The 121,896-nt window shown below is 41.9% G+C and overlaps 3 protein-coding genes and 2 long non-coding RNA genes across 7 annotated transcripts; 3 read left to right on the plus strand and 2 right to left on the minus strand.

The window, feature by feature from the left end:
- The first annotated feature begins 4,352 nt into the window (after positions 1 to 4,352).
- Positions 4,353 to 6,200, plus strand: LOC100553142 (vesicle transport through interaction with t-SNAREs homolog 1B-like). The gene is made up of 2 exons (XM_062963557.1): positions 4,353 to 4,826; positions 5,692 to 6,200. The coding sequence occupies exons 1-2, from the start codon at positions 4,412 to 4,414 to the stop codon at positions 5,970 to 5,972; spliced, it is 696 nt and encodes a 231-aa protein (XP_062819627.1). The 5' UTR covers positions 4,353 to 4,411; the 3' UTR covers positions 5,973 to 6,200.
- LOC134294009 (uncharacterized) lies at positions 5,929 to 29,479 on the minus strand. Of its 2 annotated transcripts, none has more exons than XR_010000985.1 (2): positions 29,365 to 29,479; positions 5,929 to 11,799 (listed from the first exon to the last, which is right to left on the minus strand). It is a non-coding gene; the product is annotated as an uncharacterized LOC134294009 (long non-coding RNA). The 2 variants fall into 2 exon arrangements; XR_010000986.1 differs by lacking the exon at positions 5,929 to 11,799 and adding an exon at positions 22,913 to 27,339.
- Positions 29,480 to 29,672: 193 nt separating this feature from the next.
- abhd2 (abhydrolase domain containing 2, acylglycerol lipase) lies at positions 29,673 to 64,198 on the plus strand. Its single transcript, XM_008120171.3, has 11 exons — positions 29,673 to 29,887; positions 41,513 to 41,593; positions 43,172 to 43,376; positions 45,515 to 45,690; positions 47,230 to 47,397; positions 49,514 to 49,697; positions 53,128 to 53,220; positions 54,109 to 54,219; positions 56,351 to 56,420; positions 56,987 to 57,071; positions 58,788 to 64,198. The coding sequence occupies exons 3-11, from the start codon at positions 43,180 to 43,182 to the stop codon at positions 58,979 to 58,981; spliced, it is 1,278 nt and encodes a 425-aa protein (XP_008118378.1). The 5' UTR covers positions 29,673 to 29,887; positions 41,513 to 41,593; positions 43,172 to 43,179; the 3' UTR covers positions 58,982 to 64,198.
- Positions 64,199 to 73,072: 8,874 nt separating this feature from the next.
- On the minus strand, positions 73,073 to 114,448 carry rlbp1 (retinaldehyde binding protein 1). Of its 2 annotated transcripts, none has more exons than XM_062963559.1 (8): positions 114,294 to 114,448; positions 96,280 to 96,318; positions 96,002 to 96,130; positions 84,771 to 84,975; positions 81,171 to 81,349; positions 79,785 to 79,943; positions 76,426 to 76,536; positions 73,073 to 73,861 (listed from the first exon to the last, which is right to left on the minus strand). In XM_062963559.1, exons 2-8 carry the CDS (start codon positions 96,289 to 96,291, stop codon positions 73,703 to 73,705), a joined length of 954 nt encoding a protein of 317 aa, XP_062819629.1. In that variant the 5' UTR covers positions 96,292 to 96,318; positions 114,294 to 114,448; the 3' UTR covers positions 73,073 to 73,702. The 2 variants fall into 2 exon arrangements, with proteins under 2 accessions (XP_062819629.1, XP_062819628.1); XM_062963558.1 differs by lacking the exon at positions 114,294 to 114,448 and adding an exon at positions 103,108 to 103,290.
- Positions 114,449 to 116,708: 2,260 nt separating this feature from the next.
- Positions 116,709 to 120,433, plus strand: LOC134294008 (uncharacterized). The gene is made up of 2 exons (XR_010000984.1): positions 116,709 to 117,156; positions 117,642 to 120,433. It is a non-coding gene; the product is annotated as an uncharacterized LOC134294008 (long non-coding RNA).
- The last annotated feature ends 1,463 nt before the right edge of the window (positions 120,434 to 121,896 follow it).

Genomic DNA, 121,896 nt, shown 5'->3' on the forward strand with positions numbered 1-121,896 from the left:
ATTGAACTACTTTTTCTGTCAAATTTGTGGTATAACATGATGTTTTGGTGCTTAATTTGTAAAATCATAACCTAATTTGATGTCTAATAGGCTTCTCCTCAATCTCTCCTTGTTATCCAACATATTCGCTTATCCAACATTCTGCCAGCCCGTTTATGTTGGATAAGTGAGACTCTACTATAGTTAGAAAATGTCAGTAAGAAATGTTTGCCACAAACACTACCAAATGGCCAGCAATAAAACAAGCCCATTGGCCAGCAAGTGCCACACACCCGCCCCTGCAGGGAGTCCTCGCCGTCGATATGTCAACAGAGCTCAGCCAATCACAGTGAAGGTGGGTCCAACTGGGGCAGGAGTGGGAATTTCAAATGATTGTACAGTATACAAATGACTGCTTTTCACTGTTATTGTCGTGGCGCAATGAGTTAAGCCTTTGTGCTGGCTGGACTGCTGACCTGAAGGTTTGGTCACTGACCTGAAGATTGCCAGTTCAAATCTGCAAGACGGGGTGAGCTCCCATCTGTCAGCTCTAGTTTGAAGGGACACAAGAGAAGCCTCCAAGCAGGATGGTAACACATCCAGGCAATGTCCCCTGGGCAACGTCTATGTAGACGGCCAATTCTCTCATGCCAGAAGTGACTTGCAGTGTGTTCTCAAGTCGCTTCTGACATGGAAAAAAAAACTGTTATGGCATCTCATCTTACTTTGGTGGATTACTGCAAGCTCCCATGGTTCAGAGATCGGCAGCCAGATTACTAACAGGAGCCCTGTACAGGGAGAGATCCACTCCCATGTTGCAGCAGCTCCACTGGATGCCGGTCTGCTTCTGGGCTAAATACAAAATGCTGGTCATTAACTTTAAAACCCAAAACATCTCGGGTCCTGGCTACTTGACTGATCATATCTCCTCTTACAAACCAGCCCAGGCACTGTGGTCAGTGGAGGAGGCCCTGCTCTCGGTCCCACCATATGGAGAGGAGGAGGATTAGACAATGAGAGATCCCTACCAGGCCCCTGGCTGAGAACTATCTCGTATTTGGACCTTCCTAGTCCACGCCAGCCCAATGACCATCATTTGATTACACAACCAACCCACACTGTTTTGTGAACTCTAGTTGGCTGTTGTAAATTAATGTGGACATTTGTTTAGATTTTATGTTATTATATAATTTTGTTTGACTACGTGTAGCCTCCAGTGGCTCAGTGTGTTAAAGCGCTGAGCTGCTGAACTTGCAGACCAAAAGGTCCCAGGTTCAAACCCAGGGAGCGGAGTGAGCGCCCGCTGTTAGCTCCAGCTCCTGCCAACCTAGCAGTTCAAAAACATGCCAATGTGAGTAGATCAATAGGTACAGCTCCGGCGGGAAGGTAACGGCGCTCCATGCAGTCATGCCAGTGGCCACATGACCTTGGAGGTGTCTATGGACAACGCCGGCTCTTCGGCTTAGAAATGGAGATGAGCACCAACCCCCCAGAGTCAGACATGACTGGACTTAACGTCAGGGGAAATCTTTACCTTTACCTACGTGTAGTTTAATTTATTGATATTAGGTTTAACTCACTGATGTTAGGTTTTAATGTTATTTTCATATGCGGGGTTTCTCTGGGTTTTTGTGTCAGTATTTGTTTGTTTTATGGAGGCGTTGAATGTTTGTCATTGTATGTTGGAATCTGCCCTGAGTCCCCTCGGGGAGATAAATAGGGCAGAATACAATTAAAGGGTTTTTTTATTATTATATATCACTTTCAGCTGATTGGATGAAATATCTAAGTGACTTCTTCAACTTGGTGAGATTAATTTGGGAATATTGGGCTTCTTCATCTTGCCAGGCACGTGGACCAACAGGGTAGCCTGTTGCCGGGACCAGTAACTGTGTATCGGAACTCAGTTTCCGGTCTTCAGGTTTCAGTATCCACGGCTCGGATGTCACTATCCGTGGCCGTTTTTAATGGCTCTATTTCAGTAGGGCCAGTTCTAGTACAAAGCAGGGACTGTGCAGGGAAGGAAGTCCGAAAAGAAAATAATGTAGCTGGATGTTCAACGGTAGTGTTTACATTCTGAGAGTGTCACAGGGTGAGTCTTAAGAAAACAGACTGCCTGTTATAAGAAAAGCGTTCCCCGCCTCCTCCGCTTATTCCTTCCTTCTCTCTCAAGGGACACAAATCCCAGAACCAATAAACAAGCCACTTTCAGCTGCATGAATGAACACAAGAGTATTTCAAGGTGGGGAAAACACAGATGATGCCGAATAAGGACATTGTTCAATCTTTTCCAAGAAAACAGCAATCGAGGGAAATCAACAGAGGAGCCTAAAGATAATAACAGATGAGCGTCCCGTTCAAATGACGGCGGGGGAAAATAATTTTACTGTAATGTGAAAGAAATCCAGTTCACCAGAGAGTATAAATGGAAAATACTGCTTTTACATATTTCTATGTCTTTTTCCCACCCAGAAGCCTGCCAAAGCCTTTCCATGAGAAAAGTCTCTTCATGCCCTGGCTGTTTAAGCTGTGCAAAAGTTAACAGCTCTTGCTTTTGGGAAACACTTTCAAAGAGTTTTTATCTGAATGTTGAATCTCGGCTTCTGTAACCGAAGCGCATGATTCTTGCACTTCCCTAGTTATTTCTTCTTTAAAAAGAGTTGGAAATACAAACAACTTGATAGAAACTCCTGTATGGGCCATTACAGTTACATTCTGTACGCAGTATTTTTTTCTCCTGTGTAGCAAAACATAGTTCTCCAAGAGTGACTCCTCATTAATTTGGCTCCAATTGCTTATTTAAGTTTCAGTTTTCCTTTTTTATCACGCTGTCTATGGTCATCTTTTTAACAATGGAATGTGGCGGGCTTTTCTTTTGTTTCAAATAAGTAGCATTCCAATTGTTTTTCATTATGAAAAATGCAATAAAACCAAGCAATGTCAAGGTAGGTAAAGGTTTTCCCCTGGTGTTAAGCTTAGTGGTGGGTTGGTGCCCATCTCCATTTCTAAGCCGAAGAGCCAGTATTGTCCATAGACGCTTCCAAGGTCATGTGGCCATGGGCATGACTGCATGGAGCACCGTTACCTTCCCACCAGGACGGTACCTATTGATCTACTCACATTTGCATATTTTCAAACTGCTAGGCTGGCAGAAGCAGGGGCTAACAGCAGGTGCTCACTCTGCTCCCCGGATTCAAAGCAATGTCAGCCACTGATTGAGGTTCCAGATTTTAGTCTGCCACTTTTGGACTCTCATTTGCTGAGGTGTTCCTGTGAGTATCTCTGTAGATCTTATTTCTTGATTTAGGATGTTGGTGTGCTGGCTGATATCAGAACAGAGGATGGGCTGGAGATGTCAATGCCTTGGTCCTTTCATTATTGGATGCTACTTCCCAGTGGATGTCAGGTGGTGCAATGCTGGCTGAACAGTATAATTTCTCCAGTGGTGTGCGGCATAGACATCCTGTGATAATGTGGCATGCCTCACTGAGAGCCACATCCACTGTTTTAACGTGGTGTGATGTATTCCACACTGGGCATGCGTATTCAGCAGCAGAGTAGCAAAGCACAAGGGCAGATGTCTTCACTGTGTTTGGTTGTGATCCCCAGGTTGTGCCAGTCAGCTTTCGTACAGTGTTCTTTCTAGCACCCACTTTTTGCTTGATAGTCAAACAGTGTTTCTTGTAAGTCAGGCCATGATCCACGGTAACTCCCAAGTATTTTGGTGTGCTGCAATGCTCCAGTAGGATTCCTTCTCAGATAATCCTCAGAGCTCAAGATGATTGTCTGTTCTTAAGTTGAAAAGCACATGTTTGTGTTTTACAGGGATCAGCTGGTTTTCCTTGTAATAGGCAGTAAGAGCACCTAAAGCTTCAGAGAGCTTCTGTTCAAACATTTCAAAGCTCCCTGCTTGGGCGGTGATGACACAACCGTCAGCATAGATGAAACTCTCTGTCCCTTCTGGCAGTGGCTGATCATTTGTGAAGAATAGATGTTAAACATTGATGGAGCAAGCACGCTCCCCTGAGGCAGGCCGTTCTTCTGTTTCCGCCATCTGCTTCTCTGGACCTGGAGCTCAACAAAAAAGCTCCTGTTTTGTAGCAGGTTTCCTATAAAGCGGGTGAGGTAGTTGTCCTTTGTGATATTACAAATTTGTCTCAGGAGAAGGCAGTGATTTAGTGTCATAGGCTGCTGACAAATCTATGAAGATAGCTCCAGAAGTGACTTGCATTTTGGACGATGATCCCTAACTCACCCATCATTCCTTCCCTCCCTTGGGATAGCAGGTAGTGTGGGTGGAGGGGGCGCTGTGCCGCTGGGCTCGTGGCTGTTTCTGGGCTGTGCGTCGGGGCCGGAAGGGCCTGTCAGGAGGCCTCAGGGGCGCCGAGGCAGTGGGGAGAGGGCAGGGCCGCTTTCTGGGGAGGCCAGCGCTATGGAGGGTCGCGGAAGCGGCTCTTGGGAGCACCTGGAGCGGCTACATGAAATCTTCCGCTGCCTCCACGAGGAGTTGCGAGCCGGGCCAGAGAGACTGCGCGGGAGCCAGGCGGTCGAAGAGAAGAAGAAGCTGATAAGAGAATTTGATGAAAAACAAAGAGAAGCACATGAAACGTTACGGGAAATGGAAGACGAACTGAAATATGCTCCAGTGTCTTTCAACAATCAAATGATGGCCAAAATTCGGATATACAAGAGAGACCTTGCCACATTCCAGAGGAAGATGAAAAGTATAGATTTGGGAGTGACCCCAGGTGTACGCAGAGACCCAAAATTTGGAATCTTCTCAACAGAAAATGAACAGAGTACTCAAGTACAGTCTCAGAGAGTATTGCTGCTTCAGGGAACAGACTGTGACACCTCAGGCAGCGTGAGCACTGGGAATCAGACACGAAGGCCAATAAACAATCTAATATCTTTATTAAGGAAATAAAGGAGACAACTAAAAATAAGCAGAGTAAATAGTTCAGCAGTAGACCTTTCAGGAAAGGTCAAATATAGTCCAGTAATATGGAAGCAGATGTCCAGTATTAGAGCTCAAAGTTTTAAATCCAATAACCGAAACACACTCAAACCTTTAGGTTGTTTGAGTGGGGAATTAAGGCAAGATCTGTCCAGAGTTCCAGGGCTCAATCCGAGGCTAGGATGCAAGGCAAGGCAAAGTTAGTCGTGGTAAAGCTGAATTGCTGTCCAGGCTTGACAGGGAGACGAGAGGCAACCGGTCTACTTGAGAGTAGCGCGCTGCAGAACTAGAGTCGATGTGAATCCCTCAACTGACACATTGAACACCGCAAGATCTATTTAGTGCCCAGAACTTTTATGGGACTTTGCTCTCCTCCTCAGCCAGGTGTCCGAGCTCTTTCCCAAGGGAAAATGACCAAAGCCAACAACTTTGCCAGATGCAGTCCTCCCTGAAAACTCTCAAGGGAACCAGCCTAATTAACGCTTGCTTTCTCTGCTAAACGAGCACTCCTTCTCGAAATCTGTTTTTCCGCGCGCGAAGCCTCCCAAAATAATCGGCGGTCAAAACTAACATTCTCTGGAGAACTGGGCTGAGAGCCAAGGCCCTTTCTTATGAACTGTGGGCTAGAACTGTCCATAGTGGGCACCTGGAAAGCGACGGAATCAAGCGGAAATGGCAGAAACCCCATCTCTTCTTCGGTCTGCTCCGTAATAGTGACGGGGTCAAGACTCGGGGGTCTCTGAGACACTACACAGACAGCTTGAACCGAGCCAGTCAGAACATAGAGCGTTCACACCAGATTGCTGCTGAAACAGACCAAATTGGTTCTGAAATCATTGAAGAGCTTGGCGAACAGCGGGAGCAGCTGGAACGCACCAAAGGCAGATTAGTAAACACAAGTGAAAACTTAAGCAAGAGCCGGAAAATACTACGCTCCATGTCAAGAAGGCTTATGACAAACAAATTGTTGCTCTCTGTTATCATTTTGGAGCTTGCCATCCTGGGAGGCGTTGTCTACTACAAGTTCTTCACCTGAACTTTCAAAACACCCAGCTTTCTGCCGTGATGTCTTCCATCCACCTTAAGGACTATGCATGGACATTGCCAAGGAACAGTTCTTAAACCAGGTGGATTGTGTTTTAATGCAGTTGTAGGACACTATTAACATGCTGCCAGCCTCACAGCATGTTCACCTGAGAAGTCAGTGGGAAGAAATGAGGCTGAGGGGCAGGAGAAAAAACAAAGGACTAACATAAAATTGTGTAATTAGAAAGTAATAAACATAAAAAAAAAAACCATCTTGTTAGTAACCTCTCCCACATCGACTCCACAAGCTGCACTTTCTGTGGTTCCTCACTGCACAATGCCTCCCCTGCACTTCCTTGTAACTAGTGGACTAGGTCACCTCATTATCACGAGATCTACATTTTACAACTTCTTATCTCAGATTCAAAGAGATTTGACCAGGCCTTCAAATTAAGCTTCCAGCAGCTGTGGCTGTGCTTGCTGCTAGCTATGTGGGAGAGGGAGGAGATACGGCAATCTCCAAAAGGATTAAGCCCAAGGCTTGTTCCTAATCCTTCAGATCAAGGCCTTCGTGCACGGCTTGCGTCTCCTGCACAACTGGCAGGAGATGCAATACACAACTCACCCAATGAAGAAAATAACCAGCCATGCTCGGGCAACACATACTAGGACAATGGAACAAAACAGGAGCATATAGAAAGCTTTTGTCAAATGCATATCTGGTTTCTCCCAGGTCATCGTACTTAGTAATGGGGTGGCTTCATTGTGTCTTATTTATTTATTTATTTATCTATTTATTTATTTACAGTATTTATATTCCGCCCTTCTCACCCCGAAGGGGACTCAGGGCGGATCACATTACACACATATAGGCAAACAGTCAATGCCTTTTAACATAGAACAAAGACAACCAAACATAGGCTCTGAGCGGCCTCGAACTCATGACCTCCTGGTCAGAGTGATTCATTGCAGTTAATTGCAGCTGGCTTGCTCTCCCGCCTGCGCCACAGCCCGGGCCCTTAAAGGTAATATTCCAAGCACTTTTCTTCAGAGTGAGTCTTCTGCAGCAGTTTGCTTTTACCTGAGCGAACTGGGAATGGGAAGATCCCTCCTCTCTTTCCCTCTGCTGAGCTAACGGAGGGCAACGTATTGTTATATATTGGACTCTTTTTGTGGCAAATGAAGCAAGCAAAGCACAAAAGAGAAAAGTAGCAGAAAAAGAGAGGAACGGGGACATTTTAGAAGTGGGACAACAGGCAATTGGGCAGTATTCCCTGCTCAACTGGGTCAACTGGAGCTCTAGTTTCTTGATGACTCAGTTTTGGCTTCCTTTCCACTGGCATTGAAGTGTTCCTGTGAGTATCTCTGTAGATCTTAGAAAACTATTTCTTGATATCCGAACAGAGGATGGACCAGAGATGTCACTGCCTTGGTCCTTTCATTATTGGATGCTACTTCCCAGCGGATGTCAGGTGGTGCAATGTCGGCTGAACAGTATAATTTCTCCAGTGGTGTTGGGCATAGACATCCTGTGGTAATGCAGCATGTCTCATTAAGAGCCACATCCACTGTTTTAATGTGGTGAGATATATTCCACACTGGGCATGTGTATTCAGCAGCAGAGTAGCAAAGTGACTTAGGGTGAAAAGAGATGAAAGAAAGAACATAATAACACATTGTGATGGGCACTAGGGTTGTGCTTTCAGGGTAAACCTTGACCTGTTTCATGCTCCGGCTTTCGGTGGGAGCACCGATCTGTTTTTTGGGAGCCTTCCAAAATCAGGAGGGCAGATATCTGTTTTTGCTCTGGGGCGCCGAAAGATCAAGCACCCACTTTTTGCTTGATATTCAAGCAGTGCTTCTTGTAAGTCAGAGCACGGTCCAGAGTGACTCCCAAGTATTTGGGTGTGCTGCAATGCTCCAGAGGAATTCCTTCCCAGGTCATCCTCAGAGCTCGAGATGCTTGTCTGTTCTTAAGGTGAAAAGCACACATCTGCATTTTAGATGGATTAGGGATCAGCTGGTTTTCCCTGTAATAGGCAGTAAGAGCACCTCAAGCTTGGAAAGAATGGATCAAATGAAGGAAAACGGTTCCGCGCACAACTCTAATGGGCACTACCTTTCTGTGGGAAAATGTATGTAATAACTACTAACATATTTCTCCAAAGAGAAGGACTCCCCATGTCATTCCCAGTTTACAAAATCCCATATATATTCTAACTAGCTGTGCCTGGCCACACGTTGCTGTGGCGAAGTATGGTGGAAGGGCCTTGAGTCTACACTGCCATATAATCCAGTGCAAATTAGATAATCTGTGGAAGAGGCCTAAGTGAGGCCTAAATCTGCCTGTCCCCTAACTGAACCCTGGCTCTCCCTTGGCTGAGTTGGTTGCTAGGAGACCAAGTGGGCAGAGATTAGCCCTCTAAACTGGCAGCAATTGGATAAAAACAATTATTGCTCTCCCTCTAATTAGGACTTTATTTTTCTTTTCTTTTTGTTGTATCAACCTAGAGGCATGGATGATGGGTTGTGTTGTCAAATTTCGAGGTTGGGGGGCCAGTGGTTTTGTTGTTTTGTGGGTCGCCGTGATGCCATCATTCATTTATATATATAGATAGCTGAAGTGCACCCTGTGTTGCTCTAGCCTATTCTTAATATTCTCCTTTTCTGATATAGCAAACAAGGTGGCCTTTTCTTCCTGTGTTGCTTGTTTTTCTCATTTGTTTTCTTGCCAGGTTTCTCCACATTTCCACTCTTTGTCATCTCATTGCTTGTAGATGGCAGCTGAGATATTTTTAGGGCAGAAGCAATGGTGCCCATATTCAGCAGTAACAAGCCTTCTATGGTTCTGAAGTCTTGCAAAAAAAAAAACACGAACAATTTCAGACAGGCATATTTCCATGATGAATCAGGGCCAAAATCAACTAGTTCTTGATTCCAGCCAAAGATTACTGATTGGTCGGTCCTTTCTCTTTCGAACCTTCCATCAAACTGTTTGTAATGCTAACTGGCTGGCCCTTGCAGAAATCACAAGGAAATCATATATTCCCCACATTATGCTGCTTGTATATTTAAAAATAAGCCCATGTGGGGGTTTGTTTAAAGAGCCCAACGCATCCTGAAATGAGCAAACATTCCCCAGGGCTTTTGCTTGCCCCCTTGCAGCCTCTTTCTGAGCCAGGTTTATTTTTAGTATGAGGCGCAGCTAAAGGAGAAGTGACATTGTGAGGCCAGGTGTGCAGGTGGGAGGGACGGTCAGTCCAGGTCTCAGTTCCACCACATAAAGCAGAACTGAAAGGTGCCTCTCCTAGGTCACAGCTCCCAGAAAGAGGAAGGACTGAGTTTCAGTGACTCACTGTCTCCGTGGGGAATTCAGATTGGGACACTGCAATGTTTCAAAGGGTGGGTTGCACATGAAATAGAGCAATTCAAAGCAGCCGTGGATGGTGAGATCCAGGCCACGGATGGCAAAACCTGAAGTGCAGATGCCAAGTCCCAATAAGGGATACTGGCACTGGCCACAGGCTGACTATGGATCCGCGTGCCTGGCGAGATGAAGAAGTTAACTCAATATTCCCGAATCAAGAAATCACACCAGGTTGTAAGGCTTGTCAGGTCCAATTGTGTTGCTATGGATTAGTCTTCTTTGAAAGAATATGCCAAGAAGCATGATGGCTGAAGATACCATACGTCTTTATTGTTTGTAATGCAAGACTCTCTCACTACTGCCCATCTATATAGATCTAGCTAAAAAGGTAAAGGTTTCCCCTGACGTTAAGTCCAGTCATGTCTGACTCTGGGGGTTGATGCTCATCTCAATTTCTAAGCTGAAGAGCCGGCGTTGTCCGTAGACACCTCCAAGGTCATGTGGCCGGCATGACTGCATGGAGCGCTGTTATCTTCCCGCCGGAATGGTACCTATTGATCTACTCACATTTGCATGTTTTGAAACTGCTAGGTTGGTAGGAGCTGGGGCTAACAGCGGGCGCTCACTCCGCTCCCGGGATTTGAACCTGGGACCTTTCGGTCTGCAAGTTCAGCAGCTCAACGCTTTAACACACTGCGTCTCCTTCGGCTCTTTGAGGGCAACAAATAAAACAGTAGTTGGACAAAGTCATCTTGAACAAAATAATCTATAGCAAGCATTACTAAGAAGCACAATCTATACCAGGCACGGGCAATCTTTGGCTCTCCCTCCAGGTGTTTTGGACTTCAATTCCCAGAATTCCTAACAGCCTACTGGCTATTGGGAATTCTGGGAGTTGACATCCCAAATACCTTGAGTGAGGGCCAAAGTAGGCCCATTCCTGATCTATACTGTCACTAAAATGCACATTGAACTGGATTATATTACAGTGTAGACCAGGGCCATAGCCAGAAAAAAATTCGGGGGGGGGGGGGGGGCTTGAAACTTTTTTTTAGCAAATCATAAAGAGTAGTTTCATAATGCAAAATATTTTAGAAATCAGGCTCCACTGATAAACTTCAGTGGACACTCATGGGGATTTGGTTAACCAGTTAAAATTCATGAGTAAACCAGGTTTAAAAAAAACCTGAAAAATGGGGGGGGGGTGAACCCCTATCTCCGCTCGCCCCCTCCAGCTACATGCCTGGTGTAGACTCATATAATCCAGTTCAATGTAATTCAATCTGCATTATATGGCAGTGTAGATGGGGCCTGAGACAACTGTGCTGAACATCAAGAGAGGGAGGGAGGTGTGTCACAAAAGGACAACCAATTGTGAATGATTGTTTTTGTCAGTGCCAAGGATGGGAGGAGATTCGGAACAGGGGTTTTTGGCTTCATGTGTCAAAATGACTTGGTTGTTTTTGACAATTATATACTTGAACTTGAATGTGTATTGAGGGTCCTGGGGAAAGCATTGCTACTCCACTTCAGGCAGCAAGATGTTTGGAGCTGGCCCTGAATTGTTAAGTGTTTGCATCTTAAATTGAGCCCCGAGGGCAATAGGAAGCAAATGGAAAGTCTGGATCAGCCATTCCTCAGTTGGATTTTGGCTTTTTTGTAACTTCCTGCCTGCAGCTTTATAAAAATCAAATATTTTGCAGGGCATGGAAACCACAAGAGCAATCTGGCGTGCAAGAGGAGGCTTCCTGGTGGCTCATGCTTTTCCTCCTCCCTTTCATGACCACCCTTTTCCTTCAAGGAGGAGGGAGATCAGATCTCCCAGACAAACAAGCCACAAGCCAGCCAGCCATATGTCCCAAATGAAATCCATGTGCAGACTCTGTCACTGGCAGGCATTTCCCAAAGAGGCTCATGTCCCCCAGGATCTGCTGCTTGTTATATATATGCAGAGGCAAAGCTTATGGTGCATTCAGAAGATGGAGGGAAAGGAAACAGCATGGTGGGATTCCATACGTCTGTACGCCGAAGCATGCCATGCAAGCAATTAACAGAAGGTTATATTCTTTGGTACATTTGGGCTGAAGGAACCTTTATTCCTCTGGTGTAATCTTGTCTGGAAATACTCAGAGTTCTCTGCATCTCTCAGCACAGCCATTCCGATCACACATTTATAATGATGGTGATTAATTTTTTACTGAATGCTTACTTACTTAGGCGATCCCTTGTAGTTCGAGGATGATGGTCCTCCATCTTCGCTATCTTGGGGATGGATCCATAGATGGCTGAAGAGACCTATTCTTGATCTGCATGTTCTCTCACAGTGAGGACATCGGTTTCCAGACGCAAGGCGGTCCCAGTCAGGGTTGGCTTGACAGGCCTTCCTCTTGGCACATTTCTCCCTTAAGCCCTCCATCCGTGCCTTTTCGAACTCCACAGCACTGCTGGTCACAGCTGACCTCCAATTAGACTGAATAAAAGTGCAATTGGTGTTTAAATGATGTTTTTGTTAAAATCTTGGACCAGAAACAATCAGAAAGACAGACCAAACCACCAAAGAATGCCCTCTCCATAAAATGTTTGTCAGTAATTCCAACATTTCACAGAAACATAGAAGCAGTTTGTGTAAATGTGGAATTTGGTTAAAAGGAATCTATACCCTGTTTCCCCTAAAATAAGACATCCCCAGAAAATAAGACTTAGTAGAAGTTTTGCTGAATTGCTAAATATAAGGCCTCCCCTGAAAGTAAGACCTAGCAAAGTTTTTGTTTGGAAGCATGCCCAATGAACAGAATACCAGAGCATGCAGGATCGGTCAATGTACGTACCATAGAGTGTTGTACATGGAAATAATGGTAGTAACAAGAAATTCTTGATAGGATTCACAGTTTGTCTGGTTATGCTGGTTTGTGATGACAACTACTGCACAGTATATAATAAATGTTCATTTTTTTGGTTCAACAATAAATGTGAATTCTTCTTCATGGAAAAATAAGGCATCCCCTGCAAATAAGACTTTGGGAGCAAAAATTAATATAAGACACTGTCTTATTTTCGGGGAAACACAGTATATATACAATGTAATGTTCATTTGTGAGGAAAACATAACTCAAAAACCACTGGAGAAATTGACATAAAATTTGGACACAATACACCTATCAATCCAACGAGTGATTGTCACTCACAAAAAAAACAAAGCGGAAAGGACTTAAAAACCCAAAAAGCTAAAAGATGTTACAGCTTATGTGCAAAAACAACTGCTCAGCCCCCCCCCGCCCGCCCGCCTATGCGCAAGTGGGGGGAAAAAGCACCCATTCTGCTAAGGAGAAGGCTATGCAGTACAATGTGGAGCATAAGCCTTCCTACTTCCACAATTCCTACTAAAACAAATCCTTCCACTCTGGATTTGCTGTGTTTGTGTGCGGCAGTAGATTCCACGTTCCTCTCTGCTGTGAAAGGAACTGCTCAGAATCAGCCAGCCAAGCCGATGGTTGGTGTACAGGTGGGGCACGGCGACTGCCCTGGAAAGCAAAGGACTTTGAAGATAATTTAATAATAATAATAATAATAATAATAAACTTTATTTATACCCCGCCACCATCTCCCCAACGGGGACTCAGGGCGGCTTACATGGGGCCATGCCCAGAACAATACAATATAACAAAATATAGTAGAACAACAAATCATAGCACGTTAAACAACAATAAAACAACAACAATAAAAGAAAATATACACTACATTAAACAAGATCAAAAGAACAATAAAACCAAGGGCGGGCCACATGAACACTAGGTTAAAACTCGGGGTGAGAAAGGAAGTAGGAGTAAAAACCACAGAGGACAGGATCATAAAGTGGCGGTGCAATCTGGAGGACAAATATTGAAGGAGAGCAGCAAAAGGGATTTAATCTAGTGATTTGGAATTTAAGTTCCAAATGTTACTGAAATCCTGAGGCAATGCTGTTTTTCCAGTCGCTTTGTCTGCTCTTTCATCTCCAATATTTCCTGAATTGTTTCTTCCTTCCTCTACTTTCTTTTCTTGTCTATTTGCTTTTCTTTTGACATATTTTTGTTTCTTTTACTTCTCCTTCCATCCCTGTTTCCTGGCTCTTATCTTTACCCTCAATCACTTCTTCAAAGGAGTTATGAGTTGGTCCTTCACTTGTTTGCCGGAGCCACCAACATTTCTGGAAAGGCAGTGCCCTCTAGCACTCTCTTTGGGGAACTAGCACATGGTTACCAAGACCTATTCATTGTCATTATTCTAATGCTTTCAACATCAGTTCGGTGAAGTATCTGGCTTCCCTATCTGATTAGATTATTTTCTGAGATGAGAGAGTAGGAAGTAGTGGGTTGCTGTGAGTCTGGCCATGTTCCAGAAGCATTCTCTCCCGACCTGTTGCCCATATCTATGGCAGGCATTTTCACAGGTTGTGAGGTCTGTTGGAAGCTAGGCAAGAGGGGTTTATCTATCTAACTGTGGAATACTGTCTGTTGCTGTTCTGCTAATTCTTTTCAGGAATTGTATTTTTATGCAACTCAAAAGCCCTTGTTCAGCCTACCATCAGATTTCGTTTTGTACCTTTGTGGAACAGAAGCGTTACCTATTGATCTACTCACATTTGCATGTTTTTGAACTGCTGGGTTGGCAGAAGCTGGGGTTAATAGGGGGAGCTCACTCCGCTCCCCGGATTCGAACTACCAACCTTTCGGTCAACAAGTTCAGCAGCTTAGTGGCTTAATCTGCTGTGCCACCAGGGGCTCCTAATAATTTAAATACAGTAGAGTCTCACTTATCCAACATAAACAGGCCGGCAGAACGTTGGATAAGCGAATATGTTGGATAATAAGGAGAGATTAAGGAGACGCCTATTAAACATCAAATTAGGTTATGATTTTACAAATTAAGCACCAAAACATCATGTTATACAACAAATTTGACAGAAAAAGCAGTTCAATATGAAGTAATGCTACGTAGTAATTGCTGTATTTACTAATTTAGCACCAAAATATCATGATATATTGAAAACATTGACTACAAAAATGTGTTGGATAATCCAGAACATTGGATAAGCGAATGTTGGATAAGTGGGACTCTACTGTATTAAAATAAAAAATATAAAATGATATGCTGTATCATAACTAAGTTAATTTCCTGATGCACTATCCAATAAACAGATTCTATTTCTTTTGGACTCTCTGGCATCTCAGATCCATTTACACTGCTGTATAATCCCATTTCTGAATCCAGATTATCTGCTTTGAAATGAATTATATGGCAGTGTAGACTCATATAATTCCAGTTCAAAACAGATAATCTGGATTCAGAAACTGGATCATATGGCAGTGTAGATCCAGCCCCAGCCTCCCTCTTTGATCATTTCCACAAAGGTACAAAACGAAATTATGATGGTAGGCTGAACAAGGGCTCTTGAGTTGTCTCCAAAGTTCAATTCCTGAAAAGAATTGGCAGCACATCAACATATTTTTTTTAAAAAAAGAGAAAGAGCATGGCGTGCTCCACACTGAGTTCCATTTTGGCAAGGAGACCGCATCCTTATAGCAATGGTGAATTGGCCAAGGAGATACTGACAAATGGTGCAGAAGCAATTAAATGACCTGCTTGGATAATAATAATAATAATAATAATAATAATAATAATAATAATAATAATAATAAGCCTTTCTCCCATAGGGACTCAGCAGTTATCAGGACCTCAAGATCGAACTGCAAAGGCTCTGGCATAAACCAGTACAGGTGGTCCCGGTGGTAATCGGGTGCCGTGCCAAAAGATCTCAGTCGGTATTTGGAAACAATAAACATTGACAAAATTATGATCTATCAACTGTAAAAGGCCACCTTACTGGGATCTGCACGCATCATCCGAAAATACATCACATAGTCCTAAACGCTTGGGATGTGTTCGACTTGTGATTTTGTAATAAGAAATCCAGCATATAGATCTCGTTTGCTGTGTCATACTATGTCTCTGTGTCAATAATAATAATAATAATAATAATAATAATAATAACAACAATAATAAGCCTTTCTCCCATAGGGACTTGGGGCAGCTTACACAATGACACACAATAGTGCCATGACATATACAATACAATGCAATACATCACTCAGTGCTTGTAATAGTAAGCTTTCCCTGCAGAGTAGTCTCAAGCCACTTAAAAGAAAGGATCAAAGACTGGAGATAGCAAATGAAGCCAAATTTGAATTCTACTCTTGTTACTGAAAACTTTAAATCTAACCGCTATCATAGCCATCAAAATGTGTCACATCCCCCATTTTGCACGATGCGACTAGAACAAAACTGGAAATGAAAACAAGCTCCAGAATCTTCTCCAACATTAGCTAAAGCAGGGCAAAGTTGGACTAAGGCAAGCAAACACAGGATACTCATTGGAAGGGGGCCGGGCTGTGGCGCAGCTGGCTATTAACCAGCTGCAATAAATCACTACTGACCGAGAAGTCATGAGTTCGAAGCCCGGGTCGGGTTAAGCCCCCGACCATTAAATAGCCCGGCTTGCTGTTGACCTATGAAGCCCCGAAAGACAGTTGCATCTGTCAATTAGGGAAATTTAAGTATGCTTTATGCGGGAGTCTAATTTAACTAATTTACAACATCATAAAACTGCCAGCAAAACACGAGGAAAGGAATGAGGAAGTACAGCCACTAGTGGACAGTGAAGCAACAGCTCCCTCTGTGGCCGGAATCGTGAAGCTGGAAAAAAATGTTAAATGCCTCTGTGTCTGTCTATATATGTTGTTTATCTGTTGGCATTGAATGTTTGCCATATATGTGTTCATTGTAATCCGCCCTGAGTCCCCTTCGGGGTGAGAAGGGTGGAATATAAATACTGTAAATAAAAAAGTCAGTGTCTATCATGGGGATAAATCAGCACCAGCTTTGAGGTGAATCCACGTTTCCTTGTTTATAGAAACTCGCCCTCTTTTTTTTCCGATTTCTTGATTATAGTCTCCATCTTGATTTACAAGTAAGCCAAAGTATAGACAATTGTATTTTATTATCTTGGCCAGTCACCTTAAATGATTGACGTCACAGGAAATGGCTTTAAGGTGTGAGCATTAATCCAAAGTTTGCCAATATTGCTCTCCCAGAGGTCTTAACAACCTAGTATATCCTCGCCCACAAACGGGTGAACTTTGCTCCCTTTGTGCCTCCCTTTGTGCCTCCCTTTGTGTTGGTGCCTTAGAGCAGCTCTCTCTGTGTTTCTCTTGGAATCGCTCTTTTATGGGTGACAAAATGTACAGCCAAAGACAAATACTCAAGAGGCAGGTCATTTGATTGTGCAGGGTGATGTGGACTCATGACTGTTGACTGCAGTCAAGCCTCGAGTGAGTCATCATACAGGGACGCCAGAGGCAGTCTCCATCGTGCATACCTTGGGTTCTTATGAGACTAAGTCATTGTGTTGCCTATTTCTCCTAACACACCATTTGGAGGTGACCTTTTAAAAACATTATCATCAAGGCCAGCCCAAGCCAATTTTCCTGCTTGAAGCAAAGAGCTTCTACTTCGTCTAGCGAAGTACAAAACCAGCAGTTGAATCCTACTTCAGTATGGTCCATGGGAGCGCATCTTGCTCTATGACCAAATGCAGCAGCCAAGCTCAAAGGGCAGAGAACAGGCAACAGGTGTTGACTATGCACTTTTGAAAAGGTTTCTATATTTAGTTCTATTTTAATGTTTATATGTGTCAGGCTTTAATTCACACATAGTTGTCATTTTTATGTTAGCTGCTTTGAGTCTCCGTTGGCAGAGAAAAAGCTGTGTATAAATACCACCACCAATAACAACAACAACAATAATATCACGATCTGTCAATTGCAAAAGGCCACCTTACTTGGATCTGCGTGCATCATTCGAAAATACATCACAGAGTCCTAAACGCTTGGGAAGTGTTTGACTTGTGATTTTGTGATACGAAATCCAGCATGTGTATCTCATTTGCTGTGTCATACTGTGTTTCTGTGTCAGTAAAATAACAACAATAACAATAACCTCATATCCTCATATTGATCATATCCTCAGCTGCTGTAAGAAAATCGCACAGACAGACTACAAACAGAGGCACAACTATGTGGCCCATATGATTCATTGGAACTTATGCCTCAAGTACCACCTTCCAGCAGCAAAGAACTGGTGGGATCACAAACCTGCAAAAGTATTGGGAAATGAACATGCAAAGATACTGTGGGACTTCCGAATCCAGACTGACAATGTTCTGGAACACAACACACCAGACATCACAGTTGTGGAAAAGAAAAAGGTTTGGATCATTGATGTTGCCATCCCAGGTGACAGTCGCATTGACGAAAAACAACAGGAAAAACTCAGCCGCTATCAGGACCTCAAGATTGAACTTCAAAGACTCTGGCAGAAACCAGTACAGGTGGTCCCGGTGGTGATGGGCACACTGGGTGCCGTGCCAAAAGATCTCAGCCAGCATTTGGAAACCATAAACATTGACAAAATTATGATCTGCCAACTGCAAAAGGCCACCCTACTGGGATCTGCACGCATCATCCGAAAATACATCACACAGTCCTAGACACTTGGGAAGTGTTCGACTTGTGATATTTTGATACGAAATCCAGCATATCTATCTTGTTTGCTGTGTCATAAAATAATAATAATAATAATAATAATAATAATAATAATAATAATAATAATAATAACAATAATAATAATGACAACCAGGAGGAGCAATTAGGACATCCACCACCTGCACCCTGGAGCAATCTCCTTAACCTGCTCAATGATAGTCCTGCCCTGCTGTCATGGAATTTGATCACTGGCACTTCTTGCCTAATGTTTTCTAAGGCAAATGGCAGCAACTTTCCCAGACTGCAAGCAGAGGTCCTTCTCATCTCCACTACCAAAAGTTTTGCAGTTGCAGTAATGGTGAGGATAGACCTTCTGATGGTGCTGGTAGACATTCAAGTGTCCTGAGGCCCCTTCTACACTGCCATTTTATATGGCAGTGTAGAAGGGGCCTAATTGACCCCTTTCTGTGCTGCTTTAGAAATGTCCCAGTTTCTCTCCTTTTCGCCCCCTTCTACACAGTTGTGTAAAATCCAGATTATCTGTTTTGAACTGGATTATATGACAGTGTAGAAGGGCCCTTTCTCTTTCGCTCACTTCCCCTTTTGTCCTCATCTTACCTCAACTGGTGCAAACTGAGTTTTAAGTACAAAAGTGATTTGAACTCAGTTAACTCCGCAGGAGAAAGGATGTTTATGGTGATGATGGAGGTTTGCTGTTCTGAGCAGGCTTAGGCAAAAACAAACTCCTGCAGCCTCTCCTAGCTTTCCTGATATTCCTCATTAATTACTTGTTTTGGCCACACTCTGGGCGCTTCCAGACAGCACTAAATCCGTTCTTTGTCCTGACCAATGAAACTGTGCCCTCCAGATGTTTCATGGAGTATCTGCCACACAAGCAAACCTCATGGAGTAGGACTTCTGCCCAAATCGACACTGCACAATGAAACAGGACATCACACTTTCAAGCCAGGAACAGAACTTTGTCATTATCAACTATTTTTAGCATCTGTCTGCCTGGCTATCTGTCCAGACAGATTTGGTTTTGTCTGGACAGGGTGCTGTTCCTGGGTTATACAAATTTGACAGAAAAAGTAGTTCAATACGCAGTAATGCTATGTAGTAATTACTGTATTTATGCATTTAGCACCAAAATATCACTATGTATTGAAAACATTGACTACAAAAATGTGTTGGATAATTGAGTGTTGGATAAGTGAGACTCTACTGTATTTACATTCCTCACCAGCACGTCCATGTCCCAACAGCCGGTACTAAGCTTTTGCCATTTACTAAACTGTACCCATGTTGTCACCATACACCCAATGAGGAACCGACATGTATAACTAACAACATCATCCTGTTGTTCCCTCGCACAAGTACACCACGAAACCTGTCTGCACAGATGGCCATACAAGGTCTGACTAATTACAGTAATGACGGCATTCTGTTCCTGGTTTGAAAGTGTCTGTTCCTGTTTCTTTGTGTACTATTTAATGTGAAAGTACTTGTTGCACCCCAGGAACTTCATTTTTCTGCCACAAACTTCATGAAACAGGCGAAGGACAAAGTTCCGCTTTCCAGGACAAAGTTTTTGCCTTCTACTCAAGTGTCACCTTGTTTTTAGAAACCAGCCAATCAGGAACAAACATCTAAAACCTGGGAACAAACCCAGATTAAAAATTCTGTAATTTCCGATTGCAGGGATATACAGACATGCAAAGATCCGGATATTTGGCTAAAAACTGTGATATTTCCGCACCGGGAAATCTTGTGTTTTTCGCCTTTTGTAGCAATTGCTTCTGGGTTTATAGGGAACGGAGCCTGGCCACCCTCCTGATTGCTGTAGGAGCTCCTGGGATAAAAGGACTGTCCGGACAGGCCCTCTGTTGTGTCCCAGTTGCCACCTCTGAACTGTTGGAGATGATGCATTTAACCTGGTACTGTACTCCTAGAAAGAGATGCTCTTCTACCAAACACGATGGGCTGTACCTATCCATTCATATTTTGCAGTCCATATAGCACCTAGTTTTTCGGTTCAAAGTCAGAGGAATTAGGCGGCACAATGATGTCACTACTAAACCAAAAGTGCCCCTGGCATTTTATCTCTAGGGTTGCCAGGCTACCTTTGCATGACACATAAACAAGGCAAAGCAAACTGGCCACTGTAACCCAGTCTAAAGGTAGCTTCCTCTTACCTAAAAAGTAATTCTTTGCCTGGGATGTTGTATCGAGAGACAAGAAAGTTAGCAGAAAAGGGCCAATCCGTTTAATTCACTGTTGATATATTTAACATCTAACCGAACTGAATTTACAGTAGAGGGGTACATTGCATTTACATTACTATTATTTTTGTTAATTTGTGATTTACATTTAAGTTAGATGCCTGTAGCAAAAGTCAAGGTCTGTCTGTCCATTCATCGGTTTGTACCACAAAGGTTGTTGCTAGGTGAAGAGGCCTTTTGTGATGCCACTGGGAAAGAAAGGCAACATGTGTATGAGGGAGGGGAAAGCCACAAAGAGAGCCATGTTGCCATGGCTTTCAAGGTGACAGGTGACCTGAAAGCACACACACCACACACAGAATGGTTTGGATAACGGACAAGCAAGAAAACGTAGAATGTGTTGGCCCTTTAGCTCCTAAGATCTCCCCTACACAAAAAGTTAACTGAAAAGTCAATACCAGGAACATGACAGAGTTCAAATAACTTTTGCACTTAGAACTCAGTTTGCACCAATTGAGGTAACATGAGGACAAAGGGGAAAGTGAGAGGAAGAGGAAGGGCCCTTCTACACTGCCATATAATCCAGTTCAAAACAGATCATCTGAGTTTTATACAACTGTGTAGAAGGGGGCGAAAAGGAGAGAAACTGGGACATTTCTAAAGCAGCACAGATAGGGGATCAATCAGGCCCCTTCTACACAGCCATATAAATTCTGGATTATCTGCCTTGAACTGAATTATATATGACACATATAATCCAGTTCAAAGAAAAAAAATGTGGATTATCTGCTTTGATAATCTAGATCAGGGGTCCCCAAACTAAGGCCCTCCAAGGTCATTTACCTGGCCCCCGCCCTCATTTATAACATAATATTTTATATCAGTTTTAATAATATAATATATTATATATACATATGATATTGATAATATTATCATGTTATACAATGTAATACTAATAATAATACCATATAATATTAATTACATGTTATATATTACATATAATATTACAGTATAGTGGTATAGTTCAATATAGTAATATATAATGTTAATATTGTGCTATGCTAATAATATAATATGTTGGTTAATATTGTTTTCATTTTTAAATATTTTATTGTTCTTTCATTGTTGTTGTTGTTTTGCACTACAAATAAGACATGTGCAGTGTGCATAAGGATTTGTTTGTATTTCTTTTTCAAATGATAATTCAGCCCCTCAACAGTCTGAAGGATTGTGGACCGGCCCCCTACTTAAAAAGTTTGAGGACCCCTGATCTAGATTATATGACAGTATAGAAGAGGCCTCAGGACAATTGAACCTGAAATGCCCATGGGAACATATAATTTTATTAGGTGGTGTTATGTGTTAATGCATTGCCCTTTTAAAATAGCTTCCCAAATTCTGACACTGCCTTATCTGTTCTTCCAACCCAGGGAGAGCTCGGATGAGCTTCCTCTATCAGCTCCAGCTCCATGCGGGGATATGAGAGAAGCCTCCCATAAGGATGGTAAAAACATCAAAACATCCAGGCGTCCCTGGGGCAATGTCCTTGCAGACGGCCAATTCTCTCACACCAGAAGCTACTTGCAGTTTCTCGAGTCGCTCCTGACACAAGAAAAAAAATCTGTTCTTCTATTTGTTTTAAAAACGAACGTCAATTATTTGGTTATTTCAAACTGTCATTCAGTTTCATATTTGTTTTCTTCATACTTTGCTGCTAAAAGCCACATTGAGAAAGGTTTGCTATATAAATAAATATATGAGGCAAGACGATCGAACCACTGGCACGGAATCCATCTAGCTCCAATCAGGAAGCAAGACATTTCGTTGAGATATCATTTAATAGCATCTAAGATGGCAATTTCACGTGGAGTTAGGCATGGCTAAGCTTATTTATTTCCTTAAGTATATTCACATGGGATTGGCCCGTGTGTTTTAAATTTAGCATCTTCTCCAAGGGTGACTCAGAAGGCCCTTTGGGATTTAGTCACCTTGAAAATATGCTACTCTTTGGAAAAATTGGCGATGGTGTTACAAACCTGTTTTTTCATGAGTGGGCAGGCAAAAACAGCGGGGAGAGGATATTGTGATGCAATGGTTTAAAACAGCCAGAATGCTAACACAATAATGGAAATTAACCATCAAGTTAGGAGACTATGCTCAGGATCAGGTCATTCACAGTTTGAGGAGAGCTGCAACATACCTTGCAACCTTCCATAGAAGAAACTGGTGAAAATGTCAAAAGCATTAATGTGGGGGGAAACCCCATTGAAACGAGGAGAGGCTGAAGAAGTTTGCTATTGCCCAAGCCTGCTGGGAAGCAGGAAACACTGCCCTCTCCTTTTCTATGCTTCTGAGGCCCCATCTACACTGCCATCTAACCCAGTTTCTGAATCCATTTTATCTGTGTTGTCAAAGACTTTCATGGCCAGAATCACTATGTTGTTGTGAGTCTTCCGGGCTGTATGGCCACGTACCAGAAGCATTCTCTCTTGACGTTTCACCCACATCTATGGCAGGCATCCTCAGAGGTTGAGGGGACTGTTGGAAATTAAGTAAGTGAGGTTTAGATATCTGTGGAGTATCCAGGGTGGGGGAAAAGAACTCTTATCTGCTTGATAGGTATCTAGATAAAACCTTCAACATCACGCAGGTTAAAAAAGAAGCACAATCAAAGCCCTGGCAGACCGTGCACTGGGTGAAACATCAGGAGAGAATGCTTCTAGAATATGGCCATACAGCCCGGAATAATAATAATAATAATAATAACAACAACAACAACAACAACAATAATAATAACTTTATTTTTATACCCCGCCCCATCTCCCCGAAGGGACTCGGGGCGGCTTACATGGGGCCTGGCCCGATAAAACAAACAAATAACAGTAACAAAGCAATTAAACAATTATCCCAGTAAAAAACACCAACATCAATAAAAACAATCATTAAAATCAATAAGCAGGATACAGTGTTAAGACTCACAACAACCCATTTTAACTGCTTTGAACTGGATTATATGGCAGTGTAGACTCATACAATCCAAAGTAGATAAAATGGATTCAGAAACTGGGTTATATGGCCAGCCTGTGTTAACTGAGTGCAAAGTCCTTTTGCCCTTTGAACTCTGCTTGCAGCAATGGAAGTAAGCTGAGAGCAAAGTGGGAAAGTGCGGGGAGGGAGGGAAACTGAGATATTTAAAAAAGTATGTCTGCAGTTATTTTTCTGCTCCTCAAGTAATTGCACAATTCCTAGAAGGTCAATGAGACAAGACCACACCATACAGGCAATGCATTGGGTAGAGTGAAGCAATATTAATATTCAGGCAGCAGAAAGCAGTCTTTGTCGTTCTTCCTGAATCACCGTGACATTGTTTTTTTCTTGGAGGGCAAAACATACTTTGCCTGTGTGCTCTTGCTAGTGTTTAGGTTCGATAGCTATTTAGTGTAGGTTAGATTTGTGGAGTTCCTGTGGCTGTATGGACATACTCTCTGCTGCGTCCAACAGCCATGAGATTTCAAGTTAGAAGGAGAATTCATTTTCTACCCGTTATAGTTTGGACTAATGTCGCAAATGGAATAAATATTTACATTTAGCCCTCGGGAAATTTTGGGACATTTCTGCCGAAGCCAAGAGGGCCATTCTGAAGTAAGTGGGAGGGTTTCTGTTGCCGTATCGTAGCACTGCATGGAGACAGCAGGAAGAACATATGACTCAACTGTTCTGCAAGTAAATGTGAAGCCGAGATAGACTCAAGGCTTGTCATGTTGAATCAACCAGCCACTGCCTTTGGCAACTATCATAAAGTTCTCATAAATCGGCCTCATATCTGATATAAAGTCCAGGTGATGGTGAGGAAAGAATAGTAATAATGCTGTTTCAAAGGTATAGAAACAAATCCAGTCAGACAATAATTTTATTGGAACAAATCAGGAGTATTTTGTTTGTTTTTTATTTGGGGCTTTAGGGTTGCACCAAATGTTAACCAAAATATACCGAACAACAGAGTAAAAAAAAACTGGGTTGCTGTGAGTTTTCCGGGCTGTCTGGCCATGTTCCAGAAGCATTATTTCCTGGTTTTTTTCCCGCATCTCTGGCAGGCATCCTCAGAGGTTGTGAGGTCTGTTGGAAACTAGGCAAGTGGTGTTTTTATATATAAATCCCTGTGGAATTATGTCCAGGGTGGGAGAAAGAAAGAACTCTTGTATGTTGGAGGCAAGTGTGAATGTTGCCATTGGCCCGCTTGATTAGCATTGAATAGCCTTGGAGATTCAAGGCCTGGCTGCTTCTTGCCTGAGGGAATCCTTTGTTGGGAGGTGTTAAGTGGCCCTGATTGTTTCTTGTCTGGAATTCCTGTTTTCTGAATGTTGTTGTTTTTATTTACTGTCCAGTTTTACTGTCCAAAGGATTCCTTCAGGCAAGAAGCAGCCAGGCTTTGAATCTGCAAGGCCATTAAATGCTAATCATTATACTGAAGCAGACAAGAGTTCTTTGTCTCACCCTGGACATCATTCCACAAGGATATATATAAACCCCACTTTCCTAGTTTCCACACCTCTGAGGATGTCTGCCATAGATGTGGGCGAAACATCAGGAAAGAATGCTTCTGGAACATGGCCAGACAGCCCAGAAAACTCACAGCAACCCATTGCTTCCGGCCATGAAAGCCTTTGACAACACAGAGTCAAAAAAGTCTTGCAATCACATCCTGCATTGGCACTTCATAAAATGCAGGGAACTCTTGGCATAATATATGTATGTCAAATGTAAGGTCTTCTAATAATGGCTCTTCTTAGTGCTTAATAAGTACAGCATCTTTGTACAAAGGGCAACATAATCAATTATAGTAAGCTGCTGAGAATGAAGCATTTTGAGTCACTGCCCAAATGTTTAGCATAGAAATTGCTGGTGCACGTTGTGGAAATGCTCTTTAAAAGTCAAGAAGTGTTGCTTTATCTAAAAACAGCTGACACAAAGGAATAGCTAGAGGTCAAAGTATAGAAGCACGAGTCAGATCAAGATCCTCAACTGGATCTATTTTTTCTTCAGCTGAAGAAGGGAGAATCTTTCATTCTTGAGAATATTTCCGTCTAGTATTTTAACTATGCCAGATACCCAAATTCATGAATGCGCAAGCCCCATGACGTGCAATGATATAGTAAAATAGTGTCCCTTATAGAAAATGGCAAAATCAAGTCTCACGTTTTGGAATTTTGGGGGGTATTTTCAAGGTGTGGATGCAGAGGGCCAATTGTACTTACCAATGGGTTTTAAAGGCCCCCATCTACACTGCCATATACAGTAATGCAGTTTCAGAATGCAGTTTAATTGCACTGAACTGGATTGCATGGCAGTGTAGATGGTGCCAGGGAGATGGTCATGTCCACCTGTTTCATGTCAGGGAAAAAGAAAGGCAGGGAGCAGTACAGGCATCCCCCAAGTAACAAATATCTGCCATGCAAATGACTCCTAGTTAAGAATGGGGGTGAGACAACAGCAAGGGAGAGAAATCTTCCCCTCGGAACGGAAATTCTCTCCTGAGTTCGTATCATGAGGAAAGGGGTCTCCACTGAAGCTTTATCTCCAATCCTTGTTTCCACAACAAGCCAATTTTTCCAAAAGTCAGTGATCACAGGGACAGAAAGTGAGGAGACACCTTCTGTACAGGGGCACAGGCAGTACAGGCAGGAAACACCACAGGGGTGTTCACTCTTCCCTATGCTATCCAAGGTGTATATATATGCTTTGGATAGCATCGAGGCTGGGCTTATCTCAGTGGACTAAACCAGTAGCTACAGAAAATCCTGCTGATCGAAAAGTTGGCAGTTCAGGTTGGGGTGAGTACCCGCCATCAGCCCCAGCTCCCTGCCCACCTAGCAGATTGAAAGCAGAAATGCGAGTAGATAAATAGGTACTGCTCTAAAAAGTGGGGAGGTTATAAAAGGCAATTCGATCAGGAGGACATCTAAGGAAGACAAAAGCTCCTTGGCATTGAAGGTGGAGCAATAGCACGCCCCCCCTCCCCCCTGTGGCTCGAGTTGAGCACAGCCTCCAGAGAGATGCCGGAAATGAAAAACGATGGGGAAAGCCTTTATCTGTGTTTATGTCTTGTCTATGTCTTCTCTGTCCTTGTGAACTGTATAAACGGCACTGAATGCTTGCCATATACCGTATGTGTTCTGAAACCCGCCCTGAGTCCCCTAGGGGAGATAGAGCAGAATATAAATAAAGTATTATATTTATGTATGAAGTTACACTTTAAAAAGTGTACCTGTTACAACTTACACACAAATTCAACTTAAGCACAAACGTACAGAACCCGTCTTGTTGGTAACTTGGGGACTGCCTGTATTTAGCATCATGAAGAAGTACTGCTTTATATTTTAGCACGGGTTTCAAGCTACAGTAGAGTCTCGCTTAACCAACCTTCACTTATCCAACCTTCTGGATTATCCAACACAGTCTGCCTTTTAGTAGTCAATGTTTTCAGTACATTGCAATGTTTCGGTGCTAAATTTGTATATACAGTAATTACTACATAATGTTACTGAGTATTGAACTGCTTTTTCTGTTGATTTGTTGTAAAACATGATGTTTTGGTGCTTAATTTGTAAAATCATAACATGATTTGACGTTTAATAGGCTTTTCCATAATCCCTCCTTATTATCCAACATTTCTGCTTATCCAACATTCTGCCAGCCTGTTTATGTTGGATAAGCGAGACTCTACTGTACTTCTGCAGATACACTGATGGAGTAAAATAGTCAAGCCATGGGCACTGGGCACTCGATGGGCCTCTTCCTTCCCAGTGGAGCAGAAGCAGCTTTTTGTGGCAGCCTACAGCACTATATTTGTACTGGACCAGGGTCAGAAAGGGCGTCCTTTCCAATCTCATTGACAGTCAACTCTGAGCAGCCGCCTTTGCTGGAAGTGTTCCGCATTCAGGCACGCGTCCGGACACTGGAGGAATCATGACAAAGGGCTTGCTTTGGCTATGAGGACCATCCTCTCTGCAGACCTTACTGGCTGACTTGGCCCACAGAGGAGGAGACTGGAACATGATTGGGTAAGACTGGTTTCATAAACACATGAGCCAGCCACGTGCAAGGTCTGGAAGGAGATGCACTTGAAAAGAGCTGGCAGGATGATGACTCAGAGGCCGCACAAAAGGATCTGTGGGGCCCCACCCTCCCTTCCGACACCGCAGAAAGCGACTGAGGAGAGACGGGGAGAATGAAGTGTAAGGCCAGCGCAATCTGGAGCATGATCATGAAATCCAAAAACCTCATAATTAGGTGATGCAGAATCACATAACCCTAAGCGGAATAAATGAGGCTCACTGCCTAATCATAAGCTCAGAGTCAGTCCCAGTTGACTGAGATGACATAGGAATAACTTAAAGCTGGAGTGATGTGTCTGGAGATATGCAAATACAAAACGAAGGAAAACACATTGCTCTCAGTGTGTGCTGCTTGTGACCAGAAGGCCGCCATACATAGGGGAAATGGGAGCTCAGCATACATTTATTTACATTAGTGGTCCTCAAACTTTTTAAGCAGAGGGCCGGTCCACAATCCTTCAGACTGTTGAGGGGCTGAATTATTATTTGAAAAAAAATGAACAAATTCCTATGCACCACTGCACATGTTTTTTATATTTGTAGTGCAAAAAACAATGAAAGAACAATACAATATTTAAAAACAAAAACAATTTTAACCACCATAAACCTATCAGGATTTCAGTGGGAAGTGTGGGCCTGTGTGTTGTTGAAGGTTTTCATGGCCAAGATCACAGGGTTGTTGTATGTTTTCCGGGCTGTATGGCCATGTTCTAGAAGTATTCTCTCCTGACGTTCCGCCCACATCTATGGCAGGCATCCTCAGAGGTTGAGAGGTATGGAGAAACTAAGCAAGGAAGGTTTATATATACAGTAGAGTCTCACTTATCCAACATTCACTTATCCAATGTTTTGGATTATCCAATGCATTTTTGTAGTCAATGTTTTCAATTCATCGTGATATTTTGGTGTTAAATTTGTAAATACAGTAATTACTACATAGCATTACTGCGTATTGAACTACTTTTTCTGTCAAATTTGTTGTCTAACATGATGTTTTGGTGTGTCATTTGTAAAATCATAATCTAACTTGATGTTTAATAGGCTTTTCCTTAATCCCTCCTTATTATCCAACATATTCGCTTATCTAACTTTCTGCCGGCTCATTTATGTTGCATAAGTGAGACTCTACTGTATCTGAGGAAAGTCCAGGGTGAGAGAAGAACTCTTTGTCAGTTGGAGGCCAGTGTGAATGCTGTAATGTTGAATGTTGGAGGCCAGTGTGAATGCCCCAACCCTTTTGAGTTTTAGAAAAGCCTTAAAAACATGGCTATGTGCCCAGGCTTTTAACGAATAAATGACAAAGATGACCCAGACTGTTATATGGATAAAGTAGGAGGATATTGGACGAACGGATTTTAAGCATATGTTTTATGTTTTATATTTTATACTGTATTTAATTGGTTGTAATACATTGTTATATATTTTGTTGTTTTTGATGATGTGTCGGCGTCGAATTGTTGCCAATTGTACGCCGCCCTGAGTCCCTTCGGGTGAGAAGGGTGGGATAGAAATATTGGAAATAAATAAATAAATTGTAGTTAATCACCTTAATTAGCATTGAATAGCTTCATCTCCTGGCTTCTCCTGCCTGGGGGCATCATTTGTTCAGGGGCAGCTAACGACTTTCTTGCTTAGTTTCTCCATACCTCACAACCTCTGAGGATGCCTGCCACAGATGTGGGCGAAACGTCAGGAGAGAATACTTCTGGAACATGGCCATACAGCCCAGAAAACATACAACAACCCAGTGTAGGCCTGCTTCTGGCCAATGAGATAGTCAGGTTAATTAGGATTGTTGTTGTGGGCCTTCAAATCATTTCAGACTTTGGGTAAGCCTAAGTCTAAACTGAGGGGAGGGGGGGGCAGGTAAATGACCTTGGAGGGCCGAATCCAGCCCATGGGCCTTAGTTTGAGGACCCCTCATTTACACAATATTCATTACGAACTTAAGCGGCTGAGGGGGAAAAGGCAAGGGCCTGAGGCCAGAAATGGTGGGCGTTGAAGTCCAAAACACCTTTGGGAGGGCCCAAGTTGGCCCAGGCCTGGTGTAGAAGGCCAGGTTCTGCAACTTTCCCCCCTTTACTTCCCCTTAAGGCGTGTGTTTTCACTCCCGCAATACCTTTCTCCTCCGGAAGTGTGGCCATTTCCTGACAGAAAAGCAGAAATGAGGCCCATCAGCCCGAAGCCAAGCATCGAGAGAACCGCTGATAGAAAACACGTGACCACAGGCAGCCGCCTTCTTCTGTCCCCGCCCACCCTTTCTTCAGTACACAGATTCACGCTTGATTGACACCTTCCCAGCCAATGGCGGCCCGAGTCCCCGCCCAACTGCGTCACAAGGAGCCAATCGCTCAACGCAATCTTTTCCTTGCCTTCCCCTCTCCTCCACTTTGGTCCGACCGCTGAGGAGGGCGGGGCCTAGCTCGAAGCCGTCGCCCAATAGCCAACTTGGGTGGGAGAGTGACAGGCCGGGGCGCCAATGGAGTGACGGGGGCGGTGGGGAGGAGGCAACCGGCAGCCGAAGCGGTCTGGGCGGCGCGGTGTGTGGCGGTGCATCTCGATGGGCGCCGTTGTCAAGGCAGGAACCGGCGGCGGGAAGGCCCGGGTGCGCCTGACGGGAGAGCGTCGCCTCCGCGATTGAGGTAGGCCCCCAGCCCGCCCCTCTCCCCGTTCAATCGAGGCAGGCTTTGCGGCCTGTTCGCCCCCTTCCAGCCATTCCCAATGGCGCAGAGCCAGGCCAAAGGGATGGCCGCCTTTTGGGGGATTTCATTTGATCTTTGAAGACGTGGAAAAGGGGGAAGATGGGTTGTCCCATTGGAATACATTGGGGCCTAGAGTCTTGTGTCATGTCTTTTGGATGTATGTATGTATTTCATTGTAATAATAATAATAAAAAAAATCTTTATTTATTTATTTATTTACAGTAGAGTCTCACTTATCCAACAGGAACTGGCCGGCAGAACGTTGGACAAGCGAATATCTTGGATAATAAGGAGAGATTAAGAAAAAGCCTATTAAACATCAAAATAGGTTATGATTTTACAAATTAAGCAGCAAAACATCATGTTTTACAACAAATTTGACAGAAAAAGTAGTTCATTGCACATTAATGCTATTTAGTAATTACTGTATTTATGAATTTAGCACCAAAATATCACAATGCATTGAAAACATTGATTACAAAAATGCGTTGGATAATCCAGAACGTTGGATAAGCGAGTGTTGGATAAGTAAGATTCTACTGTATTTACTACATTTATATCCCGCTCTTCTCACCCCGAAGGGGACTCAGAGCAGCTTACAATATATTATTAGCATAGCACAATATAAGCATTAAATTACTATATTGTACTATATCATTATATGGTAATATTATTAGTAATATTACATTTAATATATAATATATAATTATGATTATTATATTGCATAATTAGTAGTATAATATTGTATTCCTTATAATATTGTATTTATATCCCGCTTTTCTCCCTCATGGTACCCAAAGCGGCTTACAACATATTAAAATCACATAAACAACAATCAAAGTACACCACAATAATATAAGCATAATAGGATAGGATAAACAGATAAAGAAAAACAACTACAGTATACATTTAAGTTCATGAGGCATCATATCGAGACATCTATTGCATTCTATTCCAGTCCATAACATAGAATGTTCCTGTCATTCCTGATTAATTTTCTTCACTAAATGCCTGTTTAAACAGGAAGGTTATTAGTTGGTTCTTAAACAAGACAAGGAGGGAGCTATTTTAATTGTAATTTATAACCTTGATATTCCCCCCTTCTCGCCCCAAAGGGGACTCAGAATGGCCTTTCAAGTATATGTACATACATTATATTACATTATTAGCCTAGCACAATATTAGTATTATATATTACTATGTCGTACTAGATCAGTATACTGAAATATTATTAGTAATATATCATAATACAGTAGAGTCTCACTTATCCAATTCGCTCATCCAACATTCTTTATTATCCAATGCAGTCTGCCTCCTGCCCAGATCCACAGCTGTTTGTCTAGGCAGCAACGTGGAGCAGGCGAACACACCCAACAACACAAGTGCAGTCACACTCCAAAACAAGTGGCAGACTTATTGTAAAACATTATGTTTTGTTGCTTAATTTGTAAAATCATAACATAATTTGACCTTTAATAGGCTTTTCCTTCATCCCTCCTAATTATCCAACATTTTCACTTATCCAATGTTCTACCGGCCCATTTATGTTGGATAAGTGAGACTCTATAATTATTATATTATTATTTTGTATTATTCTAAATATAATATTGTATTACAATGTTATGATCAATATTACATGTACCACCCTGGACATCATTACACACACACACATACAATACAGTCTCACTTATCCAACGTTCTGGATTATTCAGCACATTTTTGTAGTCAGTGTTTTCAATGCATTGTGATATTTTGGTGCTAAATTCGTAAATACAGTAATTACTACATGGCATTAATGTGTAATGAACTACTTTTTCTGTCAAATTTGTTGTATAACATGATGTTTTAGTGCTTAATTTGTAAAATAATAACCTAATTTGATGTTTAATAGGCTTTTTCTTAATCTCTCCTTATTATCCAACATATTAGCTTATCCAACGTTCTGCCGGCCCGTTTATGTTGGATAAGTGAGACTCTACTGTATATATAAACCCCATGTGCCTAGTTTCCAGCAGACCTCACAACCACTGAGGATGCCTGCCATAGATGTTGGAGAAATGTCAGGAGATAATGCTTCTGGAACATGGCCAGACTGCCCAGAAAACTCAGAGCAACCCAGTGAATCTGGCCATGAAAGCCTTTTGCAACACAATATATATACATGCATATATACACTACAGTAAATTACAGAGATAAAAACACAAAAATGTTAAAAAAAAGTCTTTCACCAAACATAGGTGCAGAATTGATATGTAGTAGCAATAGAATATGTAAATTCTACCCAATCCAATTTTAATCACAGATATTTAATACTCACGTCTTGTGTCCATTATTTTTTTTAATCATTGTTCTGTGTTGCTGTGAGTTTTCCGGGCTGTATGGCCATGTTCCAGCAACCTAGTGATTCCGGCCATGAAAACCTTTGACAACACATTGTTCTGTGTATTTTAATATAAGTATTTCATTGAAATACGTTTTCATATGCATATTTTACATAATGATGATGTGTATTTTGTAACCCACCTCAAGTCATGAGGAGAGGGAGGTAAGAAATTAAATGATGATGATTATTATTACATTAAAACTTATGATTGAAAATTGACTGAGTGGACTTGCATATTATCATCATCGCTGTAATGCAGCAACTAAAAAAACCAATGTGATTTTAAGCAACATCAATGGGAGTCATGGTGCCACTCTGTTCTGCTTTGCTCAGACCTCACTTGGAATAATACTGTGTCAGTTCTGGGAGAGTAAGCTGGAAGTTGTACAAAGGAGAGCAACCAAAATAACCAAAGGCTTGGATGCCAAGTCCTTTGAGGAGCAGCTGGGGGAGCTGGGTGTATTCAAAAGGTTGAAAGGGGACATGAGAGTTTAAATATTTGAAAGGGTGTCACATTGAGGAGGGGTTAGGCATGTGTTCTGTTCTTCTGGATTCTAATTGTAGGAAATCAGATTCCATCTAAACATTAGGTAGAACTTCCTGACAGTAAGAGCTGTTCTGCGTTGGAGACTGGAGAGTCTCCTTCTTTGGAGGCCTTTACACAGAGAGAGCCTGGTATGTCAGCAGTGCTTTGATTACATTGTCCTGAATGGCAGGGGCTTGAACTGGATGGCTCTTGGGATCTCTTCTAACACTCCGATTCTGATTCTCTTCTAAATGCAACACTGTTGCTCTTTCTTTTGTCATTCTCCGCCCCTCCAGTTTATTTTTTGTTTTGTTTGAGAGAAAGGGATTAAATTGCAAACCAAGAGCAGGGTTGTTGTATGTTTTCCAGGCTGTGTGGCCATGTTCCAGAAACATAGCCATACAGTCCGGAAAAAATACAACAACCCTGTGATCCTGGCCATGAAAGTCTTCGACAACACATTAAACCAAGAGCACTTATGCCAAGTTTGTCCTGGATCCCAAAAGGATTCAGTTAATTATATTGTACACACAGTGGGGACATACATTTGCATCTAGGTCATAAGTATTTATACATTTTTCTGTAGCATAAATATTTCAACTATAGATTTACCTCACCCTTCCTCCACTTGATGTTAGCATGCATGCATGCATGCATGCATGCATGCATGCATGCATGTATATATATATATATATATATATATATATATATATATATATATATATACACACACACATACACACACACACACTAACTGTGCCCGGCCACACATTGCTGTGGCGTTGTCTGGTGGTGTTGGTGAGAACTTATTGAGGTAGTGGTGGTAGTCTGTTGTATGGTTGTCTTTATGTTTAGTATGCATTTGGTTGTTTGTGTACTCTGAAAGTGGTGAGGGTATCTATGTCCCTGTGTAGTATTGTATAGTATTTATACATTGTCCATGTGTTGTGAATGCTTGGATGGTGTCCTGCTGCATAGTAGAAAGGGTTGGGCTGGATGGCCCTTAGGGGTCTCTCCAAACTCTTGGATTCTATGCTTCTATTATTATTATTATTATTATTATTATTATTATCATCATCATCTTCATCATTATTATTATTATGTAGAGGCTGGATGGCCATCTGTCAGGAGTGCTTGGATTGTGTCCTCCTTCATGGTAGAAGGAAGTTGATCTGGATGATCCTTAGGGGTCACTCCAAACCTTAAGATTGTATGATGATGTTATGATTTTTATTAGTAGTAGTATTGAGAGGCTGGGTGGCCATCTGTTGGGAGTGCTTGGATTGTGTCCTGCATGGCAGAATTGGGTTGGATTGGATGGCCTTTAGGGGTGTCTCCTAACTGTCTGATGCTATGATTCGATATTATTGTGCAGATATTGGATGGCAATGTGTCAGGAGTGGTTGGATTGTGTCCTGCATGATATAAGGAAGTTGAACAGGATGATCCTTAGGGGTATCTGCTAACCTTAGATTGTATGATATTCTTCTTATTACAGTAGAGTCTCACTTATCCAAGCTAAACGGGCCGGCAGAAGCTTGGATAAGCGAATATCTTGGAAAACAAGGAGGGATTAAGGAAAAGCCTATTAAACATCAAATTAGGTTATGATTTTACAAATTAAGTACCAAAACTTCATGTTATACAACAAATTTGACAGAAAAAGTAGTTCAATACGCAGTAATGTTATGTTGTAATTACTGTATTTACAAATTTAGCACCAAAATATCACGATATATTGAAAACATTGACTACAGTAATGGCTTGGATTATCCAGAGGCTTGGATAAGCGAGGCTTGGATTAGTGAGACTCTACTGTATTATTATTATTGAGAGGCTGGCTGGCCATCTGTTGGGAGTGCTTGGATTGTGTCGTCCAATGGCAGAGTTGGGTTGGACTGGATGGCCTTTAGGGGTCTCTTCTAACTGTCTGATTGTATGATTCGATTTGTATTATTACTGTGCAGATCTTGGATGGCCATCTGTCAGGAGTGCTTGGTTTGTGTCGTTCTGCATGGTAGAAGGAAGTTGAACTGGAAGATCCTTAGGGGTGTCTCCTAACCTTATGATTGTATGATATTCTTCTTATTGTTGTTGTTGTTGTTGTTGTTGTTATTGAGAGGCTGGGTGGCCATCTGTTGGGCATGCTTGGATTGTGTCCTCCATTGCAGAATTGGGTTGGACTGGATTACCACAATAATTATTTCATATTACAGTAGAATCTCACTTATCCAACATTCGCTTATCCAGTGTTCTGGATTATCCAACGCAGTCTGCCTTTTAGTAGTCAATGTTTTTGTAGTCAATGTTTTAAATTCATTGTGATATTTTGGTGCTAAATTTGTAAATACAGTAATTACAACATAGTATTATTGAGCATTGAACTACTTTTTCTGTCAAATTTGTTGTATAACATGATGTTTGGGGCTTAATTTGTATAACCATTACCTAATTTGATGTTTAATTGGCTTTTCATGAATCCCTTCTTATTATCCAACATATTCACTTATCCAACATTCTGCCGGCCTGTTTATGTTGGATAAGTGAGACTCTACTGTATATTTATAATCTTATATTATCTTCTTAGAACTGGATTATATGAGGCCCCTTCTACACAGCTGTATAAAATGCACGCAAGTGAATTATCTGGCAGTGTGGACTCAAGATAATCCAGTTAAAAGCAGATAATACAAGATTATAAATGGGTAATATAGCTGTGTGGAAGGGCCTTGAGTCTACATTGCCATATAATCCAGTTAAAATCCGATAATCTGTATTTTATAGGCAGTGTGGAAGAGGCCTAAGTGAGGCCTAACTCTGCCTGTCCCCTGGGCTGAGTGGGTTGCTAGGAGGCCAAGTGAGCGGAGCTTAGCCTTTTAACTGGCAGCAATTGGATAAAAACAATTATTCCTCTCCCTGAGGCCTAACTGTGCCTGTCCCCTGGGCTGAGTAGGTTGCTAGGAGACAGTGGGCAGAATTTAGCCTTGTAACTGGCAGCAATTGGATAAAAAACAATTATTCCTCTCCCTCTAATTAGGAGTTCGTTTTTCTTTTCTTTTTGTTGTATAAACGTAGAGGCATGGATGAGGGGTTGTGTTGCCAAGTTTAGTGTTTCTGGGATGTGTAGTTTTGTTGTTTTGTCCTAGGCTGAAATTTTTTTATCCTTTTATATATATAAATATATATGAAAAAAACAAACCACAAAATACTAAATGAGAAAAATGTAGTGGTTTCAGCCTAATTTAGTTGGTAAGGATGTCATCATTGCATCTAGCAACTGAAGAAAGCGGAAGCCAATTTTTTTGTTCATCGCCTATGTATATATGGGTTAAGGGAAGGCATGAGAAGCACTCCTAAAATGTGACAGCTATCATGTATTGATATCCATCTGTGTCTGTATTTATATTGTGTGTGTGGAGAGAGAGAGAGAGAACATGCCTATACATAGAGAGGGGAGAGCACAATTGACTGCACCATAATATTATAAGACCTAGTGGACCTAGTAGTCCACATTATTAAGTGTGTAATAGATAATCTGTACTACAACTTAGTCCTGCAGAATAATGCCCTTCTAGATACCCATCCTTCCTTCCATACTTGGGGAGTACAGTGTTCCCTCTCTACTTCGCGGTTCACTTTTTGCGGATTCGCTGTTTCGCGGTTTTTCAATAAACTCTAAAAGAAAATTATAAATCATTAAAATTACAATTTACAGCCTAAGGGAGGAAGGAGAAGCTGAAGGCAGAGAAAAGGAGCCCAAGTGGCAACTGGAGGAGAAGGAGGAAATTTACCAACACACGATTGGTTGATAAAGACTTAAAATATTGTATAACTACTAAAATAATGTATAAATATATAACATCCCTACTTTGCGGATTTTCACTTACTGGAATCTAACCCCCGCAATAAGTGAGGGAACACTGTACACATAAGCTGTCCTTGACCATGTTCAAAATCGGGTTTTTAAAAAGTCATTTTAAAAAGCATTTCACATGTATATAGCCTGGACATATGATGTATAATTTATCACATCATGATGGGCTTCTCCTGTCCTCTGTGTTTCCTCACATTTATGATTTAATTATGTTCCCCTTCTTTCCTGTTTCCTGATTTATCATTAAAGGTTCTCATTTATTTTTTCAGAATTAGTTTCAGGGCTTTGCCCCACCTGTTGTCATAAGAGAATAATATGACTCTCACCAGATTATCTTCTTTTTCTAATATGTTTATGGAAATACTTTAATGAAATAAATAAGCATTGCTGCATAAATAATTGGGCTATTGTGTAGAATATGATGGGATCCACTTGTACTATGTTGCTTCATATGGTAATAACCAAGCCTACAGAATCAAATATCAAGAAAGTGGATATTAACTTTTAGATAAAGAAAAAAATTCAAAGTAGTAATGAATTCTCCTCCATTGGAGTTATGGTTTCTAACAGAGGTTGGATTTTTCTGTATCAAGGATACTGCAGCAGTAATTTTCCTGCTTTAGAAGAGGATTGGACTAGATGAACTTAGACCTCCCAGTTGTCTTATACATAGTCGAGCTGTAATGCCTTGATTAGTTTGTGCTGGTCAGATATACATCTCTTTCTCTTCAGTAATGTTCATATATATGTATTGACCATCAAATTAATATTATTAGCAGCCTATCAAACTTTGCTTCAGATATGCATTTGTTAAGTGATTTTTGTTACTACTCTGTAATAACAATTTTAGCAAATATTTGTTAAAGATTAGGTACATATTTGACATGATAATTGAATGACAGAGAACATTCCCATTGGGATTGAAAAAGCTACTTCCATAATTGGATTTGAGATAGTTTATTTTTGTTTTTAGGAGATGTTAGCTGAAAATAAATATTTCAAAGGGGGGGGGGGTGAGACAAGGAGCTGTTACTTGGTCAGGTTAGTATAAGTATCTAGCATTCTAAATCTTTGTCTCATGTAGAATGTGATTTTACTTAATTGTGATACTGTACAGAAGAAATAACATTAGAAAGTGGTGTATAGATATAAAAACAAAAATGATGTTGAAACTTGAGACTGAGGGAGAAATTAAAGGAACTTTATCCTCTAAAGTGTATAATTTAAGGTATTGTCTGAAAACAGTTGTGAAGTATCAGTGGCAGCCAGTATCACTGCTAAGTATCAGTAACAATTTTTTAAAAGTGTAAAATAAGAACTTAAATTGGTGTTATTAGTAAGCCACGTTATTAGTAAGCAAATTCAACTTATGACTAATAGTCTTTGTGTTTTAATTGTACAGTGATGAATTTAGACTTCCTGTTCTGTAAGCACAATAGCAATGCATATCACATAATTGTGTGAATTATATAATAGCTTTAGCAAGGAATATTATATGAAAAGGTAACTGTCTTAGAATGCACTGTAGTTCTGAAAAGAAAGTTGTGTAGAATGAAGGCTGAGATAAACACACAAGATGATCGGTTCTGTCATGTGCATAGATGGGAAGAAGGCAGCTCTAATAGATTCCAGAGTATTTGCAGAACATTATCAAGGATTTCTGGCTTTCCATGAACTAATACTTCCTGCTCACCCCAGTGATGGTAAAATGAAATGTGTGTGGTAACCAGTTGTGGATGTTGTGAACTCAGTTCAGTTCTTTTACATAAACCAAGTTCACAGCGAGAGAATGTTTTAGTTCTAACAGCTTTTTCCATCTTTCCTGGAAAAAGACATTGAAGATTATACTGGCCAACACACATTTTGGTGCCTCTAATGTTAGCCCTCTTTCTCAGTATATTTGACCTGCTGATTCCAAAAATGGCACAAGATATCGTCAGTTGAACTACTAACAATATCACCAGGACAGAGAAACAATTGGGATGCCATTGTGGGGATCTAGTGCAGGCCCCCAGCCAGATTGAGAGCTTATCTGATGCCCTCCTGCATACTGTCCACTAATGTGCATGTTTGTGTGTTTTTTCTGTTTCTTGGATAAAAACATTTTTTAAAAAAAAATTGCTTTGGGTAGCTCAACCACTCTTGCAATGGTAATTAGTTATTAGCATAACAGTCTCTGCTCTTCACTTAGCCAAACGTTTGCTTGTTAAAAGCTATGTTCTGTTTTCTCTAAGCTTTGTAATTTCTTATGTTTTACCCACGCATTTGTAAATTTGTGCTTACCGTAGGTGGATTATCCACAACTACTAATTTGTCAGATGTTATCCTACTGAATCTCATGTTCTTTTTTGCGCTAACTTCTGCCAGACTACTTTTAATTGAATACCCAAAGGAAATTCAAGGCATGCATTGGACAAATGGGATGCATCTTTGTTTTGTTAAGTTGTATATGATTTGTTTTTGGTGCTTTATCAGTGCCTGGTGAATACCGTCCTCATTGGTTTGATAACTTACCTATTGGAAAGTCCTAGAGAACTTAGTAGATTATTGTCTTTCCTTCATTGCAAATAAATGCTTTTAACTGAATATCTCTCTGACATTGTTGTTATATAATTTTAGATTAGGCGATTTTAACCAATAGTATGCATTATGTAGATTGCATGCAGAATTAATCTTGTGGGGATGCAGGTTTTTATACACATTAAAAGTACTAATGGCATTGTTAATTTTGTTTGCATTTACTCCAGCAAGGCTACCACAATTTTAATGTCATTAAAATTTACTGTATTTTTAATCCTTTTATAATATGCAATCCTAGTTCATATTACATTTCTTGGGAAAATAGGATGTCTGTTTCCAGAGTGGTTGGCCCCAAGTTGGTAGACCTTAAGATATGAGAGGTTGAGAACAACTGTTTTAGAACAAGTCTCTGTTCTTCTGCCCATGTATCTTTCACTATATGATCCCTCCCTCCTGTGGTTATGCACACCAAAAGTCTATCACAAGTAGTTACTACTGTTTCAGACAGACATTTTATACAAAATGGACTCTAGTTGTGTCTTAATAGCAATGGAGATCTGTGGACAGTAAATAGTGAATTCCATTTCAGGTAAAAGGGCAGTTTAGTGTCATGATAACTGCTGTTTGTATCCTGTTAGTCCTTTCACTTATGCTTGATTTGCTGAAAATTGATGTCTGTAGTTCATAGTTACAATAGTTTCTTTTTCAAGATGGGCAAACTTACTTTGTTGTTCATTTTTATAGTATAAACTAGCTTGAGTTCCTGGCGTTGCCTGGGTTATTTGAAAAAGTCAATTTTAATTGTACAAAATGCATAAGGTTGTGGGTGAACTACAACTGACATCATGCCAGTCAGTTCCCCCCAAACCCCTTTCAAGAATCATATTTCAGCATATCTGGTATGTGTGCCATGTTTGGTCAAGATACATCAGTGTTTGGATTCACAGTGCTCTCTGGATGTACCAGTAGGTGAACTACAACTCCCCCAAAGACCTCCAGTATTTTTTTGCTGGTCACAGGGGTCTGTGTGTGCCAAGTTTGGTCCAGTGCCATCTTTGGTGGAGTTCAGAGTGCTCATTGATTTCAGGTGAACTATAAATCCCAGTATCTTCAACTCCAAAATGTTCAGGCCAATTGGCATACTGGATATGCATACAAAGTTTGGTCCAGATCCATCATTGTTTGGGTTCATAGTGCGCTCTGGATGTAGGTGAACTACAACTCCTATAAATTTCTCCAAAGATCTCCAATATCTTTTCTTGGTTGTGGGAGTTCTGTGTGCCAAGCTAGATCCAGGTCCATCGTTGGTGGAGTTCAGAGTGCTCTTAGATTACAGGTGAACTATACATCCCAATACCTACAACTTCTATAAATCATGGTGAATTCTCCCCAAACTTCTCTCTCTAGTATGTTCCTTTGCTGATCAATTCCTCTGTTTGCTGTGTGTCATAGAAAATAATAGGAAAGGGTTAAGGGAGAGGCAGTGGGCAGGGTCATGGAATTTCCACACCAATGGAGAGAGCAAGAAACACTGGGATGTCTGTGGTGGAGGAAAAACAGAACATCTAGGATGAAATTGTTTCTGTATGAAAGCCTTTACTTTGGTGGTGGGCAGGATGGTGTTTGTGAAAGACATTGGCAGGGCTCTTGGATATGTTCACTCGCTATAACCTGCAATGTCATTGGAGGGAGAGCCATTGGTGTCTCCTGAGTAGTGGGAGCTATAGCTGTTTGTAGAGGCAAGGGCTTGTCTGTGTAAGGGAATACCCCAGCCACACACACACATATTTCCACTTTTATTATGCGTATAAATATATAATATAAAGATTACTTTGTGGAATTTTGAGCAAAACATTGTCATAGACATCTACAGTGAATTATTTGCTGCAAACAGCTATCTCCATGTAAATGCCATGTTTTGGCTGCAATTTTAACTAGTCATTTGCGTCCAATATAATAGCATAGCCTTAAGACAGCTATCTTCTTGTATTGTAGATGTTTTTTGTGTTCTGTGCAATTCCTAGACTTATGCTTTATTAGATTGCTATTGTTATCACCATTCTCATAATGCATTGCTATATTGCCATTCCCATCCTTGGAGTTTATCATGTAAGTGAACAGCAGAGCAGTTCCCTGCTCTCAGGCTTACAATTTAATCAAGACATGACACAAAAGGAAAAAGGGATGGCAGTGTGGGAGGGGATTAAGTCTAGCAGACACTATTGCCAGTAAAGTGATATACACTGTATTTGTATTTTTCAGGCTAAGTTAGACTTGAACAAGAGATTTGCTTAGAAGATTCCTGAGTTTCTAGTATTTAGGACTAAGTGCCACATCTCACAGGTGAGTTTTATGTGCTTCAAATGCGTTGTTTGGGAGTTGTTGTCAGGGACCATTTTGAGCATCCTTCAAATTGTTGTGATTCAGGCAAAGAAGAGTGCTGTTGCTTTGGTAAATAACTTAGCAACATTTTCCCTGTTAGAACACAGATCGAGCCAGAGTTGGAAGCTACAAAGAAATTGTCTTCATACTCGTCTTATGCATCTTTTGTAAATCTGTCTATGTAATCTAGTAGACTGTTTAGTCAATACCAAGAGTAATTACATTTGCAAATTTTTTTGGAAAAGGATATTTTGAAATAACCTCTCTCACCTTTTTGCACTGTATGACCATCCTTCGGATCTCATTGTTTTTCTTTGTACGGAGCTTTTCTGTATGCTCAAAAGTATCTCAGAGTTTCAAGTAAACAACAATGAATACAACTTTTCAAAACAACAAATCAATAATTACATTGAATTGCTAAGTAAAGGGTGAGTAAAAATAGCAATCTGTAGTGAAAATCAATAGATTGCACAGTTTAAATCTTGAATAGGAAAGAAATTAAACCCTGACAGAAAATTAAAATATACTCTACACTTATCAATGTAGCTCACTTTTCCATCAAGCCAATATAAGACTCAATAATTAACAAACTCTTATTTGACAGTCACACTGCTCTTTTGGGGAAGCCATGTTCTTTCCTGGATCTTGTCTTAGTCCCTTCTCTGGCTCTGACTTGAGATCAAAATGATCAGATCTTCTACAAGCATAATGACTCACATTATCAGGCTCCAGAGTCTTGAAGTGGAATTTTGCAGAAATGTTTGAGGCTTAAAATGGAAATTGTAGTTACTAAACAAACTGCAATTATGATGAAATGTGACTTGCTAGTATCGCAGGGTCTTCTTAGATAATAGTTCAATGAAGAGGCTCAGGGCGACTCAGAAGATTGATTTTCTTGTAAGTAATCTTTCCTGAAACACCATAAAGATCTTTGCTTTCTGTAAGATTGTGCCTATGAGGATTAAAAAAAATGTGCCTGTATATTAAGCTCTGGTTCTCCTTGATTTCGTATCTTTGTTTAAGCTAGACTTAAAGCTTAGCATAGCAGTTAGACAGTTACATGGAAACATAAATTCAAATCATTTGTTTTCCCTCCTCTTGCCATAACAGTAAACCTGCAGTATTGATGGATCAATTTATAATGTTTAGACACAAAATGTTTGGCTTACAGTATAGTTCTTGACTAAATGATAGTTCTGCCATAGAGTTGCTAGCTGGAATGTTGTTTCTGGGTAAAATTTCTTATATATCCAATTAAAGAAAATACATGGTTGGGATCGATCCCCTAAAAGCTTTATCTTCTTTGTTGGGATATTGTAGTGCAAAATCCAGAGAACTTTTTAAGGAGGGAGACACAGTTCTCAAGCTAAATTCGATAGAGCATTCTCTATGAGCCTGCCCTGAACTGACCTTTATATGAATGGTTTTATACTTAAAAGCATTTCTCACCCTGTACTTAACAAAAGGCTATTACATTGCTTTATGAGGATTCTTTGGCTGCTGGAAATAGTTTTCTGAGCTTTTCTTTTCTTCTTCCAGATTTCAAGATGAGCTCCTTAATAATGGAAACCCCTGAGCTGCCGGCAGTGTTTGACGGGGTGAAGTTAGCTGCTGTAGCTGCTGTCCTGTACATTATTGTCCGTTGCCTGAATCTGAAGAGTCCAACTGCCTCTCCTGATCTCATATACCAAGACACCCCTTTGGCCCGCTTCCTACTCAAGTCATGCCCTCTTCTAACCAAAGAGTGAGTATCATACTTACTGTTTCCATATGTTCAAACGAAACATGCCAAGTACAAAATTCTGCTTTTTGAAATCAGAAAATGGACTAATGTCCTTTTTTAGTTTTACAGTGAAAAATAAATATTTTGTGTTAGATGTTAAGAATATTAAGACAGCTTCATGTCTTTACTTTTTGATCCGTATCTAAGGCGTGTTAGAAATATTTACAATTTTAAAAATGTGCGTCATTTAGGGAAGTTGACTAGAAGGTCAGGCTGACATCTCCTTATTTGGTTATGCTAGTGGCAAGCCCAGATTCACGTGCATGTAATATGTGGAAGGACTTTCATAGCCTCCAGGTGCTGTCTATACGAGTATTCGTGTTTACCAGGAGTCAAACAGATTCCACCAAGTGCCTGCAAAAACAAGATGAAGGTAGAGGCTTTCTAGTGTTTGTTATAGGGAGCTATACCAATTAAGGAATACTTGATACAATCAGTCTAGCTGAGTGATTTGTGCTGAAAACTGTAACGAGTCAGACACCAGCCAATATAAACAATTCAGTTTATTTCAAAAACAACAACACAAAAGAGCCTAAGAAACAACCAAAAGGAGGCTCAAAACACTTTCTCTTCAGTGTGAGATAACAATGTCCAAAAAGAACTCAAAAGACCCAAACTTGGGGTATAATCTGGATTATTCAGGGAAATAATCCAGATTTAAACAAATTTAGTTGAAAAGGCTGGAAACTCACTCCACCTGCTGGCTGGAGCTAAACAAACACATGAAAGCTACCGGCAGTAACCCACAGTGACCAACGGTCACACAATGCCCCAAAACATTGCTAAAGCAAAACCACGTTGTAAAGGAGAAGTCACAGCTGCCACGTCCGGTCCGCGTCGTTAGGGAGAAGTCACAGTCACCAAATTCCAGTCCAAGGTAAACACAAAGAGCCAAAGCGACGGAGGCAAGCCTGCAGCTAATGCATAAAACCAACACAAGACAATCCAGCGTAAACCCACACAATGCCAGCCCCCATTGCCACTAAAAACCCGAGTTAACACTTACGTCCCAAAGCAGTCTTCCAAATACGTCTTCTGAAACAAAGATCCCGAAAAGCGCCCAACAAAACACCTTGCCGATTGCAAAGTTACATTAGCAACAAACTTAATTTTATCTACAAGTCCTCCTCTGAACTTGAGCCAGCCAACGCCCCATCCACAGCTGGTTGCTGCAAATCCTCATCAGAGCTGGAGTCACCCAACGCCCCACCTCCAGCTACGATCTTCTATCCAAACCCATAACTCCACAGGATCCATCTGTATCTCACTAGAACACGTGTTACAGGAGTTTGCTTGTAAGCTGTTAGAAACAACAGCAAGCCCTAAAAACTGCAGTCAGGATGTTGAATGTGGCTGCACTAAGGGAGAATATAGGTCCTGTATTAAAACATCTAAATTATATAAAATTTAGTTAGTCCCTGGTAGTCACTTCAAAATGCGAAGGTAAATTCATTTCTGACTCTTCTCATAATGTACTAAGTCTTGGGAGCTCCCCTGTCATTGGTGCACATTATTACAACAATGCATGCTGACCATGAAATATACTAAGTTCTGTTTGTATTGGCACTGTGGGCAGCATTTCTTTTGAGTCATGAGTTAACCTTCTAGTTAGTGGCTTTCCAGAAAAGGCTTTTCTGGTCTGACAGCTTTGGATTATGCATCAGATGATTCCTGGCAGCTGAGTTAATGTTGCTAAAATAGATAAAAGCAATCCTCTGTGTCCTTTCTTTTCCTTCCCCCTTCAGGTTTCCGTCTTCAGTACATCAGAGACTAAATCTGAGATAACAGGCCATCTGCTTTGGCATCAGGCCGGACCTCTTTCCTTTAAATGTGCCACAGATATTGCTTCCTCCTTTGAACCGAAATGCTTTCATACCGTTCTAGACTGTGGCAGCATCACTGAATCTCATCTGGCATTAGATCAGTTGGGCCCAGTCTGGCATCATTTGCCAAGTTATGGTTACAGAGCTACTTATTTCTTAATTTTCAACAAATAGAGCAGATTAGTAGACATGTTGCAATGTCATGATATCCTGCCCTAGGATATAAATCTCCTTAGAGAGTCTGGTGTCTTAGAAATATATTTAATTCTTTTTTAGGTACATTCCACCTCTGATTTGGGGGAAAAGTGGTCACATCCAGACTGCGCTTTATGGGAAGATGGGGAGAGTAAGATCACCGCATCCTTACGGACTTCGCAAGTACATCACAATGCCAGATGGTGCAACAGCAACTTTTGACCTCTTTGAACCACTAGCTGAACATTGCATTAGAGGTTAGACAACCAACTGTGCCTGTCCATTGTTTGCTGACCTAAAACCATAAGTAAATAATTGAGAAAATAGTAGTGGTACCTTTCATTGCCAGAGGTTACCACATTGTGAATCTGGAACCCATAAAGTGTTGAATATTGTGCCTGGCTTTTAATTTTAGAGTTAGTGCTGCTATGAATCACATATGGACAACTGAATTTTCTCTTTAGACATCGAATATAAAAAGCCATTCCTGTGGGCTGTAAGCAACACTATGCCTGGGATTATAGTCTCTACAACAGCTTGTTTGGGCTACGGGTTTTTCCATTCTTCACTAGAGTTTAATGAAAGCTGAAATCTAATAGAATCGTCAGCATATGTCATAATTTAAAGTGTGATGGTAACAATATACTTGATGTCTATCTGAAGGCAAAGTGTATCTACCTGTTGGTTTTGAATGTTATCCAAATGCTTAAAAAACACTGCTTGGTGCTCTGAATTTTCTATTCTCAGGATGGTTCTTTTGTTGACCAACAGAGGCCTCAGTCTCTAGACATCCTTAAGGAAAATAGTATAGCTCTAAGATTTTAAAAAGATTCTTCTTAACAACTTCATGAATTGGATTTTGTTCAATAAGTGTTTTTCCACTGATTAGTATCTTTGACATTTTCTTTAAAAATCAAGCTTATATTACTTCCAACTGCATTAAAAACTCAGAAGAAGGGAGGGAGTGTAGTATCTTTAACATAATCTTGAAAAAACAAAGCTAAGGATATTTTTCAAATAAGAGTATGTCTTTAGGCCATTGCCTTGTTTTGACAGGTAATTTCTCCTTTTATCCTTCTGAAAAGGCAGCCTGGTATCCTCTTGCTTTTAATGGAATAGGTTCCCTTAGCTAAAGTTACAGAAGGTTTCTTTATGAAGCGTTTCAAAGTAATTCCTTATCAAAATAGTTAGCATTATTTATTGCTTATTTACTTGCCTCATTCTGAGAAAAGAAAAATATTAATCTTATATCAATCTCAATCTCAACTGTTTAAAAAAACAAAACCCAGAAGGGAAGTGAGAACGTAGGGGGAAGTGTTTTAGGGTAGTAATTGAGCTTGTTCGGGGATATTGACTTTGCATGAGGATGATGACGATGAGACAGAAAAAATAATTTATATCCCACCTATTCATTATACAGACTAAGGCTAGAAATCATTAAACAGGGAACTGTTTTGGGTCAGGGCTAGGCTTGTTAGAGTAGATTTAGTTGAAAGAGTATGTGCAGCCAAATATTGAATTAGGAATGGACAGGTTGTGTTTTCTTGTGATAGTACAGTAGAACCATGCCATAATACATTTGCCTAAATCTATTTATAAGTCCCAACTGGAGTAGACCCATTAAATAAACACTTATGTAAGTTCCAGTGGTCTCATGGACATATTGCTTTGTGCTGAAACAATGTGTATGCTGTCTTTGCTGTAATATTTGCTGAAACAAAATACACCCATCAGAGTTTAGTGATTCCTTTTGCTTTCTTTCAAAATCTGTTCCTCCAATTTCTTCTATCATGCAGAAGATATCACAATGGTAATCTGCCCTGGAATAGCTAATCACAGTGAGAAGCAGTACATCCGCACCTTTGTTGACTATGCCCAGAAGAACGGTTATCGATGTGCCGTGTTAAACCATCTTGGAGCTCTTCCGAACATTGAGCTGACTTCACCACGCATGTTCACTTATGGTAAATATGTCTTACGTCTTCTATACTGCCCCTTTCAGCTCTAGTTTGTCTTTGAAGCTGGACAAAGTTCCCTAGCATTAGACACATACCAGAATGAGGCACCTTGAAAGGTTCTCTCAGATCCAATATTTTAAAAATTGCAAATATACCCAATAGCTGCAAGTTCTGCTCCTACGGCAGTAAAACCGTCTTCAGAAGAGCATGAGTGGATTTCACCCTTGCTGCCCTTGTGTTTTCCATCTGTATTGTTTCTTTGTGGATCACTGTGTGTGTTAAAGCACACACCTTTTCCACCTATGTATGATACTAGTGTAATCTACCTGCTGTTGCTTGGGTGTCGGAGCAGCCACTGCCCTCTCTTTAATTCCTTCTTTCTCTTTCCCTGCCCTCATACCTTTTCCCCTTTCCTTTCTCTTCCTTCACCATTTTTCTTTCTCCCCCCTGTCATGGATAAATATGATGTATGGTTTGAATGGAATTGTATATAAGGTGTATGAATGGGGCCTAATTGGGCTGAAGGCACAATTCTAAAAGATAGATGCCTGGAAAACAATTGCGCTCAGGAACTGTAATTAAAAGTTGCTGATGAGAACTGTAACAAATGATTGACTTGACATTGGTGACTTGATTCACTTTTGGGGAATAACTACGTGTTTACATTATCAGAGACAATGGCTCTTTCTGTCAAAAAAATGTTTACAGGGTTCCTTATGTTAAGAAGGAAGTCAACACAAGGCTCCTTACATTTGCCAACACCAGTTAAGGAGAATCAACATCTGCTAGGAACTGATACTAAGCCAGGATGTTTCAGGCTGGAAATACATATTCATTTACAATTTTGGGACAACATCAGCAAGAAATATTGCTGTATAAGAGACCCTCTAATATTCCAAAATTGTGACAGACAGCTGCGCTGTTCACCCGCCATGCTGTTTTGAGAGTGTCAGATCTGTGATGGGAAAGCAGGATGTTGGTCACTTGCCTCCTTTTCTCAAGGGAAGAGAAAGGAGTGTGATTTTAGAGTCATGATACGTTTGCACTAAGGAATCCGTTTCTGCTGTAGGGAAACAGGATTCTGATCCTTGGCATTGTTCTTAGAGGAAAAGGATGCATTTTGGTGTTTTAGAAGTTTTGGAACTGTGCATTGGTAGGCTGTCAAAAAGCAGGGCCTGGCTTAAGCAGGGGCTTCTCCAAGGAGAGAGAAAGGATATGGTAATATTTAGATGAATGGAAAATGTGAATGCTGAGTACAAATGTAACCCCCTCCCTTTGTTTGTTTGTTAACCAATGTAACAGTAGGTTGTGGATTCAGTGTAGTTACATAGAATCTGTATGTCTGTATGTCCAATGTCGGTTTTGTGTCAAAGTTCTAATATACCCTCTCGCACTGAAATTGCAATAAAAAGAACCTTTGTTCAAAAAGTATTCACGACACCCCCTTCCTTCCTTGTTTTTATTTACTGTATTTATATTCCGCCCTTCTCACCCCGAAGGGGACTCAGGGCGGATCACATTACACATATAGGCAAACATTCAATGCCTTTTAACATAGAACAAAGACAAACAAACATAGGCTCCGAGTGGGCCTCGAACTCATGACCTCCTGGTCAGAGTGATTCATTGCAGTGATCCATTGCAGTTGCTCTCCAGCCTGCGCCACAGCCCGAGCCCTTTTTTCCTTTATTTTTTCCTTCCTTCCATCTGTCCGTTCATCTTTTCTTCCTTTCTTCCTTCCTTCCTTAGTCTCCCCTTTCTCCCTTCTCCAACTCTGAGAGGGCCTAACTGACGTAGCTCACTTTGTGGCTCCTTCCTCCTTCCCTCCCTCCCTTGCTTTCCCTTCATACCCATCACCTTTCTTTCCCAGTGACCTCACGGAGGGCCACTTTGCCTAGCTACAGTCAGTCCTTCACTTAGCAACAGCCAATCCAGTGACATCACAAAGGGCCACTGCATTGTCATCTAGCAGCAGCCTTTGTGGGACAGATGGGCTTTAACATCTCTATATAGATAGATTATTGGAAACACTGTCTTTTGAAAATGTGTCAGTGAGCCTTGAAGGGAGGCTGTGATGCAATCAATGTGTGAAGCAAAATTTGCTTGATCTTGTTGTCTGCAGGTTGCACCTGGGAATTTGGATCCATGGTAAGCTACATCCGGAAGACATACCCCCAGACCAAGCTGGTCGTTGTGGGCTTCAGCTTGGGTGGGAATATAGTGTGCAAATATCTTGGGGAGAACCAGGCTAACCAGGAGTGCGTGCTGTGCTGTGTCAGCGTGTGTCAAGGCTACAGTGCATTAAGGTAAGCTTCCCACTAGGAGTCAAATGCTATTGCTGATGGGTTTTGCTTAACTGCCACTTCTGCATACCATATATCTGGGTCTATTGGTCTTTGGGTCCTCTCTGAAGTGATATCAGTTTCTTCCAAATCTTGGACAAACCAGTCCCACCATGTTCTTCATCCTGCCAAGTATTACCGTTTTTTAAAGACTTCCCAGGTCAGGATTTAAAAGTAAGCTAAGGGTTAATGTAAACCAATGTAATGAAGGGAAAATGTCCATCACTGAAAAACAGTCAAGTAGTAGTATATTCCATCACTCACTCAGACAAATATATGGAGTATTTAGCCTTTCCTGTAATGAAATTAGTCTTTGTTTGCGAAGATATTTTATTGGAAATAAATTCATTGAAGTCAGTTATGCTGTAGCAGCTGCATTCACAAAATATCAAATCCTGGCCAAAATTAAGAATTTTTATGTTTAAAATTAAATACTACACAAGTATTTTTGTTTGACGCAAGTGTTAAGCAGTACAGCCAGACTAAGGAAATGCCAGTTTTTGTATAAGCAGAATGCATCTCAATGGAGCTCTGGTTTCTGACTGAACAACAAAGACTCTTTATATTTCAGAATGTGCAGCTGCAGAAATCTTGTGGCAAGATTAAACCCTTAAAAGCAAGAGGATTAGAAATGGGAACAGCATGAGCTTAACATACCGTGTTGTCTCAAAAATACTTTGTCAAATATCAGTTGAACCTGAAAAATGAGGAAGGTGTTGAATCTCACCTTTGCAAATGGCTTAGAATCATAGAATTGTTGAGTTGAGAGAGACCACATGGGCCATCTAGTCCAACCCCGACATGCAGGGAAAGCACAATCAAAGTATCCCTGACAGATGGCCATCCAGTCTCTGTTTAAAAGTTTCCAAGGAAGGAGCTTCCACCACACTCCAAGGCAGAGAGTTCCAATGTTGAACTCTCAGGTCAGGAAGTTCTTCCTAATGTTCAGGTGGAATCTCCTTTCCTGCCCTTGAAACTAAGACCATTGCTCCTAGTCCTAGTTTCCAGGGCAGCAGAAAACAAGCCTGCTCCCTCTTCCTTATGATACTCTTTCACATATTTATACATGGCTGTCATGTCTCCTCTCAACCTTCTATTCTGCAGGCTAAGCCTACCCAGTTCTTTAAGACACTCCTCATAGGGATTATTAATGGTTTCCAGACAGCCACCCTTGTGCCGGCACGACTGCTGACTGACAGTTCAGAGGTTCAAATCTGGGGAGAGTGGGTGAACCCCTTGTGTCAGGTCCAGCTCCCCATGCGGGAACACGAGAGAAGCCTCCCACAAAGATGGTATAAAATTAAAACTTCCGAATGCAACATCCTTGCAGACAGCCAATTGTCTCACACTAGCAGCGATTTGCAGTTTCTCAAGTCGCTTCTGACATGAAAAAAGGTCTCCAGAGCTTTGATCATTTTAGTTACCCTCCTAGGAGCCTCCAGTGGCCTAGGGGATAAAAGCCTTGTGACTTGAAGGTTGGGTTGCTGACCTGAAAACTGCCAGGTTCGAATCCCACCTGGGGAGAGTGCGGATGAGCTCCCTCTTTCAGCTCCAGCTCCATGCGGGGACATGAGAGAAGCCTCCCACAAGGATGGTAAAACATCAAAACATCCGGGCGTCCCCTGGGCAACGTCCTTGCAGACGGCCAATTCTCTCACTCCAGAACCAACTCCGGTTGCTCCTGACACGAAAAAAAGTCACCCTTCTCTGGACACCTTCCAAGCTTGTCAGTATCTCTTTTTAACTCTGGTGCCCAGAGTTGGACACAGTATTCCAGGTAAAGAGGTCTGACCAAAGCAGAATACAAAGGCACCGTGACGTCCCTCGATCTAGACACTAGACTCTTTTGGATGCAGCCCAAAATCCCATTGGCTTTTTTAGCAACCGCATCACACCCTTGGCTCACATTCAACTTGTTCTCCATGAAGACTCCAAGGCCTTTTTTCATATGGACTGTTGTCGAACGAGGCATCTCCCATCCTGTATCTTTGCATTTCATTTTTTCTGTCTAAATGCGGTATCTTACATTTCCCCGTGTTGAAATGCATTTTGATAGTTTTGGCCAAACAGCTCTCTAATCTGTTGAATGCTGATCCTGTCCTCTCGAGTATTAGCTATCCCTCTCAATTTGGTGTCATCTGCAAACTTGATAAGCACACTCTCTAAACCTTCATCCAATTCATTAATAAAGGCGTTAAACAATACCGGGCCCAGGACCAAACACTGCGGCACCCCACTAGTCACTTATTTCCAGGATGAATTGGAACAATTGGTGGGCACACTTTGGGTTCAGTCACTTACCCAATTACAGATCCACCTATTATTATTATTATTGTTATTATTATTATTATTATTATTATTTATTAATTCATTTCTATCCCATTTTTCTCCCGTGGGTGGGATTCAAAGCGGCATACAACATATAAAATTCATACAAATACATCCAACCACAATACATAATCAGTTAAAACATCATATCCTGATATAAAAACCCAATTGACATATCAAATAAAACAATTTAAAAACCTTTGGCATTTGTGTGCATTTAGGGTTGAAGATCTAAGATATCATGGATGGACATGTGGAAATGTTTTCTCTTTGCCTGAAATATTTTGGTCGGGATGATATGCCTACATTTGTCTTGTTGACTAAAGCTTTCAGTGTTTACCGAGTATTTTTCCAGTACAATTTGGGTTAATAGTCCTCTGCCAATATTTGTAATTCCTTATCCTCAAGCAAATTGAGGAAGCACTTGTTGAAACAACTTAAGACTTAGCACTTGACTTGTTTTGCAAGCTCTTAGCTGCCTCATGTTCAGATTCCTGGGAATTTTGTTCCCCCTGCTGGCTAAATCTTTTTTTGCTGCATGTTTCTGGGGTGGTGCTATGCTTTTTAAAAAGGAAGTTTTCAAGATAAAAGTGGTCATAGTGTTTGGTACTCCTTAAAAGAGAAGTTTTGTTTTGGAATATGTTTTCTTTATTTCTCAGTACAGTAGAGTCTCACTTATCCAACGTAAACTGGCCATCAGAACATTGGATAAGTGAATATGTTGGATAATAAGGAGGGATTAAGGAAAAGCCTATTAAACATCAAATTAGGTTATGATTTTACAAATTAAGCACCAAAACATCATGTTATACAACAAATTTGACAGAAAAAGTAGTTCAATATGCAGTAATGTTATGTTGTTATTACTGTATTTACTAATTTAGCACCAAAATATCACAATGTATTAAAAACATTGACTACAAAAACATTGACTACTAAAAGGCAGACTGCGTTGGATAATCCAGAATGTTGGATAAGTGAGACTCTACTGTATTTATATTGGAAACAATAGTGGTAGTGGGTTGAAAGCTTCTGAAATGATGGGTTTCCCTCCTATTACATTTAGGGCACAAGAAACCTTCATGCAGTGGGATCAGTGTCGAAGACTTTACAACTTCCTCATGGCAGATAATATGAAGAAAATAATCTTGTCTCATAGGTAGGTACAGAAGTGTGTTTGTTATCATCTAAATGGACATGAGTGACAGTTTGACCCATGAAGTGCTTCATTTTTCGCTGATACATCACACAGTCCTAGACACTTGGGAAGTGTCTGACACGTGATCCGATACAACAGCCAGCTGAGTGTCTGCTGTGGACCCATCTTGTTGTGTTTCAAATAATAATAATAATAATAATAATAATAATAATATATTTATTTATATCCCACTTTTCTCCCTCACAGGACCCAAAGCGGCTTACAACATATTAAAATCAAATAAACAATAAACAGAGTACATCACAATAAAAATATAAGAATAATAGAATACAAAGATTAAGAAAAACAACTACAGTATATATTCAAGTTCATATGGCATCATATCAAGACATATATTGCACTCTACCCCAGTCCATAACATGATGTTCCTGTCAATCTTCATTAGTTTTCTTCACTAAATTCCTAAACAGGAAGGTTTTTAGTTGGTTCATAAACAAGACAAGGGAGGGAGCTGTTTTAATTTCTTTTGGGAGCATATTCCATAGGGTAGGAGCCGCTGCTGAGAATGCCCTCTCCCTTGTTGATGTCAGTCGCATTTGCGATGGTGATGAAAGTGAGAGTAGGGCCTCCCCTGAAGATCTTAAAGAACGGGCCACTTGGTATGAGGAGTACCTTTCTTCTCTACTATTTTGTTTAGGAATGTCTAGGAAATTGTTTGAAAACTTTGTAATTGTAGCTGTTGAATTGCTTCCTGAGCAAGCCAGGCCATCCTAGGGAAACAGTGTTTGACATTAAGCAACTGTAGCTATGCATAGCAGATCGAACTTGCTGACCCCTGTATGCATGATTACCCTTTGTGTTTATGTTTTCTTGGTCCCTGTTTTTCAGACAAACTTTGTTTGCTGATGGCCCTAAAAGCCCACAAAATTTAATAGATTCAGACCTGAACAGACTTCACACAGCAACGTCTCTCATGCAGATTGATGACAACATCATGAGGTATGCCAAGAATAAGCTTCATGCTCTCGCCTTAGAAATACCCTGTATTGCACTCTTCCTGAATCCAGTGCACTCTTGTTCCCATCAGCCCCAGCCAGTGGATGATGATAATAAAAGTTGGACTCCAGTCCGAAAGGCACACATTTGGGAAAATTGATATGCTGTCATTTAAACCTTTTTGAAATTATCACTTCTGTGAGCACTGTTCTCCACTGAATTCCCAGAAACGTTATATTTCTCTCTCGCTATTTCTGTCTCTCTCTGGTAGTGTTGGCTCTCATTCTGTAAATGGGCAAATCTTGTTGGTTGTTGAGGTTGAGTTGCTGAGCTGATTGGAGTCAGTATGTGACTCTCCTGGGTTTTTTTGGGTTTTTTTTTGTAAAATCCATCTTAGATTATTGTTAAACAGTTTTACTTTAATGTAAGGTAAAGGTAAAGGTTTTCCCCTGACCGACTCTGGGGGTTGGTGCTCATCTCCATTTCTAAGCCGAAGAGCCGGCATTGTCCATGTGGCAAGGTCATGTGGCTGGCATGACTGCATGGAGCGCCCTTACCTTCCCGCCGGAGCGGTACCTATTGATCTACTCACATTTGCATGTTTTCGAACTGCTAGGTTGGCAAGAGCTGGGGCTAACAGCAGGCGCTCATTCCACTCTCGGGATTTGAACCTGGCACCTTTTGGTCCACAAGTTCAGCAGCTCAGTGCTTTAATGCACTGTGCCACCAGCCACAAGTACAAGCTTGGATTCACAAGTATTTCATTCAGCACACACCCATGATTCAGTTTGGTTTAGGCATCGTATGCCACTCCCCTAGTAGGATTTGTACTCCTTATGTCTTAAGCTCTTACTGCAAGCTCATAGGAGAAAGAAGCTTTTATCTGTAAGAAACAGACTTTTGCCAAAGGAAATGCATGAATTTCTTCATATGCTGTTGTGTTAACAATGGAAGCCTGTTGTTGTTTTCCCCTGTTGTGGGCCATATTCCCTTGGGGAGGTACTTGGTTAGTGGTTGTGGGGCATGAAGGCACAGTACAGTTAGCCAAGTGCCTCAGATTTCCCGTCCTTATCTCACCGTTTTAGAAAGCAAGTTAAGATTGTTTGATCAGTTCTTACAACTTCTTATGCATTGTATCACATAGCTGAACTTCTCTTGGCGTTTCAAGGGTAGGTGTTCCAGTGCCAAATGATACCTTTTGGTAGTCTTAGGTAGAAATTAGATTATACCTTCCTTGATTAGAAATAGTTTCCCATACTTTGTAACACACCAAGCCTTGTTTATAGCAATAAAACAGGAAATCAGAAGATTCCCATTATTTCAGCTTAGTATTACCCTTTGTAAGACTTGTATTTCCCAGAAGGCAAAATAAGAGTTGCCAGACCTCTGTCTCCAGCTTATTTTTGCTTCTGCTGTTGGGAATACTAAAACCTATATTGTGGATAAAAATGGTAGATGGCTTGTTTGGTAATGGCCTGCACAAAACAATATTTGGGACTGAAGGGAGTGATTGAACCCTGATAATAAATCAGTATTATGAGATTCATTTCAAAGATGATCAAGTGATAGTGCAAATGGGAGTCTTTTGTTCTCAGATGAAATAGGAGTCTGACATGGAAGAAGTTTGTTCTGCATGTTCAGAAAGGAATTTGAATGTGTCTTAAGGAGGGGCTTGCCATCCATTTCACTTCTCAAATTGCAGCTGGGATGGCTAATCAGAAAGCATGTTCAAAATATTACATATAGCTGTGTATGTTTATCTTCTCTACCATTTATCCATCACGCTGCTTCCTTGTTTGGTGCCTTATTCCCTCAGTAACAGTTCTTTTAAGTAGCTCTTCTAAACTTTATTGATGAGTCCTTCCTGAATGTGAATGAGTTTAGCTATTGTACTTGGTAACTTAAGAACAGGAAAAATGTGCAAATAGTTCTGTGATTTCTGGATGTTTCATTAAATAGTTCCTTCTGAATCCTGGTCAGATATCATGTTTTAAAATACACTGAAATGTCATACTAATTCTGTGTATCCAAATCCAGGACTCTTTTTTAACAGTGCTATTGGAGTCAGAAGAAAATTGCATCTGATTCCATGGGAAGAAATCTCTCTCATGCACTTTCTTTCTTTGTGTCTCAGGAAGTTCCATGGCTACAATACCTTAAAGGAATATTATGAACAGGAGAGCTGTCTGCATTACTTGCACAGAGTGAGTTGCCATAATAAATACTGTTACTTTGGTTCTCTTTAGTGGAATCGAATATTTTATGCACTATTTTGACATATGCCTTTTAGGTGGGTATGCATGTTAAATTTGGAATCGGTTGTGGAGGAGGCCAGTCATTTAGAATGACTCCTGAAATGTAAATATAGCTGCATAAATGACTTGCTATTTTGATCACCCACTCATAAACACACACAGCGATTGTGAATCAGTGAATTAGAAAATGGCACTTTGCACTATAATTCTTAAAAGAAATTTTATTTTAAAAAATGCACTAACGATAGGACAACCTCAGCAGAGTCTGTTCCATTGTTTTTTTTTAAAAAAGGCTTTGGAAGAGACCTAGTGCAAATTGAAGAAATCGCTCCAAACGGCACCCAAGAAAAAACTAATGGGAGGACATAAAGCCAACAGAAACCCACAGAGCTGTTTCCATGCAAGAACAATGTACACTTCTTTAGCTAGGCCAGTCTGGAAAAGCTCCTTGTTGTTCAGAGAAAGAAATTCAGACTTAAGCATTATTAATCACTCCTTTTTGTGTGTGTTTGCAGATCTATGTTCCACTCTTGTTGGTGAATGCTGCTGATGACCCTCTGGTACACGATAGTCTCTTATCAATCCCAAGAGCCCTCTCAGGTGAGCGGAAAGCTTCGAAGGGAGGGGTTCTTTCCAAGCCAGATTGTAGTGTGAAAGAATTCCATTGTTCTGCTGAAGACTGAATTCCAGCAGTCAGCAAGGCAGATTAATGCGTTGCGATGGTCTAATGATAGGATTGGGGATGCATGAATGAATGTAGTGTTTTCACTAACAGACTTTTTTTAACGATTTTGTTACATGTGGAGTTGCTCATATTTTTAATAGCACAATCAATGTTTGTATAACCATGCAACCACGCAGGAGCATTAGAATTTAATATTTAACATAAGAGAAATAGATCAAGGGGATTAAAAAAAGGTAAAGGTTTCTCCTGATGTTAAGTCCAGTCGTGACCGACTCTGGGGGTTGGTGCTCATCTCCATTTCTAAGCCAAAGAGCCAGCGTTGTCCATAGACATCTCACAGATCATGTGGCCATCGGCATGACTGCATGGAGTGCCATTACCTTCCCGCCGGAGCGGTACCTATTGATCTACTTACATTTGCATGTTTTCAAACTGCTAGGTTGGCAGAAGCTGGAGCTAACAGCGGGCGCTCACTCCGCTCCTGGGATTTGAACCTGGGACCTTTTGGTCGGCAAGTTCAGCAGCTCAGTGCTTTAACACACTGTGCCACTGGAGGCTCCACAAGGGGATTGGGTGACCTGATTTCTAGAATGGGCTCTGGGAGGAACCCAGGACAGACTGTTGCTGTTTTCGATTGCAATCCTCTATCTCGAATAATGCAGCCTTTTTATTTATGTAAAGTATTTCCGTGTCACCTCCCAGCCTGAAGGGCTCCTGAGCTAATAGAAAAATAAAAACCAATTAAAGCCATACAAAGATAACATTTTAAAAACACATTAAAATACTCTTTAAAAACTGCTAAAAGCAATCCAAAAACGTCCTAAAAATCAATTTTGAAACAGTTAATAATGAATTTCTTCAATTCTAAGATGCACATCTTTTCCAGTATAAACATCTCCAAAAATGGGATGCATCTTCAAATCGCAGGTGTATCCTATGTATTTATGGTGGTGGAGGAAATGTAGTTAGGGTGCATTTTACAATCAGTGGTGTCATACAGTTGAAGAAATACGGTAGCAGAAATTTCCCCATGCAGAAGAGCCCCATTTGGGTTTCCCGCTTTAAAGAGATGGGGCCTAACTTCCTTGACTAGGGTGCTGCTACGGCAAAAGCTATGTTGGATGTTTTCACCAATCTAATTTTGACATCTTCTCATGATAGAACATTATGACAGTATTCTTAGCTGCATGTTAAGTGTGTGTCCCAGAGGAGCCTTTCTTCCCCTCAAACTTGGGACAGGATTAATCACAGGCAAAGAGGTTTGTTGAGACGCAGAACCATAGAATCACAGAGTTGGAAGAGACCCCAAGGACCATCCAATCCAGCCCCCTTCTGGCATGCAGGAAAAGCACAATCATACACCCCCAACAGATGGCCATCCAGCCTCTTTTTAAAAGCCTCCAAAGATAGAGCTTCCACCAGACTCCTGAGGCAGAAAGTTCCACTGTTGAACAGCTCGTACAGTCAGGAAGTTCTTCCTAATGTTCAGGTGGAATCTCCTTACCTATAATTTGAACCCATTGCTCTGATTCCTAGTCTCCAGAGTAACAGAAAACAAGTCTGTTCCCTCTTCCTTATGACAACCAGACGACTGATTATGGTGTTCTAAATGTTATTTTTTACTCTTTCAGAAAAGCGGGAGAATGTCATGTTTGTTTTGCCGTTGCACGGAGGCCACCTGGGTTTCTTTGAGGGCGCAGTACTCTTTCCCGAGCCCCTCACCTGGATGGATAAGCTTGTGGTGCAATACGCCAACGCCATCTGCCAGTGGGAGAAGAACAAATCTCAGTGCTCCGACACAGAACAGTCATCTGGCCAAGAATAAATGATCCCAAAGAGGCTTCAGGCTCTGTCACCTTAATCCTCCTCTTCTGGAAATCTTTCCTTCTTCCCCTTCTTTTCCAGGCCTGACTTCTTCAGCATTTTGACCTTTGGCACTGGACCACTGTGGTTCATACCAAAGCGGAGTTTGCTACGCAAGGAGTCGATGCCTGGCTTTGAGCAACTTGAGAGTTTGTCTGAATGTTTGTGGCGCTCTCATGCATTGAGAGAACTGATTCGCTCTGTGGGTGGATTGCTGTCCGTAGCTTGCTTCAAGATTCTGAATACCTTCAATGACAGAATCCTAATGAAAGTGACAAGCGGTACCAGTACTCTTGGCTCTCTGCTCACTCTTTCTCTGATGAAGAAACAATCTAGAAATAACCTTATCTGGTTTTCTGCAAAACTTGTATATCTGTCAGCAGTGTGAGTTATGAGTGCCATTCTCTTTGTCCTTGCGTTTCCCCTTGCAGTAAGAGGGGCGTTTATATCATTCATAGAAGAAATCAGCGGCTTTCTTCTGCAAGTAATCGGTGACCACAAAACATGGGAAAGGATACGGAGTCTTGACAAAGGCTGTTGCCCTTTGTGATAAACGCACTGCTGAGGTTTAGATTGCATTGGAAATGTTTGGAGTGCTGTCTGCACTTGAGTTGCTCCAGGGTTTTGGATCAACGGCATTGAGTCACACGTTTTGTCTTTTATGTTCGGATTTCACACCTAGATTGTTCTGGATTCCTCAGTCCCTTTTCTGTTACCTCTTGGGACTAAACAAGTAGCCTTGTGATACTTTGCCTTTTCTAATGTAAGGAATTTTACTTTGGCACAAGACTTTGTGTGCTCTTAAACCCAGGCCTTTTAACACAGTCTGTGAATGGAAGGGAGTTGCTATCAGCCTGTGGATCTTTTGTTTCCATTTTTCTTTCAAGAAACTCGATAGCAAATCAGTGTATGTGCCCATAGGAGCAGAGAAAGTAAAACAAATGAGTTCCCAAACTTTTATTTTCAGGCACCCGTTCTTCCCTTAAGAATATTGGGGTTTTGGTGTCAACGATGTTGAACAGCTAGAAATATTTCTGTATTAGCTGCCTCTGCTGTTTGTGGGTTCCATAGGACACTGCTATGAGTCGGCTTGTCCTCATTGTATTTCAGCAGGAGGACATTGGTAGGATATTGTGAATGTTATATTAGGAAGGGATGCAGTGAAGAAGCAGCCTCATTTTCCTGAAAGAAAACTTATCAAAGGAATTGTAACTAAGAGAATTTTGAACATCTAATTGTGAGATGATTTTATTGAGACCATGGAAGTCTTAGGTTAGACTCTGCTTCTCTTTCCCATCCCTCCTTATGGCTCCATTCCTCAATTCTCTGTCGCAGCAGTTCTCTCCTCAGAAGCCCCTCTGTCATTTAGCACTTTATTATTTTGAACTTTGGTTTTGCTACCTAGGCACTTTAGTTTACAGTGCCCGTTTGCCTGTTTGCTGTCCATGGGCATGAAGCCTTGGGTTCTCTGCGGAGCATCTTGGACCAGCTTTGACGTTAGAGAGATGTCCCTTGTGTTTGGGAGGGCAGCTGTTTTTCTTTAAGTGAGCAATAATTAGGTTCTTTTTTCAAAGGTGCATTCCTCACATCAGGGTTTCAGATTTCTTCAGCCTTATTTGTCCTCTTGGCAGACGGTGTGACCTAAACACCGATTTCCTAGGGAGAGGTGGCAGGCTCTACTTCTCCTTCAGACAGAACGAACGGACCAAGCTGAAAGATGCTTGGTTTGTCCAGTGTGCTTAAGGCTTTCTTTCTCCGTCCCTCCCAAAATGTAGGCTTTTGTGTTGTATCTCAACTTATTCTGTGTTGTCTTTGGACATTTCCTGCATATCCATAAATGATCAGATCCCTATATAAGGATCCTAAAAATGTTGTGTGGAGCTGAAGTAGTGATCTGTGATGGTTAGGGAATACTAAGTATTTCTTTTCCGCTTGAGCAGAATAGGTGTTTAAAGTAAATTGGTTTGTTACAGTATAAAAAACACGAGTTAATGGAGCTTATTTATTCCCAGTGGGCTTTACAAAGTGATTTGAAAGGGAGTCTGCTATTGGCTCCTTTCGTGTCAATATCAAAGATAGTAGTTTAGCCTCCTCCAGAGTATAAAGCTTTTACTTTTAGCAGCCAACAAGACCTGTTGCTGAGAGCCACCTTCCTCCTCAGTCTCACTTTTCAAAGAGAGCAGAAAGAAAATGGCATTTACTTCTGCATAAGAAATATCTTCCTTGGTTGCAGTGGAATTGAACAAATTCTCACCTGAGAAGACAAACAGGATTCTTTGCAACTCAAGGCTTTGCCTACCCTTTCCCTGCTGAAGGACAGCATGAAGGTCTGTTCAGAAGCACTCCTATGGTCCATTGGGTTTCGGTGCACATAAGAAAAGCCACATATCCCTGCCTTTTGTGGCATTTTTAAACTCAGGGATGATTATCGCTATGCCTCTATCTAGCCTTTTCAAAGAGGAACTTGTGGTTTTAAACGCTTTTGAATAGAAGACAAATGCAACAAATCTCTCTGAGGTTGTGTTCATGTTTAAAAGGAAGTTTTGTCTAGATAACATATGAAACAAAGAGAGGGTCCAAATTCTCACTCGCTGGATTGCATCCCAGACTAGACAAGGAGAAAAGGAAAGTAGGCAGCTTACCTGGAAAACTGAGGATCTGCTGTTAGTTGGACACCAAGTAAAACTACATAAAACAATAAAGTGAAAAGACCCGGTGTAGGGAAAAGAAGAGGATGGTAATCACTTGAGAAGCACAAATCAAACCTTTTTATTTTTGAAAAGTAAAATAGACATGATTCTAAATCACTGGTAATTCCCAATGAGATCCAATTGTTGCTGCTACTCATCATCTTGCTGAAAGAGATTGAAAAAGAAAATTTACACTGGTTGAAATACTTATTTTGCCCCAAACTTTTTTTGGGGGGGGAGGGGTGTATAAATTGGACCTGACACTGTTTTTCCTCTGGGAAGACAATAGTGATGAGATTTATTTTCCGGGGACAAAATTCTTCTTAGGCATAACTTACTTGTTATGGTTCCTGTCTGAAGGCCATTTCTAATAGCATGTAGCAGCTCAACTTGACTTATTAATGGGAGGTGAACACTGCCTAATGTTTCCTTGGGTGAAATCCTTGCATCCAAATCATTGGTACTCAAAGATGTTGGTTTAGATCTAAACAAATTGTGGGCGTCTACCTGCTGTTGAAGTTTGACTCCAATTTGCAACTCCATGGTCTCTCATCAAACTATATTGGCTAGAATCGATAGGAGTTGCCATCTAACTATATTATAAGAGCCACATGTTCTCCACTCCTTATCTGGAAGCAATCATGTTTACAATTCTGTACCATACATGTGGCAAATACATTTTGTTTAAAAAAACATGTTTGATCCTTTTTCTCTTGGCGGATGTGCTCCTACTGTCAGCCACAGTCATCTCCAAAGGACATGCAGATGGATGTTAATAGTTTTCCTTGAATTTTACTGTTTTGCCAGTGTAAGGTCAATTTTGTCGGTCTTCGTTTGGGGTTACTTCTGGCTTCCTGAGACTTTTATCATATAGAACATGCCTCTATAGGGAGACGCACAAAGAGGCTCCAGTTTTTTGTTTTAGTCAGCTAGCAGCTACAGCAGCAGTAACTAGGAAGACGTTTGGAAGTGTCTTAAGTCGCATCTCCTCTTTGCCTGTTTCTATTGGCAGTTTCCCTCTGGGGTCTTAGTGCATATCAGGTCCACTTATTGCAGCTGGAAACAATGAAGGTAAAAGGGTGAGTGTGGAATTGAGGGTCATTTGCTCAAAGAGCAAGGCTCAATTCAGATGTGGGGATGCTCTAAAGTGCTCCTGGAATTTGTGGCCTTTGTAAACATCCTGTTGTGCTGTCTACAGACGTTCCTCTCTTGAATTATTTTCTTAAAGTCTGCTTTTCTCTCAAAAGGGTCTTTGTCACGGACGCATTGCGAAATGAAATGAAATGATCTGGGTGGGAAAATTGTGTCTTTTTGATTATCAGTAACTGTACTGTATCATCTTTAAAGTATGCCATGTTTTGTTCGTTTTTTGCTGGTTACACGAAAGGGCACAACCATGAAAGGGCAGCATTTGCTAAGCTGGAACTGAGAATTGGCTCCTCTCCTTTCAGCTTTTCCCCCCTTTTCCTCCTCATTTTTGGCAAATGGGAGCGAGTCTCCCTATTTTTCCTTCCAGGCAGGAATCCTCCGTTCTTGGGACCACCATGCATTCTTCTAGGACAACCCATTGCCTCCTGAGCGATGGCTCTTGCCATTCAGCATCAATACTCTTGTGCCAGTAGCAAGATATGCTTTTTGCTATGTGCATTAATGTCTCTGCAGAAAGCCTTGCCACTATGGAAGGAAGTTCCACTTCATATCAGAGAAATTACAGAAGCAATGCCTGTTCAAGCATTAACACTGATTCAAGCGACTCTTTTGAATCAGAAACCTAAAGCACCTAAAGCTGGCATCTGGGTTGATCCACGGTTGTGTTCAGTCCCCTTGAATCTATGCCCGCCCAAGCTGATTTCATCACAGCTGTCTTTAGTAGTCAGTGCATAGATTCATTCTAGACAGTCTCTCTTCTCATTTCAGAAAGCACAACTTTTCAAAAGAGAGGTTCGTTTTTTCTTCTGGACTTAACTAACCAGAGGGATATCTCCAAACACCTCAGGAAGCTCGACCTGTACCTGTGCACTCTTTGATTTCTGTCACTGCAGCTGCCTTATCAGAGTGAGAGGAGTGTGAGGCTTTTTTGTGTTTGTTCCTTGCTTTAAAAAAAAAGTCTACTTTGGCAATTTTTTGCTTCCAAACAGACTTTTTGGAAACCGCCACTTCCACATTCCTAATTCCTTTGGAAACAAAAAAAAATGCTGCCCTGAAAAGGTTTCATGTCTGCGAGCGACTCTCGTTGCCGCTGGCTCCTTGTCGGATTCTTCAGGGCCAGTTGTTTTTGGGATGGAGATTTGCAACTAGCAATGCAATTTTTCTAAATATGCTTAAGGTTTCGAGTTTTTCAAAAAAGCGTGTCCTTGATATTTTTTTTTCTTTTTTGTGTTCTGTGTGTGCTAAACGGAGGTCATTGCGGAATAGAGTAATTTTGTTACATTTGATTCAATGGATTTCTTTGCTTAAAAAAAATAAAGACCTTACTGAGTTCATAACAAGTTCTGATGTGTCATTCCTGTTTTCTTCAGGCTTTAAAAGGGGATGGACAAACCTGGGGGTGTGGGGTCCATTTTATGTTCTTTAGTGGGAATCCAAAAGTTAATGGCTGAAAAGCCTCCAGGCCCAGACGATTGGAAAGGAGGATTTGCATAGAGTAGTAAATCCTTCTTTAGTCCCATTATTCGTCATATACAAATGCATGTCTAACTCTGAGTTATTGTAGATCTGGAGCTCTAGTAAAAGCTGCTCACTGGTCCACATATTTTATAGATGAAGAACAATGGAGGTGAGAGGTGATCAGTACAAGGTCTGCTATAACAGTTTTTTCCTTGCAGCCTCATGCATTTTTAATAATGTTAGGTGTTAGAAAACCTGGGTGATAAGTCTACAAAGACTTTTCAGTAGATCAAGTTCCTCCCTCTGCCTGTTTGTGGCTAAATGATAGCATAAAGTATGGAAACTTGCATGCAATACCCGAGCTAGCTGTTAGTGTAGCGTACTAATAGCTTTTGTGAAGTCATTCTGTTGAGTTGTCTGAATGTCAGGCTTGCCTGACTATTCAGTTTATTGGGGCAGGGCAAGGAGAAATACTTTATTGGAAAAAGGGAGACCTCAAAAAGGAACAGGAGAGGCCTCAGAAAGCATGCAGGCCCAAGGAAGGAGACTTGACCAGAAACAAATGTGGAACCATTGGCTTCTGAAGTATGACTTCCATACTTCTGAACTCATACTTCAGAAGCCAATGGTCCCACATTGGCCATACTCAATTAGGAATTTTTGGACTCCCTTTCTCAGGCCAGTATGACTCCTACCTTAAAATGTCGTTCTTGTGGGGGTTCTTTGCCTCCCGGTGATTCCCTCCCCTGTGCTTACTTTACAGAGAGGAGGAATCTCCTTCAGCCTCCTGGGCCTTGGTTGTCAGAATCACCTCTCTTCTATACAAAATACTTGTTACTCTGTTTGGTTTTAGATATAAGTTCATTGTTGCTGAGTATACCAACTCCTGAAGAAGGGGATTTTCTTCCCGAAACAGGGTACAAAAATACCCGGGAACCCCTGTAGACTTGGGACTTCATTTGGACTTTACTTGCGAAGACTTACTTGAGAGCGGTGCTCCGTCATTATTTTCTTCATTCCAGTATACAGCAACATGACCAACCGTCTGTTTACTTTGTTTGGAAGATATTTTCATTGACTATGTATCCCTGAAGCCTATATACATTGAAACCAATATCGGACTTGGATAACTTTTGTGTTAGAGCTGTTGCTCCTTTTCATTTTGTCTGGTACTGCCAAATTGAGCTTTGTACGGGGAACTTTAATAATACTATATGCTATTTGGACATATTTTATTTGTACATAGACCATCTTGTGTTTGTGTAGGAACCACCTCCTTTGTCAGCGTCGGAACCTCAAGCCATGGCAACCATGGGTGCAGCTAACTTACCTTCAGCCAAGTCCAGGAGTGATGGAGGTGGCAAACGCTCTGCATCCTGCCAAGGAGGCACAGAAGAGCGGGCGGAGCCACCACTGCCCAATGCCGTAGGAAATCCAAATGGCTTGACCCTTCTGCTCTGGTGGCTTCTAGCCACAGCTCCGCCCCTATGCTAATTCCAGCTTCGGAGACACCCGGCGCCCTTGCCCCTGGTACTGCTGGCGTCACTGCCTCAACTTCTGCAGAGGGCAGATGCGGATACATCCCCTTCCCTGAGCGCTTGCCTTCTCAGGACTCAGATTTAGACTCTTATGTATTTGAGAAGGAATCTTTTTGTACACAGGCCGTGTCTTTGCCCCCTACGGGTGTATCAGAATCTTCCACCCATTTTTCAGCTCTGATGGTCTGTTTGGCACATGCCTTGAAGTTACCAGCTGCTTCTGCACCTCAGCCTATTGAAGACCTGCTGTTTCCAGCTGATTAACAGCAGGGCCCAGCATCCACTATACTCCCTGCTGAGGAGACCAGCAGCCAGTCGTCAATGTAGGAACAATCACCCTGTTCTTACCTCCTGCAGCTCTCTAAATCTCCAGATGTTGTGCCAGCTGCAGTACCGGCGATGTCTAAACATCTTGACAACTTCTATCGTGTGTACACTTCATCAGCAGCATGGATTGCAAAGCCACCTAAACCTAATTCAGTCGTGGTTGATGTTGCATCATCACATCATTCTAAAAGACCTCAGTAAGCCCTCCACATAAAGAGGGAAAGAAGATGGACATGCTAGCAAGAAAGGTCCACCTCTCTGCTATGCTCATTACTCGTATGGCTCATTATCAAGCCTATATGTTGGCCAACCAAAGCTTCTTATGGGAGAAGATAGCATCATGTATCAATTACCTCCCTTGCATCATTCGGTCCACACCTCCATCCCCTGTTCTTTGGCAGGAGGTCCACACCTTTCTCCTTTACACCATTCTACACTTTCCTTTGCTTTTTTTCTAAATATTTTCTGGTCCCTAGGAAGGATGGGGGGCTCCGGCCCATCTTGGACCTGAGGGAATTAAATAGATGTCATTTATCACAGATTTAGAATGGTGACAATAGTGACCATTCTTCCTTTATTGCATGAGGGGGCATGGTTCGCCACAATTGATTTCAAGGACGCCTACTTTCACGTAGCTATCCGTTCTCATTTTCACAGGTTTCCTTTATGATAGATGGTCAGGCTTTTTCTTTTTGGGTGCTTCCATTTGGCATTTCTTCAGCACTCTGGATGTTTACCAAGGTTATGGTGGTGGTAGCAGCTTATTTACTGGAGAACAGGGTGATTATTTGTTCCTACATTGATGACTGGCTGCTGGTCTCCTCAGCAGAGCATCTTCAACAGAATATTGCATTTACACTCTCTCTTTTGCAGAACCTAGGGCTTACTGTCAATTAGGCTAAATCACATCTGCAACCTTCTCAAAATATCCAGTTCATTGGGACCACTCTGAACTCGACACATGCACGAGCATATCTCCCAGAAGAAAGGTTTTGAACACTCAGTACCCTAGCACTTCATGTCAGGAGCCAGCACTCTGTTCTGGCCAGAGATATCCAGTGTCTTCTTGACCACATGGCCTTTGCTACAGCCATTACACTGTTTGCATGCCTACGGATGCGTCCTTACAGATGTGGTTCCTCAGGGCATTCTATCCTCTGCACAGCCCTACCAAGTCTCTCGTGACCCCTCAAACTGTGTGCTACTCTCTGCAGTGATGGACACTCCGCTCCAATCTCTGCACCGGTGTCCCTTTTTATGCCCAGACACCATTGGCAGTGTTGACCACAGATGTGTCACTCCTAGGAAGAAGAACATTTTATTGATTAGCCCTTAGGCCATATCAAAGTACCAAGCCAAACAACCAGGCTCGAAAAGACCTGGTTACATTCTATACAAATATTAAATAAAACACTTGTAACCATACAATAAATAAATATAATAAAACTGGGTGTGTACATCATATGTCATTGTCACCCCTACAGTTTATCCCTATCAGCCACACATATGTGGATCTCAATCGTATTGTCTTACTCAAGTACAGAGCCGTTTTATATGTTATTTTTGGATCTTGACCGCACATAAAGTACGTTGTTCTGATGTGCGATTCCCAGTGCATTGTCCGTTTGATATCTGGACCAAAAAACAAATCTCTCACCTTCTGATACAATTTACAGTCAAATAATATGTGTGCTAAATCCTCAATTTCAGGTGCTCCACAGATACAGAATCGTTCGTTATAAGGGATGTTGTTGAATCTCCCATATCCAACCATTGTATCAAGCTGATCAAATCTAGCTCGAGTAAATACCTCCCTAAAGTGTTTTGGCATTTCGATTTTTAAATAGTTGGCAATTTGGAAGGTACATTTATATTGGCTCAGCCATTTTAGGTTGGCAACCCCACTGAGAGTAGCTATATCTTTCTGTGCTTCTATGTCCAAAATTCTTTGTCTGGCACTCTTTTTTACTTGATCATTTAAGGTGCAGGAGACAGGAAGGCCACAACTTCTTATATAATGTGTCAATTGCATAATCCATGAGGTCTGTAGTTGGGATTTTATCTGTTCTAATAAGCACAATTTTGGGAGTCTATCGGGCTCCATTACATTGATTTTACACCAGTAGTTATACGCCCTGAATTTAGATTGTGCATGGATTGTGTAAATTTCCAGTTCCGCTCTCACTGCAGCTGCTGAGGTTCTTTTATCCACAAAAGAACAATGGGTTCCCCTAAAACTGTGGAGACCAAAATCCACTGCTAGTGGTAATATGAAAATAACCAAACAAACTCAATGTATATATTGCAATAACATATATCCAAAAAACAGGACTGTTCCAATCACATAGAAGTAGAAACCAGCGGTTCTTCTCTCGAAGTACAAGGCCAAGTTTTTCATGTAAGTAAATGTCCTGTTCTTTATTACATATGAGTAGACTCCAGATTCTCATCTAACTTGACTCAAACCTGCAACCGGTTTCGACTCACAGGAATCTTCATCAGGCGGTTGAGTCTACAAATAATACATATCATAAATACATACATGCAATTAAATAATTTGTACAGAAAGTTTACAAAAAAGTTTACAAAAAAGTATATTCAGGCACTTTACTTACTTCAATAATCAACAAAGGTTCAACTTTTGGGGTGAGAAATTCACCATCAGTTTGCAGAGTACATGGTTTAATAAAGACAAACTGTGAGTATCATAGCCTTTTTGGGGTTCACAGATTTTATATTCTTCTATATATGTTCTGTTATTCATGTCATAATGCAATACTACCTGTAGCCACTATCTATGTCCCCTTAGGATCCACCTATTCAGAAAACTGATGGTGAATTTCTCACCCCAAAAGTTGAACCTTTGTTGATTATTGAAGTAAGTAAAGTGCCTGAATATACTTTTTTGTTAACTTTTTTGTAAACTTTCTGTACAAATTATTTAATTGCATGTATGTATTTATGATATGTATTATTTGTAGACTCAACCGCCTGATGAAGACTCCTGTGAGTCGAAACCGGTTGCAGGTTTGAGTCAAGTTATATGAGAATCTGGAGTCTACTCATATGTAATAAAGAACAGGACATTTACTTACATGAAAAACTTGGCCTTGTACTTCGAGAGAAGAACCGCTGGTTTCTACTTCTATGCGATTGGAACAGTCCTGTTTTTTGGATATATGTTATTGCAATATATACATTGAGTTTGTTTGGTTATTTTCATATTACCACTAGCAGTGGATTTTGGTCTCCACAGTTCTTTTATCCACACCCAGAATGCTTCTCAAGTGCTGAGATTGAGCTTGTTCTCTTACTGAGATGGAGCTTAAACCCCATACCTCTGCTGCATATAATAGCATGGGTGTAATCTTAGCTTTATATACTTTAATTATTGGGATTAGAGTGCCTGGATAGCTATGTGTTTTTAATTTAAGTATCAGATTCAGGCGAGTCTTTGCTCTGAGTGCACTCCTTTGGTGGTGGTGTCACTCCTAGGCTGGGGGGCACATTACGGCGATCTCTCCAAACTGAGGGACCTGGACTGCCACAGAGTGTCGCAGGCACATCAGTTATTTGGAGCTTCTAGCAGTATTGAAAGCCCTCTTGTCTTTCGAAGCGGATCTCAAGGGGTGTGTTGTACAAGCAGGCCTGTAGCGAGGGGGCGGTTTTAGGGGTTCAACCCCCCCCCCCCCCCGAAATTTTTCAGGTTATAAAAAAAACCTGGTTTACTCATGAATTTTAACTGGTTAACCAAATCCCCATGCTAAGTCTATGAGACGCAAAACATTAAGAGTCCCTCCAGGCACTATTTCAAGCAGATATTGACAGGTTTGTAGCGGGGAGAGGTGTGTGCTAGGGGTTCAACCCCCCCCCCCCCCCCCCAAATTTTCAAAACCCCTCCCGAATTTTTTTTCTGGCTACGGCCCTGCGTACAAGTGATTACAGACAACACTACCACAGTGTTTTACATAGATAAGCAGGACAGCTCTTGATCTGCTCTGCAAATAGCTGTGAAAATAAAGGGGAACAGAGCTTTTTTGGGTTTCTCTTACAGTTTGGGCAATTTTAGTCTCAGCCTTACCCCGTCTTAACATTGGAGGGATGGAAGTGGAAAACCTGGCCCCACCAACGCCCCTGCTGTACATAAAGAAGTGCTTTAATTCTCTGCTTTGAGATCATTGGTGTTATGGATGTGGGTGTCTCAACCAGCAACACTCCCAGTCTCAATCCTAAAAGACCCCATCCCCTCTGTAGCTTTGGAGAAGCCATCCTGTTTGGCTTGAAAGGAAGCCAGTGGCTGAATGAATGGGCCGCCTGTTGCCTTGCTAGGCGCTTTCCATTGCAAGAACGTCCCCTGCTGTCTGCTTTGCAAATCAAACAGGCCTGGAATTGAGCTCTAAGGAGAGGAAGCAGAAAGCTGTGGAGGCTGCTATAGATTTCATGGGACATGGAGAAGAGTCAGGACGAGTGACAGCTTCTGTTTAGGTAGCATTTCTACCACTGCCTCTTGCCATAACAAACAACAAGAGAGTATGCTCCAAATGTGAAGATAAACAACCCGCTGATCCTAAGGTGTCTATATGGCATGCTGTGGAGGTTTCTTTCCTAAAATCAAAGACAACTTGATGACAAACAATAACAGTAGATGGAGCTAACACTGGATTTAGCCCAAAAGTGCAGCGCTCAGAGTACTGGGCTTCAAGCATCCTGTATATGCCATTTCACTTTCCGCTATTCTTGTTGTTCTGATCACTTAAGCTGTGGCGCAGCTGGCTAACCAGCTGCAATAAATCACTACTGACCGAGAGGTCATGAGTTCGAAGCCCGGGTCGGGTTAAGCCCCCGACCATTAAATAGCCCGCTTGCTGTTGACCTATGCAGCCCCGAAAGACAGTTGCATCTATCAAGTAGGGAAATTTAGGTACGCTTTATGCGGAGAGGCTAATTTAACTAATTTACAAAACCATAAAACTGCCAACAAAACATGAGGAAAGGAATGAGGAAGTACAGCCACTAGTGGACGGTGAAGCAACAGCTCCCCCCGTGGCCGGAATCGTGAAGCTGGAAAAATGTTAAAATGCCTCTGTGTCTGTCTATACTGTATGTTGTTTGTCTGTTGGCATTGAATGTTTGCCATAAATGTGTTCATTGTAATCCGCCCTGAGTCACCTTCGGGGTGAGAAGGGTGGAATATAAATACTTTAAATAAAGAAAGAAATAAATATGTCAGGAGAGAATGCTTTGTAACATGGCCATGCAGCCCAGAAAACTCACAGCAACCCATAGTACACATTACTTAATCAGATGTCATATTGAAATTGTTACCTGCCGGGCTCAGCTTCTTATAAAGGACTAGCTGTGCCCGGCCACGCGTTGCTGTGGCGAAGTATAGTGGGATGGGAAATAAAGTATTGAGGTACTGGTGGTAGTTAAGGTAAAGGGTAAAGGTTTTCTCCTGACATTAAGTCCAGTTGTGTCCGACTGCACACTGAAGTGGATTATATGGCAGTGTGGAGTCAAGATAATCCAGTTCAAATGAGATAATATAAGATTATAGATGGGTTATATAGCTGTGTGGAAGGGCCTTGAGTCTACACTGCCATATAATCCAGTTCAAATCTGATAATCTGTATTTTATAGGCAGTGTGGAAGAGGCCTAAATGAGGCATAACTCTGCCTGTCCCCTGGGCGGAGCTTAGCCTTCTAACTGGCAGCAATTGGATAAAAACAATTCTTCCTCTCCCTCTAATTAGGACTTTATTTTTCTTTTCTTTTTGTTGTATGAACGTAGATGCATGGGTGAGGGGTTGTGATGCCACGTTTAGTGTTTCTGGGATGTGTAGTTTTGTTGCTTTTTCCTAGGCCGAAATTTCATTACCCTTTTATATATATAGACTAGCTGTGCCCGGCCACGCGTTGCTGTGGTGTTGTCTGGTGGTGTTGGTGAGAAATTGTTGAGGTAGTGGTGGTATTCCTTCTACCATGCAGGAGGACACAATCGAAGCACTCCTGACTGATGGCCATCCAGCCTCTACATAATAATGATGATGATGATGATGATGATGATGATGATGATGATAATAATAATAATAATAATAATAATAATAATAATAATAATAGAAGCATAGAATCCAAGAGTTTGCAGAGACCCCTAAGGGCCATCCAGCCCAACCCTTTCTACTATGCAGCAGGACACAATCCAAGCATTCACAACGCATGGACAACGTATAAAAATTATACACTATTACACAGGGACATAGACCCCTCTCTACCCTCACCACTTACACAGTACACAAACAACCAAATGCATACCAAACATAAATACAACCATACAACAGACATTCAATACCACCACTACCTCAACAAGTTCTTACCAACACCACAGAAAGTGACAACGCCACAGCAATGCTGGGCACAGCTAGTAAGATTATAAATGGGTAATATAGCTGTGTGGAAGGGCCTTGAGTCTACACTGCCATATAATCTAGTTAAAATCAGATAATCTGTATCTTATAGGCAGTGTGGAAGAGGCCTGAGGCCTAACGGTGCCTGTCCCCTGGGCTGAATAGGTTGCTAGGAGACCAAGTGGACGGAGCTTAGCCCTCTAACTGGCAGCAATTAGATAAAAACAATTATTCCTTTCCCTCTAATTAGGACTTTATTTTTCTTTTCTTTTTGTTGTATCTTACTGGAGCCGTGGATGATGGGTTGTGTTGTCAAATTTCGAGGTTGGGCGGCCTGTAGTTTTGTTGTATTGTGGGTTGCCATGATGCCATCACTCATTTATATATATAGATTGGAGTTCTTTTCCAAATACTGTACAGCGTGTTCAAGCAACTCCGGTGAGGTTGGTGCTTTTGATTACTCTGAACATTAGCAATGCCAAAGACATTGTATTTTGGAATGGATTTTTTTATTTCTCAGTATTTATATTGGAAATTGTATTTATAGTGGAATGATAGGATCTGCGAATACCGGTGATCGTTTTCCTTCTTCCTTAGGCAACCAGCCCAACATCACTGGTGAGGCCCTGATTCATACATACATACACATGTTGGTGGGTGAGTGTGCACTCCACCACTGCCCTACTGCTTATAAGGCAAACCCATACATCTCTGAAGGCACTTCCCAGTCATTGTTCTGCCTGAGTGTTTGCTTCATGATGGATGAATCCTGCCACTTCTGTTGGCCACCCAGCAACCTTGTTCTCCTCCTCTTCTACTTGCTCATTTTCCTCTTGTGTGCATCCGTATTGGATGGGGAGGGCAAGGAGGGAGGATGAGATAGAGATATAGAGGGTTCTTCCACAGAGTTGGAGTCACAAAGGTTTTTCTATGTTCCACCATCTATAACTTTGACTCAAGTGTTACGGGCATTTGGAGACCCACGCCTGACGTTTATGATCAAGGAGCTTTCCAACAAACGCTACGTTTTTTAAAAGATGGCTGGGATTGTTGACCATCACTCATACTATCTTCTATACAAAGGTGCTGGATTTCTAAAATCACGTTGCTTATTTATTTAGAGAGCGGTGTCTTCGGCATCAACTCTGGGTCCGAAAAGCTTCTCGGCAGTAGCTTTTCCGTCATATTTGGGCAAGTTGCCCCCAAAATCTGCTGGCAGGATATCTGCATCAATCTCCAGGTAAAAGGACTCAAGTTCATCACCATACACAAATACCTGAGTGCAAAAACGAAATTAAAAATAAATAAATAAATAGAACACAATAAGCAGGCATGACTTGGCACGACTTGTACCTGATGTTCCTGATCAGCTATCTTATCTCAACCGTTAATCTTAGATATCATTTCCCCTTTGATCCCAGTGTCCTAAGGCATGCGACATAGACAATCCTGCAAATTGCAGCAGTCTTGGCTGCAAGGTTCAAGAGCTTTTATTTTTGAAAAACTTGCTAGCCAATATGTCCAGAAAATATGGTGTCAAATCATTGTAAAAGTCAACATGCAAAAACCATTGTGCTCAGTGGTCTAAAGCCTGTTGATCAAGAATGGGAAATGTGTGGCCTCTAGATGTTGTTGGACTACATCTCCCAGCAACCGTAGCCGCCGTGGGCTATGGAAAAAGAGGACTAGGAATGACAGCTCAATGACTAGAGGCCTCATAATTCCCTTTTTCCCTGTCCTTTGTAATCTCAGTTTATTATAGAACTCCAATATGATGATGACAACGTAGTCTGTGCGCATTCAGAAGAAGGCCTACAAGCCACTCTAAACACCTTCGCAGAAGCATACGAGAAGCTCGGCCTCTCACTGAACATCGAGAAAACCAAAGTGCTCTTCCAACAGGCACCAGCTAATCCCTCTGCAATGCCAGGAATACAGCTCAATGGTGTCACATTAGAAAACGTTGACCATTTCCGCTCCCTTGGCAGCCACCTCTCCACAAAAGTCAACCTTGACACTGAAATACAGCACCGCCTGAGCTCTGCGAGTGCAGCATTTTTCCATATGAAGCAGAGAGTGTTTGATGACCAGGACATCCGTAGAGAGACCAAGGTGCTTGTTTACAAAGCCATTCCCCTCCCAACCCTGCTCTACGCCTGCAAAACGTGGACAGTCTACAGACATCACACCAAACTCCTGGAGCGTTTCCATCAGCGTTGCCTCAGAAAAATCCTGCAAATCTCTTGGGAAGACAGGCGGACAAATGCCAGCGTGCTTGAGGAAGCAAAGACCACCAGCATTGAAGTGATGTTCCTACGCCATCAACTCCGCTGGACTGGCCACATTGTCCGAATGCCCGATCACCATCTCCCAAAGCAGCTACTCTACTCTGAACTCAAAAACGGGAAACGCAATGTTGGTGGGCAGGAAAAGAGATTTAAAGATGGGCTCAAAGCCAACCTTAAAAACTGTGGCATAGCCACTGACAACTGGGAAGCCCTGGCCCTTGAGCGCTCTAATTGGAGGTCAGCTGTGACCAGCAGTGCTGCGGAGTTCGAAGAGGCACGAACGGAGGGCTTAAGGGAGAAACGTGCCAAGAGGAAGGAGCGTCAAGCCAACACTGACCGGGACCGCCTTCCACCTGGAAACCAATGTCCTCACTGCGGAAGGGAGAACATGCAGATCAAGAATAGGTCTCTTCAGCCACTTAAGAACCCACCCCCAAGACACCAGAGATGGAAGACAATCGTCCTCGAACTACGAGGGATCGCCTAAGTAAGTAAGTAAGTAATCTCAGCTAGAGGAGACATTTTGAATTCATGGGATTTACACAAGTTCTGAATCTGTATCAAATGACAGAATGGATCTACTCTACTTAGGAGTATCAGTGGTCTACAGACCAGCTTCCTAACTCCTCCAAGGAGAATAGTATCACATTTTCCTTATACAGTAGAGTCTCACTTATCCAAGCTAAACGGTCAGGCAGAAGCTTGGATAAGCGAATATCTTGGATTATAAGGACTGATCAAGGAAAAGCCTATTAAACATCAAATTAGGTTATGATTTTACAAATTAAGCACCAAAACTTCATGTTATACAACAAATTTGACAGAAAAAGTAGTTCAATACGCAGTAATGTTATGTTGTAATTACTGTATTTAAGAATTTAGCACCAAAATATCACATTATATTGGAAACATTGACTACAAAAACGGCTTGGATTATCCAGAGGCTTGGATAAGCGAGGCTTGCATAAGTGAGACTCTACTGTATTTGATGTTCGTATTAAAGTGGCAAGACAAACACAAATCAACAGTTCCTGGGAGCAACCGCATATTGCCCATAACATCTCTTCCCGACCTGTATCTGCTGCCCATGTTTTCCAACATTTCATATTTTCCCTGTACGCCTTCCTGGAGTGTAACCGGGCTGTGGCGCAGGCTGGTGAGCAGCCTGCTGCAATAAATCACTCTGACCATGAGGTCATGAGTTCGAGGCCAGCCCGAATAAAAAATAGCCCCTGCTCGTTCCTGACATAGCAACCTGAAAGATAGTTGCCACTTATAAAGTGGGGAGGCAAATTTAACTAATTTACGACATTGGAATGAGGAAGTGCCGTCACAGTGGATGATGAAGCAGCTGCTCCCCCTGTGGCCAGAATTGAACATCCCCTCAGGAGAAGGTTAAATTGCCTCTGCGTCTGACTCTGTCTCAGTTCTATGTGTATATGGGCATTGAATGTTTGCCCTATATATGTATAATGTGATCCGCCCTGAGTCCCATTCGGGGTGAGAAGGGCGGAATATAAATACTGTAAATAAATAAAATAAATAAACTCACCCTTTCCAGCAGTTTGTTCTTCAGGAAAGGCTTGACCACGTTGTAAGTTGTGGTGAAGTACCAGGGTTGATGGATGAAGTAGACAGCCTTGAACCGAGCGGGAAAGGAATCCTGGGAAGGCCAAATGTTGTCATGACACACCCATCCACAAAAGCAGAAACGGATTGGCGAGGAGGAAAAGTGCTCCTTTTTATGTGTTCAAACCCCTTGGTTTTCCCTTAACTACTGTATATACTCGAGTATAAGCCGACCCGGATATGAGCGAGGCACCTAATTTTGCCACAAAAAACTGGGAAAACATTGACTCCAGTATAAGCCGAGGGTGGTCAATTTCAGAAATAAAAATAAATACCAATAAAATTACATTAATTGAGGCATCAGTAGGTTAAATGTTTTTGAATATTTACAAGAAGCTCAAATTTAAGATAAGACTGTCCAACTCTGATCAAATCATTATTCTCATCTTCTTCAATGTAAATGTGCTTAGGTATCCTTTGAATAATAATAGAGTAAAAGAATACATGTAATTATTATTATTATTATTATTATTATTATTATTATTACAGGAAAATAATACATATAATAATAAATAGAGTAAAATGTAATAATAATAATAATAATAATATCAGAGTGAAATAATAAATGTATTATTAATGATAATAAAAATAGAGTGAAATAATTGAGAAAAATAATAAATGTAATAATACCAATAATAATAGAGAAAAATAATAAATGTACCATATATTCTTAAGTATAAGCTGACCCAAATATAAGTCAACCAGGACCCTCACCCGAGTATAAGCCGAAGGGAGCTTTTTCAGTCTCAAAAAAGGGCTGAAAAACTAGGCTTATACTCAAGTATATACAGTAATTTTGAGGCCAACAGGCAGAGAGGAAGGAAACAGCTTCCACTAATACTCCGACAGTGAAAGGTGTCCTATTTATGGGAATGTCGCTGGAAAACTATATCGCAGCTTCGGTGCTCTACAACAGGGTTTCTTATACTTTTTCCATATGCTAACTGTAAAGAAGTGTGTTTTTATTTTGATTTATAGATGTCATGTTTGTTTAATTTCGTTTTAAAAGTCATGTTTAACTATGTTTAAAAGGGTAAGTATTAGTTACCAGTGCATGGGGGATGGTAGCCAGCTCAGCATTCTGAGGCAGGTTACCATAGCAACGAGAGCAGAGCTAACCGCCGTTTGGAGGAAAGAGAGGGAATGTTTTAAAAAACAGTTTAGTCTGTGATTTTTAGTCACAGGGAAGACACTGGTTCCAGGTTAGGGATACCAGGGAAACTCAGATCTCTAGTGGTGTTACATTAAGCAAGTTAGGAACTTGTTTAGGTTTATTAGTAGAGTCTGAGTAGTAAGGGGAAGTAATCCCAGTTAGATCCAAAATGATCAGTTAGTAGTTTTGGTTGGGAAAGGAAAGGAGAAGGTATTTGAAAGAGTATTCATCATAAGTTATATTTGCAACTGATTAAGAAAGTTTAACTCTGAGAAGCAATATTGTAACCACCAAGCTCTGTGCCTGAAATAAACTTATTTTTTTTATTCTTTCCATATCCAAGTCTCTGTCACATATATTCAAAACCAAGTTACAATACCATCTAAAGTGAATAAAGAAGAATAAAGAAGATAAATTCCCCTCTGCCTGACATCTCCGCAATTGGTGGCAGCGGTTAAATAAAATATATTTATATTGGTGGCAGTGGATATAGTTAAAAATATAATAATATATTTAATCAAAAGATCCTCCTCTACCCCACATCACCACACTAACCCTTTCAGCCTGTCATGGCTCCTTTAAAATCATGTCACAAAGAGCTATAGGAGATATGTTGTGGTTGTATGTATACAAACCATTTTTCTGAGTCCATGAAAGGAAAATCACAGAAACAATAGAAGTTTATGACTCAGGGCTTGGTGTGAGAGGGAAACAGAATCTCTTCCAATAGGGATACAAAGGTAGGATTCAAGACCCCAAGAACAAATGGCACGGAAGCCTTTAAAGGAGAATTCTGGGGGGATTTTCAGTTCAGACAAAAGGATGTCATTCGCTGATAGATTTCTGCCACCTGTTAACAATCACGTTCTTTGGGGGAACAATTTATTTGCATTTATTTACCTTATTTATATCCCGCCTTTCTCTACCCCGAGGGAGACTCAAGGCAGCTTACAAATGGAACTTGTGCAGTGCCTGTCTGCCACTTCAGACTTCTTATTGAAACAAAACAATTGGTTTGCCAGAAAACCCTGACACTACCTTCTTTTATCAGAAATGTTAATAGGAAGGAATTACTTGGGGAGACTTTGCAATGGCTAGGATCCTGTTGGCATTCTATGCATGCAAACTTTTTTTCTGACTGAAAGAATACTAGGCATGCAGCTTGCACATGGTACATGGAAATGCACATTGGTTTCGCACTCAGTTGTGATCATGATCAAGGCAGTGCTGCATCACTGCCATATGACTCTAGGAATGTAAATCTGAGCTTGGCCAAGGATCTTTTCAAAAAGACTGGCTTTTTTTCTGATGCGAATAGTGTGCTCTCTAAGGAATGTTAAAAGGAGGAAGGGGCTGATGAAGGTGTATTGGGAAAATATAATACTTGTATTGGAAACTATATATTGAATGTAATCATGTTAAGAAATAGAAATAGGAAAATATGTAATCACCAGCAGATTGTGTGCCTATAGTCAAAAATACACTCTGCTCAACAAAATAACTGTCTCCCCATAGCAAAGACCAAAGTTCACCCTAAGTGCCAGAGACATATGTTAAGTGTCAACAAGAGCAGATAAGCTAATGGACAAGAGAGAAATTAAGGCTTTTTGGGATTTCAAGATAAGACCTGGCGCCATGGGGGAATGCTAATTACTCTCTCTGACAAGCTAAGGTAGGGAGTAAATTCCTTAATTAATGGAGGACGAGGGGGAGCCCTAATGGATGAGATGAGAATTCCAGAGATAAGGCTAATGGAGGGTCAGAGGTCTTGAAGTAGTCTATATTTTAGGAAAATGCAAAGATAGCTTTTAATAAGTGCAAAGTAAGACTTTTTTGACACTAATTGGTGATTGATAATACCTATGTGACGTAGATAGAGGCAGGCCAAAATAGTATATAAGGATCTGTGTTCCTTTGTCTAGGTACCTTCGCTTTCCTGATTACAGGAGAAGGTCTCCTTTTTCTTATTGCTATATTCTCTCTGGCCACTGAGAATAAACGTCATTTTTTTCTACAGCCACCGGAACTCTCTTTGTCTCATTTCCTCAAACCTTTGTCTGCCATTTCAGGGCTGCTGACAAGGAGCAGAGAGAGGACTTGCTCCATCGTTGCTTGAGGTCGGATCTCACCTGCAGCATGTCCACCATTTTCTTCAGTTCTGATGGCTTGATGCCAGAGGCCTGCTGCATGGTAAAGCCTCTGAAGTTTTCAATGATACAAAAGCCATTGATTTGGGTCTCCTCGTTCTCCAGCAGCTTTTCCAAGATCACGCAATAGGCACGAAGAATCTGGGTTTAGGAAAGATAGACAGGCAAGCTGGGCGTGTGGTTCTGAAACCTGTCTTCCGGATCCCATCTCCACCCGTTGCCATTGGAAATGGCCACCATACAATGGTCCTAGCTAATGTTAGTGACGTTAAAAGGTAAAGGTTTCCCCTGATGTTAAGTCCAGTCATGTCTGACTCTGGGGGTTGGTGCTCATCTCCATTTCTAAGCTGAAGAGCCGGCGTTGTCCGTAGACGCCTCCAAGGTCATGTGGCCGGCATGACTGCATGGAGCGCCGTTACCTTCCTGCCGGAGCGGTACCTATTGATCTACTCACATTGGCATGTTTTCGAACTGCTATGTTGGCAGAAACTGGAGCTAACAGTGGGCGCTCACTCCGCTCCTGGCTTTTTGAGTAGATTTCTGACAAACACTTCTAGAGTTATACATGAGTATATAGGATATATTGTAGTTGCTTGCCACCTCAGAGTGAAAGCTGAGGATCCCTTTGAGGAAAAAGATATTGAGTTGTTGTGTGTTTTTTGGGCTTTATGGCCATGATCCAGAAGCATTCTTTCCTGACGTTTCGCCCACATCTATGACAGGCATCCTCAGAGGTTGTGAGATATGGAGAAACTAAGCAAGGGGGGTTTATATATCTGTGGAAGTTCCTGGGTGGGGGGAAGAACTCTTGTCTGTTGGAGGCCAGTGTGAATGTTGTAGTTAATCACCTTTGTTAGCATTAAATGGCCTTCCCAGGCTCCCATCCTGGCCTGGGGGAATCCTTTGTTCAGAGTCGTTAGCTGCCCCTGATTGATTCCTGTCTGAAATTCTTCTGTTTTCAGAGTGCTGCTCTTTCTTATTTCTTATTTTCTGTTCTGATTTTAGAGTTTTTTTTAATACTGGTAGCCAGATTTTGTTCATTTTCATGGTTTTTTCCTTTCTGTTGATGTTGTCCAGGATGTGAGCCCGGGAAGGCCATTTAATGCTAACAAAGGCGATTAATTACAACATTCACACTGGCCTCCAACAGACAAGAGTTCTTCCCCCCACCCAAGAACTTCCACAGATATATAAACCTTCCTTGCTTAGTTTCCAACAGAGCTCACAACCTCTAAGGATGCGTGCCATAGATGTGGGCTAAACTTCAGGAGAGAATACCTCTGGAGCATGGCCATACAGCCCAGAAAACATGCAATATGCATCTATGTATGTTGAGCCTGGGCAAAGTTTTGGCCCAAAGAGGCTGACCTCATCAAAGGTGATCTCCTCATAATCCCAGTTTTCGATGTTGAACAGCAGCACGACCCGCCCGTACTTGTCCCGGTTGCTCAGGATGCCAGGGTAGCCGGCCTCAATGGTACTGCGCACGGCCTCGGGGGTCAGGTTTTCAAACAGCTCTGGGTATTGCTGGCGGAAGTTGACGTAGCCTGGAATCAGAGGCAGAAGAGAAATGGCTGAGATTGAAACCAGGGACACAACCAACTATAATCATCACCCACTAGATTCTAGACCAGGCACAGGCAAACGTGGGCCCTCCTTCCAGGTGCTTTGGACTTCCACCATTCCTAACAAAAATTGTGGGAATTGAAGTCCAAAACACCTGAAAGGAGGGCCTAAATTTGCCCATGCCTGTTCTAGACAGTCTGCATCCAAAACCAAATTAATCTTCAATAATGTTTTAATAGCGCTCCATGCAGTCATGCCTGTGGCCACATGACCTTGGAGGTGTCTATGGACAACACCGGCTCGTCGGCTTAAAAATGGAGATGAGCACCAACCCTCAGAATCAGACATGACTGGACTTAACGTCAGGGGAAACCTTTACCTTTTTTAATGTTCGAATGGCAGGAAGGTAATGGCACTTAATGCAGTCATGCCGGCCACATGACCTTGGAGGTGTCTATGGACAATGCCGGCTCTTCGGCTTAGAAATGGAGATGAGCACCAACCCCCAGAGTCGGACACGATTGGACTTAACGTCAGGGGAAACCTTTACATTTTAAAATGTTCTAATGGCGGGAAGGTAACGGCACTTCATACAGTCATGCCAGCCACATGACCTTGGAGGTGTCTACGGACAACGCCGGCTCTTTGGCTTAAAAATGGAGATGAGCACCAACCCCTAGAGTCGATCATGACTGGAGTTAACATCAGGGGAAACCTTTACCTTTTAATGTTCGAAATATTGTAAATGCATCAAGTCCAGTTTGATCTTGAAGGGTAAGCAGGGTCCGTCCTAGTTAGTACTTGAATGGGAGATCGCAAACAAATACCAGATGCTATAGGCTGCATTTCAGAGGATGGAACTGGCAAAACCACTCCTTTGTATTTATTGCCTAAGAAACCCCAATGAAATTCATGGGTTCACCCTAAGTCAACAGATGGCTTGAAGGGACATCCACATGTATAATGCTCACGGAGGCACATTTAATGCAATGAGGGTGCTTGAGTGTGGACTGGGAGGCTGAGGATAATACCACCAAAAGCCCTGACCCTATCCAGGGCCACCCAAGGAGGAATGATCACACAATAACATCCTTCCAAATGCACCTTTCAGGCAATCCAACAGACAACTGTACACACGGACATGAGCTAATGGCCAACAGAGAATTCAGGATATTATATAGTGGGAAGCAGGACAATGTGTAATCACAGAAGCCTGTGGCGTTCCTATTGCTTTGGGATCCCAGAACAAAACAACAGCTACGAAAAACACCTTTTCTGATATGTCTCATTCTTGGTCTTTAATCCCCACAAGTCACACTTTGAGGAAATACTGAAGGTGCTTTTCAGTAATGAACAAAAAGGCAATTCCCATGCCAAGGCCAGTCTTCACAGGCCTTGGCCAGAATCCCGCCGGGACTTATGCCTTCCTAAGTGGAAGGCACAGTGTGTTAAAGTGCTGAGCTGCTGAACTTGCAGATCGAAAGGTCCCAGGTTCAAATCCCGGGAGTGGAATGAGCGCCCGCTGCTAGCACCAGCTCCTGCCAACCTAGCAGTTTGAAAACATGCAAATGTGAGTAGATCAATAGGTAACTGCAGGTAACTGCACGCCATGCAGTCATGCCAGCCACATGACCTTGGAGGTGTCTACGGACAATGTCGGCTCTTTGGCTTAGAAATGGAGATGAGCACCAACCCCCAGAGTCAGGCATGACTGGACTTAACGTCAGGGGAAACCTTTACCTTTAAGTGGACTTACATCTATGGGAATTAGAACTGTGTCTCCAGAAGAGGGTGGATGTCACGTTATAATGCAGCAGGGCCAGCAAAGGGCTCCATGAGCATTGGTGCCCGGGGTGCAATGAATACATGCCATTGTTCCTGGTGTGTGTTAATACACATCAGGAACAATAATAAGAGAAAATATAAAAAGTGATGAGAAAATTGAGAAGGTTATGAACAGAAGACATTAAACATAGAAGCTGCTTGTGCAGCAGAGGAAACTTCAGCTGGCATTGATTGTTGCCTGGTTTCACGACAAGCAATGGCTGCTGTGATTCCCTCTTCTAAAAAGGTAAAGGTTTCCCCTGACGTTAAGTCCAGTCATGTCTGACTCTGGGGGTTGGTGCTCATCTCCATTTCTAAGCCGAAGAGCCGGCATTGTCCGTAGACACCTCCAAGGTCATGACTGCATGGAGCGCCCTTACCTTCCTGCCGCAGCGGTACCTATTGATCTACTCACATTGACATGTTTTCGAACTGCTAGGTTGGCAGAAGCTGGAGCTAACAGTGGGCGCTCACTCCGCTCCTGGGATTTGAACCTGGGACCTTTCGGTCTGCAAGTTCAGCAGTTCAGTGCTTTAACACACTTCACCACTTGGGCTCTTCTACCCTCTTCCCTCTTCTACCCAACCGTTAAAGCTAATGCTAAGCCACACTACGCTTTCACCATGGAACCCACCACCTGTAACATCTTTTTGAAAACAAGAGGAAAAGGGTGTGAGCTGAGCAGTGGCCAATGCAATAAGCTTTGACATGATGTGCTGGACCAAGCAATGATGTTCTTCTATACTCCAGAGTTTACCAAACGCTGGTCTTCCAGGTATTTTGGACTTCAGCTCCCAGAATTCCTGATTGCTGGTCAAGGCAGCTGGGGCTTCTGGGAGTTGAAATCCAAAGGACCTGGAGAACTGGAGTTTGAGATGCAAGTTTTGTTGGGAAATCATCCTGGACTACTCAAGTCTAAATGTAGTTAGATGATAGAGTTAGATTGAGGGAATCCTTTCCCTGTTTCCAAAGCATGCCTAGACAGGCTTTACTGTGTTTCACTCTATCCTGTTTACGTCACATCCCTTACTTTGAAGTTAGTAGAAATGTGAATCTTCAGGGACACTAACTTCCCATTGGTCAGTATGTCTTTTATGGCCCCAGTAAACTGGACCATGAGGTCGAACTATTTTGGTTCTCTCTTCTCCCTTTGTTCTTCAAGCTAACAAGAAGCATCCTGCCATCTCTCCTGGCAAGATGTAACTATGTAGATGTTTGTTATTTTTCCTTTCTTATTTTTCCTTAGAAACCAGTCTATAGTAGTCTAGACAGCTCCCAAGCCTTTCTATCTACAATTGAGTTCTTTTTACCTGAATAATTTTTTTGAACTTTTATTGAGACTCTGCAGTCCATTGCAATCTTAAAGGCTTCTCTTGCTCGCCCAGTGTAAGTAACTGTTGCATTTGAAAGCTTTGCTTTTGCTACTCTGCTGATTTTGGTGGAATCTCCCCCAGAGAGGGTTAATTTGAGTCTAACTGTTCAGAGATTACCACAACAAGTTTGAGAAGCTCTGGCTCAGAGCAACACCCGTAAGCTTGGGCACAGAGAACGGAGGGGGCCTGCCTGTGAGAACCCCACCTTTAAGCAGATCATAAGCCCTGTTGAGATCAAACTTGCGGGCACGGATGAAGCGCAGAAAGAAGGCGTTGTCCTTCCCCTTCACTTTTTCGACCACGGCTTTGCAGATGTCTTCACCTCCTTTGGCCTTCTCCTGGACAAGTTCCTGCAGTTCTTTGATGGCCAACTCACGCTTCTCCGGGGTCTCGTTCAGTTCATCCTTAGCCTGTGGAGGAGAGCGGTAGGTAGTAGCCCAAGAATATAGAAGGAAGGGTGAAGGACTGCACAGGGACTGGACACTTTCCCCAGCTAAACCAGTGAAATGGCAGACAAAGGTTTGAGGAAATGAGACAAAGAGAGTTCCGGTGGCTGTAGAAAAAATGACGTTTATTCTCAATGGCCAGTGAGAATACAGCAATAAGAAAAAGGAGACCTTCTCCTGTAATCAGGAAAGCGAAGGTACTGGAACACAGGTTCTTATATACCCTTTTTCCTCCATCTACTGCGTCACACAGGTATTATCAATCACCAATTAGTGTCAAAAAAGTCTTACTGGGCACTTAACTAAAAAGCTATCTTTGCATTTTCCTAAAATATAGACTACTTTCAAGACCTCTAACCCTCCATTAGATGTTATTTCTGGAATTTCCTATCTCAGCTATTAGGGGTTCTCATTAATTAAGGAGTTCCCCCTTATTTTAGCTGTCAGAGACCCATTAGCACTCCCCTCATGGCGCCAGGTCTTATCTTGACATCCCCAAAAGCCTTAATTTGTCTCTTGTCAATTAGCTTATCTATTCTTGTTGACACTTAACATATGTCTCTGGCACTTGAGTGAACTTTGGTCTTGCTATGGGTAGACAGTTATTTTGCTGAGCAGAGTGTATTTTTAAGGCTACGCACACAATCTGCTGGTGGTTACATATTTTTCTATTTCTTAACATGATTACATTCAATATATATATTTTCCAATACAAGTATTATATTTTCCCAATACACCTTCATCACCAGGACTTGGACCACCAGATTCCAAGAAACCATCACCCAGATAAGGAGAAGCAATGTCCTAAATGAAGACGATAAGGACACTTCAGAGGGACCATCCCAAAGATCAATCTAATAAGAATGCTGAGAGGGTTTGAAGTCCTGGGGTAAGAGGGATGTTGGGTAACATTTTTCTACTTTCTTCAAAGCCTGGACGTGCTTTCTGGATTTGCGGTTGGCACATTTGAGCCACAACAGGGGAATCCTAAAGAACAGGGAGCCTTTGAAACTTTGTAGGCTGCCAGGACCAAAGGCATCCTAGGGTGACATTCAGCCCAATTCAATCATGAGTATATTTTTAGCCCAAGTGGTAAATAGAATGCTAATCATTTGAGCCAGCATGGGCAGAAATGTGTTGATCGTAGGGAAGAGGAAAAGAATATAACCCCTCTCATTGGAAATATCAAGGCACATAAGAAGACCAAGCAAGAACAGAACTAACTTTGGTCGAGTAATATATAATAATAACTAAACACAGCTGTCTATTCTAAACAATATCTGAAAAATATACACCACAATAAAGGTTCAAAACATAGAACACAATATGTATATTAGAGCATCATATACATAATAATATTAACAATAATGCAAACAATAATACAACTAATAACCAAATTCTGTCAGTTGTAGTGGCACACAGTCGTAACTTACAAAGATGTATAGACTGCAATCATCCAGATTTAAATGCTACACAGAGCAGTTTTCAGTATAAAACATATATCAAACATATATCAACAAGACTCCAACCAAAGTTTGTTAGCGACACAGTATGTGTACATTCAGTCTCTCCAAATGCATGTAATATGCTGTAAAACTAAATATATCAGTGTGCAAATCAATTGGCTCAAACCTGGCTTGGAGTCTTCAAGAGATAAAAGGGAAATGGTCTAATATAGTGCTCTTTATAAGATATCACATATGATTTATATAGACCAGGTGAAAATAGACATATCAACAAATTCTATATTTAGCATAGCACTGCGAACATGTGAGTAGACAATTGTGACTATTATGCCTGGGAGTAAACACTATGCTAAATATAGCATTTGTTGATATGTCTATTTTCACCTGGTCTATATAAATCATATGTGATATCTTATAAAGAGCACTATATTAGACCATTTTCCTTTTATCTCTTTAAGAAAACTTGAAGCTGAGCCAACAATACAGATATTCAAAACATTGCTGCTTACCAGATGAAGGGTTAACTGAAACTGGAGTAAACCTGGGAACCAGTAGTAAACGGCTTATGTAAACAGTAGGCTTGCTCAAATAATTTGATTTCCCCGTTACCCGTTATTAATTCGTTATTTTCGTTTCTTTTGAAGCAATATACGGCCTTGATTGTCCACACGTCTGGATATCGCGGTTTCGAACCGCGACTGGTCGTTTTTAGTTATGTCGTCGTTTTTTTTCGTTTTTAAATAAAGCTTTTGCAAATCACCCAAACTTGTTTAAGTGCACTGGGGCAACCTAGCGTGTTGTTTGCACCTTGTGGCCAATCATAGAGCACGTTTAACCAGGGGGAGGGGCTGGTAGGACGTCCTGAATGAAAAGAGCGAGCACTGGGAGCCTCGTGGCTCATTCGCACCGGGATTCTGAAGAGGGTGGAAGGGAGATTCTGGGCAGGCAGGCAGGCAGGCAGGCAGGCAGGCAAGATTGCTGCGTCACAGCTTCCTTGGCTGTGTCTGAGCTAGAGCTAGGCTACAGAAGACCAGGAGAAAAGGTTGGGTGGGTGAGTTTGGGTGGTGTGGGTTTGGAAAATGTTTGGTGTTTCTTTTTTAATTTTTTGCAAAGGGCCTGTGGGTGTTTTTTTCCTCACGAGATTGGCGTTTTCCATTTTCCCACCCGGCCAGCAATTTTTCTGCTGCGCCATTTTTTTTGTTGTGGGCGGGGTGGGCTTTCTTCTATTTTCTTTTTTAAACGCAAAAGGGTTTTTGGAAACAAGGGAGCCTGATTTGGCCCTTGCAAGCTCAAGCAGGGCTGTTTGTCCGTGCCAGGGACGCTGTCTGTGAATCAAAAGCCAACTTTGGCCAAAGGATTGCACCTCCCATACTCCTTTGTAGAAATACTCCTCCTTTTTGGGAAACAAGGGAGCCTGATTTGGCCCTTGCAAGCTCAAGCAGGGCTGTTTGTCCGTGCCAGGGACGCTGTCTGTGAATCAAAAGCCAACTTTGGCCAAAGGATTGCACCTCCCATACTCCTTTGTAGAAATACACCTCCTTTTGGGGAAACTAGGGAGCCTGATTTGGCTCTTGCCAGCTCTAGCAGGGCTGTTTGTCCATGCCAGGGACGCTGTCTGTGAATCATTTCACTAGCTGCCTCAAAGGCGCCACGCCCTTCCCCTTGGGTGGTGGGGTGGTGGCGTGGGGCCGGCCAACGGTGGCCGGCCCCCCTGGTGAGTGGGGCTTGGGACCCCTTTTCACTAGCTGCCTCAAAGGCGCCACGCCCTTCCCCTTGGGTGGTGGGGTGGTGGCGTGGGGCCGGCCAACGGTGGCCGGCCCCCCTGGTGAGTGGAGCTTGGGACCCCATTTTGCCATCAGGTGATAAATCAAACCAACGTCGCACAAATCTAACATTTTTTGGGAGGGGGAGGGGCTTGACCACTGTGGTATAATGGCCTCCTATCTGGATGCCTGGGGAACGTCATTGCGGATGGCAGCACAATGTGTCTCTTGGCCAATGGCCACCAATGTCCTAACATTTTGACAGATTTACGTGCACTGAAACAATGTTACACAAGTAGAAGAAGGACTTTCACAGTGAAGGAACCCCTATTGAACAGGAAATAACAATTCAAAAGCAGGAACAGATTTCTGCAATTGTTAAATTAAGTTCTTTTATATGAACTATGAAATTGCGCAATAAATCTTAGGAAAGGGCAAACGCTCTGCAATTTAGCGAGCAAGCAGGGTGGATTGTGTTCTCCCACTGTACCAAATTTGATCAGTATAGCTGAAAAAATGAGTGCAGGAGAGCCCCATAAAAGCCCCCTCCCTTGGGCTGTTTTGGGCCACTGCGCATGCGCGTCCGCCATTAACGAATTAATTTCGAAAATAACGAATTTTCGTTAATTTCGAATTTTTGGGGGGGCAAAATTCGGAAATGACATCAGAAACGAAACGCTAGCGCCCCCTGCTTTTGAAACGAGTTTAGAATCAATTTTTTCATGGATCGCTCAAGCCTAGTAAACAGCTTACTTCAGCTCACAGCCAGCTACTCTAAAATAACATCTATTTGACCATTTATTGTCAACAAACTGAAGTTACGGCTAATTGACTGCATTTACATCCTGAGGAGTCCTACAGAACTGCTCCAAGACTACAGAGACTTTGATTTGTTTTGACTCCAAGCCAGGTTTGAGCCAATTGATTTGCACACTGATATATTTAGTTTTACAGCATATTACATGCATTTGGAGAGACTGAATGTACACATACTGTGTCGCTAACAAACTTTGGTTGGAGTCTTGTTGATATATGTTTGATATATGTTTTATACTGAAAACTGCTCTGTGTAGCATTTAAATCTGGATGATTGCAGTCTATAAATCTTTGTAAGTTACGACTGTGTGCCACTACAGCTGACAGAATTGGATCATCAGTTGTATTATTGTTTGTATTATTGTTAACATTATTATGTATATGATGCTCTAATATACATATTGTGTTCTATGTTTTGAACCTTTATCGTGGTGTATATTTTTCAGATAACTTTGGTCGAGGCCGGTTATCAGCCTCTCAGGTGGAACAATATGTTGAGCATTTGTCAGACAATGTCACTTCTGCTGGGCCCTTCTAGGGGTCTAGGGCCTTGGCTACTGCCTACGTGCTATTCATTCCTCCCTGTTGCAAAGTATTTTGTTAGTTCTGGCCAGTTCTCCAGGGTATAAGTTATCAATTTGGTGTCATAGTCATTTGATTAGCATGTCTTCTAAACCTTCGTTCAAGTCATTGATCCCCATGTGTAATAGCCCTGGGCCCAGGTCAGAATCCTATGGGACCCCCCTTGGTCCCCTCTCTGCAGGAGCCCTTCAGTTTGGCCGCTCAACCAATTCCCTTTTTTTTTTTTTTTTTTTTTTTTAATTTTTTTTTATTGTTGTTTTGTCATCTTATCCCACTCCCACCCCCCCACCCTCCCCTCCTTGTACATACACTTTATACAACAAACTACAGAAGTTACATTTGAAATATCAATCTCAATCTTAATTTTTCCACTCCACATCTTAGTACATTCTCTAAATAGTTCTTAACTGGTTCCCACATCCCCTTGATTATTGCAATATTTTCAATTTTATCTATATTATTCCATTTGCAATTTGTGATTTCTACATTTAACATATCAATTATATACTTATACCAATTCGTCAGAGTCCATTTTGTTTTATCTTTCCAACCGCTCACTAAAACAATTTGTGCACATGCTATTAATTTGTCAATCATTTTTTCTTTTTGTATATTCTTCACTTCTGTTATCCTTGCATGTAGTACATTTCTATTAACTATTACTATTTGTAGATTTAGCATTCTATTGATTTCTCCTTCAATCATTCTCCAGTATTCTTGCACCCGATCGCACTCCCATATCATATGATTGAACACCCCTCTTTGTTCACAACCGTGCCAACACCTATCTTTCATCCCTGGTAAAAACCGTGAAAGTTGTGCAGGAGTTCTGTACCATTTTTGTAACATTTTCCTTCTTGCTTCCCTTAATACATTGTACTTTTCTTTTGCTATATTACTTATTTCCCTTTGTATATCTTCCCTCTCAATTTCCATGTCCATTCTCCATGTTTGGAAAATTTCCTCTACTATTTCTTCTTTTACCGTTATAATTTGTTCATACAGATCTCCTGCCACCTTCTTTTCCTCTCTCAAACATTTCCTAATCGCCTTCTCAAATGGACTGTCCTGTTCTCTAATTTTTTCTCTCAATCTAAAAATTTCCTGTCTTATAGCCCAGCTTTGAATCCAATTCCCTGATCCTATCCAATTCTGAATTTCTTTTTGTTCTACAGGGTCTCCATCTATTGTGTACAAATCCTCCACTAACCTTTTCCCTCTACTTTCAATTGATCTCAATGTTCTGCCTATAATTTCGTTGTTATTGTAATTAATTTGCCATATAGTTGCCATCTTATTCTCATTGCCTGGACTTAGCTTCTTCTTTCTTTTTTTCCACACTTTTATTGTTCCTTTAAAAGGTTCCTTAAATTCTGCTTCTTCTCTCCTACTCCATTCCCTAAATATTATTTCTTTTTCTTTAGTATTATTTATTATCTTCTCCATATTTGCCCATTTTTCTTTAGTATACTGTATTTCCAATAATCTTTGGATTTGAAACGCATCGTGATAGACTTCTAAACTTGGAATCCCCCAGCCTCCCTCTTCCTCTTTTGCATTTAACCATTTGTCCCTTATTCTGGGCCTTTTTCCTCCGACTGCCCATTTTCTTATTCTCCTGTCCCATGTCTTTAGTGTCTTCCTATCTACTGTGTTCGGTAATGTTTGAAATAAATATGTCAATTTTGGTATTATGAACATTTTTAGTGCCCTTATTCTGTCCACTCTTGTTAATGTTTTTCCTTCCCAATTCTTAAACTGTTTCTCTATTACCTTCCATTTTTGTTTATAATTCCCCTTGACTATACTCTTTGGGTTTTTATATATCCATACTCCTAAGTATTTCAGCTTCTTTAATCCTAATCTTAACCCTGATATTTTCCTAATCTCCAGTTGTTCCCTTGGTGGGGTATTAAGACATAGTATCTCTGACTTTTTAATATTAACGAATAGTCCTGATATATTTTTAAATTCTTCCAGTTTTTTAATAATATCTTTTACCATAATTAACGGTTGACTTGTAATAATCATTGCATCATCGGCAAAGAAATTAAGCCTTATTTCTTCCTTTTGTCCTCCTCCCTCTTCTATTTTGTACCCTGTCCAATTGGTGCTATTCCTGATACTTTCAGCTAGCATTTCTATCGCTATTACAAATAAAGTGGGGGATAATGGACAACCTTGTTTTGTACCATTTAAAATTGGTATCTCTCCTGTCCTTCCATTATTCACCCTTATTTTTGCTTTACAGTTGCTGTACAATTGTTGCAGCGTTTTGCAAAAGTTTTCCCCCATATTCAACTGTTGACATAATCTTAACAGATAATTGTGATTGACTTTATCAAATGCTTTGTAAACATCCAATTTGAGAATTCCCATTTTTTTCTTATTCGAATTTGCATGATTCATTGCAATTACTACATTTTTTATTGGATCCCCAATTTTTCTTCCCTTCACAAATCCATATTGATCCTCTTTGATTATTTTTGGCATTATTGTTTCCAATCTTTTTGCTAAAATTTTTGTAAATATTTTATAATCTTGATTGCATAGACTAATGGGTCTGTATGACCCTGGTTGTGTTAAATCTCTCCCCTTTTTGGGTATAGTTATAATTTCTGATACTTTCCATGTTAGGGGGACTTTTTGCTTAGTGTATATTTCATTGAACAATTCTGTTAGGTGTGGTGCCAACTCTTCCATAAATGCTTTATAATATTCTGCTGGAAATCCATCTGGCCCTGGTGACTTGCCTCCCTTTAACCCTTTAATTGCCCTTATTGTTTCCTCTTGCGTTATTGGTTGGTTTAATAACTCTCTGTCTTCCTCTGCAATTTTTTCTCTGATATTTAAGTTCCCTTGCATTACCCTCTCTTCCTTATATAGATTTTTATAATATTTTGCCATTATCTCCCTAATCTTACTTTGCTCCTCTTGTTCTTTCCCATTTTCGTCTTTCAATCTCTTTATCCATGTTTTTTCTTTTTTCTTTTTCAAATAGTAAGCCATCCTCTTCATTGATTTTATATTCCAACTTTGGGAATAGCTTTTAACGTATAGATATTTATTTATTATATTCCTTTCCTCAAATGCTTCTAATTGGTTTTTTTTCTCCTTTAGCTCTCTCCAAATCTGTCTATCCTTAGTCCTTTTATGTTTGTCTTGCAGGGTTTCTATTTCTTTTATTCTCTTATCCTGTTCATTCCTCCATCTTCTTCTAAGATTTACCTCTAAACTTATACAGTGACCCCTTATCACTGCCTTACTTGCATCCCAAATTATATCTTTAGTTACTTGTCCATTGTCATTGGTCTCAAAATACTTATTTATTTCTTTCCTAATTGTTTCATATTCTTCCTCTCTACTGTTTAAAACTGTGTTATATCTCCAGGTTCTTTCTTTTCTTTCTATTTCTAATTTTACTTTTACTCTTAATGGTGCATGATCCGATAAATGTATTGGAAGTGTTTTTGCTTCTAGAATCACTGATTGGTTTGTATTTTTCCCCAGAATATAATCTATTTTGCTATATGTGTCATGTCTTCCCGAGTAATATGTCCATCTATTATTCTCTGGTTCCCCTTCTAATAAATCATTCATGTTGTATTCCCTTATATTTAACTTTCTATTACTATTTTGCCTTGTTGTTACCAATTCCAGGTTATAATCTCCTGCACAATACACTTCTCCTTGTGCAAACTTATCAATTTCCCCAAATAGCTTTTTTAAATACTTTTTTTGATTTTTGTTTGGGGCATATATACACACTAAAGTGATTCTAATTTTTTCAATTTTCCCTTTAATCATTACCCATCTCCCATCTGAATCCCTTTTTACCATTTCCACTTGGAAGTCTATTGTATTTTTAATTAAAATTGCCACACCCCGTGCTCTATTTGAACCTCTCGATTCATACACCTGTCCCCAAATCCTATCATTAAATAATGGAGTATGGTCCTTTCTCTTATGACATTCTTGTAAAAGCAGAATGCCAACTTTATAATCCTTTACCATTTTCATAACTTTTGCCCTTCTTTGTGGAGTTGATAAACCATTAACATTATGAGACATTATTACTACTTCACCCATAACCAGGTATTATTTGCATTTACCCTCCTGTAGTTTCTTTCCCCTGTCTGCTTGTCTTCCCATCCTCCCCCATGCCCCCCAGAGTCCAGACCTCTCCCTCCTCCCATCAGAGGGAGACCTGAAAGAGTTTTCCCTTTGTTCTCTTCCATTCCCAGACTCCCTCCCACCGGTGACTGCGTTGCCATCCACTGCTCTCCCCTCCTGCATCATCTTTTACCCCTTTAACCCCATTTGTCCAAATTTCATTATTCCACAAATGTTAGGCTGTTCATTCTTAAGTCTCTGTACTAGATCTCGTTTCAATTCTTCTATTCTCCTCTCTAATTTTCTGTTTTTTAAGATCTCTTAATTGTTTTTCTATAGATTTAATTTGTTCTAAATCCAGGTCCTTCAAATTCCTTAAAGTTCTCTTTTCTTCCCTGTCCTTTGGATCTCCCATTGCAAATAGACTCTGAAGTAAGTCTGTCTCTGTTGGTCCGCCTCTCTCTGCAGTCTCCAGCTCCCTCGATGCTTCTTGTCCAGTCGGCTTGTCCTTGGTCTTATCTGATTCCTCCTCCAGACCGTCTGTTTCTTTTCTGTCTGTATCCAGTTTTAACTGTTTAAGCATTTTCCTCCCACTTTCCAAGTCGGAAGCTTTATATAATTTATTGTCTTTATATACAATTAGGGTGGCTGGAAAAGCCCAGGTATAACGTTGTCCTTTCCTTTCCAAAGTTCCTGTAATTTCCCTCATTTCTGCTCTCTTTCCCAATGTCTCTGAAGATAAATCCAGGAGTGGCCATACTTTACTGCCAGCCAAGGTCAGGTTCTTCATTTTCCTCAATTTTCGATAAACAATGTCCCTTTCAGCCTCCCTTGTGAACCGTATCAAAATATCCTTGGGTTTCCTGCCTCCTCTGAAAGCCCAATGTATCCTCTCGATTCCTTGCGATGGGACCTGAGCATTTGTTGCAAGCCACTCAGCTATAACTCCCTTCAGATTCTCCTTTATCTGAAGACTCTCTCCTGCTGCTCTCAAACGCAGATTGGCTCTTCGGGATCTGTCCTCGAGGTCAGCAACTTTATCTAGAAGTTTTCTATTAATGTCTCTCAGAGTGATTAATTCACCTTTTTGTCTTCTGATCTCCGCTGCTGCCTCCTTAAACTTTTCTTGGCATTCTTCCACTTTATTCTCTATCAGCCCGAGTTTGCTATTAATTTGTGTGATTTGCTCTCTTGTCTGCTCATTTCCCTGTCTTAAAATCTCCATGTTTAATTTAAGATGTTCCAATGTAGTTATAATTTTGTTCAATTTTTCTTCCTCCCCTTCCTTCTCCTTTCTGTCCGCCATACTCACAGTTGTCCGAACTTCTGTTTGGATTCTGAGATTTATGGCTTCAGTCACCTTTGATTGTGACCTCCCAGCCTTCTCTCTTTTCTCCTTTGATCCGGACTCCAGTTAAGGAGAGATTTATGACCCTTTATGGGCTTTTTGAGGCTTTAATTGCCTTTATAGTTAGGAGAGCAATTAGGCACGTCTACTCTCGTTGACGCATGCGCAGCTCCCCCCCGCTCAACCAATTCCCAATCCACCTAACAGCAGCATTGTCTAGCCCACATTTAACTGGTTTCTTTGTGACAATGTCATGGGGGACCTTGTCAAGAGCCTTACTAAACTCAAGATGCACTGTATCAACAGTATTCCTTTCATCTACTAAGCTTGCCATTCTATCATGACGTCGCACATACACCTCATAAACAGTGGGCCTGATGCCAGCCATAATTTATAAAAGAATGGCACAAAACTTGAAAAATCCAATTTTCCTCTGACAATGCACTTCTAAAGTAATGTTTTGAAACATAGAATCATAGATTTGGAACATATCCCAAGGGACCTCCATTCCAACCCTCTGTCATGCAGGAAAATGGAATCCTAGAATCCTAGAGTTGGAAGAGTTTGGGCCGGCCTGTGGTGCAGGCTGTTGAGCAGCTGCAATAAATCACTCTGACCATGAGGTCATGAGTTCGAGGCCAGCCCGTGGCAGGGTGAGCACCCGTCAATTGAAAATAAAAAATAGCCCCTGCTCGTTGCTGACCTAGCAACCCGAAAGATAGTTGCATCTATCAAGTAGGAAATAAGGTACCAAATGCTTTCTAGAGATCCAAGAAGGTTCAAGAACATGTCAAGGCTAAAAGTGGCATTTGAGAGCCAAATAGTCTATGTGTGTCGGGTTGCCCAACGAGCCTCTATCAAGCAGTCCTCTATTCCAGTCCGTCTTTCTCAAGAGGTCTTACCTTTTGTATGGTGTGGTCCGGGATCTTCTCACATTTCCCAAAGACAGGTCCGTGGTCCTTGGTGGTCAGGCGCTCAAGTTTGGTGCGCAAAGCCTGCTCCTCTTCGGAAACAATCCTGAATGTGCCAGTCTAGAAGGAAAGCCATCAGAGCAAATGGGTTTGGCCACTGTCAAATCAACAGTTGAGGCCAAACCTCTGCAAATGGCTGGGCCAGTTTATCCTCAATGAGGACAACCGGGGGAAAGGAGCAAACCAAAGGGAGGAAGATCAATACTCACCACGGAAGTCATCGTTGATGCCTTTTCCTCCTGAAAACACTGAAAGGAAGGATAGACAATCAGAAGTGATTTAACAGCAGAAACATTGCCTAGATCAGGGGTCCCCAAACTAAGGCCCGGGGGCCAGATGTGCCCCTCCAAGGTCATTGACCTGGCCCCTGTCCTAAACTTTAGACTTAGGGTTGACCTAAGTCTACCTGATCTTTGGAGGTCTTTTTGCTTACCTATGGTCTTATGAGATCATCTAGATGGTCTTTGAAGATCTCTTTGCTTAGCTATGGCCTAATCAGACCATCTAGATGGCTTTTAGAGGTCACTTTTCTTACCTATGGTCCTATGAGACCGTCTAGATGGCCTTTGAGGTTTCCTTTCCTTACCTATGGTTTTATGAGATTGTCTAGATGGCCTTTGAGGTTTCCTTTCCTTACCTATGGTTTTATGAGATTGTCTAGATGGCCTTTGGGGGACCCTTTCCTTCTCTATGGTCTTATGAAACCATCTAGATGGTCTTTGAGGGAACCTTTCCTTATCTATGGTCTTCTGATGGCCTGATGAGATCATCTAGATGGCCTTTGAGGGTCCCTTTCCTTACCTATGGTCTTATGAGACCATCTAGATGGTCTTTGGAGGTCTCTTTGCTTACCTATGGTCTTATGAGATCATCTAGATCAAGGGTTCCCAAACTAAGGCCCATGGGCCGGATGCGACCCTCCAAGGTCATTGACCTGGCCTCTGTCCTAAACTTTAGACTTCAGGTTGACCTAAGTCTGAAATGACTTGAAGGCACACAACAACAACAATCTTAATTTTGGACTATTTCATCATAGTCCGCCCCCCTAACAGTCTGAGGGACTGTGAATCGGCCCTCCACTTAAAAAGGTTGAGGACAACATGTGTCTTCCCATTCCATGTTCAAAGGCCAGCTGCGCTGTGGAGCACCCCAGAGTCCTGTGGTGCCTTGGAGATTAAGATATGCTACACACGCTTCACCAGAAGAATGGAATGTTAGCCAGACATATCTCATCAATACATACAGGATCTCAATTCTCTAACTGCTCATCCTTATTTGGGCCAAATGACACCAGCGAGACACAAGAGGGGAAACCCAACATGGTGCATGTCTTGAGCATTGGGCTATGACTGTGGAAACCAGGCTTTGAAACCCACTCATAGAATCATAGAATAGTAGAGTTGGAAGAGACCTCATGGGCCATCCAGTCCAACCCCCTGCCAAGAAGCAGGAAAATCTCATTCAAAGCAACCCCGACAGATGGCCATCCAGCCTCTGCTTAAAAGCCTCCAAAGAAGGAGCCTCCACCACGGCCCGGGGGAGAGAGTTCCACTGCCGAACAGCCTTTCTCACAGTGAGGAAGTTCTTCCTGATGTTCAGGTGGAATCTCCTTTCCTGTAGTTTGACGCCATTGTTCCGTGTCCTAGTCTGCCGGGCAGCAGAAAACAAGCTTGCTCCCTCCTCCCTATGACTTCCCTTCACGTATTTGTACATGGCTATCATGTCTCCTCTCAGCCTTCTCTTCTGCAGGCTAAACATGCCCAGCTCTTTAAGCCGCTCCTCATAGGGCTTGTTCTCCAGACCTTTGATCATTTTAGTTGCCCTCCTCTGGACGCTTTCCAGCTTGTCAACATCTCCCTTCAACTGTGGTGCCCAGAACTGGACACAGTGTGATTCCAGGTGTGGTCTGACCAAGGCAGAATAGAGGGGAGCAGGACTTCCCTGGATCTAGATGCTATTCCCCTATTGATGCAGGCCAGAATCCCATTGGCTTTTTTAGCTGCCGCATCACATTGTTGGCTCATGTTTAACTTGTTGTCCACGAGGACTCCTAGGTCTTTTTCGCACACACTGCTGTCAAGCCAGGCATCGTCCCCCATTCTGTATCTTTGATTTCCATTTTTTCTGCCGAAGTGAAGTATCTTGCATTTGTCCCTGTTGAACTTCATTTTGTTAGTTTCGGCCCATCTCTCTAGTCTGTCAAGATCGTTTTGAATTCTGCTCCTGTCTTCTGGAGTGTTAGCTATCTTTAATAAAGATGTTGAACAGAACCGGGCCCAGGACGGAGCCCTGCTTGTGGCACTCCACTCATGACTTCTTTCCAAGATGAAGATGACGCATTGGTGAGCACCCTTTGGGTTCGTTCGCTTAGCCAATTACAGATCCATCTAACCGTAGTTTTGTCTAGCCCACATTTTACTAGTTTGTTTGCCAGAAGGTCATGGGGGACTTTGTCGAAGGCCTTACTGAAATCCAGGTACGCTACATCCACGGTATTCCCTGTATCGACCCAACTCGTAACTCTATCGAAAAAAGAGATCAGATTAGTCTGGCATGACTTGTTTTTGGTAAATCCGTGTTGACTATTAGCAATGACCGCATTTGTTTCTAAGTGTTCGCAGACCACTTCCTTAATGATCTTTTCCAGAATCTTGCCTGGTATCGATGTGAGGCTGACCGGACGGTAATTGTCTGGGTCGTTCTTTTTTCCCTTCTTGAAGATAGGGACCACATTCGCCCTCCTCCATTCTTTCCCATTACTCACATGACTTAATTCCATCTAAAGCAGTGGTTCTTAACCTGGGGCCCCAGGTGTTTTTGGCCTTCAACTCCCAGAAATCCTAACAATTGGCAAACTGGCTAGGATTTCTGGGAGTTGCAGGCCAAAAACATCTGGGACCCAAAGGTTGAGAACCATTGACCTAAAGGATGGTGGAAAACATTTCGTTTGAGTGGAGGACCCGTTTTGGTAGGGAGCTGAGCCAACAGGTGGTTCATGGGGCTCAAGCTGTGTCCCTGGCCACAAATTCTATGCCTGTAGCTGGATCTCCCAAAGTCTTTCCTTAAGATGCAGTTACAGTAGAGTCTCACTTATCCAACATAAGTCCAGCAGAACATTGGATAAGCGAATATGTTGGATAACAAGGAGAGATTAAGGAGAAGCCTATTAAACATCAAATTAGGTCATGATTTTACAAATTAAGTACCAAAACATCATGTTATACAACAAATTTGACAGAAAAAAGTATTTCAATAGGCAGTAATGCTACGTAGTAATTACTGTATTTACGAATTTAGCACCGAAATATCACGATGTATTGAAAACATTGACTACAAAAATGCATTGGATAATCCAGAACATTGGATAAGTAAATGTTGGATAAGTGAGACTCTACTGTATCTGAAACTAGGCCATAACTCCTTTTCCAAGCACCTATTTCCCAAATAAATATGGAAAATAGAGCTGGCGCTGAGGTTGGGATTAATTGTGTTCCCACCTCTACCCAAACCACAAAGTCATCACTAAGTCACCCGTCTTGAGCCATGAGGAGAGGTGGGTCAGAAATAAAATCATCATCATCATCATCACCATCATCTCTAGGTCTGTGTGTTCTGCTTTGCAATTATTTTGATTCAAAGGAGCCAATCCCAGGCCAACTCCCTTCCTCTCTTCCCCAATTAATGACTGGATGGAGTAAAACCTATCCAGAGAAAACCAAGGTTCTCCCAAGATTTGGGAACGAACATGCTCTCATTTCTAATTGAGGATGTATTTCAGTTTGCTGGAGATCTTTGGTTGATTTGTTGTTTATTTGTTCAGTCGCTTCCGCCTCTTGGTGTCCTCTTGGACCATCCCAGGCCAGCAGTCGGGGCCACCCCAAGCTCCTTCAAGGCCGAGCCAGTCCCTTCAAGGATCCCATCCACCCACCTTGCCCTTGGTCAGCCCCTCTTCCTTTTTCCTTCCCTTTTCCTGTGATGTCTCAGGAACCTTTGGCCCATGACCCCGTAGCCCTCATAGATCAAACTGAAAAGGATTTGGGCTTTTTCCCATCTCAGCAAGATTCTGTTCCATTCCAGATGTCCCCTGTTGACATTTTCGTGCCAAAGCCAATTAGGGACGCCCTTGAAACAGAGCCTGTTTCTCCGGAAAGCTTGGTGTTTGATAGGAAGGCTTTTCTCATAACACATTGCTCCCAAAAGCATTTTTTAAGAAGAAGAGCGAGATTAGCGGAGAGAGACGATTGTAATTAAACCGTTTCCCTTGGGAAGTTTCGGGGAGGCAGGCATCTGGTACGATGTTGAAACAGCTCCGTTCTCTGGGAAGATTTGGGGAGTCAAACACATGCTTGGGGGGAGCTCTTGAACTTCCATAAAAGTTCTGCATTGAGCTTTCCCTATCGTGGTGTCAATGTGACTATTCATAGAAGAACATTGTCTCTTGTTCCTGAGCTTCCAAGAAGCCCTCCGGTGCGCTTACTCACGAGTAGACTGGGAGTTACGCTCCACTCCTTGCCAAGTTTGGACTGCGTTACAGATCCACCACGAAATACCTTGCCTAGCCTTGAATCCTTGTTCTGGACTTTACTTCAAGAATCTCCCTGTGAAACCTTGCTCTTTCCCCACTCAAACTTCCAAAGAGTTTGAGTGTGTTTCGGTTATTTGGATTATAGACTTTGGACTCTAATACTGGACATATAACTTCATTTTATTGGACTAATTTTGATTTTCTCTAAAAGGTCAACTGCTGGACTATATACTCTGTTTATTTTTGTTTAGAACTTTTATTGCTTTCATAAAGATATTAGATTGTTTATTGGCCTCCGTATTGGTTTCCAGTGTTCGCGCTGCTTAGGGGTGTTACACAGACCATGCAGACAGAGTTATCAATTGCGGTCGACAGAACGCAGCTCTGCTGTCATGTATGACCTGAACCATATATAGAATCTCCAAACCAACCATTTTCTGGCAAAACAACACAGTTAAGGCAGCTGTCAGAGGAATCCCCTGAACATGTCAATATAGTTAAGATGGGAAACATGATTCCCATCAATTGAGGTAAGCTGAGGACAAAAGTTGGGAAGTGGGAGTAGGGAGGAACAGCAGGGACATTTTAAAAGGGCTGTGGCACAGGCTGTTGAGCAACCAGCTGCAGCCAGCTGCAACAAATCACTCTGACCAAGAGGTCATGAGTTCGAGGCCAGCTCGGAGCCCCGCGTTTGTCTTTGTCTTTGTTCTATGTTAAGGCATTGAATGTTTGCCTTATATGTGTAATGTGATCCGCCCTGAGTCCCCTCCGGGGTGAGAAAGAAGGGCTGAATATAAATACTGTAAATAAATAAATAAAAGCTGGCTAGAAGAGTTGGTCTGCTGCTGCAACCCTGAAGCAGGTTTCTTGGCACCCTAATGATGAACAGAACTATTTCTGTAAAACCTTTCCGAGATTATGGCCTGCTTTGTCAAATACATGGTAAAGGGTTGTCCTCGGTGTTTTCGTCCATGAAACCCAATACCACAGTAAATCTATTACCAGTTACACTTCTTTTAGGTCGACTGTGAAGACTCTGGACCAGGCCTGTAGTGAGGGGGCAGTTTTAGGGGTTCAACCCCCCCCCCCCAAAATTTTTCAGGTTATAAAAAAAACTCATGAATTTTAACTGGTTAAGCAAATCCCCATGCTAAGTCTAGGCACTATTTCAAGCAGATATTGACAGGTTTGTAGCGGGAGAGGTGTGTGCTAGGGGTTCAACCCCCCCCCCCCCCGAAATTTTCAAAACCCTTCCCGAAATTTTTTTCTGGCTACGGCTCTGCTCTGGACGTAAACATTCCACATGAGATGGCAAACTCCTTTCAGTCGGGAAGGCACTGGAAGTTCTCAGAGATGGGAAAGACCTTTGCTGGATTCGCATTTTTGAAGAAAAATATGCGTTTGCTAGCTCCCCAGGCGGCAGAAGAGAAACGCGTTTTGCTTTGGGAATTCAATCGCTTCCCAGGACGAAATGTAAAACATGCCCCAAACCATGTTTACTTCTCAGAAATGCAGGCAGCTAAGAGCAATGGGAAAATACACCCAAACAGGTCAATACAAAGAATTCAAATGAGAATTTAGTGAAAAAAAAGACTGACAAGTTTGCTATATCGTTAGCTCCATTTTAATACTGGCAAAGTGTTTTAAAGCACTGAGCTGCTGAACTTGCAGACCGAAAGGTCCCAGGTTCAAATCCTGGGAGCGGAGTGAGTGCCCACTGTTGATCCAGCTTCTGCCAACTTAGCAATTCGAAAACATGCCAATGCAAGTAGATCAATAGGTACTGCTCCAGCGGGAAGGTAAGGGCGCTCCATGCAGTCATGCCAGCCACATGACCTTGGAGGTGTCTATGGACAACGCCGGCTCTTCGGCTTAGAAATGGAGATGAGCAAAAAACCCCAGAGTCAGACATGGCTGGTCTTAACGTCAGGGGAAACCTTTACCTTTACCTATCTATGAATAGGTCTCCTGTTTGAATATTGTATGCTTCATGTCGATTTTAATGATTGTTCTTACTGATATTGATGTTTTTATTGGTTTTATTGTTTTATTGCTGTGTTATTGATATTTGTTTATTTTATCGGGCTAGGCCCCATGTAAGCCGCCCCGAGTCCCTTCGGGGAGATGGGGCGGGGTATAAAAATAAAGTTGTTGTTGTTGTTGTTATTATTATTATTATTATTATTATTATTATTATTATTATTATTATCTCCACTGAGACAAGACCAAGTTGACAACGATGAGGAAAACTACCTATCCCAGACTCTGGAAAGCCACTAAGTTCCAGAAAGTGGTAAATACTGGGGGAGAGAGACAAAATCCCTGGCTTGGTCATAAGCAGCTTTCTAAGTTGTCACAGAAGTTATTTAAGTTGTGCCTGCTGTGACTGCAAGGCATTTTAGCCAAACTGATGTCATGTGTGACATTTCTGGTTGCGGAAAAAGAAGTGCTGTTGGCAGGCAGAGCAGCCTACAAAAGTCTGAATGCAAAGAAAAAGGTCTTGGATACTCACCGAAGCTGAATGGTCTTCGCAAAGTCAATGCGCAACCCCGAAGAGTGGCAGCGCTGCCGTGAAAAGACTGGGCTGAGGCAGCCGGTGGAGGACCAGCAAGGGCAGAATGGAGCAAGGAGGAACCCGCCAAAAGCTTTGTAGAGTCCCTGGGCCGGGATTAGACCATCACAAGGCATTGCTCACAACAGCTTTTTAATTAGGTCAGCACAAACCAGGCAAAGGGACCCCATTAAAAAAATTACAAAAGGCAGATGGGGGTTGGGTCTCTCTGGGAGAATGAGAGCGCACCAGGGAACAAGAGGGCTTGGCTCACAGAAGCACATGGCAGCGGAGCCCGGCAGGACTCGGGGACCGGCGATTAGCCAAGTATAAAAGCTTCTTATTGTGTAACTGGGCCACGCTCATTAGTGCAACATGCAGGGTGGAAGGAAGGCGTTTGGGGAATGTTGCAAGAGGAAGGAGTGGGGAAGAGTCCACGCTCCATCTCGGAGGAGCTGCACTTTAGAAGCAGAGGGTCAGGCTTGCAGACAGGGGTGCGGTGAGGAACTTGAGAAAGGGTTGTGGTGTGCAGAGCTGGTCCTAGGTAATTTTGGGGGGTAGGCAAACCAAATCTTTGTGCCCCCCCCCAAATTTGGTGCCCCCCTCACAGAAACCAATATCTGAGAGCTGAGGCGGCGGGGACCCTCACTCTGTAACACCCCTAGGCTGCGTGAACACTGGAAACCAACACGGAGGCCAATAAACAATGTAATATCTTTATTAATGCAATAAAAGAATAAAACAAAAGTATGCAGAGTATATAGCCAAGCAATTGTCCTTTTAGGAAAGATCAAAAATAGTCCAAATAAATGAAGTTATATGTCCAGTATTAGAGTCCAAAGTCTATAATCCAATAACCGAAACACACTCAAACTCTTTGGAAGTTTGAGTGGGGAAAGAGCAAGGTTTCACAGGGAGATTCTTGAAGTAAAGTCCAGAACAAGGATTCAAGGCTAGGCAAGGTAATTCGTGGTGGATCTGAAACGCAGTCCAAACTTGGCCAGGAGTGGAAACGCAACTCCCGGTCTACTCGTGAGTAAGTGCACCGGAGGGCCGCTTGGAAGCTCAGGAACAAGAGACAATGTTCTTCTTTGAATAGTAACGTTGACACCGCAACGGAGAGTCTCAGCACAGAACTTTTATGAAAGTTCAAGAGCTCCCCCAAACAGGTGCCTGACGCCCCAAAACTTCCCAAGGGAACGAGCTGGTAACAACAACCCGCCAGATGTCTGCTTCCGTTTTCCTTCCCAAGGGAGCGGGCTCCAAATGCGGTCTCAATCACAATCCTCCCGTTCAGCTAATCTCGCGCTCCGGCGAAGACTCTGTTTACGGGACCGGTCTGTTTGGAGAAATGCTTTCCTATCAAACACTAAATTCTCCGGAGAGCCTGGAAGAGTCGGCTCCGACTCAAGGGCATCCTTAATTGGCTCTGGCACGTAAACATCAACAGGAGACATCTGGAAAGGGAGAGAAACTTGCTGAGGTGGGAAAAACTCCTCAGCAGCTTGATCAGTAATGGCTGCGGGGTCAGGGGCCAAAGGTGCCTGAGACATCACACACTCGCCAAATGGCCGAACAAGGAAGGCCAGGCTCCAGGACGGTCTAGCTCTTCTAGGGAGACCTCGCGAGGTCTCGTGAAGTCTTGTGAGGTCTCCCGAGAAGAGCCTGGCCTTCCTCATTCTGCCATTTGGCGAGCGATGGTCCCTGCCGCCGCCGCTACCGCCAGGGACCATTGTTCACCAAATGGCTGAACGAGGAAGGCCAGGCTCTTCTCAGGAGACCTAAAGAAACTTCATGAGACCTCGCAAGGTCTCCCTAGAAGAGCTAGGCCTTCCTTGAGCCTGGCCTTCCTCGTTCGGCCGTTTGGTGAGCAATGGTCCCCGCCAGCGGCACCTGGAAAAACACCAGTACTAAATTTACGCGGGGGTACTGTTGAGGCCTCGACAGCGCCCCTCTTCGACGTGCACCCCAAGCGGCGGCTTCAGCTGCTTCAACGTTGGACCGGGCCTGGTTGTGTGTTTTCCGGGCCATGTTCTACAAATATTCTCTCCTGACGTTTCATATATACCTCACAACCTCTGAGGATGCCTGCCATAGATGTGGGCGAAACGTCAGGAGAGAATACTTCTGGAACATGGCAAACAATTGGCATAATCAAGCATACTGGGTACAAGTGAACTAGCAAAGAAAGTGGGATGATGGTCACACTGGGAGTCAAGGCTCTTCTGGACTCTTGGACCAGTTCTTAAACACGCTTCTGGAATGAGCTTCGTGTATTCCAAGTACTGGAACGTACTTAGTCCTAATCTTTTTTTATACTGGTTTTAAACCACTTCATTGGATGTGTTGCAATAGCAGATTCCCAGATTAGCTTAGTGTTTACACCTTATTTTATTTCAATATTTAATGTTTATTTTACTTAAGTGATATTTGTCTTTACTGTTCTAATGTAGCACAAATCCTATGTAAAATCATACTACATATTTTTGACATTAATATTGAAATCTGAAATATATACAGAAAGTATTTACTTCCGGCCAACGACTTTAGAAAGGTTCCACTCCGCCCCCGCCCCGCCCCCCCCCATTCATACGTAGACGTTCTGTCCATAATATGGGCCAATTGCTGGGCGGTTCTATCTTCACTTCACTTCACTTCACTTTATTTCTTAATTAGTCGCTCTCCACCAGAGTGCTCCGAGCGACTTACAATTTAAAATATCATTCCACAATATAAAAAACATTCAACATAAAAACATTCAACCTAAAAACATTCAACAGTGACTATTTGGCAAATTAGATCTGATTTACTTAAATGCACAAACCAAACAGTCAAGTCTTGAGCGCTTTTACAAAAAGCCGACATTGCTCTAACATATGGAGGCAATGAGTTCCACAGAATTGGAGCATCGGTCGAAAAGGCTCTACGCCTTGTAGCTTCCAGGTTCTATCCCATTTTGTCAGTGTCTTCCATTGCGTTCCTTTGGTCTTTAAATGTTTAAGTTTTTCAATTGACTTTATCCACAGTTCTATGTCTGATTACAGTTCTGATTACAGTTTATTTCCTCTTTCCAGACTTCAAACTGTGTGGGTTTTGAATTGTATTGGTTTGACCTGTGGGGTCCTGCAAGGCTCCATTCTATCTCCCGCTGGGTGAGGTCATTCGGAGTTTCGGAGTCCGGTGCCATCTCTATGCAGATGATACCCAACTGTACTACTCCTTTCCACCAAACTCCAAGGAAGCCTTCCAGACCCTAAACTTGTGTCTGGCAGCTGTGATGGACTGGATGAGGGCTAACAAACTGAAGCTTAATCCTGACAAGACAGAGGTCCTCCTGGTCAGTTGTAAGGCCAATCGGGTATTGGGTGGCAACCTGTGCTTGACCGGGGTTACACTTCCCCTGAGGACACAGGTCCGCAGTTTGGGGGTCCTCTTGGATTCAATGCTTAGGTGTCAGCAGGGCCTTTGCACAACTAAAGCTTGTGCACCAGCTGTGGCCATCCTCGTGAAGTCTGACTTGGCTATGGTAGCCCATGCCTTGGTTACATCCAGATTGGATTATTGCAACGTGCTCTACTTGGGGTTACCTTTGAAGAAGGCCCGGATATTTCAACTGGTACAAAGATCTGCAGCCAGGCTTTTAACTGGGTCTGATTATTGGGAATGTACAACACTCCTATTAAAACAGCTCCTCTAGCTGCCGATAAGTTGCTGGGCACAATTCAAAGTGCAGGTTTGGGCCCCTTCTATCTCCGCAATTGCATCTCTTCCTACGTACCAGCGCGGATTCTTAGATCTTCCGGGGAGGCCCTCCTCTCATCCCACCTCCGTCCCAAGTACAGATGGTGGGGACGAGGGAAAAGGCTTTCTCAGTGGTGGACCCCCATCTTTGGAACACCATTCCCAAATGCAAGCCCCATCAATATCCTCTTTCCGCAGGGACCTGAAGACTTGGTGGTTCCAGCAGGCCTGTTCCGTCTCCCAGGAGTTTGACTTGCATTGTCCCATAGTTGTAGGAAATAGCACCCTTTTTGCATTTCTTCCAGGGTTGCTACAGACCCTGATAGTCAACCATCAACAGAGGTTTGTAGCCAGCCTGCAAAGCCTTTGCTGTTGTCGGCTTGCAAAAGTAGCTTTTTGATCTTGAGGGCCGCCCCTTTTTCTTGGGGATAAAATCTCCATTTTGAAAAGCCTTTTTGCCTTCTGCAAAATAGAGAAAAGAACTCAGATGTGCTTGTGTGGTCAAGCCAGCCCAGCTCAGACAAGCCATCGTAAGTACTAACCTCTTGCCTTTAAAACTAGTTCTGAGTTTAGATAGGGAAAGACTTGCTCTTTCTAAAATAGCAACTCAGCACTAGGGCAGAGAATATCCCAGGATTTCTCTGCCATTGGAAGAAGCTCTAACTACTTCGTCTCCAAGCTAGCTTTGAGTTTAGACAGGGAAAGACCTGCTCTTTCTGATATAGCAACTCAGGGTTAGGGTAAAGAGCATCCCAGGATCTATCCATCTTAGGAAGAAGTTAACCCAGCAGCCAAAGGGAAAGATAAAAAGAAACATCTGCATGATTTTATAAGTTGACTGTTTGTATTTGTAATCTCAACAAATTGTGCCAAGCCTGTCAAGAACTTTGAGAAAATAAAAATCTTGTTTGATGTTCAATGTGGAGTAGCCTTAGTTGCTGGGACTCCAGACCTTCAAGGTAAGGCCCCCGCAGTCCACCCGGCAAAGAAAGGAGCACATCTTAATTTCAACCAAAGGGTGCCTGGGTGCAATGGCACAAGGCCTTTGAAAACAATTAGTTCCAATTACTACCCTGGCCCTGGCTAGGACCCTGCTTGCACTTTATCCACCTCCTGGCCCGATATATTATTGCACTAGCCTTATCCCTTAACATCGGCTCAACAGGCCTTGAGATCACGTATCGCAGGCGCTCTCCTGGCCACCAGTTTACACCTTATCCATGTCAGGTGCTGCACTAGCCCTGGCACCAGCCTCTCGTAGCTGCTTAGGCCCACCCTAGAATCCCATCCATCAGCAGTTGAATCTCACCCAATGGACTAGTACTGAAATAGTTTTAATTTTAAATAAATGTAAATGTTGTGCTAATAGCAATTGTGTTGATGTGTTTATTATGGTTGTGTTGCATGATTCTTGTTCTGGTAATTGAATGTTTTACCTATAATGGAAACCGTCCTGAGTGCCCTTTATAATAAAGTTTTATTATAATCTTGGACATGCTTAAAATTTTATATAATGTGATTTTATTTTGTAAAGGTAAAGGCAAAGGTTTTCCCCCGATGTTGAGTCCAGTTGTGACCAACTCTGGGGGTTGGTGCTCATCTCCATTTCTAAGCCGAAGAGCCGGCGTCGTCCATAGACACCTCCAAGGTCATGTGGCCAGCATGATTGCATGGAGCGCCGTTACGTTCTCGCCGGAGCGGTACCTATTGATCTACTCACATTTGCTTGTTTTCTAACTGCTAGGTTGGCAAGAGCTGGGGCTAACAGCAGGCGCTCATTCCGCTCCCGGGATTTGAATGGTACAGTAGAGTCTCACTTATCCAACATAAACGGGCCGGCAGAACGTTGGATAAGCAAATATGTTGGATAATAAGGAGAGATTAAGAAAAAGCCTATTAAACATCAAAATAGGTTATGATTTTACAAATTCATCAAATTTACACCAAAACATCATGTTATACAACAAATTTGACAGAAAAAGTAGTTTAATACACAGTAATGTTATGTTGTAATTACTGTATTTACGAATTTAGCACCAAAATATCACGATGTATTGAAAACATTGACTACAAAAATGCGTTGGATAATCCAGAACGTTGGATAAGTGAGACTCTACTGTATCTGTTTTTATATGAATTGCTGTTTTGTACATTGTCTTATATTAATTGTTGTTTTGTACATTGTTTTTAGGCATTGAATTTTTGCCTATTTATTGTAAGCTGCCTTGAGTCCCCACAGGGAGAAAGGCGGGGTAAAAGTGATGTAAATAAATAAATAAATAAATAAATAAATATTATTATTTTATTATTTTATTAATTTGTTATATATGAATCCCATAATTCCTTTCTCTTACTCTGTTTTCCATTGTAATATCTGAACTATATCTGTATCAGCCCTGCGGATAATGTGAGCATGCAGGGATTTGTGCCAGGAAGTGTTGCAACGGCTGCGTTGAGATTTAAGGATTTAGAAGAATGTGGTACCAGAACGTTGGGTGGAATCAGTGCCTGACCGAGGCTCAAAAGAGAAAGATTGATTGTTGTCAATTCAGGGCGTGAAGAGAGCATGAACTGGGTTCAGCCCAAAGCTGCTCTGAAATGTTTAATCTCTCTCTTTTAAAAACTACTTCTGATTCAGGATTCTAGGGATTTGAAATGCTTATGAATTATACAAATCTGAGTAGTTAAATGAGTGTTGTGTGTCCCTGGTCCACTTTTGGGGACTAGAGTCTATGTCAGGGGTCCCCAAACTAAGGCCCGGGGGCTGGATTTACCTGGCCCCCGCCCTCAGTTTTAAACTTAGGCTCATCCAAAGTCTGAAATGACTTGAAGGCACAACAACAACAATCCTGGGTTGTTGTGTGTCTTTTGGGCTGTGTGGCCATGTTCCAGAAGCATTCTCTCCTGACGTTTCGCCCACATCTATGGCAGGCATCCTCAGAGGTCACCTCACAACCTCTGAGGATGCCTGCCATAGATGTGGGCGAAACGTCAGGAGAGAATGCTTCTGGAACATGGCCACACAGCCCGAAAGACACACAACAACCCTGTGATCCTGGCCATGAAAGCCTTCGACAACACATTGAACAACAATCCTACTTGATTATCTCATTGGCCAGAAGCAGGCCTCACACTTCCCACTGAAATCCTGATAAGTTTACAGTATGTTGGTTTAAATTATTTTTATTTTTCAATATTGTATTGTTCTTTCATTTACTAATATTGTAAATGAAATATTGTAAATGAATAATCTATATATATAAAAGAGTGATGGCATCACGGCGACCCACAAAACAACAAAACTACAGGCCCCCCAACCTCGAAATTTGACAACACAACCCATCATCCACGCCACTAGGTTGATACAACAAAAAGAAAAGAAAAATAAAGTCCTAATTAGAGAGAGAGGAATAATTGCTTTTATCCAATTGCTGCCAGTTAGAAGGCTAAGCTCCTCCAACTTGGTCTCCTAGCAACCCAATAAAAATAATAAAAAACACTAAAAATAATTAAAAACACTAAAAAATTAATACAATAAAATACTATAATAACAGAAAATAACTAAAAATAATACAAGAAAATAATAAAATATAATAAATAACAAGATAACTTACAATAAAATTAATTTAAAAATACAAATAACGTCAAATAAAAATTACACAACAATTTTTAACCAATACCACCACCACTTTGCCACAGCAACGCGTGGCTGGGCACAGCTAGTATGTTAATAATATAATATATTGTGTATACATATAATATTGATAATAATATTATAATGTAATACAATATAATATTTATTTATTTATTTATTATAGTGTTTCTACCCCACCCTTTTCACCCAATAGGGGACTCAGGCAGCTAATAATAATAATACAATATAATAATATTGTATAATATGATAATATTAATTATATATTATATATTAAATGTAATATTACTAATAATATTACGGTATAATGGTATAAGTACAATAGAGTATTATATAATGCTAATATTGTGCTATGCTAATAATATAATATATTGTATGTACATACAACTTGTAAGCCGCTCTGAGTCCCCTTTGGGGTGAGAGAGGGTGGGGTATAAATGTAGTAAATAAATAAATAAATAATTGTTGCTGGGTTGTTGTTGTTTTTTTTTTTTGGGGGGGGGGGGTTGCACTACAAATAAGAAATGTGCAGTGAGCATAGGAATTGGTTCATTTTTTTTCAAATGATAATTCGGCCCCTCAACAATCTGAGGGACCATGAATCGGCCCTCCACTTAAAAAGTTTGAGGACCCCTGGTCTATGTCCTCCCACTTTGCAAGGGGCAACCTGCTATTTGAAAGCATTCTTCCTTGCACAGGTAGGCAACTGGTGGCTCTCCAGATCTGTGCTGGACTACAGTTCCCATCACCCACCACCATGCCATCCAGGGCTGGTAACAGTTGCTATCCTGGAAAGTCAAAGGCACTGTTCATGAATTCTAAGGTCTGCCAAGTCCACATCTAGAATAATTTGGAAAGACTCTTGGAGCTGTGTTGTCGAAGGCTTTCATGGCCGGGATCACAGGGTTGTTGTATGTTTTCCGGGCTGTATGGCCATGTTCTAGAAGTACAGTAGAGTCTCACTTATCCAAGCTAAACGGGCCGGCAGAAGCTTGGATAAGCGAATATCTTGGATAATAAGGAGGGACTAAGGAAAAGCCTATTAAACATCAAATTAGGTTATGATTTTACAAATTAAGCACCAAAACATCATGTTATACAACAAATTGGACAGAAAAAGTAATTCAATACGCAGGAATGTTATGTTGTAATTACTGTATTTACGAATTTAGCACCAAAATATCACAATATATTGAAAATATTGACTACAAAAATGGCTTGGATTATCCAGTGGCTTGGATAAGTGAGGCTTGGATAAGCGAGACTCTGCTGTATTCTCTCCTGACGTTTCGCCCACATCTATGGCAGGCATCCTCAGAGGTTTGGAGGTATGGAGAAACTAAGCAAGGAAGGTTTATATATATATATATATATATATATATATATATATATATATATATACACACACACACACACACACACACACACACACACACACACACAGTAGAGTCTCACTTATCCAACATAAACGGGCCGGCAGAATGTTGGATAAGCGAATATGTTGGATAATAAGGAAAGATTAAGGAAAAGCCTATTAAACATCAAATTAGGTTATGAATTCACAAATTAAGCACCAAAACATCATGTTGTACAACAAATTTGACAGAAAAAGTAGTTCAATACACAGTAATGCTATGTAGTAATTACTGTATTTACAAATTTAGCACCAAAATATCATGATTTATTGAAAACATTGACTACAAAAATGTGTTGGATAATCCAGAACGTTGGATAAAGCGAGTGTTGGATACGTGAGACTCTACTGTATATATATATATGTGGAAAGTCCAGAGTGAGAGAAGATCTCTTTTCAGTTGGAGGCCAGTGTGAATGTTGTAGTTAATCACCTTGATTAGCATTGAATAGTTTCATCTCCTGGCTTCTTCTTGCGTGGTGGCATCCTTTGTTCAGAGTCGTTAGCTGCCCCTGGTTCCCATGTCTGGAACTCCTCTGTTTTCAGAGTGTTGCTTCTTATTTACTGTCTGATTTTTGAGGGTTTTTTTTAATACTAGTAGCCAGATTTTGTTCATTTTCATGGTTTCCTCCTTTCTGTTGAAGTTGTCCACATGCTTGTGAATTTCAATGGCTTCTCTGTGTAGTCTGACATGATAGTTGTTGGAGTGGTCAAGAATTTATGTGTTCTTAAATAATATTCTGTGTCCAGGTTGGTTCCTCAAGTGCTCTGCTATGGATGATTTCTCCGGTTGAGTTAGTCTGCAGTGCCTTTCATGTTCTTTGACTCAGTTTGGGAGAAGAGAATACTTCTAGAACATGGCCATACAGCCCAGAAAACATACAACAACACTCTTGGAGCTGTTATTTGGGGACAAGTGGCTCTGGGAAAAATTGCCATTAAAGTCAGAAGGCCTTGGTTTTATATTAACACCCTTAGGGTTGCCTTCAGGACCAAGGCTAGTTCCAGGCTATGGATGGTCATTGGTCAGTGTAAGAACCTCACCTAGACAACACTATGTAACAAAATTTGAAAAAAACTCTGTTCCTGGTTAGAAAGTGTTATTTCCTGTTCACTTGTGTGGTTCTTACTTTGAAAGTTGTTCTACTCCAGAAACTTTGTTTTCCACAAACTATGTTGAATTTGGCTGAGACTCTATGAGATATTCATTGAGAAACTAGAGCAGAATGTGCTACAGCAGAAACAAAATCAAAAGTCCTTTTGCAGTTTAATAAACTTTGCTTTTATGATAGAACCAATTAGGAAATAACTTTTATAACCTTCCTTTCTGGGAGTTGTAGTTCACCCACAACCAGGGAAACTGTGACTTCCACCGATGATGGACTTATTTATTTATTTACAGCATTTATATTCCGCCCTTCTCACCCCGAAAGGGACTCAGGGCGGATCACATTACACATATAGGCAAACATTCAATGCCTTTTAACATAGAACAAAGACAAGACAAACATAGGCTCCGAGCGGGCCTCGAACTCATGACCTCCTGGTCAGAGTGATTCATTGCAGCTGCTCTCCAGCCTGCGCCACAGCCCGAGCCCAAACTTGGACCAAACTTGGCACACAGAACCTACTGGAGGGGTTTGAGGGGACTGGCTCTCCATAGTGGGAGTTGTAGTTTACCCTACAAAGAACAAACTGAACCCCACCCATGATGCATCTAGAGCAAACCTACCCAACATTACAAACTGATGGAGTTTCTGGGTGTGGACCTGGCATGATGTGAGTTGTAGTTCACCCACAACCTTATGCATTTGGTACAATTAAAAAAATCAACTTTTTCAAATAATCTGGGCAATGTCCGGTACCCAAGCTTCCATTGACATCAGTTGAAGTAAACTGAGGGCAAAGAGAAGTTGGATGAGAGAAACCGGGAATATTTAAAAGGAGCAAAAAAACTGGATGCCAGAAGATTAATCTGGGCTGTCCATTGCAAATTGGACAGTGAGAGGATATTGCAGAGGGAATGTTGTTGGTGAGGGTGCATCCACACTGTGCAAACACGGCAATCTGGTGGCACCTTAATTTCAATCCTTTGTAATTGGGGAATTTGTGCTCTCATGAATCAACTCCTACTTCTTCTAGAAGTGGGAAGCAGGGCCCATAGGGATTCCAAATGGCTCTGGTCCTTCCCCGCATTGAGACGGGCTCCTGCTTAGGCCCCTCTGGAATGTTTTCGCAAATAAGCCCGGTGTGTTTGCAGTAGGTTAATCCCTACTTCCTTAAACACAGGTTAAAATCGCCTCATGGAACAAAGGCATCCACTTGTTGCTGGGTGCTTACCGAGTTTGTACAGCATGATCCAAGCCACACGTTTCGGAGCAAAGATCCCAGGGAGAGAGAAAAGAGGGCCAGCTTGCACACAGCAGCCGCGCAATGCGGGGGACGACTGTGGCCGGTTCTTGGCTTTGTCTGAATGGGCCCTTTGTCTGTGCGCACTCATTAGAGGGAGGGGAAAGTGTCGCTGAACATGGGTTAAGGCCGTACGAGACAACGTCAATTGGGACAAGTGTTACATAAAGGACAGGCTTTAAAAAAAACAGATGAGATTGTTCAACAGAGAGAGGTTGGATGAGGTCAAGGGCATAACAGTCGTGGATCTAGCGCAGGCTCTTCGGAATTGTGGGAGTTGGAATCCAAAACACCTGGAGGGAGGGAAGGTCGATGTTTGCCAATGCCTGACCTAGTCGATGGGATGCACTGGGATGGGCATAGTCCACAGACCATTTTGTTTTGGACGTTCATGTTTCTTTTCCCGGGATCCAGTGTGACATAGTGGGGTGAATACTGGACCGTGACTCTGGACACCAGGGTTCAAATTCCCATTGGGTGCCCTTGGGTAAGTCACAGGCTGGATCCACATTGCCATATAATCCCATACACTGTAAGACAATTACCTTCAAAGGGTCCTGGCTCAGGAGGGAAATCAGGCAGAGAAATTCAGTTTCGTGAGAGATGCAAAAAGCAAAGTTTATTTTCACACAGCTATGAGAAGGCGGACAGCTGTACATACTCCAGAGGGCTGCACAATGCAAATGGCTGCCACCCATGTGCGTAGCAAACAAAGGATTTTACATCTCAGCCTTATCTAGAATTGACCAATGGCTGAGAGTCTTCCCCACCTTCCACACCTATTTTGGCACAAGTGATACCAATGACCTAACTTGTTTACTCTGAGTTTTCTTCTCCCTCTGGAACTTCCTGAAGAAAGGCACCAGCTCACAGGAAGAGGAGGGGCCCAGGCCCTGTGTTGCACATACTACTTTGATTCATACAAAGTGCTCATATTGTCTATATAAAGGCTATATGATATATGCAGAGGCAAAGCTATGTTAAGCAATAGTTTACTATTTTCTGGCTTAGGGTCCCTACAACACTACAAAGCATATAATTTGGATACAGAAAGTGGATGATGTAGCAGTGTAGTTGGGGCTCCAGTCTCTCAGCTTTGGAGGAAGGCAAAGGAAAGCCTGCTTGGAACAGAACATGTTTAAAATTCTGTTACATAATATTGGATAAATGCTTAAATTTTTATGAAAGAGGTAAATAATTATACACACTGTTCTGTCTCCCAGGGGTCTGATTTGCATTTTTTCATAGTTGTAGGAAATAGCACCTGTTTGCATTTTTTCCAGAGTTACTGCAGACTCAGCAGCACTCTGACAGTTAGCCATTAGCAGAGGTTTGTAACCATTCTGCAAGGCCTTTGCTGCTGAAAGCTTACAAAGTATCCTTTTGTTCTTGAGACCGCCCCTTTTCCTGGGGATGAAATCTCCATTTTGAGAAGCCTTTTGCCTTCTAGACAGAAGAGAAAAGAACTCAGATGTAATTGTGTGGTCAATCCAGGCCAGCTCAGACAAGCCAACATAAGTACTGACCTCTTGCCTATAAAACTGGTGCTGAGTTCAGATAGGGGAAGACCTGCTCTTTCCAAGATAGCAACTCAGCACTGGGGCAAAGAATATCCCAGGATTTCTTTGCCATTGGAAGAAGCTCTAATTACTTCGTCTCCAAGCTAGCTTTGAGCTTAGATAGTGAAAGACCTGCTCTTTTTGATATAGCAGCTCAGGGCTAGGGTAGAGAGGATCTCAGGGTCTTTTCGCCTTTGGAAGAAGTTAACCCAGCAATTAAGTGGAAAGGCAAGAAAGGAACGTCTGCAAGGTTTTATAAGTTGACTATTTGTATTTATAACCTCAACAATTTGTGCCAAGTCTGCCAAGGACTTTGAGAAAATAAAATCTTGTTTGATTGTTCAACTTGAAGTGACTCTGGTTACTGGGATTCCTGAGCTTCGAAATAAGGCCCCCACAATTCACCCGGGTAAAGAAAGAAGCACATCTTAGAGTCCTAAAAGGTGCCTGGGTGTGAAGGCATACACACACACACATATACATACAGTATTCCCTCACTTATCGCTGGGGTTAGGTTCCAGGACCACCCGCAATAAGTGAAAATCCGCGAAGTAGGGACACTATATTTCTTTTAATATTATACATTATTTTAGTAGTTATACACTATTTTAAGTCTTTATCAACCAATCATGTGTTAATAAATCGCCTCCTTCTCCTCCCGTTGCTCCTTTTCCCTCCCTTTGGCTTCTCCTTCCTCCCTTCCTTAGGCTGTAAATTGTAATTTTTTATGATTTAGAGTTTATTGAAAAACCGTAAAACAGCGAATCTGCGAAAAGTGAACCGTGAAGTACTGAGGGAACACTACTATTATTGCTTGGAATGTCACAATAATATCCATCCGTTCACTTAAAGGAGCAGTTTAAGGTTAGTTTCCGAAACAGGGATGGGAAAAAGATCCTGTACCTTGAAAAGGGTGCAAAAGAGGGAATCTCTTTGCTTGTTCCCTGACTGGACATTGAAGAGGAATCCCCTCTATTTACACCTCAATTAAAAAGGTACAGGAGCCCCACTTCAGTTTATACTTTAGCAACCCCGATGAGGCACACACAAGGCTGGGATGATGCACCATGCCTTCGATTGTGATGCGCCCATGGTTCTATGACAGTTAAGGCTGCAGCCAGGGAGCAGGGATCTGAGTTGCCCTCAGCCCTTGGGCCTAAAGAGTCCTGAAAGGTGCAGCAAGTGACTTCCAATGGCCCGAAAAGAGAAACGGAAGATGGATTTCCTGTCATCAGGTAACTGAAGCAGAGGATTGGGTTGTTGTGCATTTTATGGGCTATATGCCATGTTCCAGAAGCATTCTCTCCTGACGCTTCACCCACATCTATGGTAGACACCTTCAGAGGTTGGGAAGTATATTGGAAAACTTAAGCAAGGGAGGTTTATTTATCTGTGGAAGTTCCAGGGTGGGAGAAAGAACTCTTGTCTGTTGTAGGACAGTGTGAATGTTGTAATTAATCACCTTGATTAGCATTGAGTCCCTTTGGGTGAGAAGGGCGGGATAGAAATATTGGAAATAAATAAATTAATGGTCTTGCCAGCTTCATTCCTGCCTGGGGGAATCCTTTGTTCAGAGGTGTTGGCTGCCCCTGATTGATTCATTGTCTGTAATTCTCCTGTTGATTGAGTGTTGTTCTTTATTTACTGTTCTGATTTTAGAGTTTTTAAATACTGGAGCCAGATTGTGTTCATTTTCATGGTCTCCTCCTTTCTGTTGAAGCCGGGGATTGATATCCTGTGATCAGGTATGAGAAGAGGAGGAAAGATACCCAACTATCAGGTAAGGGATGAAATGGAGAAATACCCAATAATCAGGTAAGAGAAGAGGAAAGTTACAAAAATCATCAGGTAAGGAAAGAAGAGGAAAAACACCTAATAATCAGGTAAGGGATGAAGAGGATGGGCACCCAATAATCAGGTAAGAGAAGAGGAAAGTTACAAAAATCATCAGGTAAGGAAAGAAGAGGAAAAACACCTAATAATCAGGTAAGGGATGAAGAGGATGGGCACCCAATAATCAGGTAAGAGAAGAGGAAAGTTACAAAAATCATCAGGTAAGGAAAGAAGAGGAAAAACACCTAATAATCAGGTAAGGGATGAAGAGGATGGGCACCCAATAATCAGGTAAGAGAAGAGGAAGGCTAACAAATCATCAGGTAAGGGATGAAGAGGAAAAATACCCAACTATCAGGTAAGGGGTGAAGAGGATGGGCACCCAATAATCAGGTAAGAGAAGAGGAAAGATGCCCAATTATCAGGTAAGGGATGAGGAGGAGAAACACCCAATAAGGTAAGAGAAGTGGAAAGCTACAAAATCATCAGGTAAGGAAAGAAGAGGAAAAACACCTAATAACCAGGTAAGGAATGAAGGGGACAGACACTCAATAATCAGGTAAGAGAAGAGGCGTGATTTTGTGTCCCCAGGTATTTCTGATCTCCAGAAGGACCTTCTTGAACACACAGCATCCAATGAAGTGGATCTGCAGGAAGACGTCAAGAAGAAAGAGAATGAGAAAGAAAGAAGGACGGACAGAAAGTTGGTTGATTTAATTGGGAGGAAAACCTGGTAGCAAGCTGAAGAAAAGCATAAAAGTTAGGCAAGAGAAAAGAATAAACTGGAGAAGATGCCAGAGACTGTTGGGGGGAAAGGCCCAATGAGAAGGAAAGACATCTCAAGCTGAGGGCACTTTCCAGATTACGTGCCACTGAAAGCGTTTGTGAAACTCATCCTGCTCCAGCTACGAGATAGAAGGTCTTGAATCCATTCTTCTGGTGGCCCTGTAGCAATTACAAACAAGACAATCTGCTATTTTATGGAAGCTATAGAAGACTATAAGTAGTATAGATGTGCCTAAGAAGGGCAGATATATATACTATCTTCCTCAAACTACGAGGGATTGCCTAAGTAAAAGTAAGTAAGTGTGTGTGTGTGTGTGTGTATGTGTGTGTGTGGCAAGTTCTTGGTGGTATAGGGAGATCAAGTCACCTTGCCTGTCTCCTGAGGAATCTGTATCACGACCAAGTAGCAACAGTCAAAACAGACAATGGAATAGGAGACCGGTTCAAGATTGGGAAAGGAGTATGGCAGGGCTGTCTACTCTCACTCTACCTTTTCAACTTGTACGCAGAACACATCATGCGACATACGTGTGGGACTTGAGGAATCCAAGGCTTGAGTTAAAATTTCTGGAAGGAACATTAACAACCTTCAATATGAAGATGATACCACTCTGATGGCTGAAAGTGAGGAGGAGCTGAGGAGTCCTCTCACCAAGGTGAAAGAAGAAAGGAACAAAAATTGGGTTGCAGTTAAACAATAGATAATAGCAACCAGACTGATTGATAACTGACAAATAGAGGGACAAAAAGTGGAGGCAGTGACAGACTTTGTATTTCTAGGCGCAAAGATTCCTACAGCCAGGAAATCAGAAGATGTTTTCTTCTTGGGAGGAGAGCCAGGACCAATCTCAATAAAATAGTGAAGAGTAGAGACATCACACTGGCAACGAAGGTCCGCATAGTTAAAGCAATGGTATTCTTCATAGTAACTTAGGGATGCGAAAGAGAGCTGGACCATAAGGAAGGCTGAGCAAAGGAAAAAAGACGCTTTTGAACTGTGGTGTTGGAGGAAAATCCTGAGAGTGCCTTGGACCGCAAGAAGATCCAACCAGTCCATACTCCAGGAAAGTAAGCCTGGCTACTCACTGGAGGGAAGGATATGAGAAGCAGATGAAGGACTCATGAGAAGACAGGAAAGCTTGGAGAAGACAATGATGTTGGGGAAAAGGGAAGGGAAAAGGAAGAGAGGCCAACCCAGTGCAAGATGGGTGAATGGTATCCTTGAAGGGACTGACTCCACCTTGAAGGAGCTGGGCACAGTGGACAGGGAGCTCTGGCCTGGGCTGCTCCAAGAGGTCATCAAGAGGCAGAAGCAACTGAACAAATAAACAGCACAACAACAACATGTAGACTTGTCCACAGCTGCATGGTATCCAGTAGACTCCCTCCAAGAACGGAATCCCCTAAACTGGGCTCTCCAGGCAAATGGAGACTCCACCATAGACTGAGAGAGGAAAGGAGAAAGGAAAGGTGAGGAGAGACAAAAGGAGATAGGAAGAAGGGAAAGGAAAGGAGACGAGAGAGGAAAAGAGAGAGTCGAGGAGGAAAAGGAGCCAGGAAAGGAGAGGCTAAAGGAGAGGGGAAAGGAGAGGGGAAAGAAGAGGAGTCGAGGAGAGAGGACAGGAGAGGGGAAAGGAGAGAGGTGAGGAGAGAGGAGAGGAAAGGTCTTTTCCGACATGCCCGGGGTAACACTGACCGCCACTTTTGGGGTCGGGAAGGAATTTTCCTCCAGGACGGATTGGCCCTGGGTCCTGGAGGTTTTTCGCCTTCCTCTGGGCATCCGGCAAAGGTCTCACCGAGTCAGGATAAAACACACTCTAAGACAACAACAGGCCAATATTGAACTAACCAACAAATGCAAGCCCATTTGAATAAAAGACATGAATCTGTAAATGGCCTTTGCCTCTTTTTCTGCTTCTCCTTCATTGTTGTCCTGTTAAGCATGTGCAGGAGACACTCAGGCCCCTTCTACCCTGCCGTATACATTAGAGATTATTATAATTATAATAATAATTATTATTATTATTATTGTACCCCGCCACCATCTCCCCAGAGGGACTCGGGGAGGCTTACAGATTAAAAAACCAGCATACAGTAATATCAAATACAAAAACACACAAATAAATTTAAAAGGCATTAAAAATCACAATCATTATAAAACACATGAAAAACACAGCAATAAAAACATAAAATGAGCTGGGCAAAGTGCATTGAGTGGAACTTGTAAAAAAGAAGGAAGTTAAGGTGCTACAAAGTCATGGGAAGAGCCTTAAACTGGGGTGAAACTCTGAGGCTATTAGAGATTATCTGCTTTGAACCGGATTATATGGCAGTGTAGACTCATATAACCCAGTTCAGAGCAGATAATGTGGATTATCTGCTTTGATAGTTTGGATTATATGGCAGTGTAGAAGGGGCCTCTGTTTGTCGTTACAGTAGAGTCTCACTTATCCAAGCTAAACGGGCCAGCAGAAGTTTGGATAAGTGAATATCTTGAATAATAGGGAGGGATTAAGGAAAAGCCTATTAAACATCAAATTAGGTTATGATGGGGGGTCGTGAGGGGGTGTCAGAGGGGTCGCCAAAGACCACCAAAAACACATTTATGATGGTCTTAGGAACCCCTTTAGCAAAGACGGATGAAGTTCTCTCCGTCTCTTTGGCCCAATTCTATCATTGGTGGGGTTCAAGGGGCTCTTTGTAGGTGAACGATGCATCCCAGCAACTACAACTCCCAAATTTCAAGGTCTATTTTCCCCAAACTCCACCAGTGTTGACATTGGGCCATATTGAGAAGTTGTGCCAAGTTTGATACAGATCCATCATTGTTTGGAGTCCACAGTGCTTTCTGGATGTAGTTGAACTACAAGTCCCACACTTAAGGTCAATGCTCACCAAACCCTTCCGGTATTTTCTATTGGTCATGGGAGTTGTGTGTGCCAAGTTTGGCCCAATTCCATCATTGGTGGGGTTCAATGGCTCTTTGATTGTAGGTGAACTATAAATCCCAGCAACTACAACTCTTAAATATCAAGATCTATTTTCCCCAAACCCCACCAGTATCAACATTGGGCCATATTGAGTATTTGTACCAAGTTTGGTCCAGATCCATCATTGAGACCACAGTGCTCTCTGGATGTAGGTGAACTACAACTCCCAAACTCAAGGCCAATGCCCACCAAACCCCTCCAGTATTTTCTGTTGGTCATGGGAGCTCTTTGTGCCAAGTTTGGTTCAAATCCATCGTTGGTGGAGTTCCGAATACTCTTTGATTGTAGGTGTACTATAAATCCCAGCAACTAGAACTCCCAAATGACAAAAGAAATCCCCCCAACCCTACCAGTATTCAAATTTAG

Source organism: Anolis carolinensis, unplaced genomic scaffold (assembly GCF_035594765.1).
Source record: "Anolis carolinensis isolate JA03-04 unplaced genomic scaffold, rAnoCar3.1.pri scaffold_11, whole genome shotgun sequence".
Taxonomy (NCBI): domain Eukaryota; kingdom Metazoa; phylum Chordata; class Lepidosauria; order Squamata; family Dactyloidae; genus Anolis; species Anolis carolinensis.

Excerpts from the sequence above, each read along its gene's own strand:
- rlbp1 (XM_062963559.1), bottom strand. Across the intron at positions 81,350-84,770 it reads GGCTTATGATCTGCTTAAAG|GCTACGTCAACTTCCGCCAG; the intron begins GTGGGGTTCTCA and ends CTCTGATTCCAG. Across the intron at positions 79,944-81,170 it reads AGGAGATCACCTTTGATGAG|ATTCTTCGTGCCTATTGCGT; the intron begins GTCAGCCTCTTT and ends TCCTAAACCCAG.
- LOC100553142 (XM_062963557.1), top strand. The coding sequence starts at position 4,412 with ATGGAGGGTCGCGGAAGCGGCTCTTGGGAGCACCTGGAGCGGCTACAT. Across the intron at positions 4,827-5,691 it reads GCTGCTTCAGGGAACAGACT|ACAGCTTGAACCGAGCCAGT; the intron begins GTGACACCTCAG and ends GACACTACACAG.
- abhd2 (XM_008120171.3), top strand. The coding sequence starts at position 43,180 with ATGAGCTCCTTAATAATGGAAACCCCTGAGCTGCCGGCAGTGTTTGAC. Across the intron at positions 47,398-49,513 it reads ACCACGCATGTTCACTTATG|GTTGCACCTGGGAATTTGGA; the intron begins GTAAATATGTCT and ends TGTTGTCTGCAG. Across the intron at positions 56,421-56,986 it reads GTCTGCATTACTTGCACAGA|ATCTATGTTCCACTCTTGTT; the intron begins GTGAGTTGCCAT and ends GTGTGTTTGCAG.